This window comes from Melanostigma gelatinosum (genome assembly GCF_949748355.1).
Source record: "Melanostigma gelatinosum genome assembly, chromosome: 18".
NCBI lineage: Eukaryota > Metazoa > Chordata > Actinopteri > Perciformes > Zoarcidae > Melanostigma > Melanostigma gelatinosum.
The window spans coordinates 6844324-6988502 of record NC_136651.1 but is presented as its reverse complement, the minus strand read 5'-3'; the positions used below and the strand labels follow the sequence as shown (position 1 = coordinate 6988502).

The 144179-nt window shown below is 40.4% G+C and overlaps 1 protein-coding gene across 1 annotated transcript; it reads left to right on the top strand.

Moving 5' to 3' along the window:
- Positions 1-42355: 42355 nt before the first annotated feature.
- On the top strand, positions 42356-113297 carry brinp1 (bone morphogenetic protein/retinoic acid inducible neural-specific 1; the record flags this gene model as incomplete). The annotated part of the gene is made up of 7 exons (XM_079289261.1): positions 42356-42573; positions 63091-63281; positions 71580-71749; positions 85632-85737; positions 100509-100745; positions 105718-105940; positions 112157-113297. 7 exons carry the CDS (start codon positions 42356-42358, stop codon positions 113295-113297), a joined length of 2286 nt encoding a protein of 761 aa, XP_079145387.1.
- Between the last annotated feature and the right edge of the window lie 30882 nt (positions 113298-144179).

Here is a 144179-nt window from a genome sequence, read left to right as displayed (position 1 = left end):
GTTAAGGTTGGCTTAGCTGGGATTCTGGAACTGGTTTCAGCCAAACCGGTGCACTCAGTGTTGCTTAGTTTAACGTGATTGATCAGTAAAAACATGCACACGCAGTAAATGTGTGTCCTCCTGAGTCAGACTGTCCTCACCAGAAAGAATAATAACATATCTGGTTGTTCCTTCAAACACTTAAAACCGACTGTAAAGAAGAGTGTGACGTTGTTGCAGTGCAGCAAAACCTCTTTGTGTTCGTCCAGACTGAAAACTGCCCTGTGTTAAAGCCCATTTTCCAATAATATTACATTTTTAATGCTAAATACGTAACTATAGAAGTTACAATTTGGGAGGAAAAACCATCGTTAGTTTTTTTTCAATTAAGTACTGTGTAGGTGTGGTTTTATCTCATAAATGGCTCATAAATGTCATCGCATTTGATTCAGATGTTGCTAAATCCATGTCGCACAGTGCAAAGCATTATCTTTTTCCAGTGGAGCCCGAACTCAAACCAGTGAGAACAATAAAAAGACACAGAACTCTGGCATGCAAAACAACCGAAGCTGTTGTTACTTAGGCAGACAACTCTGTGGTCATGAAGGATCACCCAATCACGCAAAAGCTGAAAAAAACAAAACAAAAAAGATTAAAGGGGCTGTGATGGCGTGAATTTGTATGTTTATCATACACCAAAACAATGCAGAGTGTTTTATGATATTAGGAACAAAGCTTGGACTGCTCTGGAAAACTATCACGGTGACAATTATTTTTCATTCTATCGTGGCGATTGCGTGGTAAACAATAGAAAATATGACAAAATACTTATGGATCCAGAAGACACCCAGTGTCACAGATGACGTCATTAAAGTTTCTTGTAAACATATCAATAAAGAGGTGCGTTTCATTATATTTACATCATCTTCATTACATTAAATGTTCTCCTACCTAAACACAACAATGTTATTAGATGTTGGTTATCAATTCATTTGCTCCTTGAAGTTGGTAGGTTTATAAAACTGGTAAACTGTTTGTGCTAAAACAGAATTATATGACTGTAAAGTTACTTAATTTACATGCAGTCTAGTTCTATCTGCACTACAATTGAAATTTTCATTTTACAAAGGAAATGATGGCTGAGCTACAGTTGATGGGTCCTTTGGGGAAAATTGTCAACCCCGGAAACATGATTTCTTTTTTTTTCCATCATCCAATCATCAGTCACACTGTCCTATCCTCCCTGAAAAGGACAGCCCGAGTGTGGTCTTGTCAAACCCCAGAACCACCGCCGCAGTTCTGGAAATCATAGACGGATGCCAGGGATTCATGCTGGTCGTCCATAATGTTCGGCAGCCTGTCCTCTGCTGTGGAGATGGCGAGAGCGTTGAGCACATGGTCCACTGTTTCCATGCCAGATGCCACGGTGCAACTCCTGTTCTGCATTTTGGAGTGGCTTGTGGGTGGCTCTAGTTGGGTTCCAGGAGGAAATGATCCGCCACCAGGAAAACAGAGAAATAATTATTACCTCCAAACACTCACGCACACAAACAGTGGGACTCATTGCTCGGGATAGATTGAGAAATCACTGGGAATTAGCGCCTTTGCAATAACTCACAAAGGATATTTCACCTAAAATTCAATCCACATTAACATTGATGATGGCATTCAACAATTTAGAACTTCATTCATAACCCCTAACCCTAACCCTACACAGGAATTACACCATGTTAAACTATGATAAATTATGTGGCTGTGTGCTCTATCTAGTTTTGCATTCTGATCAACGGGCCTGGAATTCATTCATCATTATTCGTCCCTCTCAAGTTTCTAACAGTGTGTTCTAACAGTACCAAGTCTAATGCCTCACTGCACATTGAAACAGATGAATGAATAGCTGAATATCTTCTGGAGATATATTGGAGGACATTAGACAAATGGCAGGGCTGTCGGCCATTAAAAGTAGGGTAGGGTAGGGTATATGCTGCCAGGCATGGAGGATATCAGAGCTACTGCAGCAAGGACCAAGGAAGGTTTTTCAATTGAATGTGACATGATTCAAATGGAGATTCAACATATAATTGAATTAATGGAGCAACAATTATGTTGTCTCATGAATCCCCTCTGTAATTTTCCCATTTCAAATAGAGTGTTCATGGTGCAGTGCTGCAGCAATTTCAACCGAGGTTGCCGGTTTCCATCTGTCACGCACAAAACCAGAACATGCATTTCTGGATGATGAAGACTGGTTCTGCTGCAAGGCATGGATCATACAAATCGATTGCTACTGCCACTAAAGTCGAGGGGAGGCAACTGGTCCTGTGTGCACTCCTCAGACAGCTGCAGATGATTTGAGGGGCACCGTGTCGAGTGAGCGAGACAGCAGAAAAGGTCGCCATTAGACACCGTGCACTGTTAAGTCTTTCACTGCATATTAAAAGCTAACTTCAGCTTGAGAATTTGCCCCGTATAGATCAGTGATTCCCTTACTTCATTTCACATATATGTAAAAGAGAAGCAAGAATGTATAGCAAATTGAAAGTGAAATTGATTTGTTTACCACGGAACAGTACTGCTGCTTCTTGTTGGAGAAGATAAGGAACAGGGCCAAAATTCTGAGTTGAGAATGATTCTGCCACCTGGCCAGACATCACGCTGTGTGGGAGGACGACGATGATGATGATGACAGAGTTCTCGGAAATGATCCTCAAGTGTTTTTGGGAAAAACACAAACTCCTACACCATCAAATTTCGACTGGTAAGATTTGTGAACCCAGACTTCATTCATTTAAATCACAATTGAAAAGATGTCTCCCCGAAGTAACAGTAACACTTGTCTTGTAATTTATAATAGAAGTATTTAACCATGAAAATGACAAATATCCTGAGATGCAACTGGCAAACAAACCTGCGATTAACCAAAAAGACAAATTGGCTTCGACTTCCCTTAACGAGATGATGAAAATGAGTTCAAAGCTTTGAATTTAGGTCTATTTAAGAATGTTAAATATGTCTGTGTGCTGTAACGGTGTAAAGAGACAGCCAGCTCTGCTTCACAATAGAGGGCTCAAGGTTTGATGCACTTGTGATCCTTGAAGCAACATTTGAAAATGTCTAATTTATTTTTGCTTTTATTGGATACAATGTGCCCAAACTGTGTTTTTAGAGTCACCATTGGTAGTTGGTTCTAAAATAACATTGTCATAGGTTTCAGTACAAAATGTTAAATATAAGACTGTCTTAAAGTGCTTATGTATTGGAATTGGAAATTTCTGACTTTGGCAACTCCAAATGCAGTATGAAGGAGCTCCACCAGTAAAGCAAGTCTCCACCCCCTGCCAAATTTACTCAATCAAACAGGAAACTCCACTGACTGCTAATGGCCAAAATGTACATACGAAAGAACCAAGAAGTCAAAGCTAGAAGAAAAATTCACTTTGCATCTGTATGCAGTTGGCTTATTATTTTGGAAGGGTGCTTCAAACAGGCACCACGGGATGTGTTGCTTCAGATCACATAGCCAACTGAAGTTCATATTCAGTTCATGTTGCAGTCCATTTTTCAGAATCAAGATTTTGTATTGCAAAATGGCATACCATGATATTTCAGTACATACCTATTTATTTATTTATTTATTTATTTATTTATTTACTTACTGCCCTGTATGCCCGCTGGCATGTAGGGCAGTAACAAAGGATCTCCACTGCTCTCCGTCTTGGGTGAACTTCATGGCATCCCTGGTCTGCTTCAGGGCTTTAATGTTCTCTCTCCACTGATGTGTCCAGTCCATCTCCACTGCCTTCTCATGAGTCGATGCCCTCTTGACTGGACCAAGCGAGTAGTTGTTGGTTGGGAACAGTTATAGGCCAGGAGATACTCAGTTTTCTGAGGCTCCTTGGGTAGAATATTGACAGCTTGGAGAGGTTGCTCTCTGTCGTTCTGTAGCATTCTGAACTGAAAAGCAGCGTAATACAGAGCAAAGCTCTGGTAATGTTAGCTCGGTGTTGATGCTGTGTGTGGGGGACTTTGGCCTGTTGTTCAGCATTCTCAAGCGTTCTCTGGTCTGGCTGAGTTGGCGCGGCGCACACACGGACAAACGCAGTAATTGCCTTAGTCCCAGTCCTCAGTCCTGACAATAGTGCTCATATTTTGGTGGTTTGGCCAAATAAATAGCCGAATCATTTTGTTTGAAATATAAGTTCAGTCAAATCCCCTCGCGACAGCTTCGAGGGCTCGTTCTATTTTCGGAAATCGTATGAATTTGGTGCACGCTGGTCGATTTTGAGTCGGTCATTATAAGATATAAGATAATTAGGTTAAGAATAATTTAGTGCAAATTGCTTTTTGTATTTATAATTAATTTAGGCTATTTAGGAGGGTAGAGATTTAGTTTCGGTTTTTTCATTTTTACTCTTTGAAAAAGTAGGTAGAATTTAAGTGGACAAAGATTTTCTTTGGTTGACTAAAGCCCTGCTCTTCCATTCTATCTAACAGTGCTTCCATGACATACACTCTTCTGTTGTGGGGAGGTTTGCTCCATCTATCTGTATCGGTCGGGGGTTCTGTGCACACAAGGTCATCACTTCTGCTTCCTTTGGGCTGATTTATAGTCCTATTTGTTGTGCAAAGGTGCTAAGATGGAATGTTTTCATTTCCATTTCTTTTTTTCAGTTCAGCCCTAGTAAAACTGTAAGTAGTCCCTGACGTATATATGAAGCAGTTCATCAACTTTTGCTTTAATAACATAGAATTCATACTCAAGCATAACCATGAGCAAAGTCACCATCCTAGTCTTAACCCTTGATAAATATATATTCTAAAACGGCCATCAGTCATTGCAATTTTCTTTTTCAAAAAAAACCTCTTCAATCAATCGTAGAATATATGGTCAATAGTCTCTCACACTTCCTAATGAATTTGGGAAAGACTTGCATGCAATATTTGCCAAGGCTTGAGCTGAGTATTTCCTGTCCCCAGCCTCATCTCACAGTTCCAATTCTGCACACGTTGAGGCAGTACTTGCAAAGTTTGTGAAAAAGTAGAGAAATGATGAGATGTTTGCCTTCCTACCAGACGGGTAGCACAAAGGCTTTGAGGGATTTCGATTTACCGCGGGGAGGATGAGGAATGAAGATAAAACACTGGTGGGATCTGAACATTGGATTAGAAAGGAATGACATATGAATTAGACAAACTAGTTCTGTAATGTTTTTTATGTTCCAGAAATTGTACGTGGTTAATCGTCACAAATGTATGGAGTCAGAGATATTATAATTGTATGTATATTTTATTATGATTGAGATTATATATTAAATTAGGATCAAGGCTCTTTCTCTGTCAACATAGAAAATCATGACATTATTCATGTGTGAGTTCAAAACATGCCCTGACTTGTGGACGCACAACTTTCTAACTCTGTTATAACTCGGTTATTATTACTGTTTTGTCCTGCGCCTCCCACTCTTTCATCCTCATGCCACTGGATTGGTTAAGTGCTCGGGCTGACTAAGCGTCTTCCCATGCAATACTTCCAGAAGATGGAGAATTGTCCACTAGTCATGTCACGCACATCATTCGTGTAGAATTGAAATGATTTGTCTCATATGTGACGATTCAACATTCACAGTCTCAGTGTTTTGATGCCGACAGTGTTGGCAACCTCGAGTGTTACCTTTCAAAATGCAAAATGGCTAAAGACATGCTTCTGCAATTTTATCTTTTCAAATCTGCAAAAGCAGGAATTCATGGAGAGGCAAATGTTTTTCAGTCCCCGGTGTAATTTATGCTTGTTAGTGATATAAATTGTACGCAGTGCCCCGAGAAACGTCACAGAAATAAAAATAAAAAGGTGTTTACTTCAAGAAGGGATCCAAATTGGCATGGAAGAAAAAATTTACAGCCTCAATAACTCCAAAATAAGAGATCATGACACACTTTGACTCCTCTGCAGGATAATTTAAAGGGACAATGTGTAACATGTAGGGGGGGGGGGGGGGGGGGTTGTTATATGAATATAATATTCATAACTATGTCTTAACTGGCTAAAAGCTTTTTTTCTTATATTTCTCTGCCGGCTGAGACAAAGCAACTATCACTCAGAAATGTTATTTATTCTATTAACATTTTAGATTAGTTTCCAGTGAGATATTAAGGACTTTATATCGTGTCTTTGTCGTTGTAAACATAACTTTTGCTGCTCTAGAAACAATATTTAGCTTTATCTAAATTATAAATAACTTCTAATTCTGAATGTATTTGTTTTTTTTAAATCTTATACACCTTTTTAAAAACAATTATTCAGTCATGTAGAATATCTGAGTATTGATAAGAGTAGCCCCTAGTTGTACTAAAATCCTAAAAATACCTATCGCTACCCGTAGGCCCCTGTAGTTCTCCGACACGCTTGTAAAAGGAGGGCTGAGCTGAGGGGGTAATTCGTTAGTTGTAGCCACAAACCACTAGAGGCCACTACAACATACACACTGTCTGTTTATTGTGAGTTCCAATGTTTTACCAGACAAGCTAGCTTCATTCGAGTTGAGACAAAGCATTGCACACAGATCTTACATTTCAGTCATTCTTCCTTGACAGGTTTGCTTAAATTGCATGAGATCACGTTCAAAAAGCCTCGGCTGTGTTATTTGCTACTTTGCTAATCCCAGCATGGGTATAAGTAAATATCTAGCATATATAGAAAATAAATGGTATTAATACAGAGATCCCATGAATGCTAATCATGTGTCGTTGCTTGCGTTAGATTGAGGGATACACATGTTTGCCATGCTTAATCCTGCATAGCATTATTTCTGATGGGATACAATTGTGCTATCTTTCTTGGGGGATCATTTTGAGTTCATCCCTCACACACTGTTTACCTTCCAACGTTACTGCTGGCTATCTGTGCGACTGCACAGTCAGGTTTACCCACCCAGTCAAATTAATCCTCAGGAACAGCTTTGAATTTACCGTATCACGGCTGGATTTGGCACATGCACATATGAAAAATGTCATTCAGAGGGAAATCGCAGACTTCTGTTGGCAGTAATTAGGAGACAAAAGATACATCAGCTACCCATATGGTTTCCCTTTCATCCCCCAAAGTGCCTATCCTATTCATATGGTTTTACATGGTGTACATAACTGTGAATTACAGACTTCACAGCAGACTTGTCTGCCTAACAATACTGTATTGATTCATATTCAATACCTCTAATGCCACTTGACTTACTTTTCTGTCAGTCTCCCATCCTTATGCGAGTGGTGCAAAACTGAACGAGTCTATTGTATGATCATATACTTCATTATATACCTTCACATAACTTGCTTTGCTCATTGAATTAAACAGCCCTTTACATTCCATCTCAATCTCCACCATTACACCCAGGCAACTTACCAGCCTGTGTGTGTGTGTGTGTGTGTGTGTGGATGCAATTTTAACCTCACTTCAATGGGAAGTAAGCTGAGCACATTGTCAGCCACTTTGTTAATGACAATGACTTTCTTGTCACATCGTTCAGACTACAGCGGCCTTAGCTTGCTGATGCTCGTTCTATCTAATTACATTTATCAAACAACAAAAGGCCAGAGCAGGCAGAGGAGATCCACACTAATTACATTAGAGCTGGAGGAAGATTGGCATGTGTGATGAAGTGATTTGGCCACTTGCAGCCCCGCCCACCGTGCTCAATAACTCCAAGCCCATCCTGGTTGTTTATGAGAGGGAGCTGTCACTCGGACATTACTTACCTAAGATGCTGCCTAAGTCCCTATATGTTACAGACCCTTACCAACACGAGTGGTGCAATGGGGCAGCAGGCGATGAGTAAGGATGTTAGTGAGTGAGTCAAGGAAAATGGACAAAGACCGGGTAAAAGAAATGGTCAGCTAAAGAATACATCATAAGGCAATACATGTCTGTGAGTTGAATTCAAATGTATTGTCTCAACAAATTTTTACACAGCGAACGTACAGTGTAGGAAACCAGTCTTTGTCATTTCATGATGCAAATTTGACGCCCCCCCCCCATGCTATTTAAGGAGCCGTACAACATTCTCATCATCATGCAGATACTGTCCTGTTTGTATTCTGCATTGTATTTTGCTCCAGATACTCGGCACGGTGAGCTCCCGGAGTACTAGGCAGCGCAAACAGGCCCCAGAAAGCAAATCCAGCATCTCTTTGTGACAGTCAGTTTTCCCCCCAGAAGACAGAGTGTTGTACGAGCTTTCAACACAGCTCAGAATCTTCTGTTGACACAAAGGGGTGTTTGTGTGTTTGTGTGTGTGTGCGCGTGCATGTGCGTGTGCGTGAGTGAGAGTCTGCATGTTTGTCTGTTTGTTGAGGGGGTACAGACAGGAACTAAGGAGTTTGCAGCTGTCACAATGAGATGTCAATGTTTATGACGCGTTGTTTGCTATCTGGTACGTCTGAACTCTTTCTCCTTCAGACATCTGTTTCAGACTTTTGCACATTTACACACTTGAGCACCATTACTACAAACTCAAAAGCCAAGAAAATCAAATTGCAATGATTTTAATTTCAGCGTGCCCAGTACAGGTCAGCAATTTCCACCGTTTCTTTTATTTGTGTACATCTGGAAGCTTCCCAGTACAACCACAGTAGCTGTTTGCCACTGGAGCAGTTGGAGATTAACTCAGGATTTCCACCAGAGAATTTGTTCGAAGTATCTTTTGACAGCGGCCGACAGACTGATGGCTGCCTTAAGGCAGAGCATATAGGCTTAGGCGGTATTACAGTATTAAGGTATACCAGGGTATCTAGAAATCCGGACAGTATGATTTTCAGTGCCGTCATAAATATCGGTCTCGCGCTTTCCGTAGTTCTGTATTAAAGTTGTATATTGTACTGCACGGCAAGCGCCACATATCAATGCAGTGTGTATACAGTGTAGGCTCCTTGTCGGTCAATAAAAGCTCCGATGTCTTGCTTGCAACCAACAAACTCTCAGACGGACTCATGGATTTGAGAATTTGAAAAAGCTATCACCAGTATTGGGCAATTGACTTGACGAGGTATCAAAAGTAATCAGTTACTTCACTCGCTGTATTACTATATTATATTCGCTAAACCCAAAACCCCCTCCAATCAAATTCTGCACAGAAAATAAGCTTTCATTTGATGAAAGTTATTCATTGATCTATGAATAAATGTGGTATCTGCTGCCCACAGCTGCTTTATATTGTATGAAAAGCGTCTCCTTAACTTCATGAAATCCCTGCAGCATCTGAAGGTAGCAGGACGGATAAATCCGCAGCCTCCGAGTCTGAGTATTCTCCTGGAAGTTCACCAACGTTCAACTCGAGGAGATGCAAAGATGCAGGTACCCGCCACACGTTCACGTTATCGTAACATAAACTTGCCTGGCACAGAAAAAAAAATAGTGTTTTGGTAACACAGCATTAGTAGGATTACAAACTGTAATTTATACTGTTTGGGAAATTGTAATCCCTTACTCTCACACTACTTTAAAATACATCTTAAAAATACTTTTAGAACATCTCCAATGCTGAGGCCCGGTAGGCCACCGGGCTTGCAATACACTGCTGGACACCCCGCTACTCTTTCATTCCCCAGATCTTCCCTGGTGGTCAGTTGATTGAACCTTCCAGTTACAAGCTGCTCTTGCCATAAGCCAGAGGTCCGAACATTATGGATTGACTTTTTTTTTCTTTTTTTTTTTAATCAGAGAGAGACTCAAAGATGTAGCAGTGTATCATGATTCGCTGCTACTGTAAAAGTTTACAGCTGCAGGTTTATTACAGGTTTATTAATGTCAGGGGTCAATTCCATCTCCAAGCCCCATTCAAATACCTCTATGCTCCACTGACAGACCCTTAGTCCACACAGTGAGCACACTACAGTGCAAAGCATATGGCTCGTTGTGTTGTTGAACAGACCACGAGGGAGATGGCTTTGCCTTGATGCCTCACTAGAGCTTGTGTTGTATCCCTCTGCAGCCTTAACGCTGCACCTGTTACAACCCGTCCATGTGGACCAGGACATTCACTGGCACACCAGCGCCTTCTTCAATTAAACCCTCTCCTCCCCCTGCCATAGATTAAATTAAAGTGTGCCAAAAGATATATCTTACATTGTACAACTATGCCATGAAATGTTGTTATGCCATTCATTTTATCGGTGCATTTATGCAATATGGCATAGAATCACATGCCCAATTCCATCTGCAGTTTTGCCTTAATGTCCCCCTGTTGTTCAGGCACAATGCCACTGACAATGCTTTGGTCAATTGTAAAGAGTTCTCTCAACATTCAGGCTTGCTTTGTGTTTTCTAGTCTGTACTTTGCAATCAGACAGTGTTGTCTTTATCTTGTTAAAAGTGCACAACTTTGAACTTTAAAGAATCCAAAGTCACACTGACCGTCTGTCATTCTGCAATTTATTTCATCAGAGATCCCAGAACTCAATCCTCCAAACAATATTGCTTTTCTTCTGCCTATTTCATTCACAGAGGTTTCAGCCTCCCATTCAGTAATGTTGCATTTCTTCTGTCTGCGCTGAACTTTTCATCTCAAATTCGCAGTTCCACTGATTGTCTCCCTGCTGTGATTTGTAATAACACACAGGTGTACGTGGTGTTTTGTAATCTAGGCGTGTACACAGGTATACAGAGACAGGGAATTGAGTATGTATCTTTTACTTGCAAGGCTCTTAACACCTTAATATACGTGGGACCATGTCCTAACCCTCTGCCAAGGCTCAGGCATCTACAAGCTCTCCCTTTTGCTCTGGGTGATTAAAATATCATCACAGCTTAAATTAGCACTTCATTAGCAAAAACAGTTCTTTCACAATGGAGCAACCAGAACAAGAGTATACAGGGTTTTAGTAAATGAAAGAGCAGGGCATGAAATGAAATGTCGAAATGATTAAATGAATGTGAAAACAAAGTGGCACAAGTGTAATATGCTTCAGAAAGTGCCCAGAGCTGAGAAATACACATGGCGATGTAGAATGATGAGTGGGTACACGCATGAAAAACGGCAGAGAAGCAAAATATATTCTGAAAAGGAATGAAAGAGACACGTGGATATATAGTGAGAGGGAGAACGGGAACGCTAAGGACAGTAGGAGTAGCTGTCAAGTGGAAAATGGAAAAGTGGGAGGCATGACATTTCTTCACTGCTGTCTACAATAATGCGTGTTTTTGCCAATGGAGAGCTTTAGCCCAGTCCACAGCATGCCACTGAGCCCGTCAGACAGCCTTTGGCCACATCCTAATCACTGCTTAATTATTTAGACTGAACAACCTCTCAAGGCTGCTTTGTTTTCTTTTCCATTGCAATCCTATTGCATATGTTTATTCTCTTCTTCTGTCTGGAGCGAGAAACAAACAAAGCCCACGCATTCTTTTGTTGAAATTACATTGTTTGGCCAAGAGCAATAAGAGGGAAAGTGTAGTCAGCAGGCACAAGAGTTCGATTCCTCCTTAATTTGGCACACATCTATTCAGGAGATTCCGTGTGATAACAGCTGTCTCGCATCGTGTAGGCAAATGAATGATTAACAATGCAACAGTAGGCAAGATAGAGTGCATGTTCTACATCTCTTAATCGCAAAATAACTACACTGATTAGGGCCAGAAGCCTTCTGTGCTCGAACGTTTCAACCTACAGAGAGCAGTGTAGCAGCTGTTTTCTGTCGTCTGCGATTCATTGTTGAATTATTCGTAAACACTCTGCGTGACGCTGCTCATAATAATATATCTGTGTTGTCCAAACTGGCTTGGCTACAACAATGCACTAAATTTACAATGGCTGCTTTCCCCCCTTTGTGATCGGCTTTACAGACGTGGTGCCTGAAACATTTTTTCTTCACGGCTTTGGAATGATAACAATGGTGTTTGCAGCTATGCATACATTTGTTTGAAATGATTTGTACTCTCTGTTCACAATGGGTTCATAGCGTGATTTGATTATGGATTGACATGCTGTTTTGAAAGATATCTTTCGATTTCTACAAAACATTACAGAAAATATATGTTTTTTTATACTGTAAATATACATTTCAAATATACATGAATATATATATTATACATCTTTTTTTGTTGCATAAATAAGATTATTTAAAGAATTCCTTTGTGGATGGCTCAATATATACATGTTATATACATAACCTCATCCAGGCAGTGTCTTTGGATGGAATGAGACAATGAAAATAGTTTTATTCACCAATCAACATGTTTTGTTCTGCTGAATGGTGACAATTCACATTTACCACCTATTGCCAAACACAGGATCATCCAGTAAAATAAGGTTAGCCTGGTTCAGCTTCTGCCTTTAAGTGGCACCACCGATACCTGGTCTTATGATTTATCATTTGTATTTCATATTGTGAACGATCCCACAAACCTTGAAGCAGCCTTTACAGAAGACAAGGGGATGCGATGATACAGCCAGACAATACTTTGATGGTGAAGTGATAATGAAGCCTAAGAGGCAACATTCCAGCAGTCAAGTACTCTCCTCAGTTAAGTATTCAGCAAAGTCATTCAAAAACACAAAGCGGGTTGTTGAATCTTGCCCAGTGCTCAAGAATGTTTTTAAAGAAGTCCTGAAACTTAGTTTTTTTTATTGCTCCCCGAAGCTTTGTGATTCGGTGTGCACCCTCTTACGGTATTATCCTTTGCTTTTGTGCCAGATGGGCGATTCGCAATATGGTTACTGCATGCTGAGCCGCCACCCACGCACTGTCTGCAACATTGCCACATGTGGTGAGAATACCTGTAATACGACTCATAGTCTATCACTCATTCAAGGTCCTTGTCACTAAGCTTAAAACTTTCTGTGCATTGCCAATAGAAAAAACAGCTGACATCTGTGACTTTGTTACAGCAGATTTAAACAGTTTAGTCACAACATCATTATTTCTTAAAAAGCTTCCACGAAGTCATTATGGAACCAGTTATTTATAGTCTCACCACGTCATTGTACTTTAACTGGAAATTTATTCCTCTTTGATGTACATTTTGCTCCACATATTTGGTTAAAACCAATTCCCAATCGTCTTTAAAGGAGCTGTGGCCCCGAGGCTCTGGAATGCTCTGCCTGCAACTCTGCGCCTCGCAGATACTGTGGATACTTTTAAAAGCCAGCTCAAAACCCACCTGCTTAGGCTGGCGTTTGTGTAAAAGTAAACCCATCTCCTAGACCTGCTCTTAAAATATGTTTTACATTTTTATTTTATTTTTTTATTTTCCTCTGTGTATATAATTTATTGACCCTTGGGTCACATTGTGTTTTTTATGCTTTTAAATGTCTGCTCTGTTAAGCACTTTGTGATACTACTGTCTGTGAAAAGCGCTATATAAATAAAATTCATTCATTCAAACAATTCATATACAAGGAGAGTATTAATATAGCAGCAAACAACTATTTGCCATGCAAAGCTATAGTGCAATGTCTACCTGAGCAGAGAGTTAAGTCACTCTCCGTCTGTGTGTGTTGTTATCCTCGCTTTTCCTCGCTTTGTTGACATAGCCGGGCTGGCCGCGTGTTCTTTTAGTGCATGTGAGCGTGCCCCACTGGATAGCTCATGGCCGCCGCTCTGCACTGCTGTCATACGGCGGTTACAGCTGGTAATGCCCCGACAGAAAGCGCCATCGCAGATGTTTTGGGGCCACCCTCCTGTTCCCCATCAGGTAAACATTGTTTGCTCTGTCAGCAATTCACCGTAGTTTGCGCTGTTAGCACTGTTAGCTAAGGGCCTGAACGCCGTCAACACGTTGAGAGGCAATTGAAATACTCCCCATCTCGGATTCTGCACATTTTAACATGTCTTCTTTTTGGCAGTTTTTCCGTCTCTCTGTAAAAACAAAACGCACCAACCTCTCCTCTGTTGCCTCTTTTTTTTTGTAAGCACTGTCCGCCCATGAATAATGACGGCATTCGTCGTTTCAGCAAGTTCCCCCGAAACGACAGAAGTTCATGTTCAAGTGAAAAAGTTCTCCAACTGGTGCAGCAATTATGACGGGAGCAAAGGCGGAAATAAGTGGCCTTATTACAGACTGACAACGTCTGTTTAGAGAGTCAGAATTTTTTGTCATCAAAGCATCCCCCAGAATTATGTCCCAATTATATGCATACTGCATGCAACGTATACTTTGTAAGGGGAACTGCAATACGGGATAAAAGTGAAAAGAATAAGTTGGTGATTTGGAACACATCCTTATAGAACAAGTGCCTATTTTAACCCAAACCATGCTCTTTTCTTAAAGCTAGTCGTCTTTGTGCTTAAAACCTAACCAAACGTTTACCATAATGTTGACACATCATACAGCTTATGTTTCAATTGTGATTTTGAACGACACGGACAACAGATCCTGCTGTTAGGGCCGTCATGAAAACGCTCATGCTGTTCTTGAGCGCATGGACAAATGGCATGTTTTGTCCTTGGTCTTTTCCTTGTTTTACACTCATTGCATGAATCTAATTTCCCTGCATTTTTAAAGCATTGATCAACAATTTCACTGAAACATGTCACCATTGTATGCTGAAATGTTTCCAAAGTTAAATGTTTGTTGTTCCTAATGCTCCGGACATGTCTATTAGCGTGAATAAGGGAGTCGTGAGGTGGCCTCGATGGTAAAGGGAACACTTTTAAAAGTTATTGTTTCTATGTTAGGATCTGGTGGGCTGGATGTCTTATTACCCAGAAAACTACCTGAGACTGAGTTTGTTATTCATTAGAGCAGCAGACTAGAATGGTGTCATCTTCATTCATCTGTATTTCCCCCCTCTTGACCCTCCTTCCCTCACCCTGCGAGAGAAGAAATCCTCATGACTGATGGACCTGCTTGTTTTTTGGACATATGTCTTCTCCTTCATAGCCCTGGCAGGGATAGGTCTGGGTACAGTGTGACAGGCTTTTGCAACAACGTGTACTTATAAGACCGGCCTAAGCCTCAGAGATCAGCCATTAGTAGGTTGTCAATATAGCAAGCACTAACAGTCTTCTGGGCAGGTAGGAGGGAGATTCAGGCCATGGCTTCCAACATGGAGGTATATGTGAGATCATTACAGTCCGGATAAATTTAGCTCCTGGAAGGACTCGTGGTGCTGAATATGGCACAATTATTGTAGTTATGTGGATAATGGAGTCAAATCTGCACAGTGTAAAGTATATATTGGCTTGACAACGGTATTCCCCGAAGGCTGTGAGTTATAAACTTGGGTCATATTTGACATTAACGAACACATGCTCACCGATAATGAGATGCTGAATGGCATGCGTGTTAGAATATCGCTCTATAATTCCCTGTACTAGAATTCATTAGGTTCCTGGTAGTTGCACAGTAGGCTTTGTGGCTAATAAGGTGTTACTATCAGAAAAAACTCTAATGTACCTTGGGAATACTTTCTAAAATGAACATATGACTAAAAGTATGCAAAGAGCTGTTAGTTAGGCAAGGGTAACTCCAAATACAGTCACTGAGACACCTCGGTATTCTCAAATATACTATACCATGTCACACATGAGCAGTTATGGCTTATTGTTTTGGCTAAGTGTTGTACCTCTTTGGGCTTCACTCAGTTTTTTTCTAAGTTCCCCTTTGACAAAGTAGTCCTTTAACATACATTTAATATATTTATTTCAGTTTTCTAGAGTCCTAACACTTGATTGCAGATATCTAAGTCAAACTTCCATGTATTTGCATCTTTAATGGTTCCACAAACAATATTATTCACTACTGAAAGGAAGAAAAAAATCAGTGTTACTTAAGAAGAAGGACACACTATTAACTATTAATTCAGCTAAACTGACATAGTGCTACCCATCCATTGCGCATCAGGTTATACTGTGCTGTGTCACTTCATCAGCATGAGGCTTCCAAACTAGCACAACTTTTAAAGTATCAGCATATTAAAGGAAGGAACAGACGGGTAGTAAGTTTAGACTTGAAGGAATAAAATCAAGTTGTCAAGTTTTACTGTAACACTGAAATATATATGTAATGGCAAGTGACAGTGTGCACTCTTATTCGTCATTTTTACATACTAAGGGGTCTACAAATAGGGTAGTGTATAATAATACACTACCCTACAGACATCCCCTGAAACACGGCCTCTGCAAAAACAATCCAAACCACAATTTTAAAGTGGTTTGAAATTTTGGCCGATCTAATCTAATTCAAAGTCCAGATCATCATCATCATTGGGACTACATGTTCCCACCAGTCAGTACTTTAGCCCCCCACCTTTAAGCTGCACAGGGAAACCTACCATGACTGCCGTATGGACCATCGTAATGTACAGTATAATAGACTCCTGCACCACGACTTGACAGCATGATTGTTTGGAAGGCAAAATGATGGACCCATGTAGTTGTAGTTATTGTAGTTTGTATGGTTACTGACGCCTATTTCAATACCACAGCAACCCATACATATAGATTGGTGACGTCTCCACACACACATTCGATTTGATTACTTGCAAATAACAGTGCTGACAGTCTGTCTTAAAGATCAGATTTGAAAGAAAAACAATTTGCATTTCCCTGCAGTCTAAACATATAGCCTAACTTACCATAGCGGTGTTATTGTTACTTTAATTATTATGACTGTTAGTAGTGTAGTGAGCGAGTGGTATGGTCACTAGTATTATAACTAGTTGTAATACTACTTTATTGTAAATGATTTGACCCCCCCCCCCACAAAAACACTAAAAACAAATAAAAAGCCTTTTAAGAACTTTGGATGGCCCACATATTGAAATCAGGCTGTTAATGTTAATAATTGTCCGCTGCATTGTAGTGCTTTTACAAAAGGTGAAGTGTAGAAACTTAAGAACGGTAATAATCACACAGTATGTTGGCTTTCCCAAGATGTCACTTTAAACTAATGACAGTAATTTTACTCCCGCAATAACTGAAATTACTGGGTCTCTAGTTTAGTTGCATGTGGATTTCAATGTCTTTGAACTCTAATCGAGAAAGAAAATCTTTCTTTTAATATTGCCACCTTGCAAGCTGAATATCCTGTAAAGCAAGTGGTTTGTAATGAATAAGCTGGAAACAAGCTGTAGGACCATGCATATCATTGAGCAACAAATTAATAATGGATGCACGATTCATACATTTTACCCTATGGTTGTGTTTCAGCACCATGGACAGCAACCAAACATCACATACGTTACAATTGTGTTTCAGCACCATGGACAGCAACGACCAGAAATTCACACTTTTAGTTGTGTTTCAGAAACAAGCATTTGTTCCATTCACTTTTAGGTAGCGTTAAACAGTCCACAGAGCCAATAGGCTATGGAGTATTTTTAAAAGAGAGTTTCACAGCGAGTCATTCCAAGTTTATATTGACACATTGATACAGTCACGTTGTATTTTATGCAAAGTACACAGCCTACACGTGGCATACGTGTGGCACGTTCTGCGCCGTTCACCACCTTCACTTTGTTGCAGTTTCGATTTCCTCAACATCTCTAAATCATGAAGCGTATTATATATTTTGTGCCCCCTCGATAAGTCACGATCAAGCCGTTTATGGCGGTCAACCTGCAGCCTTGGTGTAAATGTTTGCCCATCATCAAAGAAAAGTCACGACACGGCTTCTTATCCTCATCCACCCTCGGCTCCCTCGCCTTCCGCCTCATCCAGTCCAGACCCACCCCTTACTGTCTGCCATGACCGTCCTCTACAATACGAGACTGTATTCTTTGTACCTCCCCTTTCTCGCCCTCAGTCTGTGCATCCGAGCCTCCCTTCCTAGATATCCACCCCGCACCTCTCCACCCGCAAACGGCTCCTACGGGGAGAGAGAAAAAAAAAGAAAAAGAGAGAACAGAACAGTTTGAAACACGTCGGCATAAATCTCACATCCAGAGCTCCCTTTTCTCCTTCCCCTCCTGACGGACTTCATTACTTTATTCCTCTGCGCGCCAATGCCCGAGACCACGCCGAAACGAAGGATTTTTTTCCCTTGAGCATGAAAAGGATTGCCAAATCATCCGCAATCCAACATCACCGACTGAGCCACCAGCATGAGCACTGGATACATATGCTCCAGCAGAAGTTGTTGGCTAGAGAACTAACAAATCTTGGACCACAAATACAGCAAAGAGGGGAGAGTCAGTTTTAGGTAAGTACTGTTATCCCGTTTTGGACCTCTAACATAATATGAGGGTATCTTATATATATATATATTTCATATTGTTTTTTTAGTTATTTTTTCTGTTTATCACTGACCACGAGGTAGTGGTCGGGTAGGCAGGGCTATATTGTGGCACAATTATGGCGATGTTGCGTGGTCAGCATGTTGCTGATGTTGGCCGGTGGTGTCCTTTTCCGGATGGAGGCAATTTGTTCCTCTCCCTGTGAAGCTACCTTTTAAATAGTCGGTGTGCAAGTCCTCTCAAGCGCCGCCCGGACTAAATGTCAACGGAGCGTTCAGAGGCTATTCAAAATAATACCGTGACTCTCATAATCTTATAAACCCATCATCTCCGAACATTATGCAAATGAGTTATTCCTCCCGATCATGTGCACTCGACTGCGTTGTGAGACCGCATCTTCCCGCGGTGGTGGTGCAGAAGTGCGGATGAAAAGGAGCGTACGGCCGCAGGGAGAAACGATGATCTCCAGAATTTGGGGTTCGCATTTTGCACAGACCTGCCGCGGCTTCAGTGAGTGCCATCACGGGGGCAACATGTAAAGTGAAGGTGCATTAGCAGGCCTTCAGATCCCTGTGCAGTCCGCATCAATATTTGTATTCAAGCTAATTCCGTTTGCAGTCCGGCCGTGTATGGCTTTTTACATCAATGTTGATCAATTCATCCCGGAAACGGCATGATCTGTGAACTAAAAGTGAGTGTCCTCCCGGCTGGGATATCGGACATAGAATGAGTTGCGGTCATGCTTCCCGTTATTCTTTGTATTATTTCTGGAGAATCCGTGTTTTTATTGTTGCATTTCTGTCTGTAATGAATTATGTGAAAGCAGATAGTCAGCTGTATCAGCGTCTCGGTGTACGTGCTCATCTGTGTTGTACGTGGCTCTGAGCGCGCGTGCAAGAAAGCAAGAACGTACACGCTCGTTTTTCTTGCATGTGTGTGTGTGTGTGCGTGCGCACGCGTGTGTGTCACCAGTGAGGCAAAGTTGCCGTTCCGTGTTCCCTCAAGTTGTTTTGATTGCTGTTCCACTGACTAACTGCGAGGGGAGCTCATGCTCTTTTACACTGGGTGTCATAACGTGGCTGAAGGCAAGATAACTGTGTCTGATGCTGATACCAACTATGAAATTAGAGAAGAGGCTTCTGTTTGAAATTGGTCCGGAAGCATTTATCTGCACTTCCATGACTGCCGCTGCCGCTGCAGTTTTGGTTTTGTTTGTCATTGTTTGTCATTGGAAGTTCTTAATTAGCTTCATCCATGTACTATTAATAATATATATGCAGACAAATGGTACTTTATGCATTTATGATTGCAAGGTTCAGCGCACAAGATATCATTCTCATTTTCAAAATTATAAATAAGCCAACTGACTCACTATATAGCTTTGCCTTTAAAGAGGAAGTTGAAAATTGTCTGTGTGGCACTCAACTCGGAAAAATCCTGCAAACGTACAGTTAAGCTTTCATGGCTGAAATTGACATTGTATTGACAGCATGTCAGTATACTGTAGTGTTGTTTGGCCTTCGTCTCCTTGTCCAGCACAGACAAATTGCATTAGCAGCAGAAATTGCAGAAGAAAAGCTGCCTTTTTCACTATGCCTCATTCAATCTGGTGGCCTTCTCAATGGCAAAAACCCTGGCAACATGTAATCATTTCCAGAGGGAAGGCATTCCACATCACATTGCCAAAATAAAAATGCCAGTAGTAGCTTAAAGCCATATTTCTGTCATGGCTTTAGATGACCCAATGTTGAGGATGCTTTCAAGGACCGAAAAGACAGCATTCAGCACCAGAGGTCTTTTTTACGGACCTTGGCATTGCAACTTACTGACGAATTATCTGTAAAGCGCGTGGCAGTGATTCTTGAAAGGCGAGGAAATACGCACCTACAAACATAATCAGAAGGAATGGCTGATACAATGTACGCATTCACCCTTTGCACAGAGAGTTGCTGCTTGCAGTGTAGATAAGGACATTATTTACAGACTGTCTTTGTGGTGGACAGAGAGCAGTACCGGTCTTGTATTGGCAGAAACCACCAGCTCTCTCTGTCACTCTCTTTGTGTTCTTGTTTTGGCACAGCATTGTTTTTTATGTGGGGGCTGGCTGCCTCCCAAGAGGTTTGAAAAAGAAAAGCAAAAAAATCTTGTTTTTTTATCGGAAACAAGCAACAGGGTCAAATAATGACACAAAGGAAAAATCTCACAGAAATGCTGGTGTGCTTACAATATTTTGGAGTGACAGCTGATCATTTGAAGTCCGCGAGGGGCTGTCTGACCTATGTGCTGCTGCTATCAGCCCCGCAAGACCACATGGAGCCGAACTACCCTTGTTAAGTGCATTGTTCAAAATGAATTCTCCAACAGTATAGGCTCACAAGTATAGTGCACGGGAGCTGATCACAAGTGGTTACGTTCTTGTACGCCATGACATTCAAACCATGTTAAGCCTTGATTAACAACTCCAGAAGGACATTTTGTCTTCATATTTTATTATTTTTACAATTGCCTTTAACAAATAAAACAACCTTCATCTGAATAACAGCCCTGTCACCCCATGCAAATATCACAAGCTGCATGAAAACACTGACTGAAGGCAACTGTAGTTTTGAAATTCATCGTGGCATCCACTGCTCTTCGCCATCTTTGTCAGTTACTGGAAACACACATTGTGGGCTCTGTGAGCCCACAATGTGTGAAGCCTTCGGGAAGCTGAAAGCAGGCTCAGAGAAGCATCAGCACGGTGTTAATGGTTTTGTTCTAAACTATTTTGGCATTCAACACACACGGCTCGTCATCTGAATGCAGTGGCTTCGGTCCAGTCTCTCTGCGTCTCCCTCTTTCTCTTCCTCCCCAGCAGGGGACCGCCGTCTGATTGTGTGAGCGAACATAAGCACAATTTTACGATACAAACAAGAAATGAATTGCACATTCAAAGTGAACTAGCAAACAAAAAATCAATTGTCTATCAGACAAATATGTATGCACTTTCATTTCCTGAAATTGAAGCCTATCCCGGCGTGCCTTCCTCTGACTGCCGATGAACCTGAATATGATGTTACGTAAATATCATTAATTATTAAGTTCATTTGCAGGAGCTGCGTTTATAGAGTTATGCACCGGAATTATCATTTTTGCAACCTTTTTCTTTGTGTTTTGAGTTTAGCATTGGTCATGAAAAAGAAGATCAGATGATTACCTTGATGTTAGTATATACTGGAATAATCTGACTGGCATCTATCAGCAGTAGTTGCTGAATGTTTGAGTAAAACCAAGTAAAAAAAAAAAAAAAGAATCCTCCTTACATACTTGTTCCTTAGAGTTCTGCTTTCAAGTGTGCATAAGCAGAACCTGAATATTTGGTTAACTCCTACCGTCCTCTGCAAATTATTCATCTTGAACATTTGGTAGGGTAGGAGACACTGGGTAGAAAAGTGATGCTTAATTCAGCCTCCACAAACCTGACCCTTGTGTCATCAAGCACTGCCAGAGAGCTCCGTTATTACTCCTCACAAATATTCCAACTCTGACAACACAGTAATAACTCCAGTAATTCATCTTACTTGACACAGCCGCCGTCTTCGCTGGCCCGGTGATAGCTGTGGTTGCACATCCATTTGAATATTCGGCCCAGTGTTCCTGTGAGCAGGAGAGGGAGAGAGAGATGTTTTGATTTGCTGTGGTCGTTCACATCACTGAAGAGTAGAAGATTGCACTGGCCAGGCGATTACACTTAGAGCCTTTTAACTTCATTTGCTTCACTGTTGCCTCCCATATTCCCTCCAGCAATGTAATTTGATCTGCTCCAGTCTGGAAGTTGTGTCTGAGGTAACTCAAAAATACAACTTCCTCAGTCGTCAAATATCGTACGCCCCCAATTTGTATGGCGATGAAATGCAGCTGTGATTTCTTTTTTTTTGGGGTAGCCTCAGCAAAAATTACATGACGGAGGAAATATAATAAAGTGTGGATTGTGTCATATATCATACATGGGAACTGTATGTTGAATATATCTACAAAACTCCCACACTTTCAGCATATGCTACTGTTCACTGTCAACATTTTTCAGTGTTATATTCTACGACATCCACTTGTGGTAATTAAAGCACGAGGAAGATATTGTTAAAGCTGCTTCAATCATTAGTTCTATATTAACAATGGAACTAATGACGACGCATGATGTGAAAGGGGTTGCTCGTTGTGATGAACCCACAGAGACGTACCCCCCCATCTCTGCATTTGCCCTCAGCTTTTTGGGGCTCAAGATATTTTTTCAAATCAACCTTATAGAATATCGACTCATCCTCTCAATCGTCACACATGGCCCACTAGAAGTGTGTGGTGTCTTTGGTGCAAATGTGGAAAACAAACTACAGGCAAGCAGCACAACAATGCTCGTGCTGTAACTGTCCTGAGTCTTTGTCTTTCATAATAGGTTCGGGTCACTTTGGACGGACGCATGCGATGGGGATTTCACGTCTTAAGAAAATTGAGCCGCTCTGAAAAAACAATTTGCAGGTTTGGATGTCTCTGGACAATTGTCAGTGTGTTGTAGCAGGGAACACACTTTCAAGCATTTAAAGGGGTTAAAAGGATCAGATTCAATTGGAAATCAAAATGACCAAAAATCTGGTAATGTTTATGGTGAAACCTCCCCTGGCACGTATGCTTTGTTTCAGGAATAATGAACATTAAAGTTGAACTCTGTCACTCTGTGCATTGATTTCAATAAATGTGTCTAATCCTGGACTTCCACAGTTACTGCTAACGTTTACAAACAAATCTAAAACATTACTTATTTCTATGAGTCAGCCAAGTGTCTGCCAGTGTAAAAAGCCTCAATTTGAGATGTGAATCATGGGACGATAATCTTTCTGAGGAATTTTAATTAGGCCTCTCACAGAGCAGGTTTAATCTTTTCCAATCATCCTAGTGCTGACTAGCAAGCGAGAAGCACTCCCTGCTGAAACATTGTAGGTACCACCAATTATTCCTTCAGAATAGAGAAACATTTGCTAAAACATTCCAAATAGTCTGGGATTCATAATAATTAGCCTGGATGGAGATGAGAGGCTTCTATTTTCACGACAAACAGTGTGTCCCAATTTTGAAAACTTCAACAGCCGAGCAGTCATTTGGGAGAGAGGGTAGAATCACAGACTGACCAATGACCAATGTGATGCTGGTGAGTCAATGTACTGTTTGCTAATGCCAGTGGCTCGCAGCGTCAGTGACCTATATTGCAGCTCGGGGCAGCAGCAGCCTACAATACGGCAAACGACTGATCAGATTTGAATATTCAAAGTGGAGTGAAATTATATTGCGAGCGTGATCGTCGAAGCTTTCTTATCCGGCTGATCTGCTGGGGACAGATGCATTAACCCCACGATTTAAGCTTTCTTTTTATAATATTATTGGAGATCAACTGCCATTGGAAAAGCATGTGTATACTGATTTTCTGACCTCACTTCTAATCCAATTTTTGATCAGTACGTACCTCAGACGCTCTGCTCTACGACAAAGATCAACCAAAACCATGATTTTTCCTTAAACCTAATAAATGAACAGTGAGGATGAGAAGGCATGGAGAAACAATGTATTTAATGTTAATGCCACTGTGTTTTACCTGAATGACGAAAAGGCATCACCAACATGATCACTGTCTTTGCATAACTTTAAAGAAGTGGTTTCAGTTGACCATACTCCTCAACCACACATGAACCATTCTTCATTTTCCGTGATAATGTGGCATCAATCTTGTAAAATCACGGTAAAATGCTGTTTATGTGTACAGCACAATACAGTGCGACACATTGTTGTCTCATGCGTGTTAAGGGAAAACACAATCCAAGCAGCAATATGTTTCTCCTGAAATGTGACTGCGAAAGCAAAATGGACATAAATTGTAGGAGTCACATCTGATGAGGGCTGCACTCTTTGTCTGCGACAACTCAGCGCTGTAGAAGGCTACCGACTCCAGAAGTGGCACGTGAATGGCCTGACACAGCACTTTCACAGAAGTACCAACCTATAGATTATTTCCACGTCCCTGACCTTGCCTCTGCCTGCATACTATATATGTATATATATATAAATGTATATATATATATATATATATATATATATATATATATATATATATATATATATATATATATATATGTGTGTGTGTGTGTCTGTCTCTTGCACTTTGAGCATATTCTGAGTGGCTGAGGTTGAACATCTGCCACGGCAGCAGACATGTATATTAATATGTATTTAAACATAGATCCATCATGTTCGCTAATGTCAACGCTGCGCGTCCCAACGGATGAACCGTGAGCACATTTGCATTTACCAGTATGTGAGCTTTACCGCCTAAGCACGGCATCCTGTCACACTCAGCCCGAGGGACGCTGACGAGAGACCCGTGCACATTTGTGATTCATTTGGCATTGCCTTCAGGTGTGTTGCTATGGTAACTCTTATAACCTTGCACCACGTCTTCCAACTGGTGCTCGTGTGTTTGATCGGCTTAATTTCCACTTACCATTCATGCAATAATTATTCTGTGTTCCGCCAATGAATGGATGATTCAAGAAAAGAAAGAAGTTAACCGGGTTTCATAATGACCTGTCGAATGATGCGGATCTACGGCTGTAGTTGAGTTTTCGTGCCTATTTTTCCTTTCAAGGCACATTCACACCTGAGGGCTGAAATATTGTTTCATGCAATTTTGAATATAAATTGTATTTGCCTCAGGATAAGGAATATAATTAAAAGACAATCAATAATATATTCCATCACCTCCAGACCTGCAAATGTTACAGTTATTGCTTGGCCTCTAGATATTCTTTATGTTTTAGCAAATATTTGAAGTACTGTGTTTACAATTATAGTTAACCTAAAACGTACAATGTATATTTAGAGCAGGCAACGGTGGCAACATTGATATTCTTAAGTTTGACGGCAACAACTAAAGTCTGTTGTTTTTTAATGTACATTTTGGAATGTGTAAAAAGGAGAGATAATTACATGGCTTGACGTTATTATAGCCATCAAAAACATCTGAAAGAAACAACAACTAAAACTGAAACCTGGCAAATCCAACATGTTATGTCCGCTGAAGATGAAAGAAGTTGACTGAAAGACACCGAAGCAGATTGAACTGTGCATCTTTGACGAACTCTGAGAAGTCTGTTGAAAATCTACCGTTTACAGAATTAATGATCATACTGTAAAATATATAAATGTAACCATTACTTTGATCCCCCGATAACATCGGGGGATCAACCCGGTCTCATTTTAGGGCACTTAACAGCATAATTATGTATTATTTAAATCCTGGATGAAAAAGGTCAATCTACAAATGTGCTCAGAGTTTGTAAGAGGACTAGGTCAGCTGTCAGCATGGTTTCTAACCAGATCAAGCGTTGCATATTTAAAAGTAGGAAGGGAACTGTAGCCAGAGAACTAGAAAAAATATGAAAAAAACCTCAACAAACTTAGTAGGACAGGTTTCTGGGACAGATTGATGCCTTCATGCCAGATTGCAAAAACAACACATTTTTACAGTGTATTTAAGTACTTTTTCAAAATGTTAACATCAATTTGAATTATTTATCGCATTGCTTCATGTGTTTATAAGTATCAATATGCTTTGAGATGGCGACTGCTCTTTTCAGTGTCAGACAGGCATCTTCACATTGAACTGAATTTAAAAAATGGCAAACATTTGCATTTAGTATATTACATTTGTTCTTTGCTGCAAAACAATTGAGGATAGTTCACTATGGTTTCCTGACACAAAATAACAAGCATTTTGTCTGCATTGTTAAATGATTTAAATGTCATGGAAACACACAGCACAGGCCTGGTGTCAGATCTCTCAACCACCGCCCACGTCCCTGATTTGTTCTTATTATCAGGCTAATACAGTACAAACACATGGCCCATTTTTTTGCCAGGTGGAGCTCATCTACACCATCCAAGATAAAGCTCTCTGGCACACAGCATTACGTCCTGTATTTGCTTCATAGGTAGAGTGCTTGTGATGGTACTGCCCAGAGCCTCATCACCACCTGGTTGCCTCCCGACTAAACCAAACGTTCAGATTCTCCAATTTGACAGGATGGAGCAAAGTAGTCTCACTGCAACAGAGGCTTTCATGCCCTGTTGGACTCCATTTGCCTCTACTTTGGTTTGCCATGAAGGATGTTGGGATTACTAATAAACAATGGCAGGGGGTTGCCACCTGGCAACCCGTTGCGATCGCCTGCTGGAGGGAGGAGACCCAACCAGCTGTCCGTTCTTTACCGCCGGTGTCAGCCGCTGTGTAGTGTTCAGTAGGGAGGAATGCTTGCGCTGTTGTGCGTCCATCATCCTCTGTAGGTTATAACCCTGTCAAGAGACTGCAGGCAAGACTTGTATGTTTGTAATAGCAGCTCACCTGTGTTAGGTGGAGAGCGTTGTATATAGTTCTGTGCCATGTAAGCCGGTGTGGTTGTGCTGCGGCTGCAGCTGCCTTTAGTGTGTGTAGTCCCGGGTCCCACTTCAAAGAGGGGCTGATTGGAGGGTGAATAATAGCGGGTTGACAGAGATGGCGGGGTGTATGGGGACTCATGAGCGAGGGGAGAGGGAGAAAAGGGGGTTGACATGAGATGGTGGCGAGGACAATTTGGCCCTGGTCAGGAGGTTTTGTGAGGTTGTTGGGTTCAGGGGAACATCTAGGAAATCTTCAGCAGGGTTTTTTCTTCTAGCAGCAATAAAGGAAGACTTGCCAAAAGACACGTGAACTTATTTGATTTTGTAGATGAACGAAAACAACTGTAATAATGTGAAATTCAGTTGTAAAGCAGTGCAGGTCTTTATGCTGCTCCCTCCGGGCTCGCTTTGCACTGAGTCAAACGCAATCAAGGAAATGTCAGGGGTAATTATATTATGCTTTGGGATGATTGCGTATCAGATAACATAAATCAGCTTGTGGAGATGCAAGCGAGGCCAAATGTTGTGTTTTAATACCCCTTTTGATTTAAGTTTAATGTTATAACTGGCAGAAGAAAAACGGACTTACCGGTAACACCTCATTAAAAAAAAAGCGCTTTTCTTTCCGTCTCTTGCATTTTTTTACTGCAGTCTTTTCACTGACATGCAACATCCAGAGCCAAACAGATACAGTTCATTATTTCTTTGTTGATTTCATCTTAATTGGGTGAAACTGGAAGTCGATCCATATTGCAGGACATAATTCATCAAAATATTCCCAATTTGATTAATTCTGAAACACTTCGGTGGGTGACACACGTGTTGCCTTGAATCAAAACGGCAGAGGCAGTGGAAACACACATTGATTGCGTCTCAAAACATGTATAATTTATTTTCTCACCCGAGTGCAGTGCCACCAGCGCTGTGCCAACCTGGCACCTCATTCCATTAACAGTCCTCTTCTGGTTTTGGAGTAACACGAAATCACCAAGTGGCTGGCTTATTACGATCAGTCTTATGTTGTATGTTGTCATTCACACAAAAAAGACAGACACAGACACATCCTCGGTGTTTGAACTATGAATAAAGAATCACAAATCAGCACACAGACGGCCTATTTGTTACGCTGAGATGCTGTTTTTAGCACGAAAGCACCGCAAAATCTGACAAGCATGCCTGAGCCAGACAGAGAAATGATTTGTGTTCCAGTCAGATTTGTGTTTGAATCAAACCGCTGACATTGTGCTGACTGGGAGAAGATGCACGGCGTGCACTGTAAATACAGATTCATCTCATATATGATTTAATCAGCCACTGTATACTGTGATTCACGGAGCGTGTTTGACTCCATTTAATTCCCAGCAAATGAATTATGGCTGTTCCCACAATGGGTGTGGGTATTCTGCATACTGTGACGTTAAAGTTACATCATTGCTTAATATGTTTTTTTGCTAGACATTTACCGTTCTGCCTTCAGATACTCTTTTAACCTCTGATTCTGAATTGGTATTATGAAAGCAGTTGACCTAAAAACTAGGGCTGGAAACTGAGTGTCGGAAAATAGATGGTTCAACTAAAAGGATAAAAGGATCATTATTCTTACGTAATTACCGGAGTTACACTTAGGAATAGTGGGTTCACTTTAAATTGTCATACTGTTACCGAATCATGTTGATGGTCTTCAGTAAAATATGACACATTACCAATGTGTGCTTCATTGATCCTGTTCATTGATCCTGTATCACCCACTCACATACATACATATACAGCATGCGGCATGTTTTGCAAACAGAAAAAAAAAATTGATTGAATCTTAGAGGACAAGGCCCAGCACACATTTACATATGCACACACATTTTCACAAAGTGCACACACATACAGTATGTACCATCCCCAAAGACCTCTGCGCCACCTTGCTAATGGAGCTGGTGTTGTTAGTTTTAATGATGGAGAGGCCGGTCCAGGTGAAGCTAGCCCGGGCAGTATCCTCTCTGGTGTTTTTGCCGACTCAGCGCACCAACATGACACCAATGTAGGGCAGAGAAGAGGCAAGGCGGCAGATCCAAGTCACAGCGGTGAGCAGGGGAGAAAGAAAAAGTGCAATGGTTGTAGCTTTTGGCTGGACGACGAGCCGACTACATTGCAGGAACAGGAGTTGATAATCACATTTAAAAGAGACGCATATACTGACATCAGATTATGTTCTGCCAACGGACAATAAGCTCAGGACAGATGCCATAAAATGAGCTCATTCTTTGATGCTCTGTTCCAATGATTTGTTTTTGTTTGATTGGTTCATCAGTCAAGTCTTTTAATCCTTGCAATTGAGCTTATAGCGAAGACTACTTCATTTTTAATGATTTTACCTCTAGGCTACACTTATATTCATTACTCTTTAAAAGCCACACCTCTGGGCTGCATTCTTTTCATTCGCACCGCCCTTCATCATCATTATGACTTTCAAACGCAAGAGGCAACCTCTTTGTTCATCATCCAATCAAGTGTGCCTAAAATTCACTCCTCCTCTCTTACCCGCTTAATCGCTAATCAGTGCGCTCTTCAATGAACACACTCTTGCCACCGCCTTTCAAAAAGTTGTGCCAGACGCACAACGCACTCAGACATCCTTCCACCCAAGCCAGAGCCTTTTTGTCACAAAAGAGGAAATGGATTAGCACAGCTTATTTCCAGACCAGACAAAGATGGTTCTCTCGGTGGGAGCCCCACTTAAGCGTAATTTTTTTTCTAAACAGCCTAACATTACTGTGAGCACATTTTCTCCACATTTGCTATCTCAGAAAGCCAAGACTTTGATCTATGAGGACCACCCTGAGCTTATACTCAAGAGAATGCAGACACACCAGCTGATGCCTAATACTGTATTCAAAGAAAATTAGGCAATAGACGCCCACAGGCTAGCTTGCCAGCTTAAAGAAAATATCGACATCTAAATGCTCACAGTAATTAGATCTGATTTAATCTTAAAACAACCGGCTATTTGAAGAGAAAATGTGGCGGTTTCCTCATCTGGACATGGCAGCAAGAAAGGTCTTCACAGTAAACAACAGGCTAACAACTTAAACCAAATTCATATATGCTGCCTATATATAATTATAATATATAATTATATATATAATATATACATATAAAATTTCTGATCAATTTTGAGCTACTGTAATAGAACATGTTTTCGTTCATATGAAATTTGTTTTGAGATTAAAAATCTACTTCTCCCTGAGAACTATATGTTTTGAACAATGTGCTTTCTATTTATTATCTATTTATTTATTTTTTACTGACTGCTTGATGGTGTATATTATTTTGATCACTTTGTTGATGATTTGAGAGCAGTGTTTGATTTTGAGCACAGGTAAAGCTGTTTTGAGGCGAAAGTTTCATTTTGCAAGAGGATTCAGAGGTTTTGTAAATAGTGCTTGAAGATGAGGTTTTGTGTTTACAGTTTTGAGAGAACGGGTGACCGTTTCAAGAAATGTGTCTTAGCAATCGAGAACAACTGTAAATGGATAACTTGAATGTCAAACTCTCACTGCCTGTAGGCGTGAAAGGTAGAACACAACATCTTGAAATTTGACATTGTTAACAATCAATCTAGTTGCTAGCCTGTGCCTTCTTGAAAAAATATCAACATTAATCTTTCTTTCATTTAAAAAAAAGAAAGTTTTTCTGATATTTCTTTATACATTTTGATCGAAGAGTTCAGTGAACTGTGTAATACTGAGAGCTGAATGATTGTACTCTAGAGGTTGTGAAAGCCCGTCTTTTTTTAACATTAACTCAAATTGAGACATTTTCTAAATCTACATACAGGCACTGGCTTAACTGTGAATGGCATTTAAACACAGTAAGTGTTTCATACACTGGAGAAAGGAAGGTTTATCCTATAGCTATGAAACCCTAATTTTAATATCAATTGTGAAGAGGCGTTTGCTGCCTTTATTGGAACATGAACTTTTAAAGGAGACCTTATAAAAATACTCCGTTTTACTGTGGCTCTGCAAACATTTGGAAAAATTGTCTGTGAATTATTAAGCAGCTGTGGGCATGTTGTTATTGACTATCATACATTAGGGCTTTACTTAATGCTTATAACACATCTGACTGTATAAGGACATGCATTTCACATAGCTTATGACTAAGTTTACTTCCGTCTAAGGAAGGAGGCCACAGAAATGCTGGAACATGGGAACTGGAAATGTTAGCCTTGTGGCAAAAGCCTCTAAGCTCCTGGATGAAAAGAGGACAGCTTAGGGGAGGAATACAGCGACTGTAGTCTTCCAAAGGCAAGGGGTCAAGTGCACTCTATTTTCAATCTTAACATGGGGGATGGGTACAAGTTGCCTGCTATAACCCATATCAAGGGCACATTTTCGCGAACGATAACCTCCCAAGTAGAGGAGACGAAATATGGTGCAGAAAAGAAAGAGCTTTTCTCAGCAAAAATCCACAATCCTTTCAGTCATATCAGGCCTCAAAATGTCTGCTCGGGATACCTATGCGCATGTGGATCTATATACTGGACCATGTGAGCGAGCTTGTGTATATGACAGACCACCCCCCCCCCCCCCCCCCCCCCCAAAAAAAAAGCAGTACCCCATTTCAATATGTCTCTCCTTTGAGATACAATGATGCACTTCTTATTCGAAACACTGAAATGACTGAAAGTCATGACAGGACCACATTAACCATAAAAAAAAGACTGTAATGAAAAAAGCTGTGACCCCCATTAGTTTACCATACATTTTACAGCGATGTTTATTTCAGAGTTATTGGCTAATCGTATTTGCATATGCAGACAGTAATGCATCCAAATGAACTATTTCCATTCATTCTGTGACTTAATTGTCATTGTCCTTGGCACTGCAGAGTAATCACTAAAAATGCTCCCAGGGCCCAATGGGAGACACATCCCATTCATCTGGAGACTGCAAGCAAATAAAACAGCCCATCCTTCAAAGTCTCCTCCTTATATATACGTTTTATTACATATGTAGTGCACTTTGAATAATAAAAAGGCAAATATAGAGGCATTTCAGGTCTTCGTGGTACAGAAGCTATACATTGCGACACTAAATTGCAAATGACACACTGTATGTTAATAGATGACACTAAATTGAGGTTGACAGAGTAAGTTCATTCCAACTGTGAGTGAGATCGAGCCTGGCACTGAACAAAAACACCCTTAGAATATGGATATTGATGCACAGCACTGACACGAGGCATACATAATACAGAGCAGTTCAGCTTTGCGATGCTTAATCCGTAGGAATTGAGATGGGAGCAGTTCTATTTTTTTTTATTTCCACCATCTGTTCTGCGTCTCTGCAGATTTTGCTGATTTATGGAACCCACTGGGTCTGTGCGTGCTCGTCTGCTTTCCTTCCATTTCACAAATTTATGGCTGCGAATTAGGAACAATAGGAGCAGTGGCCATCAGCTTAACACCCCCATTCCTTCTGTTGCCGGAGAGCAAGAAGGTGGGTCAGATAGGGAACTCTTCTTTGCCAAAGTCTCCCGATTAGCAATTTGTCTCAGGGTGAATTGTAAAGTAAGCATCAAATTGGTGAATGGGGTCATTAAATACAGGTATGGCATTGCATCAGAGTGCCATGCAAGCGGGGGTAGCAAAGGCGAACAAAAATAAACCCACTGCAGCTGGACAAAATCTCTCTCTACGTAATGCCAGTGGTCCAGTCTCCTGAGAGGGCCAGCAGCTGTTATGTATTTCTTTCAACCCTCCTGAAAAAAAATGTGCAAAAGTAGAAGGTTGTTGTGAAAAGGTTAGTTGAAGCAGCATTAACACTCAGAAATGTGCTGGCAACACATTTTCCTTTATTTTCCTTTTTTTTTTTGTGTCACCGACTTTTTTCCTGTGATATATAAACATCTGGCAGCAGAAATTGCTCAAGTATGACGGTCGTTAGGAGTGCAAGTGGGGAAGGACGAGTTTTTAGTTGAACACATTGTTCTGTTCAAGCTTCATCTTGTGCACACGCTGATACAATCCAGGATGAGGAAACGAGAAGCATTTGTTTTCCCGACCGGCGTCCTGTACCTCGGTTACTGAAATAGGATGAGCAAATCATGCCCTCATCCTGATAAGGCGATACTTCCCTCACATATGTCTGTAAAATGAAATGCGGCCCTGCAATCCGATTGCAGTCTCACGGTTGCCTCGCAACAACACTTCATCACACCCTGCCCCCTGGCACTGATGGTGAGATGTGAATAAAATGTTACAGACACAAGCAATTATGACAGATTAGTCACAGGAGGAAGAAGAGAGGAAGGAGGATCTGTTTTTTAAATTCTGCTGGTAATTACAGTCAAAACAAAACAAAAGATATATTACTGGGGCCTGAGGTGAGCTTCACAGCAGCTTCATTAAATGCCTATTTTATTGTTGTTGTTGCTTTAGCTGAATGCACAGTTGCAAATGTGACAAAGACAAACAAATATGTACATCCACGCAGACACTGTGGTGAAAAGCATCACCTTGGGTGCATTTATGTGAGGCCCATACTTATCTTACATGTGCTCTCTTGGAGATAAAACACATTTAAATGCCCTCTGAGACATTCTTTTTATCCATTCAAACCATACACTGGATAACATCACCTGACATTTACATGCATGAGCAAAGTAGAACTGCCGTGCGAATGGTGTCATTTACATCCCTGACTCCTATTCAGGCTCTCAGGGGTTCCTCCGGGTGCATTTTGAGTGTGACCAGCCAAGGGAATGGAATTCGATCTGGCATGTTTTGCCTTTAATCTCACGTTGTTTGAGTGGAAAATTGGAAACAAATCTGTAACGCTTGGAGCATTTTGCCCAGTTTTATTTGCCCTATTATTAATGCCTCCAGCGAGGAAGGTAAGAAATAACATATTCAAAACAAAGACTGTGCCCTGTCAGGTAAATCGAAGGAAAGCAGTCAGTTGTTTCTCATCAATAAAACCGCAGAGTAATTAGAGAAACCACTTGAAAGCCAATTTGCAAGTTGACAAATGATCAATCTTCATCTGCAACGCAGCCACAGTAGCATACAGCAGCAGTGGTAGATGTGGTGACAGATGGCTTTGCCTGTTCCAGCGAGCATCTCGTTCTCTTTGGTGAAAGAGACTCGAATGCTGGCTAAAGCGTTAGAATCCTTCTGCTTCTCCTATCAGTGCAAACCACCTTCTCCTGGAATGAGATGAACACAGGAGCAAATCACCACGGTGATGCTCTTTTTAGCTCAAATGGATAGGTCACATTTGTTCGAAAAGTCACCAGACTCCTTTGACAGAAACGGGAATTTTACCTCGAAGAACACAGGAGTTGCTTCCTCAATCGGTGAGTTTGTTATTGCGGGACTTGTTTTACAGGCTTTGTTTGGAATCACCAAAGTCACACAATAACACAAACTAAGTTACAGATTTTGGCAGCTTGGTGAGTTTGAAGAGAACATAGATCACCCCTTAAGTTCCCTGTCAGAAAGGCCTGTTTGATTGCAAGATAAAGCGGTGAAAATGATCAAAATATAGCCTACGCTGATTTTGTGCTTCTCCAAACTGGGGAGATGCCGTATGCAACCTAGTGTTACCCGACTCCATAAAAATCCGAAATATCCCTTTAATGTGTAAAAGAGACGTATGCGACTGATAATCGGTTCGGCTGTCCCATTCAAAGCAGCAATGAGAAGGTGAGCTCTGTGTATTAAAATAACACATTGAAGGGAAAAACCTGCCTGGGGAAAAAAAAATGTATTCAGGTGTTACATGGTTTTCATTTCCATTGCTGCAGAATTATTCATGAAGAAAATCAATTTAATTTGTATTTCATGCTAAATTGAATTGCCTGTCGGCTAGCCAATGTGCTTAATTTATCTGAGTCACCAACCCAAAAGCCTTATACCTTTACCATCCACAGTGTCTGCACTAGGGTTGGGTATCGTTTGGGTTTTTTCCGATACCGGTGCTAAAACGATACTTTTAAAACGTTATGGTGCCTGAGCCGATACTTTTTTCTTCAAATTGAACAATATATTAACTGTTAAAGTATACTATAAATATAAATAAATACAAAACACTTGGCTTCAAACTACAGCTTCAAACTTTTTAACTATGAACAATATATTAACTGTGAACAGTTTACAGTATACTTAAATCAATATAAATTAATACAAAACACACACACACTCTGTACACACACTACAGCAATTATTTTGCAGAAATATGAGCATATTTTCCTTCTCTGGCAAAATACGACACGTCTCATGACTTATTTAATTTTACCAGTTGGTGGCGGTAATGCGCCAATTCGTCGTTTGCCAACCGTCAGTACACCTCAAACGAGGAGAAGAAGAAGCTTTCGCGCGCCTGTGTTGTTGTGCTTATGAGCGGCAGCGCCACGTACCCGTTGTAATAATACTATGAGTGAGGAGCGGAGGGCCGAGTCCTGCTGCCAGGACGGAGTCATCAGAGTCGTGGAAGAAAAGTATTTCAATCGGCTCAAGCACCGAAAGGAGGCACCGACATCTGCGTTACGTTTCGGTCCGGTAGGTACCGGACGTATAGGAACCGGTTCCTTATTGGCACCGAGTTTTGGTACCCAACCCTAATTTGCACTTGTGCTGACTCTGAGACCTTATTAATTAGTTTGCTTTATGACAGAGACAGTCCCTGTTTAAAACCGTGTCATAAACCTCCCCCGCATCGCTGCTGTTCAACGAGGCAGCTATCAAATAAACCTTGCAGCACACTCCTTGCACTGCTTCACATGACAGATGCACCCAGCTCCCCTCTGCCGCTCCTCGCCCCGGCTTGCATTGATCCTCAATGGATGTGGACACAATAATTCAGCAGCCAGGTAAATTGGAATAACTCTGACCATTAGTGAATTAGTTTGCTCTTCAAAATCAGCCATTGATTCCCCGAGCTCAGCTGATTGGTTGCAACTGACCAACCATGGAATTTAATTATCAAACACAGTGTTGCTTGCTCAGCCCTGTTTTCTGAAGGTCAGGGTGCCACTGCAGTCCTTTTTTAAAAAGAAACGACAGGAGCAAGGCGAGAGATTCGTGGGGGGGAGAAAGGAATCCACTACAAACGAAGTTAGCCACGGCCAACCTTCCCAATTTCTCTGTTGCTTCCCAGAAATTGCAACTGGCAGACCATTACCACGCCTCTCCAGACATGGCTGTGGGCTGTGCAAAAATAATTCTCAGAATTCGGATGACACTGGTTTGGCATATTTAGATGCAACTCTGCTCATTCTGTTATTTACGGGCTTCAGTCTCACATAACCCTTTAGTCCCATCGAGGTCAGGTTAATATAAGTTAAAATAACCCAGAGGAGTATGAAATAAATATTTTTAGGCTGCCAACCATCCATAACATTACGTCAAAGGTTTTGCTGCACTTCCTGCATTATACCTGTATCACTGGAAATGAAGACGCTGGGAGGCAGTGCTGATAACAGTTCAGAGAGAACTCCGTCTGCTTGTATCCATTCAGTTCAAACTACAAAAAGATAGGAAATAAATGTCACATATTCGTGACCAGGTGTCACGCAGGAGCATTGGATAGATGGATTGTACAGAAATACATTATTTCAGCTTTAATTCTCTGGAGTCTACCTGCCTCCCTGCAAAAGGCTTCATTCTACCCTGATCTCTTGCCTCCCTGGGATTTAGAATACAAATAAGCAGAACAAGCCTCCTCATTCTTATGAACTTTATAGAATAAAGAGGGACACTTAGGGCCCCACACAGGGGAGGGAGGAATTGATTGGCAAAGCTAGTGATGGGACCAGAATGGAGATTGAATCTCCCTGAATGAACCAGAATGGAGGAGGAGTTGCGGCATGAATGAGGCTGTTTAAACAGGGGATGGAGAAAACAAGCCTCCCTTGTCCTGTCTTGTGATTTCCTGAAGCAGACATCCTCCCCTCTTTACCCTGCTTATTCAAGGGTAAATGTGATCCACTCTGTCTCTCCCTTTCTCTGTTCCACTAATCCACTCTTCAAATAACAGCAATCTGCAAATAACACAAGATAAAGAATGTTTCTGACAGACCGACAAACAAACAAATGTGTGGAACGCATTTGAGAATTGGGATCTGTGTGGGTTATGATTTCATGCAGCAACAGGACACAAATACCTCAGAATGGAGAATGGAGAGATTGAAAAATGCTATTTTGCCATCAAGTTGGTGGATCTTAGTGGAGTGCACAACATTTGGTGCATTATTTAGTTTTTTAATAAATAATGAAACAAGTGCTGTTGAAACGTGAAAAAAGTGTCATTTGTTAGCACTTAGACACATTAGAAAACACATTAGAATGGATCGATTGCACTGCAAATTGAGGCCCTTGACATCAGGGTGGATTTGTCAATGCATTTAATTTATGCATACGCTTTTGGTTTTATGAGAAAATGCTAAATTTGTATGCATACAATAATATATAATTTGCATGGCATAGGATGGTGGCGTATGGCTCAGAACTTATGGCAACTTTTTAAAATATATTATTAATAGTTTTTAATATGTAATAAATGCTCCTTTTCGTCCGATGTCAGCTGCCGAAGTTACACCGAAGGGAAGGAGGGACAAAGTTAACAAACTTGCCGTGTAGCTTACTTGTTGTGGGCGGACAATTGTTGGTGGTATTGATGAGTAGGGACCACATCAGCATCTAACCGGACCCGAGTGACATTTGCGGGTATTTTTAATTGGCTATCTAGCCGGCAAACAGCAGTGCAATTTTTCCCTGGTGAATGTTTGTTTAGCGGATCGTTCAACTAGCTACGGTGCAGGACAAGGAGTGTGTTCATGTTCTCGAATTATATTAGAAAGAGACTATAGCAGGAAAGCTAATGTGGTGTTGACTCAGTATAACCGTCTTCCCTGCATATGCCAGAACACTGACGTTACCGCTTTATGCAACATTTAAGTCCTTGCATCAAAGCAAGGCCTTTATCTACGTAGATGAATACCGTCATGGCATTCTGTCAAATTAGTACAAAACAAGGGGGCGCCAACATGAAACCAAGTATACATTTTGGTTTCTGATTTTGTCCTTTAAATAAAAAAGAAAAAAAGAGAACACAGGATGACTGATTTAGAGAACAGATATGTATCCTGTAGCAGATGAAAAAATATGCAATTTAGTTTTATTTGGACTTTAAGCATCACTATCAAGGAAGCTTTGTCCTTTTTGAACAAACCAAATCCACTTTGGTGGAGATCAGGGAAGAGCACGGCACCATCATCCTTTCAACGCAGCACTGCTCAATCTGTCCAACGTCAGTACAATTTGATAAAATCTCATTAAATCCAGGATGTTTTTATCACCTGAAAGATACAATCTCTGATTTTGTTAATAGCACTCACAGGTCCCCAGATGTCATCCCGAGACATTTGAGCTCTGTGTGCAGAAGTGTTCATATCCTCAGTACCAGTGAGGGAATGGCTGCAGTGGATGGCCCCCATACATTTGTTAAACTGTCCCCATGGTTCTCCACCAAATGATTTGGCTCTCCTTGCGATGGCATTGAACTGTTTCCTACAGCGGACAGCAGTTCTCGTAGGACCTGGGCAGCAATTATCAACCAAATGTGGTTATCTATGGCAGGTTATCTATGGGAGGTATCTCCTCCCATTTAACATCATCTGCCCTCAGTTGCTTATTTACAATGCTGCATATTTGATCTTGGTGAGTCAGCACATTTTGCAAGTAAACATCCGTTAATTCCGGAGATAATTTTTTTTTTTTTGTTCTCTGTGGCTTCCATATTTACACTGAAAGAGCAGCGTGATGTTGAGTCTGCATATTTTAAAGGGAAGAATACTGTAAGAGTGATTCTGATTCCCGCTGTGCAGCTGGTACACTGCACCACATGGCTCCAACCCCCAAAATACCAAAAGTTAATCACAACACCCCAGTGTTTTTCCCCAGAGTGAATTGATTCAGTGGGGCCTTTAGATTGTGATGAGGGGACATGCAGTACATTCATTTTGATCAAGCCTATCTTCTAGCAATGTGTTTTTAATCGCATTACAAAAAAAACCTTTCCTCGCAATTTTCACCACTTCCTTTTGTCCCCATAGGATCATTTCTTTATCACGATGCCTCTTCTCACAATACTTATTTTCATTAGGGGTGGGGGGAAATCGATACAGCATAGTATCGCGATATTTTGCGTGGCGATATTATATCGATACACGGACGCCAAGTATCGATATTTTATTATATAAACTATTAAAAAAATAAAAAATCAATTGCTTTTTCAGTCCACCAGATGGTGCTGAGTTGTTTTCTGGTGAGGTCAGCAGAAGTGCCGGGTCTGCGTGCGTGATTGGTAGGAAGTTGCTCGGAACAAAGATGGAGACATCAGAGAAAGAACTCAGATAAAACATGTTGTTGACACAGTTTTCCTTTGGGGACACAATTTGGAGTTGAAAAAAGTAATAAATCGCAATATATGTTATCACAATACCGCGAAAGTATCGCGATAATATCGAAGTATCGCGATAATATCGTATCGCGAGATCTCTGGCGATTCCCACCCCTAATTTTCATCAAGACAAATGGGATCGTTTAATCCTGAGAAAATATGTGACATAACGTAAAGATGACGACATCATATCATATTGACAGCTTAATTGTCACGATGACTCATATTTGTCCAATGGTTGCTGAACCAGAGACCCTTTTATATGGCAATAACATTTGGTTTAAGGTGTGATGATGGTCAGACGCAACACCCACAAAGCAAACGAGCAAAAATAATCTGACAGGAGATAAATACGATTTCATGGCAGTAGAAGAATGGCAAATCTTAGTTTAATAATAGAAACAGGCTTACAGAAAAAAGCCCGGAGAATTGACTTTCATCATGTGTCCTATATGGATGTAAATGTACTCACTGCAGGAGGTTTCAGGGATTCAGACAGAAAAGACACCGCAGGTGGTCGAAATGACTAAACCTCTGGGTCAACAGCAGAACTGATTTTTATGGTGATGGGGCAATCAAGAGCACACAGTCACTTGAGGGTCTACATGTAATGTAAAAGTGAAGATCAGAGTTTGGGGTATAGAAATGGCTCAAGGGAAAGCAAAAAAGAGAAAATGTGTGTCTATACTGTGACCTAATTTGTTTGGTGCTGCCTCAGAGTATAAAATAAAATCGTTCTTCACTGTGCAACACTTTTAGTTAGCAGCCAATTCTTGCACAATTGTCATCAAATCAGCTTTCCTTACCAAAATGAGAAGTTTAGCAGTGGTTTATCAGTACACAATGTTATGATCATGTGCATTAGTTACCTTTAAAACAACGAAAATAAATAATTAGTTTGCTGAAAAACACGTCTTCATGTGTCCAAAACTTCCTTAAACATGTTCATTACAGTCCTGAATACAACATACTGTATATCTAGCCTGGGCCAACAGAATGAATTATCCTTTTGCTTTTGTCAGTATTGAATACCATTTTTGTTATGATATGCTACTAAAGTCGTGTTGGTGAGGCCTAATATTAACTAGCAAAATTCGGGTTGCTAGCGTAAGTGAATTTGGCAATTTTTTTAATATTTCACCTCTTAAAGCCACAGCAAAGTCTAAAGATACAAAACTTATAATGCTTTTGTTATACAATTGTATGTACATGGTCAAGGGTACATGGTTTAAGTTATTATAGTTGGTGTATTTAAGCTAGAAAACGCTGAAAATAAATTTATATTATAAAAAATAATGTTTCTTCCTTAAGGATACTTTCTAATTCAACCCTCTTAAGTACTCGTTACATGTCCACAAAAGATTTTAAAAATATTTCATCGTGAACCTTTCAGTCAATAGGTCTGTGAAAGATGTATTTACAGACTGACACATTTTCCTATGAAAATTCACACTCACGCCCCATCTTTGCACAAAGGCATATTATAAATTCCCTGCTCAGCGTCATCCCTCCCGATCAGATCATGCATCGTTTCATTTTCACAGCCAAGCTCAAATTAGTGTTACGTAATTAGCCTAAAATGGGCCTGTTCAGTACACTGTCATATGTTGTCATTGCCGCTGAGTATCTGGTTGATCGGGTGAAAAAGAGGCTTGTTTTCCTTCTGTCAAATGTGCAATTAGAATTGTTAGTTGATAGCTGAGATTTCATTACAATCAGTCCTATGAACTGATTATACTTCAACTAGGCAGTAGAATTATAATGTAGTGACGTTAATATTGTTTAGTACAATATTCAGATTTTACAAGATTGTTCCTGGTGATTTGACAAGCAGGTGAATAATGAAATGATGAATCAAATGAAGGCGTCATACGACACTGACACACTTATTTTAACCGTGATATGACACACAGTTTCCCTTTAAGTATGCCGCTGTGATTTCTTTAACTTTTGCAATCGAGTAGTTCATCATCTATTTAACAGGAAAAGATTGGGTCCATTAAATTTGCCCTGCTCTTTTAAGATGCGTTATTGTCGAATAAACCATGACAGGGGGGAGGATCGGGTGTTTCACGGCCAGGGGCCAAAGTTCTTCAATGCAGTTACTGATGAAAATCGTTTCGTCATCAGTAAGTAAGACATCATTTCACTTCCAAGTGGATAATAATGTTCACAGTCGATGCAAAATGAGGATATGGATCATTTGTATGTTCTTTCTGAAATTGTCAAATGTTTTCAAGATCATTTTTTATAATTTCTTCCTTTAAGCAGGATGTAATGGAGCAGTGGCATTTTACTTCAAGATCAATGCAACATGAAATGAATGGGAGATGATTCAGTACTGCACAGTATATGCCAGAATAGTAGTTATACTACTGCTTCTTAGCATGAGTTGCCCGACCCAGGCGGAGTTAGGTGTAGCCTGTATTATCTGCCGCCTCTAGAATTTTAAAAAACAATACAGGAACACCATAAATCATGCCTTGTTTGAATCTGTTTTTAGATGACCCGTCCATGCTACTTTGCTGATCTGTGTTCCCAGTTTAAAAAACAATGCATTGTCTCTAAAATATTTATAGAACCTTGAGTCATATTTTTTATTGTACTGCCATTTTGTAGAGCTAGGGCAATAACACAATTGTATTAACCACCCCTAGCAGCTTTGGTGGTTTAGGTTCTTATTTTGTATTTGATAAAAAAGGCAATGTTGTGTCTCACTTTAGTTTTAACAATTCATGAAGTCACAAGTCAACAGTTGAACGTTTCCTCGAGCAGTAATTGACACCACTGGGCAAAGGTAGATGGTGTTCTTCCACATTAGTGGGTGGGTGTCATAACATATCGTAAAGCAGTCTTCTAACCTTGTCAGAACTGATCATGACACCAATTATCTGTAAAAAAATAAATAATAAAAAAGACAGCCACACAGCTGAGGATGTACTTCATGCTCATTTGCAAAAGGGTAACAGTCTTTGTATGGCGAGGCACAATCTGTTTAGCTTTCTGAAAAACTCCAGGGAGGCGTGAAGGGTGAACATTCTGAGAAAGAGCAGAGAATAAATACACATCATGTCGCAGTCAAGTGACAATGACAAGGGCACTTTCTTATTTGTTCAGTACAACACAATTAACCTAACTCTATGACATCTTCTTGCACTGCGAAAATAGACTTTGTCATGTAACAGCTCTTTATTTCTGTGTCTCCCTCCATCTCTCCCTCTCCCCCTCCTCTCTTCTCTCCCATCAGGTCTCCACATAATGGAGCGAGAATGAACAGAGAGCGGCTTAAAAAAAAGCATGAACTGGAGGTTTATTGAGGTCATCTGCTTCCTGTTTATATGGGACCATATAACAGTTCAGTCTTCCCGCCAGGACCCGTTGGCCACTGAACAACATGTCACCAAGCAATATGACTGGCTCATCTCTGACCGTGGACCTTTCCACCACTCTCGGAGTTATCTGTCCTTTGTGGAAAGATTCCGCCAAGGATTTACGACCAGATATAAAATTTATAGGTGAGTTCACTTTCAGCCTGTGTACTGATGCCACCCAGGTTTTTCTCAAGAATCTGTCTGTTTTCATGGTTTTTCTGTTTTCTTTCTATTTTGGTTGCAAAAAGCTGCACTGTGTACATTTTTATCCTATTATGTGTGCATCTTTCATACTGACTTGCAACCACTCTCTGCACTGTGTACTCTGCTAGGACTTCCTCTCCACTCTTAGTCCCAGATCACAATCCAAAAATACTGGATTCTACTCTTTGCATGGTCCAGTTTAAAAGTGTCCCATGCATAACAAAGACTTTAGTTATACATCTTTAGTCCTCAAACCCAATCCAAGAGACTACCGATGACATCACCAGAGTTATTTTTATGCCTGTAGAAAGACACAAAACAACTGGTTTTACAGGTTAACTAATCATAACGTGTAATATTACATCACGTTAGCTTTTTTTTGTCAAACAATTGGTTTCACATTACACATTAGGAGTCCCTTGACGATTTTAACTATAGCTATTGATAAACTAAATATTTTTTTGGACACAAACACATTAAAACATGCATACATTATTCACCACCAACAAAGATACAAATAAAAGGGTTCAGTGCCCAAAACATGTTCGGTATCAAAGTAAGTTAAATCGTATTTAACGGGTATTCTGATTCATCCATTCCTCTACTTTCACACATACCATACAAATACTAAGAACTTAATACACTATTAAGTGTTAGGACCATTAGAAATAATTCATCTTCAAACCATCGTTCACTGATTTATGAGTGCTCAACTGTTATATTAATATAGCTTGTATTTTGCTTTGCATTGCGCATCGCATCATTTGTTACATACAGAGAAAGTGGTAGAGAAATTAGATAGAAACCCTCTTTCTCACAAAGACATGCTTTGATTTCCTTGCATCCTCAATTCCTAGCCTTCTAACTCAGAAGTATAGAAAGACAGAGAGAGTAAGAGTCGTTCGCTGCCTTCCTTTGGCAGTTCTTTCACAGAGTTTGTTCACTGTCTCACTGCTCCGTCTCTCTTGGTAACTTGCCACAGCCCCGGGTCCCCACTGGCTTCCTTGCCTTGATATTGTCACATGAACAGCAAACAATGTATTTGCATAATGTGTAACTTGACAGAGCGGGTTGTTGCGCAGAGACATGAATCTCGGAGGCAAAACTTCTGAGGCCGCCTTCCACAGACGCTGTGCAGCCGTCGAGCGCTGACTGTGATGCTGCAGTGATTTATGAAAATAGAGTGTGTGTTTGCACTTTGGGGGGCTGACGGGAATGTTGCCGAGGCCCAGGTGGCTCCTCTTGTTTCTACCTCTTAACAAACCATTAGTGGCATCAAATTCAGCCACTATTGCTAGATATCCCTTTCCTCATGACAAAACAATTCAATTTCACACTAAGAGTGCGAAGAATTCGATGTCAACAATCCACATTCCCATCTGTCCGACATCTGCAAAACTGTCATGAGATTTTAAAGTTTGATCGATTCCTTTTGTGGCTTCGTTCTCATTGATTTTTCCATATATAAAGCTTTTGAACATATATATTACTATAAGATACAGTTCTCGCAGAGGTCCAAGTGTTTTCCAAGGATTTTAATCCCAACCCGCTTCACGACGAATTCAATGATGAGTACATCTTCAACCAGAGGGACGGGGCGGCGGGGGGTAAATCGGTGACATCAGCTGTTGCTTGTGTTTGGTTGGAATGAAATCATACACACTCTCGGTCCTCCTTGGCACATGATTGCCCAGCCGTGCTCCACTCTAACCAGCAATGAGAACTGAATCGCTTTGTAAATTTCCCCGGGGACTTTCTCTGCCTCGACGATTTAGTGGTGGAAAGTGGTTGAATCAGATTTGCAGAGAGACAAAGCATCCATTCCTTTCGGGTTCTCTTATCAAGAGAGATTACCCCGGAGGCACGCTGCATGGACAATGCCAACCTGATCGGCAACAAATAAATCTGCCCCATCTTTAATGACGTGGGCATTGCGCCTAATTTGAAGGACAAACAGAGATTTTGGAAGTGCCAGTGCTCTGAAAAGGTCACAGTCTCTTGAAGGGGAAAGACACACCACAAGGCACCAATTATCCTCTCCCTCTTGACTTGTGTCTCTTAAAGAAATGATTGGAGTTATCATCACTATTGTGTCACTGCCGATTGTGATCTTCAAACTGAATTGCTTCCTTTTTCCCCCCTCCCCTGTTATCATATGCATAAGTGTACATTTCCTATATGTTATTTATCAGTCACAAGAAAGCCACTTTCACTGCTGGCTGCATTCTGCTCCTGAATCAGACATGAGGCCGAATTATGTGTATCAATGTGTGCTTCAGTCAGTGGTGAAACTGGATGGCCTGTTTTGCTCACACGAGCATCTCTCATTCTGTTGCTTGTACTCTATTATGGGGTCGAATGTGTTTCAGATCATGCGTGTTCTCTCTTTGGTCTTTGTTCGCGGGAGCTCTATCTCAGGTTCTTGTGTGCCTGAGCAAAAAACCAATATAAATGCAAATCTGGTGGCTATTAATGCATTTTAAAGGCCTCAAATCAGCTATTGCTCTGTCATCAAAGAAGCGAGATGGGGGTTGTTATTTGGAATAGAAATATTTATGAAAATGAATAGTTCTGATTGATCACACTTTGAAAAGACATGGTGGAGTGAATGAACAGAGAAGGTTGATCGATTCTCATTGGACCAGGGCTCATGAAGACCTCAAGAAAAAAAAAAGAAAATCTATCAAAGGTTTTGAACAAAACCTTGTAATATCCTGTGGAAGAGCAATGCTTGAAAATTAAATGAAAACTAACATGTTGTCCAAGGTAATAACAAAAGACCCGTTTTGGTCTTTTTTTCATGTTTGGATTCACTCAATGCTTGCAAAGCACTGACAGAATCAGTTAAAATGTCTACTCGCTGTACATATGATAAGATAAACCCAGTGTCACACACAGACTCATTTAAAAACAAAACGTTTTACTGCACTGATTAAAATAATTGCAAAGCCAGTATAATATCTATTATCACGATACTCAATTACTGACTCATTAAAACCTTTGGAGACTGCTTGCACATAAAATCTTACCAAAATGGTTTTAGCTCTTCTCAAAGAGATACAAGAACTCAATGAGTTTCATGTTGATAATTCTCTTCATCCTCTACCTCTCCTCATCTGACACAGAGCCTCCTTCCTGATGCTATATAACTTCTGCCGGTCTGTATTTCTGTCTCACTTTATTTTATTATGATGACAGAGCAGTAAAAGCTGCTTTTATGCGAGTTCTGCTGCATCCACACAAGTAAACATTTCACAGATACTCAAGGTAATGAATAGATAGTTAAGAAGTCAAGCCGAACACCCTCTTAGCACCTGCAGAACTGTGCTTGAAAAGACAATGACAAAAGTGGTACACTATGTGGCAAAAAGTCATGGCCATCTTGAGTTTTAATATTTCAGTATATTTTAGTATCATATCGCTTGAATAAAGTATTTAAAGTATATACTTATTTTTATTTATAAATTATTAATATTCTGGCTTTTCCAACATGTGAAAATCAAGAGATTCAAAAATGTCCATTTTTATTCTTTTTTGACTTTATTGGTCTATTTGGTAAGTTTAAATGAAGAGTGTTTGCTCAATGCTATATTTCAATCTTTGTTGCCGGGTAGAAATTAAGAAATAGTCAGACATTTAGGGACACGTCTTATGTCAATATGGTGAATATAAAGCTACTGTAGCGTGAATTTCGCATACAGGGGAAAATAGCAAACCCGTCAGTGTCCAATTGTATAAAAATCTACTTTACCAGCACCTCTAAAACTCAATAAATTATTTGTTTCTATGGTTACAGTGGCGAACGTAGATAGAGCTACCGGTAGCTCCCATGAGCTTTGCTATATTTTTGTGTTTCATTTGTTGTCTTTTCGTGCTTATTACTGGAGCACATATGGCAGAGATGCATTCATCAACGTCGGAGAGGGAAGCATAGGGATTGGATAAAGTGCAGTGGACCTTGAGACAATCACCGCCTACGGCATCTTCCGATCAGCCAGCCAGCCAGCCAGACCAGTCGGACCGAACAAAAGCAGAGTCCACCGCCCCAGGATGAGAGGGAGGAGAGCCGAGATGGAAGCTAAGCCAACCCAGCAAGGACTAGAGGCAATTTCACGAGCCAGCTTACTCCTGGCAACTGGCCAGTTGCATTAATATAAAATGGATGTTGTGCCCACATCTATACATCGACCTGGCTCCACTGTGGCATCTCAGATCAAGCTGCTCTTGCTGGACGCGGTGGGATGAAAGGAAGTGGATCAGCGATGCTTGGTGCTCAAACAAATTCTAAGTTGATGGACAATGTTTCCCTGATGTTCATGTTTTTTTAATATTAAGAAGCTGGCCATATTATCAACTCAGAGATTGTGACAAGCGATGTGACAAAGAGGAAGTGGTCAAATGTTTTAAATGTTAACCTCCAGGCAAACGTTGCCCTCGTTTGCTTAGAGTCTAAGCAAACGAGGGCAACGTTTGCCTGGAAAAGTTCAAGATTACAATTATGAACAAAAATAAGTAGCACTTGGCACTAGGTCGGCCCTGTTAATACACCCACGGTGTTGAGGAAGAAGTGGCAGAAGATTAGACCAGCTGGTCTTCCTTAACACTCAGCTTTGACAAACAGCATGGTTATATTCAATGCAAGCACATTATGCATATCTCTTCCTGAACATTTCCTTCATGATATAAATTATTCCTAACTATAATCAGTCCTCACACAACCACTTGATCAGCACTAAACCTTGAATTTATAATCTGCAGCTCTAATTTGCATGTGCAAATAACTTCTTTTATTCAGTCTCTAATTTAAACTGTTCAGCAAACAGATAGCCCTGCAACTTGAGACTCACTCAAAATTTTTTATCCAAATTTTTTCTTTTAATTTGTTATTAGCATAGCATTGTCTGTTGTCTAATTTGTTAAACGTCTCTGATGAGCAATGATAAAAGAACACTTTTCATGAGGTTCCTCGTGTGTTCTGTGTGGATGCATTTGTCAGTGTTGATCTGGGCCCCATTTGTTTTAAACAGAAACAAGGTGTAACATTTGTCCGACTCAGGTCTTGAATTAGTTTGGATGAGCCATCTGTAATTGGATAGGGCGACAGTAGGCGGATTTGATGTAGTCGGCAGATTTGCCGAGGGCGGCTGCAGCAATGTTTAATTCAGCAGGCTGTAGCCAAAGGAAGAGAAGGACGGAGGCAGTCAGGAAGTCAGGAGAGATGAAACAGACTTTAGAACGCGGACAGAGACATCGTGGGGTCTGAGATGCCATTAGGCAGCGAGACAGGAAGTTGCTAAAAGTGTGTGATAACGCAAATGTATATAAGTGCTAGAGACAATAAAAGGGGTCCGCTGAGTTCAGTATCAAAACAAGGATTTGGAGAGCGGACAGGTATGCTGGCAGTAAGGTCCATCATTGTTCAAAGTCAAACAATAACTTTATGATATTAGTTATAATGAATAAATATATTTTAAAATCAAGTACATTTCTCTGGCATTTATAGTTTTCTACTGTACCGAAACGTACCGAACCGTGGCTCCACTGTATCGTACCGAACCGTGAATTTTGTGAACAGTTACACCCCTAATAGAGATGATGACAAAAATGCAACTAGATGTATAGCAGTACCACTTGCAATAAGAAGAAATGGCTTGATTTAATTTTTCTTCTACCAATCTACAATATATACTGTTAATTATTAATTCAGGCAAAAAAATGCCCATAAATTATGCTTTAAAAAAAATGTAATTTCCAAAAATGGACTGGTGGGAAGACATTTTGCTGTGAAATTAAGACATTTTTTTCAGTTTGTAAGTGACACTGTTACGAGGTGATCGTGCATATTTAGCTTCGATGACTCATGAAGATGCTGTCACCAAAGAGAATGCTGGCTGTCACCTCACACTTTGGCAGCAGACGTGAGTTCCCATTTGCTGACTAAAGCAGTAACCGCTTCCAACCACCGCGAGGCTCAGCCAATCAGGCAGGCTGAAATTCCAGCACAGCTTGTCACTGTTGTGCACCAATTGAGTCATTTTTTTTACTTTAAAAAAATGTGAGATCTCAAGAGTGTGAGTACTATTTGCACAGACACTGTCACAGACATGGTGACGACGACACATACGGATCAACTCAAACTTGTAAAATGTATATTTTTTCTCTGTCTCTTACTTTATTACGCACATTGAAAACAGACAAACCCACAGAAAACACAATGATATCCTCGGGCTACACTGCAATTATAATCACTTGAGCAGTGTTGATATATGGTGCTAATCTGCATTTCTCAGCTCTATACGTTTCAGAGATTCAACAAAGCCTGATCAGGGGAGGAACTCCGTGCCACTTCCCTTCTCATACCGGGTGGTAAAAAGCCCCCGCTGTGGGACGACTTAATTACTGGCAAGAAAGGGATTGTAATTAGAGGAGAAACAGGAGGCTAGAAGAAACTGTCAGGGTTAAGCACTGACTAATTCACTGCGTGGGACGCTTCTGCAACTCACCCTTGAGAATGGCAATGCAACATCACCAAGTGCAACAAGCTCTGAAGAGATGGGACTGGAGCAGCCATGTCTCATATTACAATTTATGTGATGTGGTTATCCAAGCTGCCAAATTATACCAAATTTTCGACTAAAATGAGGCATTTCGACTAACAAATCTCTCTGTTGTGCCCTACCGGCTGGATAATGGCTGCCGCTCTCCACTGTGCTCATACGGCGATAACTGCTGATAACGACGTCCCAACCAGCGTAGCTCCCACCCTTCAGAGTTAACACTGTTAACTCTGTCAGAACTGTTGCCATTGATTGCAGTGTTAGCGCTGTTCGTGGCTAGCTGCCAGTTCAGGGATCTCCATGTTGAGAGCCATGTGAAGGCACTAGATATGCTCAGGTCAGGTGGAACTGAGATCCCCAAGCTCCATATATTCAACAGAATCAAAAGTGTTGGTGTTGACCTAAGAGGTATAACACAACTAAGATTGAAAGGTCAGGGAGATGTCAGTCCAACATCATGTGTAGAACCGCTTCGAAGTCCTAGGAAATGGTCAAACTAACTGAAAACACTATAGGTGTACGATGCAGAAAGACAGAAAACCAGGCAGATATAATAATATTCTAATTTGATTAATTACTGATGAAAGATGATGGATGGATGGATAGACACTTGTTATGACAATAAGAGGTTGGTCATTATGAACATTTTTGTTTTAGTCAGATACACTTGCAACAAAGAATTGACAATACACAAAAAATGGTTATACAGTTAGATTTGGCTGAAAGGGCTGCAAGATTCTGCTGGGAGAGCTAATCTCCCTTAATCAACACATATGTACATTTTAGTTCAGTCAACAATATGAAATGCCACATGAGGAGTTTGGTGTGTTGGAGGCAACAGCACCAAACAGCTTTAGCATGATCTCATTCATCAGGGTAATGAGCCAGGTTATAATGTCTATGCTATAACCCTGGAAATATGATTGTTTTTTTTTTATTGAATTAAAGGATGAATTACTTTCATAAGAAAATCAGAGGAAAAAAATCCAATTCCAAATTCCCAAATATTCTTTACAGGTCTAAAAATACATTAGCTCAGAATATGTTCAGTCCCAGCGTCAGTGTGCACACACAGCATCTCTGCTGAACACCTCAGCAGAGGTGTCTTTACTCTTTTACTTCTCTGTCCTGCAGTCAGTGCAGAGCTTTGGTGCTTTGTGTGACCTACACAAACACAGAGAGGTTTATTCTCGGCTTCCTGCCGAACATCTGAGTCAGTTGACTTCCAGTGAAACACTGAACATGTTGGGCATGTTATCCTCACTGTCTAAAAAACGTTCATGGCACGTTCTGCCGTACTGTAGAAATCCAGAAAAGTTACTCATCCAAAATGAATTTAAATATGGGTTTTATGTGATATCTCCCTTAACATGTTGGCCAGTTGAGGTTGTTGGATGAGTTGAGATTGAATGGAAAGCCCAAAGATCTGAAATCCTTGTCTTTCATTTATCTCTGTTGAATGTGCATACATCGTACATCTCAAACAGGAAAGTGGCATCCTTGTTTTTATGAGAAGTGTTTTCCAGTACAGCTGGCAAAGAACGTTCCATTGAATAACATTTGTATTGGCTGTCATGCATTTGAGCTGCATCCAAAGGTAACCTGTTCGTCCAAGGTACTGAAATCTGTCCTCAAATCATCATATTTTTCTCAGCACTCTTCACAGTTTGTGCTGCAATTATTAGCAACAAGACAAAACATTTAGTTTGTACATATTTTTTGTCTTTCTGAATTGATGTTAACACCATACAAAGTACCAGTCGTATATGACACACCAGAAGTCATTTAGATATCCTTGAATTAAAGAAAATGCAGTTAATTGTAAGAAGCTTTGTTTCTTATTGAAAGAGCTGTCATTTATTGTAAGTATTGCACAAACAACAAATACAGTTCATAGAAATCATCAACAAAATGTTTTATTTGGGGTTTGACTGACTGTTATTACGGGGCAAATTGAGTTCAGCGTAAAATAGATGGGATACAATAAGCGGCATCTAGGGCACTGACAACATCAGTTGTTTCTCTTTATTGCATGAGTGCCTTGACCTTGGTAGGTTTTGTATTATATGTAGATTGGAAAGCTTTGTTAGAGATTTCATTACAGGATGCAGACGGTGATGAAGTGTTTCATCAGCTATAAACCGTATACAGGAGGACTGAGATGGAAGCATCTGGAAAAAAATTAAATAATTTCCTAAGCTGCACTGGCTTTTCTAAATGCTATTCAAACAAATGTATTTTGAGATTCTTATGATTCTGGGTTTCAAATGAATGGGTATTTGTTGCGTGTGGCCTGGACTCATAATAGCTCTTCAGTCCTTGCCCACAGAGTCGGACTAGTTCATCAGCAGAACTTCTCACATTACACAGTTAATTAGATTCAAACACATGCTCATGTCACTCACCCGTGCATTCGCTTCCAGCACCATGTCCCATCAAATTCCTGAGATCAAAGTGAATTAAGAGATTGTTTTTGATTAGATCCATTTTCGTTTCATTGCCTCCTCACAATTACAGAGTGCACTAACAAAGCTATTATGCCGGCAATCATATTCCATTTAGGCAATCACATTCCATTTCCTGATATGCTCCATAATGGGTAATAACTAAGAAATGTACATGTAGTAAGAAGGAGGAAGGAGGAATATGGAGAAAGTGCAATTTTCAGGATGCAGTACAGAAGTTATTTTGGTCAGCACTTTTACTGTTTTAATACGAATTTCAAACATAGAACAACATTGATAACAACTCAGTTGTAAGCCTTTGCTGTGTTACCAGAAAGCATATTTATTACACTAACTGTGTCATTGTGGTGGTAAGTAAAATAGATGTATGCTGTTTATTTCCCCTTTGCCTTCACTTGAGCCTATTGAAGATTTCTTGTGGGGTCAGTCAACTTTTTGCTGACACAAAATTAAATGAGATGATGACCCAGCCAAAATACTTTTTAAGAAAACGTAATACAAATACAGGCGCAGTTAATGGAAAGACAATTCAATTACAGATTAATTTCGTTGGACAGTCTCTATTTCATCCTCTTCAGCTCTCTCTATCTCTGTTTAGACCTCACAACTAGCTTTACTCAATACATGCAACCTTTCAAAAGAGAAACTGGAATTAAAATTTGCCAGCTCATCCAAAGGTTGGCCGAATAAATCATAAATCGACCCAAACCCAGCCCGCACACTAAGATTGACGGCAGTCTATTTATTCCTGTGTTGATTTTGTATATCCCAGGGACCTTGACGTAATCCTGGATATGCAACTGATTCTCTCTCTCTCTCTCTCTCTCTCTCTCTCTCTCTCTCTCTCTCTCTCTCTCTCTCTCTCTCTCTCTCTCTCTCTGTCCTTCCTTCCCTTCATCTGGAATGAAAACAGTATCGGCCTAATTTTACACAGATGGACTCTGCAGGCATCATGTTACGTGACCTCATGACTTTGAAAGATATTGCAATTTGCAAATTAAACAAAGGTTGGGGGGGGGACTGCTTTTGCTATGTTCTTGATATTTTGCTTTCCACTATTATGGAAAAATAACCGGTTATTCTTGCAGGATTAGCAACAATATAATAGCCAACAGTCCAGTCCATCAAATAGCTTGTACTTTAAATGCATTTTCACCATAAGACTATAACTGTTACAAAATATCTCACATAAAATATCTCACAATAGGAATTCATTCTGAACTACACCATTGTTTTAAGTGCATGGAAGGACACTTGTGAAGAATGTCTGTTGCCTGACTGAATGTTTCTATATTTGATGAAAGATATGCAGCTTTCTCTGTTGGACACTATGCTGTATGATCATTTAGTTGCCAGACATGTGGGAACATTGACAGTGAGTCTGAAGCGATGTACTGTTGACACGCACCTAATTCTATCTAAACCCATTAGCTTGGAACAGTCACTTGGATATTTTTACATAGCCTCTCTGCTGATGGTATCGACTTTTTTTTTTTAGCAGCACTATAACAGAATTTCAAAATAGCCCCTCGGATTTCCTGCAGTATTTACAGTGTTTGCAAGTATTGAAGTGAAAATAAATAAAACAAGCACAAGCAAACAGCTCAGGCCATCCAAGATAACATCCCACCTCTTTCTGCCTGCTCCTTCAGTGTGCACTGATGCACAGGATTAAGTTTCATTCTGTAATATCTTGAATGGTTCTTGGTGGTTGAAATTCCTACAGGATTTCAATTGTATCTCTGTCTGTTTGATTTATTACTGGGCCTTGCCTCCTTATTACCACGAAAGGCATTTTCTCTTTCTCTTTCACTCCTTCAAGCTGCTGCATAATACTGAGACAGTACAAGAACAAGGCTTCTATGATCTCAGTTTGAGGGGACCTTCCCCAAAGAAATACTTGTTGATACGGTTATACTATTAATACTGCCCATTGATGGCTATAGAATGATGATATCATCTTACCGCATAGCCGGCTTGCTGCGTTGCTAATTCCAGGACAATTTGTGACAGGAAAATTGTTACAAAAATGGCGACAAGCATGGATGACATACAGAAATAACAACTCTCTATTGAACATATTTCTATAACGGTTGTGTAAAAATTGAACTGCTTTAAGCAACTGCCGCTGCAACTTCCGTGTTAAAAATGAGGTTGGCACATAAATCCCTCGCTGCTGATTGGTTGGGGCAAAATACAATAGAATACTCCTCGCCATCCCATGAACAAAGTAGTTTACAGGAAAGTAAATGTCAGACTGAATACGTGAAATTAAATGTCAATTCTGTTTGGTGATCAGGCGAGGAAAATGCTGCATTTAATATGAATGTAATCAGACTTTCAGTTTTCTGTTGGTGTGCTTTGTGTAGCTACAGCTAACAAGAGACCAAATCATTTACTGTTGCAAACCGTGTGAATAAACATTAAATCAATGAAGTCCACCAAAGGCTGTGTCTCATTTTAAGGGACTGCCTCTTACACAATCTGCTTTTCAAGAACTAATATGTTGACAAATGGGTCAACAAAACTTACCCTTTCCAATGACTTGTAATGAAGTTTCTAAATACGGCTTTCTGGCCTGATGTTTTGAGATACAATCAGTGTATTCTCAGCAGTTCTTACAGTAGTAGGCAATGATCAATAGTATGCCATTTGTTAATCATGCAGTATTCCATTAAGGGCGGCCTTAATGAAGTTTTCTTTGGCCTCAGGTGGTCATCTATCACTGGCAAATCACATGAACTGGACAAATGAAAAAGCTTACACCGACATGTTAATCATGAAAGCCCCTCGTTGGTAGCCATGACAAGTTGTTCTTCACAAGAGGCAGTTTCCGAAATGCGCCGCGTATGGGCATTTATAAACCCCGTTGGGCCACATGGTGATGCACATGTAATAACATGAACTTACATCCCTGAAAATATATCATATCCTAGTAGATGAAATCATGCAGCACTGTTTCTGTGTGGGAACACCATGTACAGAATGAAAGGGAATAAGTCAATACTGTGTGGGAAGACAAAATCGCTTCACAAAGTCATTCATGGGGGAATTTCCATTATTGGATCAAAGTCTCCCCCAGTCCTTGCAGCTTGCCATAATTTTCTGTTGAGGCCCTCGTGGTGCAACACTATCAGTCAGCTAAGCATGGCGCTATGAAGACCAGTGTGGCAAAGATTCAATCAATGACGTCTCAGGAAGGTTTCGTGGTCTTTTGTAAATACTGTAGGATGCTATAATGCAAAATCTCCACGCGTAGAATCATTTGCTAATACATTTTAACAAGATAGTATAATGGCCGGAGACAAATGAGATCATCATGGTGAGGATGATCCGCCCCACCCCCCACACACTCCCAGTCATTTGGCTCATAATGTATTCCTCAACCCTTATTGTTTTGCAATCATCATTATTTTAGACTTTGTATGAATTCATTAATGTCCGAATGCACTGTTTTCAGTTTGTCCGTCCATTTTTAAGTACGTACCATTCTCGTGCGTGATATATCTGGAATGCCAGGGGGGGGGGGGATCTTTTTTCAAATTTTGCAAAAACGCCCACTTCGACACAAGGATCAAATAAATAGACTTTAGTGGTCAAGGGTCATTTGTGACCACACTTCTGTCCCATTGTCGTGAACAAGATATTTCAGGAATGGCTGGAGATCATTTCGTCACATTTGGCACAGACATCCACTGAAGTGATAAGATTCTGGGCGTGAAAGTTCAAGGCCACTGTGAATTCACAAAACTATTTATTTGGCCACAACTAGGAATTCATATGCTAATTATGACAATTTTACACAAATGCGTACTAAGCTAAAAAAGATGAAGTGATGACATTTTGGACAGTCATGGATGTAAACTGCAACTTAACTGTTTGGCGGAGGCAAACAACCGTAAAGCGGTAATTGCTGATTTTCAATCTGTCCACAACACATGAATTATTACCTAACCTCTCCAGCATGCAGATTTCTGACGTCCTCGCCTGTCATTCTCACATACACATGTAAGAAAGGGGAGTGAGCAAGTAAATGCAACCCAGGAGCTAATAAGATGCATTTGCACCACTCTAAACTACTCTCTTGCTCTCATCCATTCTCGGTCTTGCAAAAAAAATTTAAATAAAATGTTAGAGAGCACACTGCTATTTCCTTTGCTGTTCTTCTATTTTAATGGTTGTTTTGATGGATCATTATGTTAATGCTTATCATAGTAATAGACCATTAGCATAAGCACTGCTTCTGTGTCACAATGTTGTGTTCAAATTTAGTAAATATATAAATGCAGATATTTGGACTTAAATGACCTTGCAGGACTGTCAGCATGCCAGTTCTGCAATTTGTTTCCCCCTGTGTAACATTTAGGTCATTTTAGCATGAAGCTGCCTTGCGTACAATCTTTAGCTCAGCTGAAGCTGATTTACAGTTTTAGGGCAGGGGCTGGACAGCGGTTAATGTATTCACTCCTTTGATTTGCTGTTTGAAATGGACTGTTACCCACCAGAGTATTTTGTTTTCTGACAAACAATTTGACAAAAGTAGAACAACATGATGTTGTTGTTTTGTATCCTTTTCAACCAGCAATTGAAGTATAAGTCAAGTCATCCCTAACAAACAAGTAGTGGAACAAATGACAGAAAATGAAAGGTTCCATTCTTCATCAAAGCATTCAAATCGATGCTGTCTTCTCACAGTGCCATCAAATGCACGCAACTTATTCCTTGAAGTTTTGTATTTCACAGGCACCATGAAAACAAGTGGAACTTTGAGGGAAAAAGACAAATTCTGAAGTTTAATTTGAAAAAATGTGAATTCAAGTCTTTGTTTTAGGTAAAGCTTTTGTAATACCTGCTCCACTCCAACATTAAACAGTTTGTATCACTTACAAAAATAAACTTGTCACAGAGAGCATTCTGTCCATGCTTCCAATTCTGGTTTCATGAGTGAGCTTAGGTTTCAGGTACAGGCAAAGCCAAGTGGATGTACCGCCGTTTTTTTCTCTTATTTAGAGATATGATAATATGGGCAATAATAGGAGAACGCACTGACAACTAGATCTGAAACATGTACCGAGTGAAATGTGACACACACAACTTGACACTGCAGAGTGAATGTGAAGGAGGTTAAGGGAAATGTCGTACCGTATGGTAAGCCCCATGGCTGCTAAAACCTTCAGTGGACACTATAGCAGAAGCAATGGGATACTAATTAAGATTAAATAGTAATGATAAAAAACACTGTAACGAAACATTTTACATTTGGTATGACTTATGCACATATTCTATCCCTGTATAAAGTGAGACTTCTGGTATGATGAATAGTGTATCTTTATCTATAAATGAACACCTTGAAGCTGAAAAGAGTAAAAAAAAGCTTCTTTTAGGGTATTTTTTCCACAAGAAGGATTTAAGATATATTTATTTTTATTTTAGATCTTTTAACACAGCTCAGCTTTCATGAGTCACACTATCCTATGCATAATCATAAACCAACAGACCCTCAGTCTCACACCTATTTCACAATATGTAGTATGCTCATGATTACGCCTTCGATAATGTAATTTCTAAATAACTGATATTAAGCCACACATATGCTTCAATCCGTTTTTATTCTTGCATTCTTTTGTTTTCTACAGCAGGTGCATCTTTTCAATGTTCCTTGTAAAGTGCTCTGTACCACAGACAGCATCTTGTCTGCTTCAAATAAAGTCAGCGTGTCTTGATAACACTGACGTGTTTATAGCGAGGTTTAACAATTTGATTTAGTTTGTTTCATCGTGAAGGGTTGTTTGTGTGCCTCAAGTTAAAAGAAAATGGCACAGGCTTTTTGTCAGACATTTAGGATTCTTACCACAAGCTGAACAACACTGCCTTCTGAATATGTATTTTATTCAACTGTAAAGACTTTGATTCAGTATGAAAGGAGGACAGAGGTGAACAAGAACTCAAGGATGACAAGTTCTGTAATTTACCAAATTTACTGACACTCCTGCTTTTATTGTTTTCTGGTGTCATTTATGAGGCGTCCAAGAACATGTTGTCTCTGGGTCCTGCTGAGCCAGTTTACCACTCAATTAATTAGCGCTTGCCTTTCCGCAAAACCGTGCTGCTCTTTCCTCTGGGCTGCCACACTTCCAGTTTGAATGTCTGTCATGCCCTCTCAAGCTTTTTAATCTGCGCTTCAGTGCTAGGATCAACAAAGTGCCTGTGGTGACACACTGTGTGACGGTCGTTTCCTGCCCCTGTCAGAGCTGTAGGGAATATTCACTCAAAGTCAATACAACCCAATTCTTATTGAAGCAGACAACATGCTGCCCGGAAGGTGTGATGACATGCCATAGCAACACGTTTCAGCCAATATGGTTACAGAGAGCACCACGGCACTCATAACACCTTATAGGATGAGTAAAATACTTGCTGTCGAAGCAATCATGCTCAACATAGAAACGTATTTTGATCACATTTGCGATATCTTGGAACGGTTGTTATAAGACATACTTGTCATATTCATAGTGATTTATTCAGTACAATGCTTTCTGTATGAAAATTCACTTTGAAGGGGTACATTTCGGCTTTCCATGCCTGCCAGGTTTGTTTGTATGTGGGAGTGGATATTTTGCTGATTGACCAACAATGATAAAAGGTCATGTGGCATTTAAATGTACGTCTTCAAGTGTTTTTCACGCAGTAACACTTAAAACAATGACCTGAAGGTTATGCGATTTGGCCGACGTGGATGCTTGTAGCTGATTTGTCAAAAATGAAACAGAAGAGCGGTTCTGTGCCACCACAGTGGATGCATCGGTGCAGCCAAACAAACTGACCACAATCTGATTTCCCGCTGTCATTTTCAACACAACAGCATGCAGGGTGGCTACCATGCTGAGAGGTTGGACTTTCTTCATGTAACAGCTTACTGTTTGCTCGGCCCCTCTTCTTCCATTGCTCCCTGCAATATTTCAAACTGTATGGGATTTGAATACATTTAAAAAAAACACCTTGTGTTACAAGACACAGCGGTGTGTTACAGTGTTAGGAGACCGAGCAGTAACGCTGGACATGCGATCTGAATCCAGTGCAGGAATGGCAGACTCTGCCACTAAGAATAAAAACTACTGAATTTAAATTAGAACGGCTATTTCAGGAGAAATACCAACCAAATACTATTTAAAGCATGCACATTTAGGGGTACAAAAATATAAATTGTTACACCCCTAAATTTGCTTTCTTTCTGCCATCCTACATTGCATTTTACATCCAGTTCATCCTCCAAAGATGACTTGAAAGTAATTTGGCTAGGACAGACAGTAGTAGTCATTAGTTCATATCAGTCCTTCATGCAAGAGAACCAAAGCTAATTGCACTGGCTTCATTGCTCAGGCGTGGACTTTGAGACTTGCCTAGACTTCAGTCTGCTTGCCTTGATGTGTTCTCTCTTTTCACATTCATCTTGCATTTCCTCTGAAATGAGTGAGCCGGATGTAAGGCAAGGCAAGGCAAGTTTATTTGTATAGCACATTTCAACAACAAGGTAATTCAAAGTGCTTCACATGAAACCATTAAAAGCATAAAGGCAAAAGTAAAGGAGATTTAAAACATACATTGAAACAATAATCGATGTCTCCCTGAGACATTACGCTGCACGCAATCAACCATACACTGCCGCAATTCTGCAATTACTCGCACACAAACCACGTCTGGAAAAGATCTCTGCCGATCGGCGTTTTATAGTGTACGCCTTGCACGAACTCGAATGTAGAGCAATACTTCATCGTGAAAAAGCAAAAACAGTACATTTTATCACAATCTATGTGCTCCAAACAATGTACTTTTCTTCAGGCTTTTTCCTGATTAGGCTGAAAAAATAGAAGCAGACATGTTAGAGCCACCAGTACATTCATTAGAGCAAACATTCTCATTGTGATTCATTCCGATCTATTTTAGAAGAGAAGGTTGGCTGTTTGATGACAATAATGGATTTCCTAGCAACCACTGGCCATGTTTATTGGACTAAACTGTGCTGAGATGAATATTGTAAATGAATCAGATAAAATGGTGGGTCTAAGTGAGAGCACAGGGAGAAAAACAAACTCCTGTATTATCGAGAAAAGTCTTTGTTCAAAATGCCAACATTTTACCTCCATACATTTAACTCAATACTTGAATGTATTTATGTGGCATCAATGAGTCCAAAGTACCCATGCATAAGGAGTGTGTGTCGTCTGCTTCAGCAGATGGAAAAGGATGTCAGTGCCATTCATAGTAAGTATTTATGAACTAATTAAGTACATTATTAATGACCCTCCTTGTCTCTATCATGTATTCTGTATTTTCTGTAGCTCACAGAGATTTCCACGTAAGGAAATGTAATGCACCCACCCTTCCACACAAGTTACTTGAACAAAGCAATGATCACCTAGGTTCCCATTTTGCTCCGATGCACAGCTGCAATGCCATTTTTCTCCTCTTAACTTCCCTTGAAAGGTCATTAAACCGGTCCTGGAGCTGTGAAGTAAAGCACTGAATCATATTGCAGGTTCCATCTGCTGGCATGCCTAATCTGGGCCAGAAGGGCTCAAGTACATATGGCTGCCATATGAAGTTTTATATTTAAATTGGCATTGACGAAGCCATGAGGAGGACTGAAAATGAATAGATGTCTAAGAGAGGGAGATGGCAGCAGCACAGAGGGACACAGTGAGACAGCTGGGCAAAGAATGAAAAGGGAGACATTTCCCGTATATCTGCTGCAAATCTGGAAGTCTCTCATGAATGTTTGGTCCAGATTTGAGAAATACCTGCCAACGTGTAGTTCTCATGAAGCTAGATCATGAAAGCCGAATCAGCATTAGCAGTATTAGTGGCGAGCAACAGCAATCTGTCATAATATAGGCATTCGTTCACTCATTCGTACACTATATGCTCACTCGTTTGATAGTATAAGTGGCCGACTGGCAGAAAGGAATTCAACTTGAAATGCTAATAAAGAGTGCTGAACAGAGCATTAAAAAGTGCTGCCGTCAAGCAGTGCTCAGGCAGACTGACACACTGCTGACTGCATGTCAGAGAATTCAAATGGAGTAACCGATGATCAATTTGAGGGGACCCGTATTCACGGCGAAATCATTCATTAGGAGCCCCTGAGGGCTGAGAGGGAAAAGACTTGAAGAGGATGAAAAGGATGAAGCTGTTATAAAGATGTGGCTTTCATCCACATCGCTTACTTTTTAAATAAAAAAATAAACATTTTATAGGGTGATAGTAGCACTTTTGGGTCATAAAGCAACGTGTTAAACAAACCTTTCTAATGTTTAGCTGCAGTAATCTATAACACAAAAGCTTGTCATGCATGCTGCTGTTTGTGGCTGAACCAGCTTCTTCAACTCGTCTTTTTTGTTGACCTCTAGTGTGTTTCTTGGTTTGTGTTGATTGATGATTTGTGCAGATGTTTCTTCTCACCGGTTTAGGTAGCGTAGAGGACATTATATTCTTCCACAGAAATCTATTGCTCTGTACAGCGCATAGAAATATGGCATCAAAACTAAACGAATTATGCGGACATTGAATCTGTGACAAAAAAGAGTTTTGCGACAGAAATGTACTGATTCAAGGAGTTAATCTCATTCAACTTGAAGTTGTAAACTTACTTTTTACTATTTTCTTCACAAGTAATGATGTTAGAGCGTTGGAAGGGGATGCAGGATTTGTTACCTTGATTGTCGATCGCAAAAATGTATTCTCTTCTATTTTCATACTGATAACAATGACAAGTAAAATCCCTCTTTCTCTTATTGTATTGTTACTGTTCGTTTTCTTTCAAAAAGTAAAGTGGACAGCAAGCAAAACCCCATTTGATTTCTTCAAGATTTAAATGTTCTCTTATAAAAAGCAGAAAGAATACCCAACATCTTCTAAACATGGTTGGTTTGTATTGCAGACTTTTGTGTGTGTGTGTGTTGTGTCTATTTTGTTGGCTGATTTTTACGTAGCATTTATTGACCAGAAATGAGATTTCAATTAGAGCCGGTTTTGAGTGTGAAATCATGGCGATGATAAAGGTTTTTACTTGTGCTTGATCAGATGGATCTTTTATTGCACTTTAAATCACACACTTACTGTAATTGGGCTCATCGTTCATACAAAGTCTGCATCATTGAACACATCTAAATTCAATCTAAATCCAATTTTGAGGAAATGCTTTTCAAACTAAGTTTGTAATCAGGACATTACATTTCCCCCTCTCAATAAACGAAGCAGTCTCGGCAGTGTGGAGAGTGTACACCTTTCTATATGCGTGCCATCTGAATGTTTTGCATCACACCTTTCACATTGTATCACACATCCAATCCCAATGAAAGAGCCGCATGCAAATACGCATGTTTGATGTGTGAGAATGTCCACAGTCCATATATGAATAGAAACATTTCTGGGATTGGCAAAAAGAACAGATGGTGATAAAAATGACAGTTTCCAAATCAATTTGCATTAAAATGAAGCCTCTTTTGACTGAACCAATACATCATAAATCCTCTTTTGCTGTGTCTCACCCAGATAAATATGATATACTGAATTAAGAATGAAGAATGGCTTTTTTAAAATTATAATAACACAATTTGTATGCAACTCTCTCACACAAAGAAACCCACTTGCATGTATGCCTAATCGCTGGCTTTCAGTACCTGGGTATGCCAGGCATTAGCCACTGACTCAACAACGGAGTGGCATCCTTTTGCATTTCAGACAGCCCAAAGAAAAGCCTCAGGATAGTGATATTTGTTTCATTCTGTAACCCTCAGTGAAACAGAGACGCCTGCAACGTCTGTCTGTGGGATTTTTTTCTTGATCTATGTCTCAGCGGGAACACAAGCAAACATCGTGAACGTCAACGCAAATATTTTCAGGATATTTTTTGATGCTGGCGCTGCAAAGTACATCTTTAGCTGCAGCCGTAAACAACGAGACTGGAATGATTTTAGCAGTTTAGCAGGTTGTACTGTCGGTTCAAATTATATTATAATTATTATAATTATACAGAGCAAAGGACCTTGAGAATATTAAATGAAAAGAGATGAACATCACAGAGCAATGGTCAAAGCATAATCCCCAAAACAGATTTGTTTTTTATCAGAATTTAGTGAACACAACTGAATGCAAAGTTTCTGCATCACCCGACTCATTACAGATGTGTGTTATTTTGCTTCAAAGTAACTTTAATGTGAGTTTTCAGATATGGAAGCTCTGAACTATAATATTGAAATACTGCTAATATTTTGCATTGGACTACAGTTTCCACAGCCAGATGTGTATTGCTGTTCAACAAATGCATTCGGTGAGATGGGGTCGAGCGAATGAATGTGTGACCACTCTGCCGCCATTGTTGTCGATAGTATTACTTCATTTTGGTGTGAGCAGTTGTTTTTTCTTGTGATCGTCAGGGAATTTGCACGTTGGAAGGTGAGGAACACAGCGATCGAGAGAAGGGACCTGATCCGGAACCCCGTGCCACTCATGCCTGAGTTCCAGCGCAGCGTACGCTTGCTGGGCCGCAGACCCACGACTCAACAGTTCATCGACACCATCATCAAGAAGTATGGAACCCACATTCTCATCTCAGCCACTCTTGGAGGTAAGAGAGGTTTTTTACGCACGGTTTTAAATGAATCCCACACATGATTATACTTTGAAACTGCATCACCGTGGTGTTCTGGATTTGTCATCTGGCTGTTTGCAACAAAGTCAAAACATCTCTGTGAAGCAGTTCGAGGTCATATTGTTCCCCTGGGTGATGGGAAAAACTCTCCCACAGCAAATATGCAGCTCCTTCACAAGAGGGCGAAACAAAGGACGCTCGAGACACTTTAACGGACCAAATAACTTTTTCTTCAAAGCAAGATTAGGGCAACTTAAAGTGACCACAGTTAAATATTAGTTGAACAATTTCACGAGACATATTTGCACCGGTGCAGCACTTGCATCTGTAAAGTGAAGCCAAATGAACAGCATTGATGAATGAGTAGCAGTTTCCAATCCATTTACTTGATGATAAAGTGAGTCTGAAAACAACCCCAAGATTTAAGAGTCAGAATTTGAATCAGGTTCGCATCTGTAAAGCTGATTGTAATTGGATAGTTGATATGATGAGTCTGCTTAATGAGGAATTAATGCAACAGCATATAAGACCTGCATTTAAATATGTAGTGACGGCTACATACTGGTATGTGGATTTGTCAGCTGTTCATGGTCGGTGACTTGCACAGGATCGACTCCAAAGTGAAGCACAACTCTATTCTCAACAGGTACTCCATCTCATCTGGTTTAAGTGGATTTTAACCCAAAACGTTCATCAAATCTATGATCGGACTATCTGAAATCCACAGTCACCAAACTCCATCCCCACTGTTGAACACGTGGGAACATTTGATCAGTAAAAAAGCAAGACGAACTAAAACGCCCGAGATATAATGTGAATTCTCATAACCCGAAATACTCACAATGAATAGTTTTCCTTTTATGAGAAATGATCGGTATGTATCTCAGACAATACGTGTACCTTATTCACAGCCTTATTTACGGCCCCAAGCAACATTACATGCAGATAAGAGCATAATGAAATTAGTCGTTTTACTTTTCACATTTACATGTTTTTGCATAATGGGTAAAAATACCAAATGTGATAACAAGATGCTGACTCCAGGATGCTTTAGGAAATCATTTTCTGAATCCGCTCCCTGAATGCACAAGTGTCTAACAACATAGCTCTAATTTCAATTGCAACACACCAAGACCATTATAGTCATACATATTATAATTGCAGTTTTCATGTGCCAAAATTTACTTGCAGAGCTTTCAGGTAGATGGGAGAGGATGATGATCATATGTATCGCTCTGATTAATCTACAAGCACTCACTTATTAGAGAAGAAAAACAGAGCACATTTCATATTGGAGAATAAGCACTTTCATAAGTACAGACATACTATTTTTTATCAGAGAAACATTGCTATTTCATTTCATGAAGTGTTTTTTTTTAAATGTGTTTCTCTTCCACCGGACGGGCGACAGCCGTGGCCGGCGGTGACATTATGTTTTCCGTCCGTCGATCCCATTCTTGTGAAAGCGATATCTAAGATATACAAATTTGGCACTAATATCCGTTTGGACTCATTGTTGAACTGATTAGAATTGGGTGTTCAATGGTCACTGTGTACCTCCCTGAACACATAACTGTAGAAGTTCATGACAATTTCACACAAATGTGTAATTGGGTGAAACGCTGAAGTGACAGACATGGATTGAAACTACAACTTGAGTGGTTGGTAGAGGCATACGACCACAATGCGGTAACTCGTTTTATTTTTTGGGGAATTAATAAACCACCACCACCAAAAACCCTGCAATTGTTGGGAAATGTATTTTTAGAGTCAAATTATATTACTAATTACAAAAACCCACAGTGGAAAGAGGAATAAAGGCCTCTCATGGAGGATTTCAGTATTTTGGATGTGCTTTCCAAAATAAAAGTGAAGCACCCCTGCTGTCGAAGTCTAAAAATAAATGGCTTCTCCCTCGAATCTCTTATCTTATCTCAAGCTCTGAGGGACACATGAAGGCAACTAACTGTGATTACTTTGCCAATTGCATTTCAAAGACATAATTAATACGATCATTTCCTCTTTTAGTCAAACTATGGATATGTTTCATGCATACAGTTATATACAGTCAGTCCAGTTGTGTCGTAGGAAAGTTGTTAAATCACATTGTAGTCTCACAATCAAATACCTTTGAGAAATATTCATAATACTTTTGTCATGTTTTTCTTCTCCTATACTATAAAACTGTATACGGCATAATTGGAACTTAACACACGCAAACAACATTTAATTGGGATATATGTGTTCCAACACTTAGCAAGAAAGATCATTTAGGGTTAATAATGTGTCGAGACTATGTCCAATTTTGCAGACCTTTTTGAATTATGAATATCTCTTTATTCATAATTACAGAACAAATGATTCTATGATAACCTAGAATACCTAGATACCCAGAACCGTTGATGCCAAAGCTGTTGGCAGAGAAAATAAATCCAGTAGGAGACTTCTTTTATTGTATAATCTTGCGGTGTACTTAATGTCAAACGAGGCGTTAATAATTTAGCTAAACGGTGCAGAGGAATATCAGGTGTGAAGGGTTAGAGTTTCAATATTGTACACCCTACTCCGTAAGGGGATTCATACCGAGACACTCATTTTGGAAATTGGAAATACAATATTGGTCTGAAACATTATATGAAGGTAAAAAGTAATTAAGTGTGTCTAAGCGAGGGAGGATGCCACTGCCACAGATGCACCAAGTGGCTAAAATTGGGCAAGTGAGCCACATGAATAATCCCAGGATCGTTTTCAACCGCAGCATCCTCCCCGATCTCATCATATTGCACCACCTTATATTCGTCCTCTTTTTCTGTACGTTCCTTGCCTTTCATTCATTTTTAAACTGTGCCTCCTCTTCTCTGCCTCTGAGTTATCACCATATTATCGGTAACCTTGAGGCCATCTTGTTTCAAGTTATGGGTCAGTACACTCTTATCTCAATCTTGGGATTGCCCATTAAAGAACACAGTTATATGAAGCAATAAATGTGCACACCCGTCGAGTGATAAAGGAAGAAGAAGAGGCTAATTCTCTCTTTAGTGACCTATATGTTGCAGGCTCCAGATCCATTATACACTTGAGAGGAAAGAATTGAACGCTCCCTTTCACAGCCAACACAAAGTTGAGTGGTCAAGTGTGAAGAGGCCCATTAAAGGTTTCCTCCTCTGAACTGAGTGGAAATGGTTCTTCAGAAATGTTGTTTTTTTTGTCGTTGTTTTTTCGCCGAATGTTTTTGCAAGGCAGCTAATGTGCATTATTGTGGAGGTGCATTTATACCTGTGAAATACTACCGACACACAGCTAATAAGCTTTGAAAAATGAGAATATTTATGGATATATTTGGGAAGCATCATATCAAGATATAAGCCACCTTTTTGTCTACTTTTTTTTGTTTGTGTTTCTTTATTGTATTTTATACTGCCATATATAACTTGGATAGTTTGCTGTGGATAACTGATTGATATTGAAGTGACAAATACATGGCGTCACAAGCATAGTTCATTCCAACAAGTCCACATACATGAATAACAAAACAATTCAGTTGTCAGGGCGTTCCAAAACGACCCGTACAACTCTTTCAAAAGAGTCTTATTCCAATCTTTAGGATCTGACAGTAAAGGTATTGTGTGGAGTGTTCGACCTGTAGTAGTGCTACGGAGCAATTTTTGAGAGTGGGTTCCTCATTTCTTTGCATTGTGCACATACAAAAGGACACACAAACACACCCGAGATCACACAGGGGACACGAGTACACAGTCCTGCTGCAGGTTTTGTTGTTCCTTTGACCAACATCAGGTGGTGGTAACACACAACGAAATGGACCACAGTGTACTGTGTTGATGTCATGCTTTTTATGTCCCAACCACTGGCCTCTTCCTTTTCCATAAGACTTGGTGCGACAGTAAAACCTCCCACTTCCTCCGCAATTGCCATTGACTAACACTGTTTAAACAGCTGGCCGGTGCTGTGGTGTGTGGGTGAGGACACTCTCGTTTAATCCTTTCCGCCGATTATGTAACCCCATCCCTGATTCCATTTTTAAAACTAAAGCCCTAATTTTAGTGCAGTGTTACTTTGGGACTTGAGAAGTAGAGTGTGACCTTTTTCAATGACTCTTTTTGTTTGTATTTTAATATCCGTTGGCTTCTTTTCAAGTCAAAAACAATGCTTCATGTGGTGCTTGGAAGCTCTGGGCACCATCACACTCAGAGAACAAAACAATACCTGACAATATGTTTATGTCTGGATTTATGGTGACACTCTTTACTGAATATAAAGGTTTGTATATCATATCTGGTTTATTTACAATTAAAATCACAAAAACAAAATGAACTTAAATTTGTAAAAACTATCTCTCGGTGTTGGTAATTGTGTGGAAAAATAATACTGTTGTAATGTCAAGAAAAGCGTACGCTAACAAGCATTAGGAGAGGAAGATTTTTCCGTTACTTTCACTTGACATTACTGACTGACAGCGTCTGCTGAAGATGTTTGAGGAAATAATTATAAATCGCCTGCTGCCTTTCTGCCGTCTGAACATTTTAACTACCTCATCGTCAAGTCTCTGGCATATGTGGTGTCTTTGGGCAATAAGGGATGTGCAACATAGGAACTCACTGCAGCCTGGGTTCACGCTGTGCGTGGAATACTTGAAGCTGTACCGTCTATAAATACTGGAGGAAGGTACCGCGTAGGAAAAAAAGTGTGAAGGACAGATTTGCATTTTTTGCAAAAGCAGCGAGAGACTTATTTCACCACATCTGTCATCCCCTCTCCTTCATATGTTTGGGATTTTTTCAATGTTACACTTGGAGTGAGACTGCTGCTGTTTCACTGTGAATCATGTTGATATGTGTACAGAGGGGCCGGAGCATTTGGGTTGAGCGAGAGAGAGAGAGCGAGAGAGAGGAGATGCAAATGTTCATGAAAGTAGGAAGAAAAATAAGCTATTGCATCCACTACAACTACAATTTTAAAAAGGCCTTTGTCTTATATATACGGCAGTTACAGCTGATACCGTTGTCCGCTGTCCCAATCAACTGCATAGCGCCCACCCTCCGGTTCCCCCTCTGCTTGACACTATTAGCTCTGTCAGCACAGTTGCCTTTTATTTGCACTGTGAGCTTTGTTAGCTGCTGTCCTCAGCCCAGCCGTCTCCGTGTTGAGAGCCCTCTGGAGGCACTAGATATGCTCTGAATTCAGAATTTAGCGCCTTTCGGTGCAGACAGACTTGGTAGAAAGAGCCACGACTGACCGGTTACCGGTAGATTGAGACTTCACATGCTGGAGGGACTGTGTCTTCGCTGTGAGGACTGATTTGCCCTCCCTCTCTGTAGTGAATACACATTTTCTGTGACTGGATGGGAGACCTTTTCCCTGAAACAGTCGTATGCGTTCAGCACTGAAGTGGAAGAAGTAGTTCATTGAAATGACTTGTGGTCAGTGAAGCCTGAGGCTGTAGGGTTCATGCAGAACTCTGGCTGTGACCTGGGTTGTGGTGGAAGACTGCCCTGTGTAAGCTGTCGACGATACCTCTTTGCCACGAAACTTTTAGAATGTCTGTTGCATGAAGCGGGGCACAATCTTATTATAGTTGAGTAGAAAATTGGTCGAAATAACTCCTTCTATACGTATTTGAATGCTGTGTTTGCAGTTATTATATTTATTTTAGAAAGTATATCCACCTCCAAGGATATATTATTACAACAATCAGTGGTTATTCACCTGTGATGTTTATCACATGTGTTCTCGATGAAGGTAAGAAAACTAAGTTTATAGTTTTCTATATATTGCCCTCCTTGGGTTCTACTGCTTTCTGTTCGGTCTGTTCTGAAATACACATGTTTGTCATGTCTAAAACATACAATATTTAAAGCAGGATATGTTGTAACACATTCTGTGTATTTATTCTACGAATCTATATGGCTTATAAAGGTATTTTGAAAAAAACAACAACAGCAAATCAATTAGCGTCTTCCCCTGCCCAGAATGAAACAGTATAGTTTAACATTGTCCATAAAGTGACCCACACACGTACCATTAACACCAAATTGAGCACTCCCAGCCATTCCATTACTTTAAAACCCTACTTGCACCGCTAACCCTCGTTGACATCCACCTGCACGCGCACACTAAAAAAGGAACGACATAAGAAGTACATGCGTAGGAGATGCCTGCTCACACATCCTCCTTTTCGGTGAAACAGTCCAACTCAGCTTCAAAACACAGGAGCTCTGCGTGAGCTGATTCATTCTGGCAGCGCGCCAGCAAGGCGCCCCGTAATAATGAAACACAATGTTTTACTTACAGAAAGGTGCACACAGATGATTTTTTAAAAGCCACGGAGGTTATGATTTTGCCTGTCCTGCAGCAATAACCACTTAGTATTTATGTACAGAGGACCTCCTTCATGCCACACTAAATCTCAATAGAGAGTTTTAAAAAAGGGGGGGAGATCAAGGGCTTAATGTAGGACTGTTATTCTTGTGCAGTAGTGTAAGTCAAGTGTGTGTAAGTAACTATGCCAACCCCCGAGGGGGAGAGAGCATGGTACCATCAGTGAATGGGGGCTCGTCCCCTCAGTGCTTGTACTCTAACCAGGCATGAGACATTGGCCCTGACTGCCACCCACCCCTAGTCACGGTCACCACACGTTAAGTGACCGATTCCAATGCAACGCTGGGGGCCAAATAACCATTCACATCACTAGAAACCTGAACATATGTGACGCGCTCTTGAATGAGTTCCAAGCGTATGGTTTGCCATTTGAACAGTGATCTTCAAAGGCATGTTTGTGTGAGCTTGCGGGAGCAAATTGGTGTTTGCGTGTTTGCTTTTTATGCGTCTGTTTCCGCTTGTTGGAACGCGTGATGCGAAAAATATGATGTGTAAAGAATGAGCAGCTCAACCCTTTGTAACGTGTCAACAAACACACGCATGACATGCAAATCAGAGGGATCGTCTTGGTGCTCTGTAAATATTTGGCCCTTTCACTGACTCAAGTGTTCTTTCGTGGTAGACGCTTACAGAAAGGTCAGTGGTTCACTCTAATACAATCCACCCCACACTGCTTTCCTGTGGACATTCAAACTTGGCATCCACTGTGCACAAATACAGTGTGTTGTGGGCTTTCATTTCTCACCCCTCAAATGGTAATGCTGGGCATAGTCCTGAATTTATAAATGTAGAGAGAGGGATTAGAGACATGCTGATCTTTTTGTGTGTGCATTCACAGTAGCTGTGACCTTTTGACAGGGGATGGGGATTGTTAAAATAGCTTCACACTAGAGGTGGGAGCACTACCTCTTTACTTCAGCAAATGAGTAAGAATTTCACTTCACTCAAATCTACAGAGAGATATCTCAGAAACAACAGCAACAACCACAGCAACAATAATGGCTTATTCGTTGGCTGAATTCTGGCAGATAGTTATGCCAGCAGGACACCAAACAGATGGTTGTTGATTTAAGAAACAACAGCTTTGCTATGTGGAGTATTCTTCTGTGGTTTAAAAAGCATCGTGGGAGAAAATAGAAATAGAAGTATTCAGTATTTAAAAAAGTGGGAAATAGAAATGAAAAAAAGTGTTCTGACACCTCTCCAGGCAGTGTTAGTATCACCAGACTGGGTGATTTTTTTTGTTTTATCATCCAGAAGACAAACAGTTGGACTGTGGTAATCAGGGAACATGCCACAAAATGCCACAGGACAAATAAACAGGTACACTCCTCCTACAGTGGTTCCACACCGGCCTCCTGTACTCATTCAGATTTGACTAATTGTCTCTGCACTAATTGAATCTCTGTAATCGGCGATGTTATTTTGTATTTGTCTTTTTATATTCAATTAGATGTTTCCCTGCCTGGGGTAGCTGAAAAAAAAAAAAGATACCAGATATGATATATATTTGTTCTCCACGGGATAACATTCCTGTGGTATTGAGGTAAGAATTCTATATCACTAGACATCTCCTGGAAATAATGCTATCTCAATCGAGGTAAATCTGGGGACATTTCTGGGGATGGTGCCAGCTGGGGATGAAGCAGTGAATACAGACACTGTTCCTGGAAAACTGGGGCATCTGGTTTCTCAAGCTGAAACTGCTTGCCTTGGTATTTAGACCTCTGACTTATCCTGTTGAGACCTCCATTGGCTGCGGAGATAATGGACAATTCGTAGATATGTATGGTATAAGGTATATTTTTCCCCAACACTTTCAAGGCTGTAAGTATGCGTAATCCTAAATATATTTCCATTTCCTTGTGCTACCTGTAGGAGAGGAGGCACTGACTATGTACCTGGCCAAAAACAAGCTGGACAGGAAGCTGGCCAACGCTACTCAGAACGTGGAAGCCCTTCATCAGCTGGCCTCGTCCTACTTCATTGACCGTGACGGGACGATGAGGAAGCTGCATGAGATCCAAATTTCCACCAATGCCATCAAGGTCAGTGCGTATTGAACATGCACACGTATGTACAATCACATATTTAGCGAGTCATTTTGTACGATGAAACACAGATGCACTACCTGAGAAATGATATTTCTCGTCATATGCAGGGTGTTCACAATACAAATTGTATTCAGTCAATGAATAAAATAGAAATAGAAATGCATGATGCGTTTTCTTGGACAATAAGATATATTGTTTTCATAAATATTGTTTTTTCTGTATTCTTTGCTATTTCACCTTAGTTAGACAAAACAGCACAGTCGGTATTTGTGTGTGCCCTACAAAACAAACTGTGTTCAAAATGAGTGTTACAAAAAACACTGCATTTTCTGCTCTGCCACCTTTGTGATAAGGTTATAGGCAGCTCAAACTGCATGGTGATGGTTAAGAAAAAAACACTCTCACATTGTGTCTCAGAAGCTTTGGTGACTCTGTACGCCCAATCTTCCTCCTCAAGATATCTTGCTACAGTACAGTACGACATCCACTTCTATTAATGAGAGAAAACAGATATTAGCATAAGTTGTGGGGTAGCATCATACCGATAAGCTAGTTTTAATACACAAACTCAGAGAATTAACATGTTTCACAGATGTACTCGTAAAAAAAGGAGTAGGTGTGATGAAAATAAACCGATGCTTCCACAGGCCGGAGGATGTGTCTCTGTGATTCTAATCACATCCTCCCTTGTGCATATTCATCACATGACAGAGTCATACGAGCGCCGGTTTTCAACAAAAAAACAATGTGACCAATAGTTTCTGAAAATAAGTACACCGTGAACATAGACAACAGGGCACATCGCTTTTGGCATACAAATAACCCTTCCAGTTGTTGTTTTTTTCTGCGGAAGACAGTCTCCTCCTTCTGTTCTGGCTGTCAGCCGACTTGAAAAAATAGCGAAGCTGTGTGAGTCTACTGCCTGCGACTGCTTGCCAGTTGCTTGCCAGTTGTGGTCATTCACATGCTCATTCACCCAGGGACACTGAGGTAATTACTTTTTTATCATCTCTACCATACATTTTGCCAAATGCTAGCTGAAATAAAAGCATTTGAGATAGTATGATCGCAAGAAAAGTGCCACAAAGCAAAGCATGGCCACAACAACCAAGGGCCCATGTAGCTCCTGATAGTGAATCACTCCTTTACCAAACTGGCAGGGATAAGCATTACAATTCCATGTGTGTGCCTGTAGGACAAATACATAATACTGCCCAGGACAACATCCTCTGTCTGCTTTGACCTTGCTCATATGCACCTCGTTCTCAAGGCAAAACATGCGCCGTGAAATAAAAGTTGGAGTGAACCTTGGTGGTGCAGCTCTGCGTCTGGGATGTTTTGTTGTGTGAAGATGTCAACTTGATTAACAAGTCAGCAGTATAGCTGTAGGAACCCGGATAACCCAGAGGAGCCAAGCGTTGATAACTGACTGTGAAATGTATCCGTTTATTTCTGCTGTTGTTCCACCCACGTATGTTGACTTATAAGTAAAAATGTCAAATACATCGCAACACAAATACACACAAATGATGCGTATAGAGGTGTATATTGACAAAAAGAACATCCCTATGCAAATGTCATTCTCTCCAATTCTTCTCTTTTAATAGTTGCCTGTCTGACTACATTATGTTGGTGTGCACTTCTGCTACAATGAAACAGTTGAAAGCATACCACTTCATTCATTTCACCTATAATACAAAACTCAAGTCAGTTGTGCAGTAAAAACTAGTTTTAAACAAGTCAGTGGGCGAGAATGCATTAAAGAACACACTGTGGAAACCTCAGTACCAGAGAAGCCTTTTGTTGATATGGAAGCAGAGTCAGAGAAGCCCAGCAAACAATGCTGCAGTTAGAATTGTGTTACTTGCCATATTCAAATTTTAAGTGAGTTAGCTGGTGTTGATTTCAAGCTCTGGTGAGCATGTGATAGTCTCCAATCACACAGTTCTTAGCAGAAAGCAGATTGCAGGAGCGGAATAGGCGGCACCACAGAGAAATTGGAATGCCACAGGATTGTAAAGACTTACATTCTGCAAATATAGCAGTAGCAGTGCATCACTTCCTGTGCTGTAAATATCGCAGAAAAGAAAGATCATTTGAACTTTTACTACTTGAGTCTTACTTCAGATTGAGATTTTCCAATTTGGGCTCTGGAGCACTTAATTGATGTCCAGTATTCTTAAAGTAATTTGACCAAAAGAAAGAAACAAAGGAAAGTTTGGCTCAATGACATTTTGACATATGGTTAAATGTCTGTTGATGTAATTTGACACATCTGATCTGAATCCTGGGATTTTTATATAATTGATATGGTGCAGGACAAGAAAGTTGGTATTTTTCAGACGTTTTACACTGTTAGCATTGTGGAGAATTTCAGTATTAAACGCATAAGTAGGATTAAATAACACCTCTAGTGGTGAGTAGAAGTATCACAATAATATATGTTAGTCACAATATGTTTACAATATTCTTACCTATAGAAGATATCATATGTTACAGTATATTAACTCATTGAATGTATTAAATCATAGCCGTATAGTCACTGTAGGTATTAAAACACTGTAAGAATAGTTCTGAGGGTCAGACAGGGATGTTTCGCGAAAGGATCGATAATGGGACGGGACAGTATTCAAATCGAGCCAATCACTAATCGCCACGGAGGGTCATTCAGATGTTTTATGACTGTTTCCGACATTTCCAACTGTCGGGGCATATAAAAGAGTGTTTTGGAGAGCATTCCTCAGACCACTTCCGTTTTTCAGCACCTGAATTCAGACCTGTGAGTGAGATACGTGCATGTGGTCTCTGCTCTCGAGAACATTACTATTGATAGTTAATTCAGCTTGTAAGTGAACTTTGTGTAGTACATTAAATATTGTTATTGATTGTGAACCGGATCCAGTCCATTTTTCTGATGCGCGTGCGCGCTAAGAAGCTCGCAGAAGAAAAGTCCCTGCGGCCTGCAGTCTCTCATCCTTTTCAAAGCTCCAGTCCAACTCTCCAATACACCCACCACTGCGCCACCTCCCTTTCTTCATTCGAGGAGCACCGTCCTAGCTTTTAGTTGTCGTGAGTGACAAATGGATTAAGGGGCTCTGGCGGATGAGACTCCAGGTACCAGGAAGTCAACCATGACAAAATGAAGCAGACCCGACAGTGGTTGCTGAGTCAGTTTCTGAGGAAAAGGAAGGCGGTATGTGTTGAGAGGAGAGTGTATCCATACAACACACACACACACAAAGTTACTACAAAGCTGAGTGGACGGCATGTCTGCTGATCAAGGCCGATGGACCTGAAGCAGATGTCAAGAGGTGAGGCTTTGTCTGAGTGTGGAAAACGAGCTGGAAATGGATTGGTGGTTGAGTCAATTTGGGATTTAGTTGATGGGAATTCAGGCACGCAAGATTTCACCTAAGATTTCACCTATCGGGTACAGCATCCTCTGAGAGTTAGGAATGACTTGTTTGAAACTCACAATGAGTCAAACAGGAAGAAATAGCAACTTAACAGGCTTGCTCTATCAAGCAAAACAAACATGGCTGTGTACACATATGGCGTACAGTAGGTGTGCAGTAGAAATGGTTGCACACATAATTACTTAGCTCAGTTGGGTTTGGTTTCTTCAAATGTTTCCCCTGTTAGAGGGGAGGATGTGATGTTCGGCTATAAATATAATTGACTTCACCTAACATACCTTGGAACGAGTGTGATTTAAGGATACGTAATTATACCGGTATACATGTTGATGATGTCTCTTACATTGAATTCAGGTTTTTCCACATTTTCTGTCCTTAACGGTGCACACTTTCAGTCTCAACTACTGACCAAGCATAGCGGCCAACTGGCCCAAGGTCCCTGAAAGCTCCAGGTTCAGTGCGTGCAATTGCTCCGTTTTCATTTTTTATTTTATTTTTTTTTTAAAGCTTTTAAATGTGAAATGTGTATCGTCTGACTTTTAGTTCAAAACGTTCAAAAAATGAACTTTATCAACAGAATGTGAAGAGCTTACAGTGTTGACGTCATGTCAAAGGAGTCTGCAGCCTTTCTTTACTACACTCACAAACATATGAGGGATTGTCGACACAGTATTCGATTCAAGTTATATGCGGCTGATGTTTGTGCAGGTTGACAGGGGCAATAGTTGAGTTGTGATGGCGCTTAGGGGGGTAGGGCCTTGAACAACGCATCGCCTCGGGGCCAATGCTTCTTCAATGCGACCTTGATTGCAATGCAGAGATATCTACTGAATTGAGAATGCTAACCAGCTAGCCCCAACCCGGCCTGTCCTTTAATATCACTCATACATCGAGAGGTGATAGTGAGTCACTGTAGCGCCAGGATGCTGTATATCCTTGTATATAAGGGGTGCAAACATACTTTAGTGACTACAGGCAGAATATGAATGTGGAAAATAGAGGAAAGGGTGAAATAGGGATCAAAACATTGTTCAGGAATAAATTATCCAATGATAGAGTTGGCGCAACCTTCAGTAATGGCCAATCACATTAACTCTTCTCATCTCATTTAAAAGCAGCAGACAGTTTTGTAATACGCTAGGATTAGAGTCCAGGGCACCTTCTCTCCAAAGAAAACTCCCCCCTATCCTCTCTACTGTAATTTGCGTTGCCTGTTTTTTTGGCAAGGCTGGTACGATGATTTTAATGCAACGTGCATAATTGACATAATTTAATAATTACATAATTGTGTCACATTTGACATAAATATCACAACCTTCAAACTAGCGCCACTGTATTGATGTACATACTGTGTAATCATCATGTCTTCAGAAAGCACCAGCATGAGAGTTTATTAAATAACATTAAATATAGATGAACTGAGAGGTGATGGAATAAAGAAGGAGCAGCAGATCATGTGCAACATGTTTTGTGGATAAAGATATCTTCAGTTTGATTTCATTTTGAGTGCTCTCTAAACATGTGCAAACAATTGTCAGATAGATCACCAAAAAGTAATCGAAGGCTGAACTCGCATTCCCGTATCGGTCGACTGTGAATAAAGGCAGCATGAATTGCAGTTCTGCAGTCACGTCTCCAGCAGACAGACAGTGATCAGAATGTGCAGAGGAGGCAAAGTCCAGCAGAAGGCATGGATCTATAAACACAGAGAACAAGGGCTTTGCTCCTGCAATATTGATTCAGTAAGACTGTGAGACCTGCTTTGGAGCGCAAACTTACAATCTGAATGAATAACGCGTCAATACGGCAGAAATGTTTTATACATTTAGATGTTGAAAGTCAGCTCTACTTTGTTCTCTGAAATATGTTGTGAGGCAAGTGTAACTTCGGCCTCATCATTGGCTCTTTTACCTGCAACAGCTTTGCTTATTCACTTGACTTGTAGCATTTTTGCATACATAGAGTTAACACACAAAACAATGTTTCATTGGAATTTTGGAATAGCTTTTTGTTCTTCTGAAGAATGAACATTGTGAATTTAGAAGCATTACATTCAGTAAGTTTACTGTCGTAGTACTACCAATGATGATCATAGTGACAAAGAAGACTAGTGGTTGAAGAAGAAGCATGTTAAAACAATCCAGTATTCTTTTACTTGATGCCCTAAGGGTCAATGAGCGACAAGACTTCTTTTATTCACTATTTATGTATGCCCAGAAATTAATAAGCAAATGTATGCAAATGACATATTGCAAACCTACCGATGCAATGAATAAAATTGCTGATTATCAGATTTTTTTTTTTTTACTTGACACTAAATACAATGAAATATGTATGTTCTCTTCATCAAAGATAGATTTCCAGCAAGGGTACTTATCAGCCTGAGGCAAACATCGGGGAATATATTCCAGAACCTGTATCATATATTAAGAACAATTCATATTATTCATATTAACTGTATTTTAACTTTAATATGAAATTATTATCAGCCCCCCCCCCAAATTATGTGATGTGTGATGTGATGTGTTTTGTCGTGCAAGAAGGTACAGAATACGAAGACGGGACTTTAACTATTTGTCTTATCTGGACCCTGAGTCTGAAATAAAGTTTGATTGATTGATTGATTGATTGATTGATTGATTGATTGATTGATTGATTGAATATCAAGCAAACAAATGCGGTCAGAAATCTTCGTTGATTAAACCCTTGTTACACAGGGAGCACTCTCAAAAGAAAAAAGGGAGCAAATATAACTTTTAGAGATCCCTGAGCACGGTTTTTTTGCTGCCGATACTTTTTGATGATCTTTGATATGATCATCCATATGAGCAGATACAATCCCTTTGTTGTCGCAGCTGATCTACGAGGCTCCAGACAATTTTTTTTTTTTTTTTGCCACTGTCCCAAAAATCATTTTAACTGCTCTGACGTCAGTGTATACCATCAACTATTCTAAATGGTATCTTTTTACTTTGCTATAGAAATGTATAATGTTTTTTTCATAATAAAAACAAACAATTCAAATGATTTGGAAATAAAAGATTGTATTTTTATTGATTAAAACAAATCTTGTCATTAGTAGTTTTAATGATGTATTATAAGCTGCTTAGAGCTAGTGAAACATGTCATAATTCATCTCTAATATCGTATTTTGTCGTATTTTGCGTATTCTTGCCTCGTTGTTTAACTGATGAGTGTACATTTATATTGTGTGTAGTAGAGGTGAAATACTGCCCTCGATTTGTTTGGAGCATGTGGTTAGATCATACACATTGCACCGTTAAATGAAGATTTAGATGAATTGTGTATCTGCGGAATATCAAATCCTTTATGCTTTGTGACATTTTGCAAGCATTATTTGATTAACTGTGTCATGATCAGACTACGAATGAAGCAGCCGAACATTAAGTGAACATCAGGGCAGCCAGCAGGATATATAACAATCAGTCTTTGATGACATCAGACATCTGTGCAGGCGGTAATGCCAAGTGTTCTCATTATAAACTCAGTCGTCTTTTCATCAGTGAGAAATACAAACAATTGTTTGATTGTTATTGGACTCCTACAGGTTTCACATGCTGTGCGAGCGGCAACGGTTGGAATACTGAAAACACATTTGCAGAGATGTAAAATTGGTCCCTAAGGAGCACTGATTTTATTGCAAAATAAAATTCACCAGTAATCAAAATCAGTAATAACCAAAATATCAAAAAAAAGTGATGCTTGAACAGCAAAGAATAGCTTTCTCTGCGTGTGCATGTCCTTTGTGTGGGCTCTGTCCAATTGCTTGCCACTAAATGTGTGGGCTGATAGACTGCGTGCATAGCGGCTGGCTGAATTCATCAAACCTTTCATCCTTGATACTCCGTTCTGTCTCCCTGAGCCTTTGTACTACTTAAGAGGTCTTAGCTACATGTGAACGTTAATCAAAACCAAAACATATCCCCACTGTGCTGCTGGCGCCTTCAGCAGAATCGTAGCCTTGTTACTTACCTGAGACCCACCTATCCAGAAAAACATTGGCTGAAACAAATGCCTTCTTGTTCCCCTCGTGGATTAAAAAATATGAACTGAAACCCGCTGCTGTGCAATGAAGACCACATAAAAGTCAAAATTTTACCGAAAGGTAATTAACACATACATCATTCTGTACATCATTTATTTATGAATGTATCGCAGCCCTTTTATTAAATAGCAAAAATAAATCACAGAAGACATTCAACATAGGGGTATTTTCCTTTTTACTGATTCATAAATCACTCCTCAGTTACCCTTTGTGCCAAAATCTGTGTTCATCATCATTGTCAATTCTGCCCCAGCTGCACCCAACCACTGGGCTGCACAGCTCTGATGACTTTCCCACTATTGTACCAAATGTTTCCTTATGCCTTCATTTAGTAATTCTGTAGCGGGCGAAAATAAATCATTTCATAATGCGGACACGGTCCTCCAATTTTCTTCAGTGGGGTTCTCAGCATAAAAAGAGGGAAAATAGTCAATACAATGAGAGATCCCTTCCCACTGAGAAAATCATACCTTGCTGATAGAAATAAATGGCATGTGGTTGTTTCACTTTGTGTGGCTGAACATGATTGCTGAAAGCTAGGACTCCAGTGGGGAGGGAGGGTCATTTAGAAATGAAAATAAGATACCCAATGGAGTGTTTTAATGGAAAAAAACAACTTTTTTATGAGCGAGTGCCTTCCTTTCGAAATATGCAAGATAAAGGATCAGGAATTGTGTATACAGGCTTGCGCGCTATCGCATGAGTGTGCATGTGCCATGTGAACTGTATATTCAGTCACGCGTGAAGTGTGCAAGTGTGCATTCCTACTGGAGTGTGCTTACTGCATCCATCGCAAGGTCACCTATCCATACAGTTACTTCTGATTTACACCAGCACTCAATATGCGTTTTGTCCTGATGATGCCGCAGTGCTGTGGGTGCTGGTAGTGTAGCGGCCACAGCCATGCTATCCTATTTCTTATTTCACAGTCCAGTCATATGACCCAGATTTTTGACTACTGCTTTGGAGCAGTTTATAGTTTTCATTTGCCACAAGCAAGCAGAATTACACACAGTGTTGCTTCAGTTGTGCATTTGAGGGTGCCACAGTTATTAAAAATGCCCCAAAGTTGCTCATTTTCTCTGTGTCATTCAAAACAAATGAGTTCCATAAGAAATGGCTTTTACAGACACATTTAGTGTTTTCCAAAGAAAGCTAAATTGCAAAGAAGGCTATAGAAATATCAGAGCAATGCGCTGTTACATGTGTTCCTCAAATATTGTTGCCTTATCCCTCTAAGGCAAACATATCCCTCTCTCTTATCCCTCTCTTACACTCTAGCCATATATATGATATGAACAAGGCGGAAAAGAATGTCCTCAGAGATCTTCCAGTGTCAGGCTTTGAGAATTACTGAGGAGCACGTCTCATGTATCCAGAAATAGTAAGTCATTAACAGAATGGCAGGTGATGGGGGTATTAGGAGGGCTCAGCAGAGGCAACGTGTAATGAAGACAGTTCAACCTCACAGTATTCTTCCCCGTATACCACTCACACATCGTATTGCCTTCATCCATTGTTTTCCTTCTCTAACATAGCTTCAAACCACCTTTTTATTTTTCTCGGCCTTTCAAGTTGAAAGGCAACTTGGGGGCGGAGTGTGATGGGAGAAATGCAGTATACTCCTCTCAGTGTGGTTTGAAAACCAGCAAGTGAACGAGAGACTGCTCCCATCACAAGTTGCAGGAATTATAGAATTAACGAGAGCTCCATATGGTGTGATATTTTTAATGAAGTTGGTGAAAAGAGGTTTTATTGTACAACTGAGACGTATACCACACACATCCAAGTGTGATTTATAATGCATATGATTTCTCCTCCTCCGTTCTCACAGTGCTGCAGTGCTAATATAAAGCTAGTACTTTAGTTTATAGAAATGTAGAGCCCTTTGATTTTACATTATAGTACAATGTTATTTCGTGTAGTGTCTATTACTGGATTTTGTATTCATACAGGGGGATACAGATGCATGCAAATGTGCAAAACTTGCATCAAACGTCCATGAAACATGTCGTGATTTGGAAATTGTTGGGAAGAAACTGATATTTTGATTGAGTCCTGTGACATTTGTCTCACAATTTATGTTTCGAGAGGCCTGCGAGTATCCCTGATGATTCATAGCGCTCCAAGATAATGCAAGTCCATTTTGCAATTACTCTGTTTGAATATTTGCGGCGCTTGGTAACAGCAGCATGTGTTTTCTCGGTCATAAGTCGACCTTTGCCTCCCATGTTGACTGTTGACGGTTCCAAACTCTGCATTTAACAAGGAGCTATAAATGGTAAAACTCCAGGATCCTAATGACATTTTTAATTTTTAATTGGCTGGCACCAATTGTAAGATCCATACAGTATAGCCTACAGTTCATTCAATGTCTTGCTTGCTGGGGGTTCCTAACGAGACTGGATCAACTGAGCCGCTTTGAACATGTCTCCTCTAATTATAGTATGTATAATGAGAGCATTGCTTGAGAAAAGTGCATAATATGCTCGAGGTCTCAATACCTAGCTGGTGTGCTTCTATGATGTATGTAACTGACAGAGACAAGCTCATATATGATTCATTTTAATATGAAAAGAAAGCAGTGATGTAATTGAGTCTCAACACACACAAACACATGTCCAAAACCCACATATTCCACCTACACACCACCGATACACTGCAGCTGCATTGCATGAATGTCACCAGGGTGAATTTTTAGCATTTTGAAAAACAAAGAATTTATCCCAGAAGAGGAGAAACTTAGTTTTCCCAACATGTATGGCGCTCGGGGAATAGTAAATGTACATTTGGTTGCCAAGAAGAAAATATAGAAACAGCAGAAAAGTAGGATCTGATGTGCATCATTTCTTATTTACTTCCTAAGATGATTTTCTTGATGACAGATGACAATTAGAGAGGATGTTCCAGAACCGTGGTTTCTCACGGTGGGCTGTGATTCAGTCTGGGCCCACTGGGATTCCACTGTTATGTTCTGCTTAATAATCCAAATCCTCTAAATCCCCCTCGGCCCACTTCAGTCCTTTGATTGCTCCTTGTATTTTTATTGCGTTATACTCCATTTTCATAATCTGGTGCACAGCACTCTTATGGCGTGTGCTGCAGAGAATGAAAAGAGAGAGCCCAACAAGCGCAGCATACTGCCCTCCTAATGTCATTCAGATTACAAGGGTCAGTCTCTAATCCATAAAGCTGGGGATGTCTGCTCCCAACTTGGAATAATAATTCTTGAAGAAAAATGACTGTATGGTAAACTGGCGCTGGCAAGCTGCACTCATGTTTATGCACATTTGAGTGTGTGATTTGTGTGCAAATGCAAATGTAGTTTGTGAGTACGCCTGCTTTGCCACCTGAGAAAATGTCTGATGGTGACAGAGGACAGATAGTCACTTGTCTCAGTCCCCGTGGATCATGCAACACAATCTTTGGAAGGAAGTAATTCATTTTGCGATAGGCACAACAAAAATGGAGGAAAAAGAGCACCGTCAGCAGCCATCAAGATGGTGGAGTGTGATAGGCAAGTCTAGCTCTGTAATCAATCTGCACATACACTTTATGCAAGGCCATGCTGTGCATTTCAAAGTCCATTGCTGGGCTGGGAAGAAATAAAGACGGGAACATGCAAAGTGTGGACTAGTTGTTCCGGTAAGAAATGCAATAAGATAATCATTCATGTCTCATATACAGTTTTCAGTCAAATGCAATACACCTTTATTCGAGTAAAATTGCCCTTGTTGTTTGTGCTAACAAGCAGCAGTTTTATAGAAACACAAATGAACGGGCTAAACTATACCGCATTATAGTCTATTCGTGTAGTGGGTGTGTTTAAAGGGAAGCATGTTGCATTTGGGGAAACGTTGGTAAAGAGCACTGGTTGCATTAAGACATTACACTGACTTTAACATACAGTTTTGTTTTTATAGTTTCTAAACATTACAATAGCATTGAGACATATTTATATAACTGATGTTTCTATGGCACTCTGTATTGAGTGTGTTATTGTCATATTGATAGTACCACTTTACCGCCCAGAGATTAAAAGATGTATTATGATAAAATGGCACAGTACATACAGCAATCATGTTACAGGATGTGAATACTGTGTGTCTGCGGTTGATGAAAATTAGCTGAATTTATTCTTGAAACTGAGATTGTAACGGAGTTTGTCTCCCCATGATTTTTGCATTCCGCCCCCAACAGCCTGATGCCAAGGGTAAGATACACATCTGTCTAATTTCTTGCTTGTCAGCCCACCATCTGGTGCAGTATCAACATTAAAGACGGGAGTTATGGTTCCACACTGTCATTCAAACACACACATACGAGTGTAGAATGCTCAAGTTACTGAGGCCATAGGAGGTGGACATCTTACTCACCATTGGTCATTGTTGTTTACCTGATAATGTGATGTTTTTGTCAGGTGAAGCCTGAGGCGTGAAGGCTTGTTTCAAGACCCCAATTTAGTCTTAAGTAGATTTCAGTAAGTAGTCGCCGGTCAATTGTTGGTTTTGGTGTAAATGGGTGCTTCTGACAGCTGATGTACTGAGAGCAGAATGGCTAGTAAAGTAGTATAATCATCGCCGGTGTCCGAATTGGCCCCACTCCCCTCCTTTGGAATACCCTCCATCTGCACCCAAGCCCTCTACTCATATAAGTGTACGGTAATTTCCTAGACAAAGCTAAAAACTGTCTTTAAAAACATATTGAGGAACATTAGTCCAGTTCTAAGGTGAGATTTTAATTTAGTATTTATTCTGCAATTATCTTTGTTATCCTTTCTATTTTCTTTCCCACTTCTGGGATTTCCTGTTCAAAATCAAAGCAGCTATATTCAACATTTTTATATTGGCAGTGAATCACATGAATATTTGATCTGAAGTGGGTCGCAGGTGCACAGAAAATGAACACCTGTCACCACAGTTCTGTATGGCGGAACATAGCGCCTTTCAGCTCATTGTTTTGGTTTTTCTAGCCTGCAGCTTTACTCTTTGGTTCGCTCTCTTGTTTCCAGGGAGAAAGCTACGATAAAACCACTGCACACTACCTGCCAGCACCGACTGGCTGACAAACAAAACTAGCTAATAAACATAGTGAAGCATTTGTTGGCTAAAGGAGTTAGTGGAGAACAGAAACCACTAAAACGAGAGCTAATAGTAGACCTGCATTTACCAAGAGACACAACTCTAAATGGATGGTAATGCTGCTAAGAAATTCACCATATCAACCTAAAAGGTGACACCACGGTATGTCAATAATGTGATAACAGCTTGTTTCCGCTGCCCCCAAGTGGCCGAGAAAATCCCTTTCAACACCTGCGGCAGACACATGCTGATCACACATTCTTCAGCTCGTGAGCCACTGGTGAAGCAGAAAAGCCCCTCTCTGTCGACAGTACTAAACACAATACAGTAGAACACTAAAGGAAACGGCTTCTTACCATTACAGACACACAATCTATTTCTGTACTTAAACATAAACAAAATAGATGTCAAAAAATGCCTTCTGGCTTGTTCAAATTAAAGGTCTGCGACCTGCTCACATTTTATTTTCGTTTGTGTGCTCAACTAAGACCTGCAAGAAACACTGAAGGCTTTTTGTAAAATTAATTTTGTATCTCCCTTAATCTCCTTTGCTGATCTCTTTAAGCTTTTTGGAACCTTGTCAAAGTTCTACCACGGAGAACCTCATGAGCGGAGGCAACTGAAAAGAGGAGAGATTTCTCTCCTTCCTTTCTTTTCAAGCGCACTCTCTCCCAAGGTCTCACATGTGCGAGCTGTATCTATTAAAGCAGCCCCTTCACAACTGAACAGCGTCATCGCTTCTTTAGACATAGGTCTGTGGATGGGGAACACGAACCACTGCTGTAGTCTCAGAAGAACATAGTTCAAGACCAATCACCATTGATTTTGCTCCTTCAAAATGAAAAGTTGTTTGTCTCAAAGAAATAACATCTTTGCAACAAGTTGGAAATTAGTGGTGTTGGGAAAAAAGTCGCTGAGATTATGTTACATGTGTGAAAACCTGTGGCAAGACATTCTGTCACTGCACAACAGTGTTGACTCAGTGCAATTAGCACATGTGGAAATCTAAGTCTGTGTCTAACACTGTTACATTATCCACTGACGGCAGTGATGAGCAGATGTTAACGTCTTACTACCTGACATTGTTAATGGCTGGGGGGGGGGGTCTTGCACATGTTGTCTTAAAGTGTAGCGTGTAGCAGAGTACTGCGCACTGTGAGGACTAACAAGTGAAAATGTGTCTACTTCTACATGCACATCATGTGCATGCAGATGTTTGCACTCTCAAACACACGCACACATTGGAACAAATGGCACAAGTGCATTTGTTTCCTTCAAATGGTCATTTCATTCCAGTCTTTACTCTTTCGCAGGTGACAGAGACGAGGACGGGGCCCCTGGGATGCAGCAGCTATGACAATCTGGACTCGGTCAGCTCAATCCTTCTGCAGAGCCCTGAGAGCAAGCTTCATCTGCAAGGTAAACAATCCCGGCATATCAATATGTTCCACATGCTGCACAGTGATGTTTGACATTACAGGGCAGCGGGGTCAACTCCATTTTATCCTCTTAAAGTAAAGGACATCTATAGTCATGAATAAAATACTCTTAGTTGCACAAGGGAGACGTGGGCATTCTCAAGAATAAATGTCAGTGCATTTTTTTTAAAATTGGGCCTGGGGTAGATTTGTCCCCAATCCTCTGGGGACACGCAGTACGATTCTCTGTGGTTATAGACATGTGCTGTCTTAATCGTGTTCTTTCTCTCTTAAAGCTTTGTTCAAAGCCCAGCCTAAATACAAAACAGTTGCATGAACTGTGCAAACCATTCAGACATGAGCGAGAAAGCAAGCAATCTCCATGAAGGTAAACTGTGTAATGTAGTACATATCAAACTCTGATATTATTAGTCCATCAGAATGTATCTCACGAATGTTTTCGGCGCATTAAAGACTTTTAAAAGGAATCCTCTAGCGCTTTACTCACAGATCATATGTCAGTGGATGCAAATAGCAACTTTTACCCATTAGTGGTAATGTTCTTTTAAGTGAAACGAGTTATGTCTTAAACATCGACACAACTAATAATTAGCATCAGGGAAGCATGCCTGCAGTGACAGTCACCCTTGGGAAAAAGAGTGATGAAAGCCTGCGTAACTGAGGTCAAGTGTTTGAATAGCGTGATTGTTTCTTTGATTTATTCGAGTTTACGCAGGTTATTAAAACCAGTCTGAGAATCACAGAGGCTTATTTTATCATCCCCCCCCCCCCCGCCTCTATTTCCTCTCTCTGAAGGAATCATTACTCGTCCTCCAAAATCAGAGAACTAAGTGGTTTGTCAAAGAAACACTTTTAAGTCTTCCGCTGTCACTTACTCAAAGGACTCTATAGGTTTTGGGAAAAGCTTTATTGTCACGCACCAAACGTATTAGCCTTGTGCTTTGAAGACTGCTTTGACACCCAATTGATAGATGACGGGCCTGGAAAAGATTCTTTCTTTTGGCTTGATAATAACCCCAACAGAGTGGAAAAGCTTTTTCCGATTGGCGTGTGGGCAAAGTGTGACAGGAGGTGTTGAGAGTTCTCCTGAAAATACGTTCTTTCAAGAGCAATTATCGTTTCTGCGTTTAATTAGACCACTGATGGTGCAACTTCTTCAACAATCACAGTGCTCTTCACAGTGCTCTTTAACGCGATAGCACTTCACACAGCTCATTGAGAGGCGTGCAGTTAATAATATATATTTTACTTGAGTTTTATGCTGTTGAAATACATTTATAATAAGAGACAATAATTTAATTCACCTCACAGCTTTCCCTTTGACATGAACGCCAGCTCAAGTGTAACATTTAGTCTTATTTCATCCCCTGGTGAACAATACATTCCTCTCAGATCAAACCAGTCATGTGCATGTATAAAGAATTTGTCCTCCTACGCACATACAATTGGTTAAGGTTAAACGTTTTGATTCAGTTAGGTCACTGGCTGTGGTCTGCATTCAGTCCCATGTTGGTAGGATTTATGCTGGTTTTCTCGATTGTTCCTATAATTCAGTCAGCTTCAAAATAGTGTTGTTTTTTCTTCTTCTGGAAAGTGCAATATATATATATATATATATATATATATATATATATATATATATATATATATATAACCATCACATCTTATTCTGGATATCTAGGTTTCCAACAAACACGAGCAGATGACAGAGACACACTGAGATGGTCTTTCGATTATTTTCTACACTTAGAAAAGGATACAATTCTTGAAGTAACTTTTAATTGTTGTAGTTATATATGCAAAATACCTTAGCATCAACCTTTTAATGAAGCCGTGCATGGCTAAATGTTTGGCTGGTAGGGCATTGCTTGACGCGGCTGCTAGGTTGTTGCAGGTATGTTCTAGCTGTTCAGGTTAGTTGCAAGGTTGGCATCTGGTTGCTGTGCCGGTGTGAACATTTGGTCGGGCATGGCTTGATGGTTGCTCAGGTGTTTGATGCGGGTGTTGGGACATCTTCAGACAGTTGTTATTAGCTGCTTTTTTTTGGCAACTAGGGTGGCACTACGTGATTGATACAGTGTCGCTGACCACTTAAGTAAATTGTTAAGTGGTTGCTGCCGTCTAATCTGTAATTGCAAGGGTATTTAGAGTTATAACTGTGGTAATTGTGATTAGCGTGATTAGAAGAAAGAAACATACACTCCACAGAAGAAAGGTATAGGGCACCATTATAGCAGCATGTGTTTAAATGTTGTTTTTCTTTTATCTGGGTGCACTTAGAATAATTGGATGTGTAGGAAACGAATAGTTGAGCCATTTAGAACAACTTGTGAACCCCATAGTGGTTCCAAAAGCAGCTTTATCGCCTTTTCTTCATACAAAATCACTGTATTCCCTGACAGACTTACTGAATCCCTTGACTGGTCTTTACAGTCAATGCCCAAAAACATAACAGCTCTGACAGCATTGCCCACGTCTTTGACAACACGCCATAAATGGACTTCACAAGCTATCCCTTGAGGAGGAAGACGTTGGCTTGGCCTGAGACTGCTCTTTTAAGCACTAGCAGCTCCCAGCACATTTAATAAACACCCACCGTGTGTCTCATTGTGAAATGCCTATTGACCTTTTTACCAGACAATTAGCTTAAATGCTAACTTTTGGCATTTAAACTGTGGGGAGGAGTCAAATCTGGCCAATGTAGAAGATCACAGATCACTGGCAGCAGCATCTAATAGCAAAATATGCACATCGTGCCCACATTTCAGTTCAAATGTAATTTTAGCCAAAAAAAAAAAAGATTCACCCGAATGTAGATGTACTTTAAAAAATAAGAATTAGACATCTAGGACATGTAACTTTTGCTGATTCTTCTGTGTGGTGTTTTCTATCTTTTTAACTTCTTACAAAGGTTTATATAAACCTACACTGAACTTGTGTGGCACGACACCACACTGCTCAACCAACTCATTCATTTTATGTTTCGTGGGTTCAATCAATAAAGAACTGAAGGGAAGCGCGCACCTATTCTCGTGAGGTAATGCTTCACAGGTAGACATCAAAGAAAGGAGAAGAGAGACAAACCCCTTTTAATTCTGATGCAATTTTATCTTTTAACTCTTCTGCGCATATATTTTTTTATGATGTACATATGAGTATGTAGTGCGTAGGAAGGGTGCATCAGCGAGCTCACAGGGCACTCAGCATGACAGTCGAGATAGAATCCTTGGAAAGGTCACTCAGGCTTCCAACATCCATATGTCACATCTTAGGAATCAGATGATGAAATCACAATGTGGAAAAGAAGAGCCATGCCTGCCTTTTACAATTTAGATTCATGTATGCATTCATGCATTTCTTTCTTTTATTTTGAATCACTGCTTCATTTGAATGTTTTTCTTCTTTGTCTGTTGTATTTTCATTATCTAGTACTTGATTATTTTCTACAATGTGCACATGTAGATGCCTGTCCTGAATTAACGACTTCTTTGTGAACACGATATCTGTGTTGATTTTGATTGCTAGACAATATACGTATATATCTCCGCTTTGAAAACCATGCATCTCAACATATGGCAATCAAACCAAAAGTAAGTAATCGTTGATGATTTGCGGGAACCCCCCTTCTTCTTAAGTTGAATGAACAATGTTACAACCCCACCCGGTTACCTGAACAGTGTATTGTCTGAAAACAAGGCCGTTTTTCCATCGCTCGTGAAATGTTGACATCTTGGAATTACATGGTTTCCACAGGACAGCGACAATATGTCACCCGGATGATTTGTAGTTTTCTTCCTGAGGATGAAAAATGCTGATTCACAGAACCCGAAAAAAACAAGATTGCACCGAAGCTATGAAAATGCATCTCTGTCCTCTTTGCTCCGGTGTGTTTAACCAAACCGTTTGTTACATAAAGTAGAAAAGGTTTGTTCTCATTAACTTGGTCCAAAGGTTTTGAACTCTTGGTTTCCTCATTCATCAGCACAGGATAAAAAGAACGCAGCACAAATGCTCCGGCTTTCAGCCAGAGGCTTCTTCCAGCATGCACGTAAACTGAAGAAAGCCTGTGGCCACCTAATCAAGTTAATCCGAACTAAAATAGTCACTGGCTTACAAAAACTAGAGATTAGCCAATGTAGTTGGAACACAACACTGGCTGAGTGAGAATAACCAAGAATGAAGTGTCATCTGTCTGATGATACTTGATACTTAAATGTGGATCCTGATAAATGAATTCTGGTCCAAAGGGGATAATAACACAAAAATGACTTCATCATTTGTTCAGGTCTCGTGTAGCCTCTCCTCTTAACATGTTGTGTATGCACTGTATGAGGGTGGGACTGTCCTGCTCAGACTCTTTAAATCACTACCAGTGAGTGAACAAAGAGATTGTGATTAAAAATGTTGAATTCTACTCGTCATGGGTGTAATTGCAGACAGTGTTATGCAAATCTCTTTTTCTCTCAGTTGAAGTTTTCAGAATGGTGTGTGTGTGATCTCCCACCCTACTGGAGTCATTTCTGATGAGCCGTGTCGAGTACTTTTTTTTAAATCTTGTCGGCTTATTCTTCAGTTTTTCTATATTTCTAGAATTGTTCTTTTTTTAAACATATCCACCACATTGCTTTATCTGTCCCTTCCTCTGCCCTAATATTTTGTCATTTTTTCAGCTGTTCTCTTTTTTCATTTCTTCCTGAACTAAACGCACCCAGTCTATATGTCCACTCTGTGCAGCGTAGACTGGTCCATATTATGATCACATCATATTTTGGCCACCCTAACCATGTATTTTCTAATTGTCTTTCACCAACTGGTAAATGCTGATCAAAAATCTTTGTCTCGTATGTATAATTCCATTTTTTTGGAAATGAATAAACGTATAAAAACCTTAATCTAGCTAATTCATGAATTAAATAAGAGGCTCATATTAGTATGCAGGGCCATGTGAGTTACAGCAAGGATGCAGTAATCGAAAACCCACTCCATTTCGTTCTTCTAATTAAACTTTTAATCATGTCTTTTTCATTCCCATTTGTATATATTTCGCTCCAAGCCTCAGCGGTTTATCTACCTTGAGGCACAAGTGTAACTGCAAAACTTATATACAAGAAAATTATATAAAACCTGGAACCAAACACTTTAACTGCTTTTTGGAGACAATCGCTTTGTTGGAATTAGTTTTAGAACAGTCTGGGAAAGCGTTCTGTTTTATATGTAATCAAACTAGTGAATTAAGATGTGGTCACATTTTACACTTCAGACTGACTCCTGAAAATAACAGAATTCTCAAAAGGGAATTTCTTCCTCTCCTTCCACCCCCTGTGGTCTGCTCTTCGTGAGCTGGCGGGACTGTGAGCCACAGATAACACAATGCGGATAATTCCTCCGCTTTCTCTTAGAGATTAAAATGCTTTAGTAGAAGATCATCTCAAGGGAGCAACCTATCAAAGCATAAACTCTCTCCCACAGTTTTGCTTTGGGAAATGTTTTGGCAATTTAACACCCCCCCCCCCTTTTTTTCCCCTTATCCCCCGACAATTGTCAGAATTAGAGATGGCACTGGAAAAAAATGTTTCAGAGCAAAGCTTTGATCTTGACACAGAACTTTGCAAACTAAGGAGGTTTCAGTGATACATGTTGGCATGTTTAGCGCCAGAGTGCATTCTGTGTGCACCACTTCACTGGCAGCTAAACACAGTAAAAGAGGGCATCATGATATAGTATGTTGTTAGCAGAGACTATTTGTGGGCATGTACGAGGAAATCCTTATTTCTGGCCCAGTCAACACAAATTACATTATAACCTTGCACACATTTATGTCTCTGAACATGATGTAATCTACCTTGTTTTGCATTACAAATGATCGACTGGGTCAATGGCATATTATGCATACGAAGCAGAAGCCATGACTGTGAACCAACTCTTTTTTTTTAATGGATTTTGTGATTTTGACATTTTTAAATTCACTTTTTTTTTCTTTATTCTCTTAAATGAAATCGCAATGAAAGATCCACACCATTTAGCTTCAGTACAATTGGGATCTAAATACACTTCTGTTCTCCCACATTCATTTGTTAGTTGTTTGTCCTCTCTCCAGGCTAAAGCTTAGAAATCCAATGCTATCGGTTTTGTCTGGATTCTCACTTTCTGTCTCCACTGGGACCTGCAAGTAGAAATAGCTTATTGAGTTGTGAGAATAAAATGAAAGAGGATATTAGCATGTGGTGGACAAATTGTGTGGATTGTCATTGTTTAAATGAACTCTTATTATACAGTTTCAGGTGGCAGGGAGGAAATAGTCGCCTTTTTATTTTCTCTTATTAGCCGAATACCTTCCATCTGTTCATATTCATCATTGATTCTCTTAATTTAATTTGTGGTATTTAAATAGCGAAACAGCAGGGCCTTTCAGTGTATTGGGCAGAACACTGGAATATTATTTATGTATTCTGACACACACACTGGTGATAAAAAAATAATGGTTCCATATATTAACTGGGCCAAACAAAGGCCCTGGAACCTCCACAAGCCATTACCTAAGGACCCAATCACCTCCAATATGGCGATCATAAATTAGCACCAAAACAAAAGCAAACTAACTTGTTTATTTCAATCACCAGCACATGTTGTCTCTCTTTTCTTTTTCTCCAGTTTCCTCAACAGCCTATCTTTGAAGAGCCATGAGCCTATCTTGGAAGATTTCTGAATATGTTAGAATAGCCTGAGCCAACAGTTTTCAATGTGGTGAAGTGAAAATAAATTAAACCGGCCCCGTAGGCGAGTCGTGTGGAGAGTGATGAATTAGATACTCATTGCTCTGTCGCTCGATGCCTGTCCCTCTTTTCAAGTGAAAGCGCTGCAAACGTTATATGCGGAAGACAAACAAACAAATCGTCATTGTTTTTGATGACAGACTTGTCAAAAATATTGATTCTGAATCCTCTTAACGTGGTGATACTAACCACATCAAGTTATTTCGACTTAGAAATTAACTTGTGCTATACCTCATGTCACAGTGGTGGTCTGAGGTATCGACCCGGCGCTTGGACAGGCCCATGCATGGGGCCGAGGCAGCCATTTTCCTTGATGAAAGCAAAGCATCCTTTTGCCCAGAGAACTGAGAACACTGGATCATTTCCATCAAGATGGATAGCTGGACATATTTTTTTCACTTCTAGCTAACATTCTGAAAACGCAGTACCTGATGAAATCTTCCCGTGTTGACCTCGAGGTCAGCTTTCAATTGGAAGTGGTCAATCAAGAGTGAGTTTCCATTTGAGCCAGCGTAACCATAAATCGCCCTCTCCACTCACTCTTGCCAGCTGCAGGCTGCCATTTCAGCATTTCAGGTTTTCCATTCACTCTTTTTTTCTCTCCCTGACAGACTCTGTTTCATCAATTGATTCGGGGTTTCTTTACTTTATTCTTAGTTTTTGTTCAAAAGGACCCTTGGAGTGTTGAACTGTTTTTTTAAAACACTTTGTGATGCATATTACTTCAGTTGTTCGTAAGAACGTGTGGACAAAAGATGATTATATTCACATTGTAACATTTTATAACAAATAGTACTTCCAGATATTATGAAGACATTATTATCTCCGCTAGGTGTAAGCCTGGCGAGAGGTTATGTGGTCTCATTTGGTTGTGTTTGGATGCGTTTGCCCGTGACCGAATGAGCGTCCACGGCGAATCCCGCATTCTGCTGCCGCTAACTGCATCATATTCCTGGTGCCCAGTTGTGGCTGCATGCTCAATGACCTCTCCTGTGTGCGGTGGTGACTCACGCTTTCTCGAAACACTTTTTATTCCCACTTTTATACTGCCATCAACTGCCTGCTTAATCCTCACGCACCGCTCTTAACCGGCCCTCGCTAGTGATAACACAGCTCAGTGCAGCCGCTACTCTGCAACCACAGAAACAGTTTGCACATTGTTTCGGACAGTGAGTTTGGCTAACAGCTAACGGAACTACCAGCACGAGCACTGCTGAGTACCTCTCGATGGCTACTTTGCGGTCACTTTTTTTTTTTTTTTTTTTTAAAGGTTTGTGTGGCTAACGGCTAACATCTAACAGAACTAGCAGTGCACACACAGCTGTAGCCCTCCGCCACTTAGCGGGCAGACAGCTTGGTGAGTTTACTTGTGTGTGTGTGTTTTAGCACGATTGTATAACGTGTAATGTATGAAGACTTTGTGCCCATTGCTTGTACAACATTACGTGGATGCTTGTTTTTGAGTTTGAGTCAGTTAGACGATGCTTTACTGCGACTACTACGACTGTTTGTTTTCATTCATCCTCCCAACACAGCAGTGGACGTTGCAGCTCTGCACTCTATTGAGTGCAGTTTTCTAGTTACAAATATATTTACCACATTTGCATTATAGTGGATTCAGATTTGTCAGAGGTAGTTGACACTATGATGTGTACAATAACTTTAAACATTTTGAATATTCAAACAACATAATAGATAACCCACACAACTGTACAACAGTTTCTGCAAAGTGTAGGGCAAGTATGTGCCTCCCAACACAAATTGATTAACATTTCTGTATTTAGGGATGCTTGATGTCATTTCTGTGATGAATCTGGGCTTTTGAACTGAGACGTTTATACAGCACATCTTGACACTTTGAGGACAGTTGTGTCTTTCATAGCCCGAAATGGAAATGTCAGAGCTTGTCATGCGTCTCTCCTTTCTGTGTGTGCGTGCGCGGATTTGAAAGTGTGATACGAGTATATCTCACCAGCCGAGGCCCTACTGATACTGCTGTGCGGGGACACATGTAGCACATGGCGGAACGGCTTGAATTGTGCAACTGCAGTGCACAAGCAGCCAACAGAAACCACAACACATCTTTTTGAAACACAGCTAATATTTATAGTATTTAGTTGCTTCAAAACTAAATTATATGATCTGCATTTACATTATTATATTGAAATTGCAATATTTTGAGGGCATAATTCCTACCAAAATTAAAATACAAAATTGCATTTGCCCAACTGTGATCCTGCACACAGGAAAAGGAGAAAAAACGAATCATCACCAACTTACTTATCCTCTGACTCGACTTGTGTCCAGTGTGCGGCACAACTCGCAATAACTCAGCACCACGGAGAGCTCATCTGCCTCTCCAGACTGCCCTCATCAATCCAGCAATTGCTTTAACGTGCAATTTCAGCAATTTCCTATTTTCAAGAGGCAGGAGCAGCAAGCCCTGAATACCAAGGCTATTTTAATATGTAATTTATGCTTTTACAGTGATTACTGAACCTCCATTCTTGTTGCTTTTTGTGTTAACAATGTGAATAAGTGAGTTTCTTCAGAGCTATCGAGGTATTGTGTGGAAAGCAGTGTCTTCTGCAAGTCTTTCTGTTCCACAAAGATACAGCGGTATGTATCACACATGCATATGCAAGCGCTTGTATGTTAATATGTCCAGAAAATAGGATTTGACACTTTGTTGTTTTTCCCTTTCAAATATATGCATGCCTAAATATTACAACTCGGCAGAGCACTGAGGAATGAAAAAAAAAAATTTGTTCTGCACTTTGGACATATTTGAGATGGAAATATTGATTAAATTGTCCTGAGCAATTATTCCGGCACACAAATACTTTAGTAGGATTGTACAACAAACTCGTCAACAGTCCTGTTCGAAAACACAGGCTGCTGCCTTCTAGGGTGCTGGGAACACTTATGGTAATCTACGATAATGTCCTCAGTGCAGACACAGCAACACATTATCCATTTGAATGCTAAGTACGCCTCATTCAGAACTTAAAAAAATGCAAACATATTCTGAGAGCTGAGAATAGCTCCAGTGGAACGTGTTATCCCTGTCAGGGCCAACACACACACACACACACACACACACACACACACACACACACACACACACACACACACACACACACACACACACACTGTCAGAGACCTAAAGCGCTTTATGTAAAGGAATGAAAAGTGGATAATAGCTACTTTAGCTGCACCTTTACCGTATAGTTGTGGAAGAACAGCTCTCTTGTGAAATGAGCCAACACAGTCTTACACAATCTTAAGGCTATATGCCCCTTCTGTTTTAAGCATCTAGGGATCAGTGGGGCGGACTGGGCAGGCCATGGACTGAAGAGAAACGGGCAATCATCCAGTTCAGAGGTCTTTGCTTTTGTATCATGGCTGCAACGATAACCTCCGATGGTAATTTAATGCCACCATTCAAGTAATGCACTTTATCGCGCCAGTGGATTAAGTCATGATTATTTTGCGAAATTGCGGCCACGCGATGGTCAATTAATCTTTAATGAAACTGAAACTTATGAGGCGGAGCGTGGCATTGCAATAAGCAGGCAACTGCTTGCCAAGGCAGTTACAAGCCTCGGTTGTGGCCTACACTCCCCATCTATCACCGTGTAAAAATAGAGCACTCCCGATAGAGCAATGAGAAGGCAAAGTCGCAGTTGGAGAGTCTCCGTTTTTTTTAGCATTCATGGAATGTTTGGAGGCCCATATCCTCCAACGTACGTGAAGGAAATATATCAGCCTCTGATATATGCAGTGAGATTAACTGCCATTTTGAGGTGCTATTTATTTAGAGCGAGCCAGGCATGCTGGTTGCAGGGAATGATGTGCACTGGCAGAGCATGAAGTTGGAGGTTATCAAATGGCTGCACGGGAATTCCAATACGCACCTATTCATTTCATCAGTAACTCTTTAATGATGGTAAGTGTAACTCTTTGCTCCAAAATCCAGTGTTTTCCCCAACAAACACCTGCATCAGAGCTATACAAGCTGAAGCTTTATAGCCCAATCATTCTCAACATGCCCACATGCTACTGCACCAACACAGCAAAGTCAGGAAAGTGACAAAGATAAATGCTTTTCTCTGATTAGTTTCTCATTTCATTTTTGGCCCGAGGGCTCCAATTCTCTTACTCATTCCCCACTGCACTAACAAATGCTGATTGATTTGCTTTTATTGCATGACATCACTTCTGCACTGGAGTGGGAGGACAAGACATCAAATTTTCAATTCTTGAATACGTGCTCGGTGGGAGAACGTAGAGGAGAGCAGGAGAGGTGAAGAAACGGGAATGAAGAGAGTGATTGATGGAGTGAATGGGAGCCAAAGGATGACGGTGGGGACGAGTCAAGGGGCATGTGCACGAGTGTGGCGGGAGGAGAAGTGAGTGTAATGAAGTAAGACGGAGGAGATGTGCACAGAGACAGAGTACGAGGTAGAGAGAAAGCGGCATGGAAAGAGGGATGGAAACATTGAGAGGAAAAGCAGGTGGAAAACAATAGATTGCAAAACCGATACTGCTGCACTGAATGTCAGCATCCCAAACGATTCCCTCTGCAATCTGCGTGTGTAGGTGTGTGCATGCGTGTGTGTGTGTGTGTGTGCGCGCGCGCGTGTGTGTGTGTGTGTGTGTGTGTGGAATGGGGGTATGGGGTACGGTCGAACAGCAGCGGTAAAGAGGGAGGGCTAAAGCACTCGTGTTATTGTGCACCCGGTCGCTGGCACCAGCACTGTCAGTAAGCAGCGTTGATCCGTGAACTTGCCATCTGGATTCTCTCACAAATCACATTAAAGTTTCAAGCCCAGGAATACATCACGCTAAATGAATATTGGATCCAGGGGCCGCAGACAGGCCTGATGGAGAAAAAAGCCCTGTGCAACCCAACTCTTTGTGGTCAGACATGATCCATCCCCTTTACGCCCTCCATCCCTCCTTCCTTCTGTTCTCTTCATACTGATGGGCGGTGGTTCTGATGAGGGTCTGTAGAGGAGAAGGGAACCTATTGGTGTTGAAAAAGAGGTACACAAGAACAGGTTAAAAATAAAAAGAAGTTGAAAGTGGGGTTTTTTTTCTGGTCCGTATTTGAACTGAGATCATGATTGTATGAAAATCTAAATAACCATCTGGCCATGAAATCACACCAGCACGACACCAAATCAGGCCAGGGGCTTAAGGTTGCGGGGGGGCTTCCTCATTTGATATCCTCCTACTTCCGAACTCAGCCTTCATTTTAATCTGAACGACGCACCTGTAATGTTTCATGAATGTATCTTGCACGTTCCGACGCTATCCTGGTGTCAAAATCTGCCCACCAACAGGCATATGAACACTCAAACGCAGACTCACGAGGTGAAAACAATCCCAGCGTCAGTGTCACGCCTGGTAAATGGGATTGAACTATTAGCATCAATAACTGGCATGTAGAGTTGACAAACACAGTATGTGTTTGGATCATTTACCCAGCAATGTTTTTCAAAGGGTGTCCCCATGACAATCTACTTGGAAGTTGTCCTAGATGCCAGACACAAAACTTGGCATATATTAAGATCTTGATTTGCTTCTAAATCAAGCACAGTTGTCAGCTTAGCGTGTGTTGTGGGTGAAAATCGGAAACGTGAATTGCCACATGCCATATGCACAATACAAAATACCATTCAACTCTATGACAATACCCCCAAAATGATTCATGTGTACAGTATGAAATTGTAGCGTTATTCTCCCTTTCATTTCAGATAGATTATGTTGATTCTGCATAAATGGATTCCTTTTTTTCACCCAAAGGTGAAAATAATACGTGAGCGGAAAAAATAATGCAATCATTCATCATTCAACAACGTGTTATGTTCTGGTTCCTGGCTGCCTATTTTCTGCTGAAGCACTGTTTGTGCTCAAGTAAAACCTATTAAGAGAATATAGCCTCACCATAACGCCGTATCCTAGAAGAGGGAAAAAGATCTATTTAGTTATTTTCCATTCGAGTGGCTCGTGGAGCGAGGGGTTTATTTTCCCCGGGCCTGGACTGAAGAGAAAGGCTTTACTGTTTGCTGATCAAGCTTCAGTTCTATCAGATGCCCAGGGTGAGATACGTATTGTGTCAGACTCTAAAAAGTATAAATACCATGTCTATGGTGAGAGTGAAGAGGTACTTTCAGCTTGAGCCCTAAATTGGCCTCCAGAATATGAATTGTACTATTCCCATTAGCATATAATAAACGGAATGCAAACCACATATGTAAACCAGAAACAAATACGAATGGAAACACTTGCTGAACACAGTAATGCATGTGATAGAAAATGCCTGCGAAGTAAAATAAATTCTGTGCTAAATAATCCAACACAGCGCAAGCAGGCATTGTTGTACATCATGAGTGACCAGCCACAGAACAGGCAGCTCAAGTTGAACATCGTCGAGCTTTGAAGCACATCCTTTAAAAAAATACACGAGCGCTTGTGACACAAAGCAATCCCGGAAGGGCAGCCTTCCATTTAGCTACAGTTTTTCCCACTCTGGTAACTTTTTTTCTCACATAATGTGTTTACTTTGTCTGCGTATGAACAGTATGGGTATCATGCGTTGACAGCAGTGGTGGGCCGTCAGGGCCTGCAAGGCCTTCTCTGCTGGCCTTAAACAGAATGACAAAGTTATATCTATTTTATAATTTAATAATGTTTCTGAAATACACTACATGTATTATAATTTATAAAAATATTTTTCCCATTATCTTATATTCTCATTGCACAGCTACTGTCTTCCTCAGTTGCTCTGCTTCCAGTGCAGCTTGTTTTAAGTAGAGCTTTTATCCAATCAGATCTCAACTCTGTGTCTCTAGGTAAGAACAGAGGCCTGCAGACTCTGAAGTGCATCCATCTGCAGTTTAAGTGAATGGGGATGATATTGTTGATTGTCATATTCTTCAACCAATCAGATCTTTAGTTTGACATGTTGGGCGTATTCTTTGACGTGTCAGCACCTGCTAGCCGGCCTATAATGACGTCAGCATTACGTGCAGCTCAGTGTCCATGCAGCTCTGCCGCGAGGTGCAGAGTGTGCTGTGATTGGTCAGTGGGCAAGCACGTGACTATCGTGAAACGAAACTTAACAGCAGAGGCTTATTCGGGTAGTGAATCACATCACGTGATGCAGCTCAGCCAATCAAATATGGGCATTCTGACTGAGTGCGATGTACCACACACCATGACACAGGGGGCTGAGACGAGGAAAGACACTGCAGAGCAATACGTACAATGCTCAAGTTGTCAATGTAAAATCATAAGACGATCTCTTTGGGCCGCGACTTGTCATTAAGGAGTGATGGTGGGTCCCACAGCCAGACCAGCTGAGAACCGCTGTCCTCCATGAGTGCAGAAAACATTATATTTTCCTGAATATAAGCTTCTGCATTTTCCAGATACTCTAGTACAATTCAAACGTATTGCAAGTCTCGTACCGAACGTTATGTAAATAGGTACGTACATTTAATACGTACATAGCTACAGCCTTAGAAACTGATAACTGTGGCGCCATCATGTGGTTATAAAGTGGTATTTCAGCTGCTGGACAACAGTGAAGGAACGGCCCACCACTGGTTGACAGTATTACTGACTCTCATTTTTTCATTTCAGTTCTTACTCTGAGCACAAGTATACATTTGATTACAAAACGATGAAAACAAATGATTCATGTCACTTTTCAAATCAATTTTGTAAGATTTTGTATCACGCTCTTGTTATTATTTAGTTTGGGCCACTACTGTGATGTGAAAAGCATGAAGGCTGCACATTTCAGATTTATTTTTGCCCAAACACTTCACCGATTTACAACACAAGGAAAATTGAACAAGGACTGGAATGTATTTTATTTTATTTTTTCTTGAATTGTACTTTGTCATTTTTAAAAAAAATGTCCCACATTCTGTTGAACTCAATCCACTCATTTATCTCGTTTCAGGTCTTCAGGTCATTTTCCCAGATTACCTGCAGGAGAAGTTTGTCCAGTCGGCCCTGAGCTACATCATGTGCAATGGAGAGGGGGAGTATGTGTGCAGTAACAACCAGTGCATCTGTCAGTGTGCCGACGAGTATCCCCAATGCAACTGTCCCATCACCGACATCCAGATCATGGAGAACACCCTGTTGGGGATGTCTGAGTCCTGGGTATCCTCTTATAAAGACTTTGAGAGCTCTGGTAAGATGTCAATTCCACCAACTTTCATTTATCATGACAGTTAGGAAAATATTGTATTATTTTAAAGCATACCTATGCAGCAGTTAAAGCTGTATAGCAGGGGTCTTCAACTAAAATTCCAAAAGGTCCAGATTGAGAAAATCTCCTCGGGCAAAGGTCCGAAACATTACAATAATATCTAACTCGCGCTATTTAGAAGCCTAGTAGTAGTAACAATGTCTCTGTGTAGTCAACAACTGTCAAATCAAATAAAGAAAGTACACATCAATTATATAGTTATATTTTAACAATTATTATTCTCAGTTTTGAAATTTAACTGGATGGATTATAAATAATACATAGAAATACGTTTCTCTTTTTGGAGAACGTCATGTGAGATAACCTCTCTGATTAGCGCAATTTTCATGCTCTTGTTTCTATTTCCTGGTCTCTCCCCCGTGTGTGTAAACCTCGCTCAGTCAGGAAACTTGTCAGAATACTCACATTTGATTGGTTGAGCTTTACAACGCATTGGTCGGTGTCTCCTGCACCGCTGAACAAGTACCGTAACGGCTGTATAAGATGCGCCGCTTAAAAGTAAAAACTCGCTGCCTAATATGTATGATTCCGAAATATCGATTTTAGGTCCTGGGTCCGGATCCGGACCGCGGTCCGCCAGTTAGAGACCCCTGCTGTATAGGTATGCTTTACGATATAGGGAATAATTCCTGAGTAAATGTAGCCATCTTGAATCTGAAGAGCATATTGATGGGCACACATGCAGAGCTCAGGCAATTAAGGTAATCTCATAATCTCTCAATTTTCTTGTCGCTCGAAGATAATTTAAAAACAAATTTCATACTTTGGCAGCCTAGTCCTTCCTTGTTCACTGCCAAATCTACATGATTAATGAAAACTATGTTTTCTTATGTTCACTGCAGAAAGTAGTGTGGAACTTTCATAGTGCTGTAGAAATGTTGTAGTTCATGGATGGGCAGACAATGCAACTTTGTTCATTCCGACACCAAAGACTGGTGTTCGCTTCCTGTCTCCAACCAATGGTAAACAAAAATGTCCTTTACCACCACAATGATCTTTCCTTAACTGTAACCAAGCATTTTATATATGGGCAATAGATGAGAAAACACTTGTATGGGCCTTCTTTGCAACACAATTACAAATGATTTAGGCATTTAGTCTATTTTCACTTTAATACACATGTGAACGGGAGGTTGATGCCCAATGAAAAAGGCACAGAATAGTTGTCTCTGAGAGCAGCAGCTGAGCGGCGGCGATGCAGTTAGCTGTGTGTTTAGTTCTGTTGGCTGTTAGCTGATAGCCAGATACATTGTCCAAAACAATAAAAGTGAGCAAGCTGTTTTCCCTATAGACATACAGTCTATGGTTTCCCCCCCCCCCCCCCCCCCCCCCACTGTGTCACTTGCCGCAGAGTAGCAGCTGGGGTTCGGTGATGCACTCGGCTGTGTGATCGCTTGCGGCCCCTACCGACCCGGGGCCAGTTAAAAGAAGTGAGCGAGTATAAAACAGGTTTTTGAGAAAGTCACCGCGACCACAAGAGGTTCTTGAACATGCAGACATAACTGGCCTCCCAAAATATTGCTGCAGCAGAATGCGAGATTAGCCGTGGACAACAACGAGGTGCACAGTCACGTCGCACGGACGCATAAATTACAGCAAAAAGACAACTTTTGAAAGTAATATTCTCTCCCGTACGAATATCTCCGTTTTTATTAAATGCAAAGACAGACCTAAAAGTGGGCGCTAAAATATTGGACACAGTGGGGAAAAAAGCACAGCTAGTTCCCAGCTGTTACATTGCGAGTCACCATGTTTATCTATTATTGATATGATATGAAAGTGTCCCAATAAAGCCTGCCAGCAACAGATAAATATATTGATGTACCATAGAGGAAAGTTAATGTGAGTCATGGAGGTCACTGAGTGCAGTAAGTCTGGGAAGAGGTGGAGGAAAGTACACACAAAGAGGGCACAAATATTTATATGAATGTATTACTGTCCCAAAAAACCAAATGCATTTTACACACTCACCAAAAGAAGACATTAAGGAATCAATACACTTTTGCAGGGTGTGTAACGTGTCAAATATTATCACTTTGTTTTTGGTTTAAAAAAATGGGACTAAACAGGCAGATTGTATAATTTACTGCATGTAACCATAACAGTAGGTAACCATTAGGAACATTCTTTCTTTATGGATCCTGACAAAATGGTAAAAAAAATACCAAAATAATATATGCTAGTTTAGTTGCATAGCCTTTTCTGAGGTTCTGCATTTTTAAATACAGCATTCTTTCTTCTTGAATAAAAATGACATTGTAGAGATTAAATGAAATTTGTGATTATATATTCTGGAACCAACACATTGAGATGTAAAGGCACAAGAGGTAAAGTGGGGTTACATTCTGAGAGCTGTAATCTCTAGATAAGTTGCTGGGTGACTTGAGATAAGAGTCATTCGAGGGACTAGGACTCTTTGGAAGCTGGATCAAGAAAGAGATCCTTGATGGCTTTGAAGCCGGTGTAGAAGGACTTGGCAACTGCGACACTGTCATGAAGGGATGACATGATAATGATTGTTTTTGGTGAGGAAATCAGACAATTTTGAATGTTGGATGCTGGAGACACCCAGCTTTTCTCGGAAAAAGGCGAGGTAGGTGCCTGACATCTCTGAAAACTGGGTGGGGGGGGGGGGATATGGCAAGTTCAAAACAGGGGTGGAGAAGAGATCTTGTGTCTTTGAAGAAAAAGGGGGAAGGGGGCTGTGACATGCCTGGGAGGAGAGTGGAGGAAGTTCTGACATTTCTCGACCGTGTCTCGAAAAGAGCTCTCAACTCTAATGCTCTTAAACTATCTTGGAAGGGTCTGTAGGAGGTGGCTGGCTTACTGCGCAGGTGTTGACTATGGGGATCTTTTCCTTTTAGAGTTGAGTGTGGAGAAGCTTTGCGATCCGTGTTACTTCTTTTCTCCATAAAAATATTGTTCAGTGCTGCAGATCAAGGCAATATCATTAGATTGTGTGTAGCTTCTTGACTGTTGCTGTCGCTAAGGAAACATTTTAGGCAGTCAATTGTTAACTTTATTATTTATAATGATGTGCTTAAATTTATCTTCAGAGACAATAATAAGCTACTCTGACTCGTTTGACTCAATATTTTCTTAATTAGCTCGCCAAATAAAAGATTCCCTGCCCGTGTGTATTTGCTGCTGGAGTCTGAGTAACATCCTCATGCCCCTTGTTGCTAAAAATTGGAGTTAGTGTTGAAAAGAAGGGTGAGAGAGCTGGGCTCACGGTTGTCTCGGGAGGAGAAAAGCAATATTTATCAGAAGCAGCAGCGGGAGCATAAGGGCAATAATCAACACTGGTGGTCACAAATTAGTTTGGGCAGTGCTCTTCAGTGGAAGTGTGGGAGCACAAAGTAAAAGGGTGTTTACTGAACTGAGGGTTTCAATTCTCTGTAAATGCTCAAAACAGAAGCAATCCAAAAGTAAAACCCGATACATCCAACCACATATAAAACAGATTGGTCAGGATTCTGGGTGCTCACTGAGCACTGCCACCTCATCCACAATAGGCACAATGAATTGGATTTTCCTTTAAAAAACAATATACGGACTGTGTTCAAGACGTTTCGGGGCGTCCACTTAGTCGTGACCGGGTGTCAGATCGTAAGCACGCGTCCAAAAGTAAACTATAAAATGCCGTACGCAGCACCGAAAAAACAAAACAAATATAGCAAGTGAATCATCAAACAATTCTAATTGACCCCTTTCCAGTTTGCCAAACGTAAAAAAAAAGAACAAAAAAACGTTTTGGGTTAATTGGTCAATATTGAATAACGTTTTGTTAATAACAATAGTTGTATGTCCTTGCCTTATGAACTGAACTCTCATGAAAGCAACAACCATATGCAAAAAAAAGTGTTCCACTCGTCTGATGATACAACCAACTTTTACTTAATTTTACTTAAGTCTACCGTAACAGTTCATTTAGTCGCACGTCAGATCGAAACAGAAGTCAGCAGAGTAATAGCATACACGGAAGCTACAGTACAAAAAAAAAGTACTCCTTTGTTCCCTCCCTCATCAGTTAATTCACCAGCTTAGGCCCCCACCTCGGCCGGAGCGAGCCTTCGTCGGTTGTTTGGAGTGTGAGGAATGGTTGATGGAGATTTGGCCTGATGCGGTTTGGGAGAGGCTTAGCTGAGGATCCACTGCGGCTCCCGGGCCTTGCAGAACCCCCGATCTCCATGGGATAGGAGCATGATGACTATGGGGGGGAGATAGCCATTAACAAGAGGGCGGGAGGGTGGGGTGCAGAAAACGCGAGTGTGCCGAGGCTTAGAGTGGGTAGGTATTTATAGGAGTGTGGCCGGAAGTGGGCGAGTGGCTGAGGTGTTGTCCTGCTCCTGAAATTCAGCTCAGTTTTATCTCCAATAAAAGTTTATTCTGACGGAGTTTTGTCACTCTCCAGTGTGAATCCTCCAAGCAGTCGGTTTGTTGTTGCTTTGTTTGTAATTCTACTCAGGATGCTTGCTGGATTAGGGTTGAACCAATAAGTGTTTTGTAAAACAAACCCATTCGGCAATATTGTTAGCATTCTTATCATTTGTATGAAAACACACCGGTTGGTTCACTGATGAGATTGTGAATAAATCTTTTTCTTATTTCACTATTCCAACAAAGTCTTAGTCAGAGTAGTTTACCTGCTGCTTTCCTGTGTACCTTATTTGCTTAAAAGTTTGAGGATGAATGTAAAGTGCTCTCCTTTAATTCAAATAATCTGATTATTTAAACTATTTTAGAATATCTAACTCAGCAAATTCGAAGCATTCAGGTCATAAAATGTACGACACACTTTAATTCCTCTTTTTTCATATTCTCTCTCTCCACTCCTTATCTCTCTGCTTTGCAATCTGCTCTCTCTCTCTCTCCATCCCTCTCTGTCATCCAGATGAGTTCAAGTCCTTCCTGAAGAGGCTACCCTCCACTCACTTCCTGCCCATCAGCAGTGTGCATCTCCTGTGGGGCAGCGACTGGGACCTTCAGGCCCGCTACAGGCTCCTGCAGAGTTCCCTGGAGATCCAGCGGCTCAAGATCCAGCGCACCGCCCGCAAGCTCTTTGGCCTCAGCATCCGTTGTCACCACAACCCCAACCACCAGATGCCTAGGGAGAGGTGGGTAGATACACGACCTCCACATCATAGTGGGAATGAGGTGTGGATTTACTAAGCAACATGCAGTAAAGGTGCCGTTTTTTGGCGCTGATATTTTTTAGATATCTGCTTTTCCAAGAAAAGCAAGAGGATGTGGCAGTGTAATGACCTCTTTCAGGGAAATGTCTCCTCTGAGATGATGACGAGGTTTTATTTTGATTGTTGCTTCTTGAAGCATGCACAGTAAGGATGTCATCCATTTTACATTTCAACTTATGGCTCCGTTGTTTCTGTCCATCAAACCAACTTAGTGCTGAGGCTTGCACATGCCCAAAGCACTCTTGCTCACGCTTGCATTTCACATTGCAGTCTGAAACGAAAATGTAGCTGTGGGAGGTTTCTTGATAGGTCATTGCACACATCTGTCACCGCCTACTGCAGTTGCAGCTTCAGAGCCTTGCTGCAGATGTGCTATGGTGTTAGCACTGCCTGAGACGCTAGGAATTTCCCCCTTCCGCTGTAGCAAATATTAGAAAACACTATGGAAAATATGCAAAGTTCACAGGTGCCACATGAAACATCCTGAAAAGCGTTCCGTGTAGGAGGATGTCGCGATACAAATGGAAACAGAAATCGTGAAATATTCATTTAAGTGGTCTGAAAATGAGCGGTTGTCAACTGTCACTGACAGAAAAGGCACACACCTCCGTGTGTGTGTGTGTGTGTGTGAGTGTGTGTGTGTGTGTGTGTGTGAGTTGGCAAAGGTTTGTTCTGAAGTGTTATCAAAGAGCCACCTCCTCTTCCATGGCGTATGCATCAAGGGTGCCTGATGGCGCTGGAAAAAAGAGCAGCGTGTTTTATTTGCTTGCTTGTGTGAGACAGGTTTGCATCAGATGGAAGACTTATTTGTTTTCATTACATCTGTTTGTGTCTGTGTGTGTGTGTGTGTGTGTGTGTGAGTGTGTGTGTGTGCGTGCGTGTGCATGCTTTGCATATATGCAAGAGCATATATGCAAATGATCGAAAGCTCACCCAGGGGTTCTAAACTATGTTATGTTTTCATTGTAGTGTTAACGGTTGGACAGAAAATCATTTCGTTTTATTTCCACCCGTCAACTTCTTATTTTATCTGCTGTTAACATCTAATGGAAATTATTCATTGTTTTACTAATATTTAACTGTATTGTAAGAATAACTATGTTAAAAGGCCATTTCTTAGTTTGCCCCATGCATGTGTATAGTCAGTATAGTGCCATCAATCTATCTTCTCTTGTCCCCAATTGAAGAAAAAGTTCCCCCATCACCAGGAAACCTTCACCTCTCCTCTGGGCAGCTTATAACAGTTGATCAGGGGATGAGGTAATTGATGTAAAGCTGAAGGCCCATAAACCATCATCCCAAGTGTTTTCAAGGTGTGTGCCAGCCACCTCGGGGAGGCCTTCCAGCACATCCTCAACCTGTCAGTAAAGCTGCAGAGGGAGCTGATGATGATGTGGAAAACATCCTGCCTGGCCCCAGTGGCCAAGAATGGGCACACCAGGGCTCTAAATGACAACAGGCCAGATCCGTTGTGAGGGGCCATTTAGATTCCCAAATCATACATAAGGCCCACAATGGGGAGGATGATAGCGTCAACCACCTGCTACTCTGTGCATACTTGGACAGGCACTGTAAGAATCATGTTCATTGACGTCTCCTGTGGTTTAAACGCCAGCCAGTTTCCTCTGCTGGGAGAATTTCCTCTAGTGATCACTTGGAATACAGATTACCCCGACTGATTCGGGATGTCAGCTTTGGTTGATTTTGCTTTGGATCGTCTGAAACCTATGAACAAGTAACTGACTGGTTGATTTAAAAAAAATGAAAGCGAAATGAAATGAAATGAAATACAAAAGGGAATGTCTCTTGCCCTTCATGTAATTTCGCTCAATGAGCTTCAGAGCGCATTTCAAAGCACTATCCAATTAGAGGTGCTGAAATTTTAATATTTTTTATCGTAAATGTCTTGCCGTTCATTTTATTTTCTGTTGGCTTTGCTGAAGTTTATTGCTCTGTTTCGATCGGGTCACGAGGGTGCTCCGCTTTATTGGCCACTGAACGCTATCGCCTCCTATTATTGTGAAATAGTTTGATCAGTGGTCTTTAAAAAGACCCATTCGCTGACGTTCTAAATTGAAACGTTTTAAATATTTGTCAATATTATTCTCATTTGTCCGCTTTCCTGCCTGCTCTTTAATTTGCTCTGAGAGACACACAGCTGCACTCACACACACACACACACACACACACACACACACACACACACACACACACACACACACACACACACACACACTATTTTTTTGTATAATGGAAGGTGGCCTTCGTACTACAGCTGCTCGATAAAGAATGTACCAGTATATCATAAATGTGAATGTGAGTGAATGTATATTCAAAGCCAAGTTAACAATAGAGGTGTGCATTATATCCCATAATGTATTGACTGACACCACAACACAGTAGAGTGCTGCATTCTTAATGAACCAGCTCCTCGTTTCAGTTTATTTCATAATTCTTACATGCGGCCTCAAAGCATTCGTAATGTGCCAGTCCTACCGAGCTTTTAGTTTGATTCAATTATGGATGGCAAAATAAGGGCAAGTTACTTATTATTAATTGCAGTTATTATAATGCTACATTTTGTTATCAACTTAAACTTATCCAAAAAAGATTTTAAGATTTAAATCACGCCGCACCTTCACCATTTCACAATGCAAAATGTCAGTAAATAAACACGTTTTTACATCAGCTAATGAAAGACCTGGCCATAATTACAATTGCATATCACCAACTTATCATTTCTCCAGGTTTACCTCACCGCAAGGCATCCATTCATTAGAAAGCATCGTAAATCCCTGTTGTGAACACACACACACACACACACACACACACACAAACCTATAGCTGTGCTTCTGTATATTGGATTTGCTATTGCATTTCCTGTAATGAATATAGCAGCCTGCTTCAAGGAGAATGAACATAGCAGTTTGTCTTTGGTATAAATGATTGATTGTGACAGATATGAAGTAGCTTCACTCCCAGCCAACTCATTTGCATCCAGGCTTTGCATTAGTTTTAATTATTCATGTCAAGTCAAGCATATTTACAAATATGAACGTGCCCTCCATGTGATGAGTTACTTTGCCCTAATTTCTATTCATTTTGACATGGCACCGGTTTTTAAGATTTTCTGAAACATGTTGAAATCAAATTGTGCATTTAGTTTGATGCAACATATATCCTGTCAAATATTCGAGGCTCTTTCTCATCCAGAGCTACTAAAAGCTGAGGATGTTGTGGTTGCCCAGACTGCGGCTGCATGTGTGGTTGTTACTATGCATGGTGCTATGTTATATGACTACTCTTTACTGCCCCTATTAACATTCACCAAGAAAGCATAGTTAAGCCACATGGCATTGGAACCCGTGGTGCTTATATCAGAGATAGACAGATGTGTTGCCCACCACAGGAGTTCAGGAATCCAGTAGCTTCAAAGCTCAGCCAGCACAACCATTTCAATTCACTGCACACCCCTGAATTAGTGCGACATCCATTATAGACTGTGTCATAATCATAACAAGCACAGTCATGGCTACAGCCACAATCACACTTCATAATGCATGGTACTATATCGTAATAGAACTCAACCTATATCATAACACAGCTCTCTTTAGATCAGAAGGTATGCAAAATGTGGTGCGAAAATATTGAAACTCACACTGTTGTTCATACAATTTTTTATTTATTCTGCTTTCCTCATCTGTGGGAATTTTTCTGTTTCCATTATCCTGCTCTGATGTTCTCTTCCTCTCTTTTCTTTTCCTTACTCCAACACATAACATATGCCGTTTGACTTATACAATACCAAGGCTGTTTAAGACTTGAATTCATGAAAACAAACAACCAATGTGTTTTCATTTCACTTTCTCTGGCAAATCTAACCAAGCTGCTGCTTTTGAAACAAATAAGGCGAAAATAAAACTAGCTGCATGATGCACAATATTTCAACAGTTGTTGCAAATATATTCGATTGCATTTGCTTTCAAACCTTTGCCACTCAAAGGTCTTCTTTACAATGAACACGTGGTTAAGATGTGTTAGTCAGTAAGAGGGTTGTGCTGGTGTCATATTTACATATTGTGATTATTGAGGCCAAATAATCACTGTAAATCGCAGCATCATGATAATCATCTAACTATCAGAGCTAAAATATAGAAAACAATAATTCCCACCACGATTGTATGATGAGTATAATGCTTTATTTGCAGTGTATGAACCAGTCATGTTTTCAGGCACATTCTTTTTTTCTTTTGGGTGTAAATAGTTGTGAATGAATAATTACATTGGGCAAAGGTGACGCTCACCTGTGAGGAACAACAGAACGAGCACAAATTTGAAACAGTACGTTTCTTTTTTGAATGCCAAAATGCATGCACCAACACATTCTTGCACTTTTTAGAATGTCAGTAGCTCTGCCTGCAACGCTGTAGATGCATACAAACGCTAAATGAGGCGTCGGTGTCAGACGCTGAGTTGCACTGACCAAGCTGCGTTATTGGACCGGTTGCATGAACACATACACTTGCTGTGCTTCAATAGGTTGACGAGCTAATGTAAACATAGCAAGTTATGGCCAAAGTAGCTTCAGCTCAGAGTTAGACAGATGAGGAGCAAAGGTATTAGCCTTCAGAGCTAATAAAAATATAACATCGAACAAAGACAGGAACGCCGTGGTGTGTTTACGGTCCACTCTGAAAATTAGCGATAATCGCAGTGTTGACAGTAATATGAATTGTTGATTTACCATCAGAATGTTTCCCTTCAACATTGTCAAACCAGTATACTTGCACATCTCTGCTTGCTGACTCTTTAGTATTCATACTGCGACGGACTGGAAAAACAAGCTAGAGGGAACGAACATGATACACTCATCTCTCTGAAGACACTCCAGGCCAACCAGGAGATTAAGATGTCTTATTTCTAGGGTAAAAGGCAAAAGCAGAAATCAGCCAACTAGTGCACACAACAGGATGAAGAAATAGCTGCTCCACACAACAAGGCACATTCCAAGTTTGCAATCAAACAAACAAGCTGGAAGACAATATTGAAATATCCGTTTTATTACAAGCAGTGATCAAAATCAAAAAGCCCAACCATTTACAGAATTGCACTGAATTGAATTCCAGCCATTCAATGACCACTGAATGTTAAAACATTTTTGTGTGGGAGAATAAAGGACACATTGCTATTGAGTATACTTTTCAAGATGTTTACATTTCCTAAAATGCAGGGGATAATTTATAGCATCCCTTCACTTTATCACATCTTCAATTTGAAGTCAAAGTTAGTGGAATCAAGCATTGTGCTTCCATTGTCCTCTATAGATGATTTGTTCCAGGCTCATTTTTGGGTATTGCTTGGGGGCTTTATGGCCTGGTGAGAATGCATCGTCGTCCATCATAGTTAAGCCTTAGCTTCATTAACATGTCACGCTAACCTTGATCAGCCCTCCTCTGAAAAATCAGGATTCAGAATTCACCTCCTACACTCAGAAAATAAGTTCCAGTGTACGGTCAAGATGACAGGGAAAGATGCCTGAGGGGAAAAGAAGAGCCACGATTAGAATAGCAAGTAATGCCTTCCACCTGAGGGGAATAACGCAACTCCTCCCCTTTGAAGGGAAGAAATTATCCAATTCCCAGACCATCCTGACTAAATGATTTCCATGTGTACAATGCTGCCAACCCTTTAACAATGCATTTCATTGACTGTTTGATTGTTTTATGCGTTTCATATCTTCGAGCTATTGGTGTCCATTCATTTTAGTAAGCTAAGTCAACTGACTACAAGGTACAAGCTTACTCTAGATACAGTAATGCACCCCAGTTAACTTAATGATGAGTTTTATTCTTAGATCTTTCAAGTGCATTACCACCCAATTCAAATATAATGAAACACAATTAAAACCAAACATGTTCACGGTAATAAATGTTAAATCAAGTTTCAAATCTTTGACATTTTTTTGTAAGGATGTATCGAGATAAATGAAAGGTCTTCTGGTACTTTTGTCAGCAGTTATGTATTGCATAGATATTTTGTAGTAAGTGGGATAACAAATAGTGCTGATATGATAAGCCTTTGGACTTTCCATCTGACCACTGTTCTTCTTTCTTGATTTTCTTTCTCCTTTCTCTGTAGATCTGTGATGCAGTGGCTCAACAGGGTTCAGTCCTTCCTCTACTGCAATGAGAACGGCTTCTGGGGGACCTTCCTGGAGAGCCAAAGGACATGCGTGTGCCACACAGGCGTCACGCTGTGCCAGCGACCCGTCCCGTGTGTCATAGGCGGCAACAACAGCTGTGCCATGTGCAGCCTGGCAAACATCTCCCAGTGTGGCTCCTGCAACAAGGGCTATAAGTTGTACCGTGGTCGCTGCGAGCCCCAGAATGTGGACTCAGAACGTAGTGAGCAGTTCATCAGCTTTGAAACTGATCTGGACTTTCAGGACCTGGAACTCAAATACCTGTTGCAGAAAATGGATTCGCGACTGTACATTCACACTACTTTCATCAGTAATGACATCCGACTAGAGACCTTCTTTGACCCGCGATGGCGTAAGCGCATGTCCGTGACGCTCAAGAGTAACAAAAACCGGATGGACTACCTCCACATGATAATCGGTCTATCGATGAAGATCTGCCAGATGCGAAATAGCAGCATTGACCCCATGTTCTTTGTTTTTGTCAACTCATTCAGCGGTAGTCACTCAGAAGGCTGGAGCATGCCCTTTGGAGAACATGGTTACCCACGCTGGGAAAAGGTACGACTGCAGAACTCCCAGTGCTTCAACTGGACTCTCCTGCTGGGCAACCGGTGGAAGACCTTCTTTGAGACGGTGCACATCTACCTGCGTAGCCGTGCTAAGATCCCAAGTGGCCTACGCAATGACACGGGACAGGGTCCAGTGGATCTCGGAGACCCTAACAAGCGCCAGATCTACATCAAAATATCTGATATTCAAGTGTTTGGCTACAGCCTGCGCTTTAATGCCGACCTGCTCCGTAGTGCCGTACAGCAGGTTAACCAGTCGTACACACAAGGAACTCAGTTCTACTCATCCTCATCTGTTATGCTCCTGTTGCTGGACATTCGGGATCGAATTAACCGCCTTGCACCTCCGTCTGCACCTGGCAAACCCCAGATGGACCTCTTCTCTTGTATGCTAAAGCATAGGCTCAAGCTCAGCAGCAGTGAGATTATTCGAGTAAATCATGCCTTGGACATGTACAGCACAGAGATTCTAAAACAATCAGATCACCTGACTGCTAAACTCTGTTGAACATAACAACACCAACACAAGGACGGCAAACTGAAACACCCAATAAATGAACTATGAGGGGAAATGAATCCGATTTTTTCTTTCTCTTTTTCATTTTTGGACCTTTTCTGCCTTTTGATGTAATATTAACTTTGTAAGCATAATTCTTAAAGAGATGAAGGAAAAAGGCATTGATGAAAAGCATTTCAGATAAGATAACGAAGATCAATGGAACTACTCTAAAGACTGTATCATATTTGTCCCAGCATGTCTGTCATAACCTAAAATAACTTAAAAGAGAGAGAAAAAAATGAAATATAAAATCTATGTACTGGTGAAAAAGAGGCCTTGATTTTACTCGGAGGGATCAAAGGTTATATCTGAAACTGCCATTGTTTACTGAGAAAAACATTTTTAAAGTAATAATAATATAACACAAGGGCAGACCAGATATCCTTTTATTTCAGCTAATGTGCAAAATATTTCAGACATAATGGACCGTTTAATATTTAAAAAAATGTTTCTACATTGTAAGGAGTAAATAGCCCTAGTGAGTAAGTAGTCAACACATTACTTATAGACTCTTTATTACATTTCAAACCCACAGCAAATCTGCATGGCTCTTCGTGAGCTATGAGGCACTCTGTCATCGTTCTGACACATAAGGCACACAGCGCGGCAGTAACGGATCGTCATGTCAAATAACAAACGCCAGCTGTTTATATATATACACATATATGTGGGTGAATGTACGTGTGCGTGGGCAAATGTGCGTGTACATTTTTTTTGGCTTGATTCTTATTGCTGTTCGTTAATTGAATGTGTCATTTGAGATTGACTCCAGTCGAAGCAAAATCTTGCATTTGGAGCGCTTCTTCCCGTGTTTGAAATTCAAGCTGTGTTTTTCACAAGGCAGTACCTCCTGGTGCGTGAGTGCAATATTGTGGTCTGAAGATTGAACAATCAATGCTATTTTGTACAGCTTTGCAAAATGTACATGTTGTGACTGCTGATTTGTGGAGCTTTTCAGCACCGAGAGCAAAATGTAAACATTCATCATTCAGACGCATTTGCAAGACAACTTAAAGCCATACACTTCCCTGAGGTAGACATACAGTAAGACATAAAGTTCATCCCCGTTTCACAAAAAGTACGTACGTGAAAAAAAAAAAATTCAAAATGTTCCATTTTTTATGGTTTTACTTTATTCTCTCAGTTTTTAGATAAGAGCACAGCAAAAAGGGAGATGACAAGGGAAGGCGTATTATGTTGGATAATAATCGTGTTGTAAAGCCACTGAATTTCTCTGTTGTGCCACAGGAAAAAAAAAAAGAAATGGTTATATTAAAGCTTAAAATACCTTTTTGGCAGTGTTTAATCTGTAAGCTTTTTATGACCACATGTAAAGATTTCCATTTTTCTCTCAAGATATGGAATTTAACCTTGTTTTTGCATGTTGCTGGAAACATCAACAGAGCTGCAACTGTGTTTAACACTCTAAATCATCTAACTGAAATATGAAACACTACCTATGTATTGTCGGTCACACTTTATTTGGGTAATCTGATGCTGAGACATCGCTATTGCTGTTTCGTTTTCGTAGGTCCACTCCATTACCTGCATGTTTGTTAACGACAACAAAGGCAAGGACATAGTCATGTCATACAACCCTGCTGTTCTAGCCATTGGTGGGGTTGAACTTAAAAACAAAAAAGAGGAGATTTCATTTTTGCTGCCGTGGCTCCCAAACTCTGGAAAATCCTTCGTCCCAGTGTAAAAGCTGCCAGCCCTAGTTGCAAGAATTTAGACTAACATCTAACAAATGTTCTATTCTTCAGATTGTTCGATTGGTTTTAATGTCTGTTGGTCTCTTAATGTAGCTGTAGTTTGGTTCCCTTGGTACTTTTTGTTTAATTTTGTGTTCTTGTAAATAATTGTTGTTCTTTTACATTGTGATGTCACTCGTCTTGTGGGGTCAGCTGAAAGCAGAGGCACGTAATACAGGAACAACCGTGGTGAGTTGTGACATAAACATCAACCAGGTTGCAATTCCGCCAATCCAACTTGAAAACAGTGGTCAAATTTGGGGGCGTTGATTAAGCAAGAAATTGCAGCAGCCCTGGAATAAAACCTGTTTCCGATTGTTACGGACGTATATCTTTGTCAGCTGCAGACTTTACTGCATCCACGGTCTCAGCTTTGATGTGCATTCTTGCCGTGATGTAACAGAATAATCTCTGGCTTTGTGTGGCGGTGATTATCCTTATCTTTTACTTTTCGTGAAGCACATTTAACTCTTGAGAGGTGCTTTATAAATAACAATTTCGTCAGATATGTAACAATGTTTCACTACAAATCGAATCAATTTCAGGTGATTCTGTAGTCTGGAAAATAGTTTACCAATTCTCAATGTACGGGTTAGCGTATAGCTGGTGCAGGATGACTGAGGCTCAGGTTGTCAGGCTCAGCTCTGTTTTCAAATCAATCTGACACTACGATACTTTCACCAGTCTATTTCTTTTGTCAGGTCAATACCTCAACATCCGTAAAGGTGCATTTAGTGAGTGAGCAGTTACCGCTGCAACGCTATTGTTTCGAATTTGCACAGGACGGCAGCACTGCCTCTAGGACAGCAGCAGCAAGGGAAGAGAGAACCAGTGGATACCTTTCAAATGTATTGTGTCGTGACCAGTCTGCTTGGGTGTAGATGGTAACTGCAAGCTGTCTCAAAGCTCCTTGGTATTGTTGTTTATCAGGCCAAGTTATGAATTTTGAGCTTATTTTCAGCATGCTTATGCTAATTAATGGTAGACTGTACACTTTTGCAAATATGTTAGGATCCATAGCGTTGCCATTCTAACATTTGCATGCTAACAGTATCTCCTAATGGATTCTTTCAAGATGCCTGAGATGGCCACAAGCCTGCAGTCAATAGATGTGCAGTAAATTGGGGACTTGATTGTTCAGCATTAACATTGGACTATCCAAATGAATTGTTGCATTCTTATTCTTATTATTTATATGATTATTAGTATTATTAAGTGCCTGTTATCTATCCCTTTAACACGTTTAGAGCTGGAGAAAACTTTCAGATGTTACACAGACGAGTGACACTGAATTAGCTTCAGAATTTAGGACCATAAATGCTGATCTAATCAACACTTTTCATCTCCTCCTGAGATCTACCCCTTTCAGGAGGTTTGTGCATGTGGGGAAATCAAACACCAGACAGAGGGTCAAAGGATGACTTGAAGTTTTGGTTGACATTTGTTGTCCCCTGTTGTACAATGTATCTGTAAATATGAACTCTGTTACAGTAACAACCTCTGCTACAGTAACATTATTATAATAATATAACAGTATTGAAAGGGAATACAAAGACTACTTTAAAAAAAAAAGCCCTCCATTTGAGTACATCAGCACAAAGTACAGGGCACTCATGTCTAATGTATCTAATTAGATTCATGACAATGTATGACTGTTTTTATATTGTCGAAACATTCTGTACATTACGATTTAGTTTTGAGCCACCGCAAGGTCCATAAAACAAGCACATTTACTCGTATGGCATTATGCTACCACAGTGTTGCTTACATGTATCCATGGATATGTCTGAAGATTTTTACACCTAATACCTTGCCTATGTACTTTTTTGCTGTTCTGTTGACACCATTATATCAGCTTATTTCAAATGAATGTTTCATATAATAATCTATTTCTCATTAAAAGGCTATATTTAATAAGAAGAGCTAGGCTTGTTTGTACCATTTCCCATTCTAGAAACTATTATTGGCATTTTGCTTGTAAGGTATACCAAATGCTATGTACTGAACTGTTGTTACAATCGGATTGTGTTGGCAAGTATACAGAAAATATGCTTGACATAGAGTGTAAAAGCAACAATCAAAATGCTTACAAGTGTTTTATGAATTATTAAAAACATTGTAGCTCTTTTAATCATACTCCGAGGACCAACGAGACACAGGGTAATCTATTTATTCATAATGATTGGTACAATTACACCAATAATTATTTATAGACGTAACATTATCGTTAGTGATGAACAGGAAAGTGGAACATTTGTATCTGCCTCATTTGTTTTAATGTGTACCAGTATTAGCTACAGTTTATTGTTTTGTACCGTATTACTTTAAAAAAAAAAAGTAGATTGTAACACTTATTCCACATAAACTGAACAGTTAACAAATAAAAATAATCGTAAAACAGAGATTAGATTAAAGAAAGATTCTATATCATATGCACCCTTTTCAACATCTAACGATACCGTGCAATGAATGTGTCGTGTGTCATTTGGATATTCCTCATCCTCTTTTTGCCAAAAAGGAAATCATTTCAAATTGGAATTAAAAAGCGGTTCAGAACAATAAACTATCTTGCATATTAGCATGAATAGCATGCTAACGCTGCTAGCTCCGTGTGGCCTATGATGATACGCTGCTGAGTCATATTCCCGATACTGTATTCCATATGCCCACAACTAAATCAAATTTTCTTGAATATGAGTTTGTCTTAACCCTCACATGGCGCTCGCTCCAAATGAGAAATCTTGGACCTCCCTGTCATCCCTTATTGGCTTCCTGCTAAACTCTGCCAGTTGTGTTGGTTGAATTGCCAAATAAACCAGGAATTTAACCTGCAGATATCTGCTGTGTTGTGCCACCTGGACACTCCTCTGCCTTGTTTTAGCAAAAGCAGTTCAAGTACGAAAAAAGTTACACATAAAATACTCAAAAAGCACTTGTATGTGTGGTTATCACTTGTCAAGTGATTGCACTAATATATTAAAGCAAAATGATACAATAAAAAAAGTTGTTACAATAACAGTAGTATTTTTACTTCAACACATTACATTATTTGCCGACCACACATTGATGAGCTTTTTGTGGTACATCTGCACTGAAAGAAGTGTCAGACTTTAAAAGACATTTCATTTTAGAGCAAAGGAGAGGTGAACATAATATTCTTAAAGGGGAAAACGTTTTATTTGATAGACATACATGATTGGTTGGTTCCCCAGAGCTCCTTCCTTTCAAACAAAATGCTTCTGTCATCCCAGGCTGTAATTTGAACGAAAAGGAAAGGTTTCACAAAAAGAAAGTGAGGGAAAGCTTTTAAGATAATTTGATTTAAATGCAATAGAAGTGAAGCAGCCATTCAAATAGCTACTTCACTGAAATGTACTTGACTGCCATATATCAGTTTTCTCTTCAACTCCAACTAAGATAATTAAACAGCTGAATAGCTGTTGTAATCCTCTAAAGTGGGACACAAAACGCTTCGTAAATCTATAACTCTCCTGTTGGAGTACAGTGGCACCTTAACTGATGGTATCTGATGGGAGAGTTTGGTGGATTGTCCGTTGTCAGCAGTGACGTTTCATAAATGAGTTCACCCATTGTTAGCTTCAGAGTTCTGGGGTCACTTTCCAAAGTTCCTAAAAGAACAAACAGAACCCCCTCTTAAACATTTGTACGATTTCCTTCAAGATCAAGCTCAGAAACTCAAAGAAAGACCAAAGAAAATACATGAATGAGAAACACAAAGAAAGCACAGGCAATACAGACACGCAATCTGTTGTTATGGATGCATATCACTAGTTTTGCATTTTACACAGTAGCTCTTTGTTTTATTTTGGAATGATAATGATTTTGGGTTCCAGTTTTTTTGGGATGGTTTGTGATTCCACATATTTTTGCACTTTAAATAACACCTAAAATGAAATGAATCCCCATTGACAAAAGCATTACACCCAAGCACTAACTGTGGTGATAGAATAAGTAATTCAAATTGTCGTTTGTGTTACGTCACATCTCACAAAGTCCCGATTGTTTGCCGTACCTTACTGTGTGATGCATGTTGCAGCAGACAGAGGTGGAAAGATCTCAATCATATGTTTGTCTCAGAGATGGACTTCGACAAATTTCAGCTCAGATTAATTGAGCTTAAAAATTAAGAGGATTAAAAAGTCTCACAAGGAGAGACAGACGTTCTGTTACCAGCCCAAAATGAAATAAATGTTAAGACAGAGCAGTGAACGACCACCTTGACATGTTGATTGTAATAAGAGGAGACACCCAAACAAAAAAAAGACCAATTCTGCAATCATTTCAATTCCATAAAATCTGATATTTTGTCAATCAAAGGTCAAATGTCCCATCATGAGAAAAAGGTTGCATGGGAGGCACAGGGCTCGCACAGAGCATTGAAAACACAAAGATGGCGATGAAGATACTGATAAAGGATTTCAGCAGATTCTGTTAGATGACCTCCAGCTACAGCACCAACACACATGGCAGTGGTGGACGCAGGCTGTCTTAGCCTCAGCTTTTAATAGAAACAAGTAGGGGGGGAGCTTCAAGGAAAAAAATGTTGGGAACCACAGGACACTGCATCACGTTTTCTCTCCTGGATAAGCAGCCTCTGGGTCACTTCATCACGTTTTTTCGACTGAAAGCGCACCCTATGGGTTACTTTATCACGTTTTCTCGACTGGAAGGTTACTCGAGAGAGCACTGTATCACACCTTCTACACTGGAAGGACACTAGGGCACATGGTCATTCTATATTACACATTGGGCCAATGTAGAGGGCACGTTATTATGTTTTACCTGTCGTAGGAACATCCAAGAGGGCACTTTTCAGGTGGTGGAATTTATGTAATATCTCCCTAAATCCCAGAGTAATATTGTAGTGTCAAAAAATGAACTCATGATAATTGCTTCACTATCGAGTGAGAGCTGCAGTAAGCCCCCCCCCTTCAAACCCTCCAAACTCATCAATGCTAATAAAGATAATCATTACTTTCTTCTTGACATGATAGCTTTTTCAAAACCTTCCCTGTGACCACCTCCTGTGCTTGTACGCGTTTACTGCAAATTATTCCCTAACATTCTTTAATGACACGTTGAACTTCTTAATCTTCTTCAAATGCAAATAATTGACCTAATCAGACATGAAATTATCAAGTTACCATAATGAAGTCTCTAGTCTCTCTAAGAATGCACAAGAATGCCAGCAGTTTCTCTGAGAAAGGAACAGGCTCACTAAACACGTTTGCCGTTAGTACAGGCTGCTAAACCGACATCTTACTTGTTCAACCCGCTCCCTGCAAAAGCCAATTAAAAGCTTTTTCATGATGTTAAGATGGTGAAGGTGGTCACTGAACGACTGCATGCACTAAATATTACATTACGAAATCAATTCGTAATATTCGTAAAAGCAATATTTTACATTGATAATGAAATTCATGTAAACCTGAGGGAACTTTTCCAATGAACTGGACTGCATTATTACAGCTTTCGCCGTAATACACACCCTAAACATTGACATTCCTGCTACATTGGTGCAGCGTTATGTGTTTTGAAAACGAATAAAACAGCTTACTTTCCCTCAGGACCTTGATTTTAAGATGCATCCGCATCAGTGTCTCGCTGTAAATAATAAAACCAAAATCAGCTTTATTTGTAATTATGTTGACACTTAAGAATTTGACTTGAAGTGTTTCAGCAGAAAAAGCTAAAAAAAATTATAATTCAAGCTTTTACAATAGTCTCCCATTGGCACAGACACATATTTGTTTCATTAAACAAACAAAAGTTGCCCCTTTCATTTTATTATCACCGCATATAATCATGCTTAAAATGAGTGCTTAAATTAAATATATATTTGTCGTGGGGCAGTTTCTGGAATTGCATTGGCAACACCTGGAATAGAAGAAGCACAGGAACAGGAAGACGAACGGAGACAGACGCCTCTCTACCAGAGACGTTGCATTCAGTAAGAGTTTGGCAGAGAATCAATGAACAAGGTGGCATCAACATATGTCACTGGGTTTAGTGGAGATCAAAAATATGACACGTGAAATGTAAATGGGAAGTGTGCGATATCAGACTTTGATTCCCATTTGCTATGCACCCCATTTCCCATACCCGCTCTGGCCTCTGGTTCGTGGGAACTGATTATGTTTTGAAGGACAGAAAAGACATACGTTCTTAAAGTTCACAAAGCCCAGAGCCTCCAGGCAACAGGGAAGCCGAGTAGAATGATAAAAAGTGGGACAATGCAACCGCGCTGGGTTATATAATGGATAAGTGGCGGAAACAATCCAGACTCAGTTAAACAAATGTCAAATAAATGAAGCCCATTAACAAGGAACAGTTGAACTTACTGTTGAGTTTGTACTTTCCCCTGGGCAGGAAAACAGGTGACAGGAATAAACACACTTGTTAGTGTACACTCTCGCCTTGCAAGGAATTAGACACAACCTGGCAGGTAGCTCTCCTGATAATTGAAGACACTGCACCGTAAGCACCTCAAGGCTCTTGTTATTCTCAAATCTTGTTAACAGCTGTGTATGACAGAAGTGTGCGAGTGCAAATGTTAAGGGCATTTTACATCGTGAGATTTGTGATAAGCCACACAGAAATAACGGCATTAAGTATTTTAGGTATACAAAAATGTTGTCGTAGCTAGAGGAACATTACTCAACACGCCTAAATGCAGTTGTGTGCCATGCGCTGTGAAAGCTACAGCGTGGTTTGAGGATCTGTCTTCATGTTGTTATGTTTTGGGTTTAGGTGTGTTATTTATGATGGCCCTCAGGTGCCGCGGAAAAGAACACATTTGCAAGGAAAAACACAAAATAATGAGTCAAAGCACAGCAACACAATAAATCACAGACTAACACTGCAGTGTTGTTGTACAAACAACACAAAGGCACAAGACTGAAACAATTATTCAACAAACATAAAGTTGCACACAAAATCGAACAATTCAGACAACAATTTGACCGAGACCAATATCACCGAGTGGAATTTAAAACCAGCCTCCAAAGACAGTTGGGACCCATTTATTCTCAACTCCTTGTCTGTTCTGATGCACAATGCATCTCTACATGCAAACCAGAAGCTTTAATGACCACAAACTCTACTATTTACTTTATGTTTTACTTTATTTAATCCATATTTTGTGCCTATGAGATAACGTATCTATGAGATAACATAGATACGTCCTTGGATTTGGAAAAAAAAGACAATTTTTGGGAAGAGGATGGGAAGTGATCACGACAGAAGGCCAAGTTAATTAACATTAGCCTTGCAGCCTGGAGCGCCTTCGCTGTCATCGGTTCTAGGATCGGGTGTGGCTGTCAGTGGGCCACTTTTTTCAGCCTCCGGGTGATCTTGGAAGTTCGAGAAACATTCCCTGCCAGTATTAAGACGTTTCCAGTGACCACCGTGGGTCCATGCGGCAATGCACGTAAGACGAAGCTGAGGCAGCAGGCCTCCAAGGGACGCCAACGCCCGGATGAATGGAAGAACAAGGTCCAACAGTGAGTCCAGTGGTGCAGCTGCTCCGGATTGTGCATACTGACTGTATGCAAATCTTTTGCGCAAAACTATTGGAGTTGGCAGAGTTGGATGAACTCAGGCCCCTGAGTTGCGCTGTGTAACTTTTGGTGGAATTAATCAGCTTTGTACATTCTTGCCTTTGTTCATTAAGTTTGCATTGGAATATGTTTGCTGCTGATGTATTATCAGCAGTCTTTGGTTTTCTTGTCAAAGTGTGTTTCGGTTTAGGGGGCTGATAATAGTCTTCAGTCTTAGTAGGCAGTTATTGGCCACAAGAAGTAAGCAACGATATCTCAGCCTCTGCTCCTCAGCCATTGGCTTTATCTTACTACTGCTGAGCACTGAAATGAAAGCCTGTAATTCTGTACCTTCTGTAGACTCTAAATATGTCCCGGGTGCTTATGAAGATGACACCACATGTGCAAAGTTGCTAAATTCAGAAATGACATCTTCGGGTGTAGGGATGAGAATCAATCTAACAGCAGCCAGCATCACATAGAGCTGCACAACCTGCAAAAAACAATTTTAGCAGCAGAGTAATTCGACAAAACCAGATCAGCACTTCTCCCCTTTAGGTGCAGACTCGAGAAACAAAACATCTTTAAGCATTACACAGTCTTGTGCAGTAAACATGAATTATCACCTGGCAGCTAATAATGAACTCCATTTGAAAAACAAACCAAAAACAAAACAGCTTTTGCTCCTGCAAACTAATTGTGAATGTTTTCATGTAACTGTAGGAATGATCTGTTGGGGTGGTGATAATTGCATATGTTGTTGTTGTTGTTCAATGTTCTCAGTTGTGAACACTTCCTTTCTTTTCTGCGAGAACAGTTTGCTGTCAGTTGAAGCGAACAGTTGAAAGTTCTTTACAGAATGAGCCATGTGTTGGGGTTATACGACCTCCTCTTTTGGCCAAAATAGATTCTCTCTTTCATTTTTAAGGCGTGCCTGGGCTCCTCAAATGCTGCCTAAAAATACATTTTGGGTTTGGACTCTTTTTGCAAGCACACAGTGCCAGTAACACATAGTTTCCGACTCTAACTACGAAGGTTATTGGACCCCAGTTGATGGTTATATTATATATTGAACATAACATTCAGTTCCAGAATAACTTCTATTGTCATCACCTTACAAACCATATGGTCCCATCAGATTTGGAGGGTGATCCAAGGTAGCTGACATAAGCGGGACATTGCACAGCAGGAACATAACAGAGAACACTGTCCCCTTGTTCCATATTGAACTTAGTGGTTCCATCCATGAAGAGCTCATTGGAGGTAAAGAAATGGAGACACGGCTGGTGTCTCCAGTGTTACTGCCTTGCAGCTTGGTGTTAGTAAGGAAACCAACTCTCTTTTTTAAAACAGCCCAGAGTCTTGCTCACCGAATGATGAGATATGTACTTGTCTATAAAGTTCTGCCCCATGAACGTCTGACTCAGTTTTTAAGTCACGTAACACTCTGCTTATGAAGGGTTACACAATGTCCATCCATCCATATGACCTGTTCATCTTATTTGGACCGTTGTATTCCTGTTTTAAAAGAAGAATAAGTTTGAGTCGTCCTGAACAAAAATGCCACCATAGTTATCTGTATCAAATTACATATCTTTATGACTTTGTTAATCCCTGTGTTAACCAGTTTCCTCTTCATGGCAGAAAATGAATGAGCCCTGCCTCTTCTTCTCCACCTATCCTGAGTGGTATATTACATTTATTCTGATGTTCAAGCAACCTCTCAAAACGTGATGTTCAACATGGCAGATGACACTGCAGATAGGCTCATCATTTATCATTTAACAGGTACCATTTTGGGGCTATGCCACAGCAGGTGTTTGGTGTCACCGTTACAGAATGTTATCGTTCATCAGTGTGGATGCTCGCATCGCTATCATTATACTCATCTTTCTTAGTATGGACTGCCCTTTTTAAAAACGGGTTCAAAATACGGACGGTCAAATTAGTTTAACATGTTGTTACTCCCCAATCTGTGTGTGCCTGCAAATAGTCCCAAGAGGCTGTTCGTTGACACAGGACCTTCAGTTTCTCTGCCCTACTTTCACTCTGTGATTGACAGAATGGGGCAATTTATTTACATACCGATGGCCGACAGCTTCACCTTCACCACTTAGTTCTTTGCATGAAACTGCTAGCGGCTGTTTTGTGTCTGAGGCCTCGGAATAGCATAGCATAACACACTCATCTTTTGTGAACTCTAACAAACTAGCGCTCCAGCCTGCTTGATCGAGACAGGCAGTGGTGAGATGGATGGCTGTGACTTGAAAGCTGCATTTCAGAAACTGCCTGCTCTCCCTTGACAATATTCTATAAACTGCTTCCTCTGGTAAATCTGGTGGCTCCCACTCCATCTGTCTCTGTCAGAGGGGAGACACACACACACACACACACACACACATGCTCACACACACGCGCACCGTGATCACAGTTTCAAAACACAAGCCAGGAACACCTTTCTAGTGTTCTTCTCCTCCTTTCTTGGGATTGTAGTGGGATGGAGTCAGATGATGAAGGCATTTTCATATGTATCCATTTATCAGTATCAGGATTGGTGGGGTCAAAGACAAGAAACCAGCTTATTGTCTGTTGGATGCGTCACTGTTCTACTTTTATTAAGCACCGGCTTCTGTTTTAGGGACAAGCTCCTCCTGGGTGCTGAGGGGAGCTCTGAGAGCTAAATGCCCAATTAACCTTGCCTGGCCCAGGCACACGTTTAAATGGTTCCCAAATGGCAAAAGGTAATTAATTAATTTAATGGGACGGCATGCTCACCTCATTGTTGAAAGGTGCCGAGTTCACACGGCACTAATCAATGGGATTACCTTTGGCCTTATTTTGCATGCCACTGAGAGGAATCATTGGGAAAACAAATTATGATTTGTAGGACAAGTAATGAGTCAATGAGGATAACACACTACTCCGCCCATTGTGAGACAATGACAAAATGTGTCATTTTTACACAGCAGTTTTGCTGCCAAGTGATATGTCTATAGACCGCAAAAAAAACACAAAGGCATACAAATGTGTTTTAAAAAAAAAAATGTAAAACATGTAATATGATTTCTATGTCGACATGCATTTGTTGCTAAAATAAGGACTTCATTTTTATAAGATGCAGAGGATCGCTCTCAATAAGACGCCTCATCTTCCATCAGATGTGAAACATCAGTTCATTTCCAACGATATATTTGTTTATTGTCTTTGTGGCCATCAACTTATTTTTTCTCAGATTGAGCATGGATGATGGGACACAGCTATGCATGTCAATTTCTACAGATTTAACAACATTTTTGTCACAATCAGGCTTTGCCTTGTGTGTGTTTTTCTGTAGCTCCTCACTTCCTTCGCTTGTCCCTAATCACTTCATTCAGTGCACCTGCCAGTCACACTCGCCTCATCAGCACAACTCTCCTCACCTGTTCTCGTCACTATTTAAACCCCTGTCTTTCACTCACTCACTGCCAGATCATTGTTTCTTTCCTACCTGCCTGCCCGGTTTGAAAGGAATATTAGCTGAGAAGGCTGTTATTTGGCTGGATTAACTGTAGCTTTAGTTGGACATGATGCCTTTTGGAATGGTTCATTTATTGCATCCGTCTCTCTGCCTAAAATAGAAACTCATACTGATAAGAAACACATCTTGTGGCGTTCATGTTGTTGTGCTTAGTTGACACTTCAGCACAAAAAATAAAACTTGGTCTGCTCTGCAATAGTTTCGTCACCTCCTCCAGACTGTTTGCGACTGTTAAAGCTCTCTGGCTGAAGCGAACAGTAAATGGCCGTGGGATTATTCTCGTTAACTTCACGCCGTACACCATAGCTAACGGGACTGTACCTCAACCATGTGCATTTGTTTTGGTGGTGTCTGTCGGCTGTTTACCTTATTTATGAGGCCTTCTTGGTTTCATTTGCATCATATAGAAACTGAAATTACCACATGACCCTCTTCAATCACAACAAATAAGAGCCGGAAGGATCATCGAGGCTTACCGCTAACAAATGAGTGTGTTACAAGCTGCCATTTTGAGAAAAAAATGAGTGTAAAGAATGTGTTTTGAAAATTTAAGCTTATTTGTCAAAGCAGACAGAATAATATCAATGATAATAGATTTCCTTCAGTGCTAAGCCCCTACAGGCATCCTTGAACATCTATACAACTGAACTTTGCAAAACATGAACATTAATTGTAATTTTTAATACACAGTAATACATGATAAATAAACCACAATAAATCCCATGACATGCCTGAATATATCACACCGTGCTATTGTTCTGTTTGTAGGTCCTGTAGCAAGCAGCAACATCTTTCATATTTCAATGTACATAAAGTGGCAACTTTACTACTCACCATAGTTGCAGTTGCAAAGAGAGGCCAGCTGGCTACCACCCCATGGGAGAGCCAACGGTTTTGCCATCTGCCACCAAAATGTAGCGGGTCTAATATGTGCTTCTTATGTGCTGCAGTTACAGCCAGGATCCAATGCTGCTGCCAAATCAATGATCGAACACGATATTACACCGCTGACAAACATAGCCGGGGATACGGATTATGCTGGATTTTTTAATGTACATTTAATAACATATTTGCCATGATGTGTGTGTGTGACTGGGTATTGTAAAAGGGGCCCCTCATATTGTGGAGATTGCAGATAATCAACCATCCAACTCTGCAGCTCTTCAGAGCTTTCCAGCCTCTTGTATCGCTTTGCTTTGGTTTTATCCCAGCATATTGACTGCACGGTTGAGCCTCAGCAGCTCTCATCGACCCCTTATGGAAGCCGTTGGCAGTGAAATAGTTTTTGCGAACATTTTACCCATAAAATCTATAAGCTGATCAGATGTGGTGTGTGTCTGTCAACGTATATTGATGCATTTAGATCCCATGTTGGCCAAAAAAAAAAGAAAATCAATTAATACAGCTTTAAAATAGACAGAGTGGTAAAGTACACATAGTGAAAGGCTGAACACTGCACAACCTTATTTCATCATGTGATGAATTAAAATGTTTTGCATCATCTGCTTTCAGAGAAATGTAATACTACGAATACCAGACGTTGGTATTTTTTCCACCTTGTCAGTCATCATGGCAAAGCGCAGCTACAAAACAATTTGCTCAGATATAGTAGAGTGTCACCATTTATTGACAATATTAGTAATGCCAGTATTTGTGCAACGTGTTGGTACTCAAATGCATTATTATAATTATACATCAGCTGAAAGCACCAACTTAATGGAAGTTATCATGAAGCACATTGAGCTGAAAGTTGTCAAAATGACCTCACAGCTGTTAAAATATTCCAAAATGTACCCTCTGTACTTTGCTCACTCATCATCGTTTGCACGGATCTCCATTTAATGGATCCTTTTTTGGATTCACCCCACGACTCGGGCAATACACACTAATGGAGACTGGCAAAGTCCATGCAAAACTGTCAAGGCTGATGAGTTAAGTAGGGCAGAGATTTATCTGCATCAGATTTGTAACGATGCAAAGATGAGCGTGACTGATTCACTGTTGAAATTGATGAGTTGATTGCACAACCCGCGTTGCCCAACCCCAGGACAGGAAGGCCATTAAATACAGTGACCTTTTGTCTTTCAATGTGACAACACTGAACTGATGACGAGGACTGAATATTTCCACATTCTAATCCTCCATCATAAAGTCACCCTCTCTCTGCTCCATCTCTTACTTTTTACACTTTGTTTTTCTACCCAGTCTATCTCCCATTTTTGAATCCTTTGCTCCACTCTTCCTCTCTGTGCAGTCAACCCCCTCTCAATCTGTTTTGATCCAATTCTTAACAGCCGTGTGCACTTCTGTAAGTAAGAGTGAATCACCCAGGGGGCTCTCATCAAAAGGCTGCCAGGAAGACAAAGAAGCTGGGCTGCCCTGTGCTAACTGCCAATGTCCTTAAAGGGGACTCGCTGGCAATGCCACCTTTGATCAGTCCACCATGACTGTATTCCCCACAGCACCCGGACTGTTAGCGAGCGCTTTGTGTCATGATCTATCATTCAAACCACCGATGTCTTTCAGTTTAAGTAGCCTCTTATTGAAACACCTTACATCCTCTCTAGAAGCTTTTAAGTTTTAGTATAATTCATTAGCACTTTTTGCCTGTTTAATTAACCTGACGAATCTGCAAGCTTATGTTTAATTTGCTGTGGCAGACGTGTCTGGTCCCCATCCACTGTGGACAGAGTTCCAGCAGCATGAGAAGTGCCAGGACAATTACGAGTGTTTCTCTAATACAGGGGGGGGGGGGGGGGCGTGTGTGAGGAGCGCCGTAAAGAGGAGTGCCGTTTAGACATTTTTGAAAACAATCAAGTTGGCTGCAGCTGACGTGGAACTTAATGTTGATGCCATTATTGAGTCTGTATTGAACAAACTGGACAGTATGTTTTTGCTAAAATGAAAACAATCAACTGCACTTTTTCTTGAGGACGTGTTTGCCAACTTCCGACAATATTTGGCAAATGTGGAATTTACCTACTCATAATATGCCCTTTAATATCTGCATGCTGTAGTCTGTTTTTGTTTTATATCCTTCACTCAGGCGTTATTTTGTTTCCCACCCAGGTCCCACTGTAATGTTCTTTGATTGGCTGGTACTACCTTGCTGTGATTGGACGTCCACACTGAGCAGACATGGTCACTGGTTGCTCAGCGCTACGTCACATATTGATAAACCACAGATAACACCATGACCGGCAATGTCAGGCTCCAGCACTTTGCTTTCAATGCTTTCGAATGGAACTCCTTTGAGTCGGATTTTGATGTTGAACTGTGACCATCAACACAACATTTTTTTTTTTTTTTTTATCTCACAATTTGCTGTGTATCATCTTTAAGTCAGGGAACTTTTTGTTTTACCCCGCTGAGATTTAAAATGTCTGATGAAGCATTCTTGTGTTGACGTCTCTATGGGGGATGTACGGAAGGGGTTGGACTAAGGGGTCCTCCTGCTTCAAGCAGAGTAGTAGGCTAAGGTTTTTGACATGGCAAAGCCGGGCTGAAGTTCAGGCCACCTGCTGTCAAAGCACAAGGACAAGGACAGCCTTGCAGAGCTGAGCCAGTGCAGTGTCAGTCAAGCTGTGCACCAACGTTACTGCTATCCCTTCCTTTCCTTCCCCACCCAGAACTTACATTCTTGCTGGCCCACTACAAAGGACGAGTGGAGGGTGGGAATGGCGCTGTGTACCCTCCCCTCCATCTGGTGCCGCATGCCTCTGTCAGGATGTCAGCCTGCACATAGTAATGAAGGGTGTCATCAAGGTTACTGCAGGCTGGAATGTTGCCGCCGCCGCCTCCTCCTCCTCCTCCTCCTGTATCCCTCATTACCGTCTTGTGCAGCACAAATTGTCTTTTTGTGTAACAATCCAGTTGTTTGTTTGTCATTTCTTTAAAGGGGTTAGTTTCAGTTAGTAGTTGGGACAAATCTTTTCCATCCACTTGCAGTGAACACCCCTTTAAAATAGTTTGACACGCTATTGACTTGCTTTTGATTCAGAATACAAGGCAAGAGTAAACTAAATAGTTTCTGTATAGCGTTTTATTTCAGGCCAAACTATTTAAGCATGTATAAAAAGATGTTGATAATTAACCGTCAATTTACAATACAAATTTGGACCGATTAATGCTTAAAAGGAATTTTTGAACATTAACAAAAAGCTAATAGGATAATAGCTGATCCACCTTAAATGTTGGCCCACCTTAAGTGAGGCTGAACCGGAGTTAACTTCGGGGCGAACTCCGGTTACTTCACTGGCCGGCGAGCAGGACGCAGGAACTTAGCATGGGTCTTGATTTATTCACCCACACAGAAACTGTTCACGCACTGCTATGTAAACAACTAAAAATGTTGTTGCTATTTTCATTTTATTCATTGTCTCACACATGCTCTCTCTCTCGACGGGCCCTTGCTAACATTACGCTGGAAACCAGCGTTAGCCGGGCAGACACATGGCTAACAACCTCCCAGCTGGAGTAAGGACTGACTGGGAAAGTGTCTGCATGTGTCCACGAGAATGCACGCAAAATCATGTCTTCTTACTCTCCCTAACAGCGACTCCGTTGCCTGTTCTGCTCATACACTGAAGCTGGTGGTAAATTATGGATTCAACCTGATCTTGTCGGTTAACGGTTAGCGATCGATTAACTAGTCTATCATAAAAAAAAAAATCCAATTTAGCATCCCTTAACAAAAAGGTGCTTGTTTGTATTTAGGGGCCTACAATTAAATGTCAATGGTGCAGTAGGTACCCGCCATGTGATAAGTGACATTCAGTAATTGTTGATAAACATGTAATTACCTGTATTGTATATCATTAGATTGTGTTTTAAGAGTAACAATTATAGGTGCAGTAATGCAGTACTCATAGGAAGTAGAACCAAAGTGTGTAAAAAGAAATTGCAGGTATTTTAAGGGAAACCTGCTGTAATTGCAGGTTCAAAAAGGCACCACCTGTAGTGAATACTGAAATATAATAAGACATATGATCATGACTGTGCAATAATGGACACTACATCAGAGTCCACAATAATATATGCTAAGATGTTTGAATTATTTTGAGAAGTTATATTATTCATTTATGTTTTCCTCATAAATGTCTGCCAAGATGGCGAAGGAGCGCTTGGGTTCCAAGTATTGCAATGCTCATTAACTAAACATATTATAATCGCTTCATCATGTTTGTGACCCTTCAACTAACATGATAAATGGTCTCTCCCTAAGACTGATCTGTAATGTGTTGTTAATGATAGCATGATTACAATGGGGGGCCTCTCACTGAGAACTGATCACCTTGTTACTCTAGTTATTCTAACCTCTTACAGAATGTTATTGATCTGCAAAAATACAGAGTTCGCTCTTAACAAATCATCTTCTTTACTATTAATTTCACCGCTTCACACAGTTATTCTTTTTTTTAACGCAGCAAATATCTTTAGCAATAACAGTTACAACGTGGGATGCTGTGTGAGGACAATATGTCTTTTCTAATGTCCGCATTTAGCATTTAAGATAAACCCGACACAAGCAGCGTTAGAAGGGAGCCTGTTAACTGTAACGTGTAAAGCTTTGTTGAGAATGAATTTAGCTGAAATCTCATGTGTCCGGCCACAGAGCAAGATGCCATCAGGAGCATCGCTGGTCTCTGGATCTCTGCGACATTCATTTTCTCAGTGTCACTGCTGATGTATGGGGCTACTGGATGAACATGGTAGGGAGGGCATGTTAACCTTGTGGGAAACTGTTACGGGTCAAACCTTACCCATCTCAAATATTGTGCCGAGGAAGCACATTTTTACAATAACACAGTGGAAACTCTGCAGGCTGTATTTTTTTTTTTTTTTATGAGCAGCACAATGTTTATGCTAAGATACTTAATAACTTAATTCCATTTCATTTGTCACTTTCTGTGATGAGGCAAATACATCGTTGCAGCAGACACCTCCATTATTTTACCAGTTATGAACTCTTCACGTTTCTTACATTTGAGTCATACTTTCATTTTTCATATGGAAATTGAATGATATGCTGTGCCTGCATTCGAACACCGTTTTGGAAAGCGTCTGCCAACGGCATTCAAATTGCAGTCGTCCGTTTAGCTCCTGAAAGAGTCGGATGATAAGATGGAATTCATTTCCCTGTTTCAAACCAGGTGGTGAATAAAAGGGTTTTGTGTATCATCTCTTTCTACCATCTGCCTTGTCCCACGCTTACCCGGGATTCATGATACAATACAGACGAAAAGAAAAGTAACATTCTCAACTGCAAACTACAGATCCTTGGAATGAGGGCGTGACACTCCACCCATGAACCTCTTTGAGCAGCATAATGTCTGACTCAGGATAAACTCCGCATCAACACACCTGAAATAGTGCTCCTGTGAGACGAACGGGTGTAGAGGGCAGGTGTGGGACGAGGTGGACTCAGACCATTGCTCAACCTCGTCAGGCAGCTATGGGAATACACCTCTGCCAAGCTTTAAAAGAACCATTACGGTCATAGGGAGTGGTCTGACGCGGGCTATGAAAAGGACTACAGAGAGAAATAACTTGACAGCCATGGCTGGATAGTGAACAGACGAAGATATGCTCTAATGGTGCCAGAAAATATCGGGTGCCGTGTCAGTAATCTCCTAGCTAATAAAAACGATTGCTTTACACAGAAAACTGATCAAAAATGTATAGAGTAACTTGAATATCTTATTTAACTATTTTAATTTTGACATCGGTATAACTCAACCCCTCGTGACATCCTTTGTTTGCGTCCTCCTCTGGACCTCTGCCGGATTTCGGATAGTCCCCAAGCATTATCACGCACGTTGGCATGCAAACCTTTTTCACTGCATTTATGACTGAAAGATTTAAGTCTTAAATAAGCGATTCATAGACTTTACAGCAACACATGTAAACAACATGTATTCAGGCTGACTACGGGTGTGGTTGTGGGAAGGAATATCACTTAATTGTCACGACCCGGCTCAAAAAGTCGTAACATGAGGGAAACAAGACGAGTTATAAAAGGAATAAATCGACATTTATTTAAAGTACAGCTAACTAAATAAACACTCAGAACAAGGCAGCAGCCAGCCAGGTCCTCCACACAGGAGTCAGAGAGGAACCCAGACAAAGAAGAGGGGCAGCCTTTATAGCTGGGACCAACCCAGCAGGCTCAGGTGGGGCTTGTTAGCTGCCGATCAACATCCTGCAAGACAGCCGGAGAAGAAACAGACACAGACCCCTGGTGAAAGGGAGGGGTCGTCACATAACAAACATTGATTATTGGAATACAAGCATTTATTTGACAATGCACAGTATCTGATTATAGAGTACCTCCGTGCAACTGCAATGCAGACCACAAAAACTCAACTGCCTTCCAGTGCCAACTCTTCAATTTCCTCAGAAGTGGCATGCCCTTTTTTGTTTTGTCTTTTAAGATTACAGTTCAGGCTGTTTTGCCTTAGTTGGACAGCACAGCTGAAGAGAGACATGTAGCAAAGAGCCACAGACCGATGGGCTGCTGCAACCCAGCCGTGGTACATGGGACTCCTGCTCTACCAGGTGAGTGGTCTCGGCGCCCCGGTCATGCAGTTTTAATGTGCTTCATAATGTTTAGACCACTTAAATAAACTGATTATAGATCATTTTTGTTACCAAATGTCATTGCCTGTATGCCCCAAGGATTTCTTAGCTAATGAGTTCTTGGAATCTTTTAACCGCAATGCTACCTTCCTATTATTCGCAGCTTAACTCGCATGACCAACAGATATAAAACAGACGGGTGCTTTACAAATTTCAGATACACAACATAACAATTTATTTTGATGCTCTTGGGTGAAAATGGAAAGCAACCTGGCCCTCTCTGACGAAAAAAGAAAAACATTACCATGGGTCAGAGGGAAATATTAATGGAGATGGAAGAGCTCTGTGGCTTTTAAATCCCTGGCCTAATGGACTGTATTGACCACATTAATAAAACAGGATATGTGTTTCTAATGTCCTCTCCGTGGTGCATTAGGCTCGGCTTTGCTTGGACTGTGGTTCCATTTGTTTGTCTGGATGGCAGCTGGGTGCAAGCAAAGATCTGAATCCCAAACTCATTTGATCGCTAGCAGAATACAGTCAGAAATTCTTCAAACGTTACCTCCATGCTGTGCAATGAATTATTGCAAGGTTTTTACACTCTGACACTCGTAATTGCCAAAAACTCATTTTTACTGAAATCAGCATGCACGCATCGTAATGTAACTGAATGAAACCTCTGCACGTTAGTTGTTAGCTCTGGTGCTGCCAATACTTTCTCATCCCCCTGATTTCAACATGGATTTGTTGTTCACAATGTAGCATTCTCAGGGATCAGCGACTAGAATGTATTAACGTTGATCTCCTGATCGCATATTTTTACTGAATATTAGCCAATAACGATCGGTAGTAAAACTTATTTCACACTACGACGGTTTAACTGAGTAATTAATCCGCAGCTCACATGCGTGCCGAACCATGAGGTGGGATCCGATCCATCACGGATCAACTACGGTCCGTTACACCACTAAGAGTCACTCAGTCCTTCAGCCTCAGAGTCTCATTTCCCTCCCTATTCCTTCCCTGTTCAAAATGTGCTGTTTCTCCTTTTCCAGCAGTTGTCCCCAGTGTGCTCTGGCCTTCTCACATTACCTGAACTCCATCTCTCCTGCTCATCTGCTCCTCAGTTGCTCATTAGTCCCTTAGTATATGAAGCAGCCCTTTACCTAATCACTGCCAGATCGGTTATCGTTCACCTCTAGCCATTCAGCTTTCCAGCCTCTGTTCTTGTTTCCAGTCTGTTTTAGTTTTTATTGCCTGCCTGCTGACCCTTTCTATTTGCATTGTTTTCCTCAGTAAAGCTAATTGTAACCTTACCTCATGTGTCTCTGAGTTCTGCTTCAAAGTCCAAACATCCACTACCAGAGCCACTACAGCTAAGCTATCCAATGATAACAAACAACTAAAACAAGCTATGGTGCGAACATGACAATTACACATCGCAGATATATTTCTGTATCTGTTTTTGCACTTAAAAATAAAGACATCTTTCCATCTGCCCAACCGAAGACCTTTTTTTTTTACTTTTTAAACCAATCAACCACAAACTTAATGTTGCGTTAGTCCTTTCTCACCCTTGAGCAAGCATCGTAGAGTAGAGATTCATGGCTTTGCTAATTAAATTTCTGCAAACCTGGTGGAGCCCCTGGCAGCCATTATCTGCCAACAGGATTTTGATTAACTGGACATGAATACACTATTATCTAGAGTTATTGTTTGGGGCTTATAAACATCAGCCCCCTAATTAAAAAGAATAATGCAGCGCATATCATGTCCAAAGCAATCTGCATCTTGCTTAGCTATCAGGTGCATACAACGAAATAAAAGCAAAGTGATGATTCGTGTTTCTTTGTTTATGAGGGGTTGAATAAAAAAAATCAAACCTTCACTCTTTGAATCTTATACAAGACAAGGCAATCCTTGTTCAGCCAGACATTAAACTGACTCATCGAGGAATATTTGTACTCTCTTTTTACATGCTTTAAATTATACATCCTCCCTCTTGGTAGTCAGTGAGATGTAGGGCGACATTTTCAGGGGGAAGGGAACATCTATTTGTGTGTGAAAAGGTGGAGGAGCATGGATTGAGTATTGTCACTCTCAACAGACTTTATCTCGTAGATTCTGTATGATCGTTTGGTCTATTTCCCTTTGGAACTACTTGTAAACAAAACAGTTGTTTTGCACCTATACTCTCTTGGTTCAATACCAAATTAATTCATACAATTACATCAACAATCGCCAGGTCCAAGAGCTTTCATAACTACTCAGCTTGTCAAGTGCCATACTATCTTTCTAGTGGTACAGTATAGATGGTGAAGAAAATTAAATAAAGTGAAAACTAAGTTCAACTTCTATTAGGGGTGTAACGGTTCAAAAAATTCACGGTTGGGTTCGGTACGATACAGTGGAGCCACGGTTCGGTACGTTTCGGTACAGTAGAAAACTATAAATGCCAGAGAAATGTACTTGATTTTAAAATATATTTATTCATTACAACTAACATCATTAAGTTATTCTTTGACTTTGAACAATGATGGAACTATACCTGAGTGACTCATCTTCTGGGGTGTCTTCTTAGCAACACATAAGCATAAAAAACAAAAACTGCTCCTTAATGTTATGTAGTATTGTTACTTACATCTTGCTTACATCTTGTATTGTTACTTACATCTTGCAAAAGAGATTTTTCATCTCAATGGGACTACCTGGTTAAATAAAGGTTTTTACATATTTTTTTTTTAATTAGTTTTTTTTTTATTCAGACGTATTCGGTTCGTCATGCGTACCCGAACCGTGTGCTTACCCAACGGTTCAATACGAATACGCGTATTGCTACACCCCTAAACTGCTTAGATAAATTCAGTCATGCATGATGTAAGAACGAGAAAAGCTAATACCTCTCTGAAGTGTTATGAAATTGATGGTTAGGCTTTAATGGGAGAACAGAAAAGTGGAGGGAATGCCTTATGTGACTCTGTGTATAAGTCTCCCAATTCCTAGTTAAGGCTCTGTCATGGAGGCTTACCCAGAATATGCTTAAGGCTGAACTCTTCAATTTAGAGCAAAGATGCAGTGACACTATTATTCAATCACTCACAAAAGTGAAAAATGATCTTACACACTGATTTTAAACACACTCAGACATATGGTAACACATGCATCCAATGAAGTATCTTCTCTCCCTCAGAATCAAACATACACGATTCTGTCCATAACCTGAGGACTGGTGTACTACTGCTCACATCCCATTTGATCGAATGCAGTATGATTCAACACAAATGACTACAGGTTACACTAAGATCAATCATGCCATGAAAAGAAATGTTCCCATTTAATGAGCTTCACCACATAAAATATGACATTTTGTGGATGGCTAATCACATAACTCGATTTACAGGAGGAAGGAGCTGAAAAGCTAACCCATTCAATACATTTCTTCCCCTGGGAGATTTCAGGGCAGAAGAAATAAATGAAAGAGTGAAGAATGAATGCTGGCTGTGCCAGAGATGATGCCCATCATTTGACGCCTTGAGCACAAGCGGGCACAGCCTATTTAGAAATCTATTGTGTGTTTGTCACCTGCAGAGGCAGTTTCTCAGCCATACCGCTCTAGCTAATGACATTTTTAGCGTTGGCTTTGTAATGCCGGGACTGCAGGTGATAAAGGTCTAGGTATTTTTCCTTGTACATTGTGACAACATTGTGTGGTCTCACAAAGAAATGTCACCTGACAAGAGACAAAGCGGAGGTGCAGCAGATACGCCAACCGGCAGTGAGTCGCAGGAAGAGAAAGGTCTGCTTTTTTTAGGACGTCATCACTAAAATAGGGTAGCTGTATATAGTCTGTCCACCTGAACTGACACAGTTGCACTTTTATTGTAACTAAATTGCAAAATCAAAAGGACTTTCATTGACAAGTAAAGATCTCACAATTATCAGATGGTTCTTAAGGTAAGGGTAGGTCTGGCACTGACTAAAATGACGTGGTGTTCCCCAAGGTTCAATACTGGGGCCTCTTCTGTTCAACATCTACATGCTTCCACAAGCTCAGATTATGGAAAACAACAAAGTGTGTTATCATAATTATGCAGACAACACACAAATCTACATAACTATGTCACCAGGGGACTATAATCCCATACAAGGGCTGGGTAACTGCATTGAACAAATCAACAACTGGATGTGCCAGAATTTTCTTCAATTCAACAAAGATAAAACGGAAGTAATTGTTTTTGATACCAAGGACGAACAATTGAAAATTACCGCTCAGCTTCAGTCACTGATGTTAAAACCCACAAACCAAGCCAGAAATCTAGGTGTAGTTATGGATTCAGACCTCAACCTGAACAGCCATATCAAGATAATTACAAAATCAGCCTATTATCACCTGAAGAATATATCAAGGATTAGAGGACTTATGTCGCAACAGGATTTGGAAAAACTTGTCCACGCATTTATCTTCAGCAGACTGGACTACTGTAACGGTGTGTTTACAGGTCTCTGTAAAAAGTCCGTCAGAAAGCTGCAGCTGATTCAGAACGCTGCAGCTCGAGTCCTCACTAAGACCAGGAGGGTGGATCACATCACCCCAGTTCTGAGGTCTTTGCACTGGCTTCCTGTCCAACAAAGAATTGACTTTAAAATCGTGGTGTTGGTTTACAAAGCACTGAATGGTTTAGGGCCAAAATACATCTCTGATCTGCTGCTACCTTATGAACCATCCCGACCCCTCAGGTCGTCTGGGACCGGTCTACTTTCTGTTCCCAGAGTCAGAACTAAACATGGAGAAGCCGCGTTCACTTTTTCTGCTCCACATATCTGGAACAAAGTCCCAGAAAGCTACAGGTCTGCTGAGACCCTCAGCTCATTTAAATCAAGATTGAAGACCTTTCTGTTTGCTGCTGCCTCTAATTGAACCACATTCAATTCATATATTAATCAATTTTCTGCATTTTACTACTGAATTTTATTTCTTACACTGTTTCTTTAATTGTTTTTAAATCTCCTTTTCTTTTGCCTTATGTTTTGATGCTTTTAATGGTTTTATGTGAAGCACTTTGAATTACCTTGTTGTTGAAATGTGCTATACAAATAAACTTGCCTTGCCTTTGAGTTGCAGATACCCCAGCTCACTGTTTCCATTCAGTCATGTTTCTGTTATGCATCTGAGAGTACACATCCAGCACAGCTTGAGTTGTCAATTTGTTTTCTATTTTTTGGCCACTTTTGTCATTAGAGAAGAGTAGATACTGTAAATCTAAGGGGGTTCTGGCACTGGTGGTACAGACCCTGGTAGAAGGTGGCAAAATGAATGTTGCCATTTGGTGCTGACAAGGCTTAGTGTCTCGGTTTCAGCTCTATTAGACAATGGAGTTTCAATAGAGGTATATTTACTATTAATGTGTTTGCCATTTCAACAGTATGAAAATAAACTATGGGTAAAATTAAATCAAATGTCTTCAGGACCAGTGAGTAAAACTGACAAAATCATCAAGGCAAAAACACGAATCATCAAAAAGTATCTATTGGTTCGCCAGCTTGCTCAAATTAAAACATGAACTACATGCCTTTATGGTCATAAAATGATAAAGTAAATAATTGAAAGTACATGCATAGTAGTTTATCTGTTTAAATAATGTAGGGCTTTGTGCTTTAATCTACACGTCACTATATGCATTTTGACAACAGTATATGGTATCTAGTACTGCATGAAAGAAATGTGCTTAGAATGCAGATCTTGCCTCAGGATTTATACAAGGAAACCAACTTTCAAGAACATGTGTTGAACCTCTCAGGGAAACTTCCTTCAACATGGATGAATTCGCACCATAAGTCATTTATAATTTAGCCTCAATTGATAAACACCAAGAAGCAGTGAAATAGGGTCCTTACGACTCGTACAAAACTAGATACAACCTAGCAAACGGTCTTTCTGACTGCCACTCTAAGGAAGATGGGCAATTACATGTAAGGATCAGCCTTTGACGGTTGCATCTTTTACTTCGGCATCAATCTCAGGAATCAGTACGGACCTTCCACTGGAGGTTAACATAATAGACACACTATAGCATAGATATCCCCCACACAGCTTCAAAGAGACTTAAGATTTCTGGATAAGTTTTTATCTTCTTGTGATAGCTGCTTAGCTCAGGTACTCTGAAATTAAGTGAATGCATTTTCAGAAGGATGGTCATTAAGTGATGATACAGCGCATAGCATTTGTCACTTTCTGTCACTTTGTGGCCGATTGTGTTTTGCAGTCAGATATATTTGGTATTTCCCGAGCACACCCTACCCTTTGCCTCGATTTATCTAGATTTTAAAGCTTTGGCCCTCCAGCAGCCAAGGCTTCAGCTGACTCCCATCCTCCATGTAATTTTGTTTTGGCCCGCCAAAGGCCACAACATAATTTGACATAACGGAGCCGTACCTCCTCATTGGTCTGAGAAAATTGTGACCTTTCATTATAAAGCCTCCATGAATCCAGTTCATCACTATAGCTCAGGGATTTTTGTAGGGGGTGGAGTGGATTGGTTTGAGAAAATACTACAGAAGCACTCTTCTTAATGCTGGCACTGGAGCGATGTTTAGAAGTGCTCCAGGGCTCGAAAGCAAAGACCTTCTCCCTCAATTAGATTGATTCAGAAGCCCGTTGCTTTAACCTCTGCTGGGACACAATTTGTCTTATTTCGCTCCAATTTTAGGATTTCCAAAGCAATCTCACAAGTGCCTAGAGATTCCTGTATTCTGTTTGCCTTGCCCATTGTTTCCATTTCATCCACCCTGCCTGCACATACATACCCATTAGTCTGTTTGTGGAAATTGAGACATATGACAATGGATATCCGACAATGTTTTTCTGTGATGTAATGTTTGAATTTTCCTACATGTTACTTTAAATGCAAAATCTCTTTTCTTTGTTCTTGATTTCATGATTCATAATGTACATTTAGTTTTTACTGGTGCAGTTCATGACTTTTGGAACGTGAGTGTTTCAGTTCTCCTGTTACTGCGAGGCCAATAATAATGTAAATTGGCTCTTCTCTCACTTTCTTTGCATTAGCGTCACTTTATTTGGCTTGTCCTGCGCTGCACAGCTTCCTGCTTTGGATGAGTTTAGTTTGCTCACTCAACACTTTGGCCAATCAATCATTCAGAATGCAAACATGGAAACACCCTCCATAATGACACAACCCATAAGCTCCATTAACTCTTCATCCCCCCAAAAATCCTATTTGATAAAGCTTGACTTTGTATTGGTTTAAAGCACTCACAGGCCGTTGCTTGTGTCGATAAAATACTGACATTGACATTAAGAGCAGGTGATAATGGTTCAAAACATTGTCTAATTAGTGTAATTTCTCACTTATGTTGGCAAGCGTTATAAAGAAGACTGACGATGACATATACACGTGTCCCAACAATGATCCCCTCAACATCGGGAAAATCTCCTAGAGCATATCCATTAGTGCTGCTGTTGGCTTGTAAGCTGCATACATCTGTTGGAAATAAAATCAATTACGGCCCTGAATCAAGTTTGTTGCCTAAAAGCTTTCCTTTCATGAGTGAGAAATGCAAACTTGTCTGAAAGAGAGCTGGTACAGTATCTTCCTGTCAGTTCCCTTTGTTTTTGTCCAGAACCATTGACACCTGAACTCCCATCCACTCTTAGTTTTTTGGAGTTTCTGTCAGTCAACACACATGTTGGACACAATTGGAATACAGTTAATGTAACTATATAAATGATATTAGTGTCGAGGCTCTGGCTCATAAGAGGAGACATTTAAAGCCAATAAAAAGTGAAAGCTGAGACGATCAATGCTGCTTTCCTATAGGGAGCCATGAAGAAATGGAATCAGCAGGTGGATAATTGAGTAGCATGACACAAAGTAGCAGAGGCAGTAAATAAGCAGAGTTTGACGTTTTAAATGAACCACCATATTGGTGATGGCACCATGCACACTCAGCAGATCCTGCAACGCAGCATTAGGAGGTTGAGAAAGGATGATTCTTTTTTCGGATCCTCTCATGGTTTGATCCCACCTGAGGCCAGGTGAGAGGAGCTACATGGCTCATTTACCTTAGGAAATGGATGGATGGAAACAATTACAGAGGTATATGGCAGATAAACCCGTTGGTGCTTAACATAAATCTCTCCTCACTAAATTGAGCTATAGTATTTGCTGTGAAAGACATTCACTTTTTAAACTGACCTTACGAGATTTGACTTTGATGACACTGTGACTCTCCGCATTGTCTCGGCTACTGCATTCTGTAAACCGATAGTGGCTTAAATAGGATTTTCTCCTCAGGTGCAGGAGCAGTAATCCACTTTGTAACGTCAGCTAACATGATAGGCAAATTTCTCAATCTCCCCTAAGTGGTGGTGAGTAAACACTTTTGCTTTGGTTTGCGTTTCAAATCGGAGCACACGCAAGTCCAGTAGGACCAGCTCTGTGGTGCCAGTTGAGTTTTATAGTCGGATTTGATTTATTACTCCGCACATTGTCTCAAATTTGGTATCGCCATTTTGTCAAAAAATCCTTCTTTTTTTCTTCTGTCAACCATTGCCCAGCCATCTGTAATGTCCTAGAGGTGTCCCTACAGTGGATGGTCAGACCTGCCACATGGAATGGAAAAACATGTCATCAATCATAAAAGCTTCAGGCCAGGAAGGCAGCAGCATCATCACGCCATTTGTCTTTTGCACTTTCCTTCCCTCTATCTTTCCACCTTCTTTCCATCCCTGATCCACCCTTCCCTTTCTGTTTTCATCCAATCCCTCCTCCCTTGCTGTTTCCCCTCCCTTTTACCCTTCCTCCCTCCATCAGTCACTCTCTCACTTCATCCTTTTACGCAAGCCTTCATCCCATTTTTCCCTTCACCCACTTCTCCTTTCATTCAATTTTCCCTTCTGACTTCAAGTCTCTGTCTGACAGTTTTGTCCAAATATTTACTGTTGCTAGGAAAAAGAAGAGGGCAAAAATGCAAGGATGTTGATTTGTGTCTAACAACTAGCAGTCAGATGTTTCTCTACTGTCATTTCCCAAGGCAATGGCTACTGTGTGGCCAATGACAAAGGCACTCAAGGAATATTGTCAAAATCTCAGTTTTAGAGCAATGTTAAATTAATCAAAAATGTAAATACTTCATTGTAATATAAATATCAAAATAGCATAATACTTACATCAAATATAAGAATCAAACTATCAAAAAAGTTACTTGCTAGCTTGTGTTACATAATGTACATATTAATTATTTTAATTGCAATGTCTTTTATTGTCAGTGAAACTGAAGAGCAGTTTAACCAACAGTTTTTACACAACCTGGAGCCAATCATTCCTGTGCAGAGTTATTGTTATCAGCATTCTTTCTTTGACATCCTCTGACCAAAGCGCAAAAAGGCTTTTGCTGAGTGTCTTGTTTGTCTTGCTTTTCCAAACTTTCTATCTCAAGTTAATCTAAATTCATATTTCATATTTGTTTGATTTTGAGGTGCTTGAAATGCTTGAGCAGTTGAAACCATGGCCAAGGCTTTTTATCCAGGTCCCTGAAAACATAGTCAAAACAAGAAATGAAATAAAAATACTGAGACGACACGGTGTAATCCGTGTGTAGATAACAGGGCAGCTACATCTGCAGCTTCAACAATAATGTCTCTGGGAAAAATCATTGTTGTTTTTCAGCCGCGGAACAGTTTAATCACATTTTTCATATGATAGGGTAAGTATGAGAAGGAGGGTGGAGAGAGGAAAATGTCTCAAGGACAAAAGCATGATGCATGCTTTGCAGTGTGATGACTGCAGATAGGACCTATCTCCTGGATATCTTTTATTGCTTTTATATTTTCTCATGTCCTTGGGTTCTTCATAAATTGGAATTTGTTTCCTTGAAGTGCGTTTCTCCCTGCACAGAAAAACAAGCACATTCAAATGACAGGAACGATACCGCTAAAGATTTTTCAGGTAGACCAAGCCTGCTAATGGATTGCAAAGCAATTCTTTTAATTTAATTAGGTATTCCGATTTAGGTTTACACACCAACTATGATTTTAATACAAATCTTATTAACAATCAATTTGTTTTAAATTAATTTCACATTGACTTACATGTATAACGATTGCATAATTATGCACAACATAGGACTTGAAAGAGGGGAATGCCACTTCCCCTATGAAAGCACACCTGCACAGAAACTCTGACCCATGCGTACGATCGTTATGAATCGTTATACATATTTGTAATTATTTATAATTTATAAAAACTGATGAATTTACTTCCAGTGTGTTCAATATTAGCAACAAACAGAAGACATGTCTCAACTGAAGGGTTACATTTCCAAGCACTGCAAAGACAACCAACAGGAAAATAAATATAATCGGGCCCGTAGCAGCATCTTCGTAGTCAAAACACATCATTCA